Source organism: Lates calcarifer, unplaced genomic scaffold, assembly GCF_001640805.2.
Source record: "Lates calcarifer isolate ASB-BC8 unplaced genomic scaffold, TLL_Latcal_v3 _unitig_4782_quiver_787, whole genome shotgun sequence".
In the NCBI taxonomy this organism is placed as follows: domain Eukaryota; kingdom Metazoa; phylum Chordata; class Actinopteri; family Centropomidae; genus Lates; species Lates calcarifer.
The window spans coordinates 1-113,172 of record NW_026117103.1 but is presented as its reverse complement, the minus strand read 5'-3'; the positions used below and the strand labels follow the sequence as shown (position 1 = coordinate 113,172).

The 113,172-nt window shown below is 39.3% G+C and overlaps 5 protein-coding genes, 2 long non-coding RNA genes and 1 pseudogene across 7 annotated transcripts; 2 read left to right on the top strand and 6 right to left on the bottom strand.

Annotated features, from left to right (window-relative positions):
• Positions 1–5,736: 5,736 nt before the first annotated feature.
• On the top strand, positions 5,737–18,076 carry LOC108902229 (carbohydrate sulfotransferase 1). The gene is made up of 6 exons (XM_018703996.2): positions 5,737–6,110; positions 8,260–8,645; positions 9,704–9,917; positions 10,030–10,256; positions 13,565–13,782; positions 15,329–18,076. Exons 2-6 carry the CDS (start codon positions 8,298–8,300, stop codon positions 15,663–15,665), a joined length of 1,344 nt encoding a protein of 447 aa, XP_018559512.1. The 5' UTR covers positions 5,737–6,110; positions 8,260–8,297; the 3' UTR covers positions 15,666–18,076.
• Positions 18,077–20,425: 2,349 nt separating this feature from the next.
• On the bottom strand, positions 20,426–21,002 carry LOC108902224 (uncharacterized). The gene is made up of 3 exons (XR_001964030.2): positions 20,929–21,002; positions 20,775–20,822; positions 20,426–20,528 (listed from the first exon to the last, which is right to left on the bottom strand). It is a non-coding gene; the product is annotated as an uncharacterized LOC108902224 (long non-coding RNA).
• A 5,885-nt stretch (positions 21,003–26,887) lies between these two features.
• On the bottom strand, positions 26,888–36,934 carry LOC108902228 (transmembrane protein 263-like). Its single transcript, XM_018703995.2, has 3 exons — positions 36,832–36,934; positions 34,202–34,331; positions 26,888–30,638 (listed from the first exon to the last, which is right to left on the bottom strand). Exons 1-3 carry the CDS (start codon positions 36,835–36,837, stop codon positions 30,358–30,360), a joined length of 417 nt encoding a protein of 138 aa, XP_018559511.1. The 5' UTR covers positions 36,838–36,934; the 3' UTR covers positions 26,888–30,357.
• A 3,731-nt stretch (positions 36,935–40,665) lies between these two features.
• Positions 40,666–47,095, bottom strand: LOC127140529 (uncharacterized). The gene is made up of 3 exons (XR_007811016.1): positions 46,691–47,095; positions 41,762–41,811; positions 40,666–40,805 (listed from the first exon to the last, which is right to left on the bottom strand). It is a non-coding gene; the product is annotated as an uncharacterized LOC127140529 (long non-coding RNA).
• Positions 47,096–47,376: 281 nt separating this feature from the next.
• Positions 47,377–95,053, top strand: LOC108902227 (anoctamin-1). Its single transcript, XM_018703994.2, has 24 exons — positions 47,377–47,919; positions 53,034–53,441; positions 62,998–63,096; positions 64,036–64,187; positions 65,530–65,584; positions 65,981–66,029; positions 69,527–69,582; positions 69,833–69,874; positions 69,977–70,041; positions 72,451–72,585; positions 74,316–74,476; positions 76,042–76,124; positions 80,733–80,807; positions 80,928–80,996; positions 81,122–81,323; positions 83,225–83,336; positions 83,483–83,540; positions 85,451–85,551; positions 86,617–86,759; positions 87,304–87,456; positions 87,680–87,732; positions 88,748–88,932; positions 91,016–91,121; positions 92,613–95,053. The coding sequence occupies exons 1-24, from the start codon at positions 47,815–47,817 to the stop codon at positions 92,865–92,867; spliced, it is 2,922 nt and encodes a 973-aa protein (XP_018559510.1). The 5' UTR covers positions 47,377–47,814; the 3' UTR covers positions 92,868–95,053.
• A 2,614-nt stretch (positions 95,054–97,667) lies between these two features.
• Positions 97,668–103,167, bottom strand: LOC108902222 (trichohyalin). The gene is made up of 4 exons (XM_018703990.2): positions 103,163–103,167; positions 98,609–101,127; positions 98,108–98,482; positions 97,668–97,944 (listed from the first exon to the last, which is right to left on the bottom strand). The coding sequence occupies exons 1-4, from the start codon at positions 103,165–103,167 to the stop codon at positions 97,790–97,792; spliced, it is 3,054 nt and encodes a 1,017-aa protein (XP_018559506.2). The 3' UTR covers positions 97,668–97,789.
• A 4,440-nt stretch (positions 103,168–107,607) lies between these two features.
• LOC108902223 (early endosome antigen 1) lies at positions 107,608–109,355 on the bottom strand. Its single transcript, XM_018703992.1, has 3 exons — positions 109,286–109,355; positions 108,190–109,164; positions 107,608–107,858 (listed from the first exon to the last, which is right to left on the bottom strand). Exons 1-3 carry the CDS (start codon positions 109,313–109,315, stop codon positions 107,721–107,723), a joined length of 1,143 nt encoding a protein of 380 aa, XP_018559508.1. The 5' UTR covers positions 109,316–109,355; the 3' UTR covers positions 107,608–107,720.
• Positions 109,356–111,656: 2,301 nt separating this feature from the next.
• Positions 111,657–112,780, bottom strand: LOC108902221 (olfactomedin-4-like; annotated as a pseudogene).
• Between the last annotated feature and the right edge of the window lie 392 nt (positions 112,781–113,172).

Sequence of the window (113,172 nt, the reverse complement as noted above, 5' to 3'; positions counted from 1 at the left end):
TTATATTTCCCATACTTTGAGAACTGGTGTTTTTGAAGCCAATTAAATGTGGTTCTGTAGTTCCTGGCTGGTACTGATCCTCCACAGTTCTTCCATCAGCCTCTGTTCTCATCTGCTCACTTTGTCTTTGATGAAGCTGTGAGGTTTGAGGTCTGTCAGCATCATCCCCACTCTTCACAGGTACAGCAGTGAATGGGACCTTGATGTGTCACCTCCCTCCAGACCTTGAAGCTGCTCTCCCTCCTGAATGCTCCACAGTTCTTCCTGTTCTTCTTTAATGTGTGGGAGCACTGGGTCCTCCTGGTCTGTCTGTTCCTCTGCTCCTGATGCTTAGGGGGCAGCTTTTCTTTACACACCAACACCTGCTGTACATCTGCAGGGAAGATAGAAAGACAGACACACAGGCATTAGAATACTGTGACTTTATAGCCCTCTTCAGACAAACACCTGTTATATTGCCAGTTTAATCTGTTCTTGGATTTCAAACACATTAACCTGCTACTAGTACTGCATTAAGAGCTGTTAACATTTTTAGCAGAAAAGACCTATAACCTTGAGCGACATGAAAATAACTATTTGCTGCATTATCAATGCCTATTAATCTGGTATCTTGCCCTGTGAATCTGCAGGAGATTGTAGCCAATCAGCATCAGATATGGGTACTGAACTTTTTTCTTTTTTTTTTTTTTTTTCCATTTTTCACAGAACTACATCTGTCATTACCAAGTACAATGTTGTGAATGACTGACCAAGAGAGTGTGCTCTGTTATCCCAACTTGCATGATTAATCATTTCCACACTACAAAGCTTTCACCTTGAGGTTTACTTTGTCGGTCGAGATCTTCATTTAAATGACAAAGTTCCTGCTCGTATTCTGTTAAAAAAAGACGGTTGCTAGCAAGTGGCTAAATGAGACTACAGAGGTTGTCGACGTCATAATGCTGCACATAAAAACCTGTGACAACAACCAACCTATTCACCAGACCACCTTTACAGCCCCGTTATGTTTACTCACGCTCTTTCAAACTAACACTAACTTACTAAGGGGAAAAGCTTTTGTAGAGGAGGTAAATGGCTAAATAAAATTTCAAGCTAGAAACTGAGTGGTGGTGGACGTCAACGTCATGTGACCGTGGTGTTGTTCGTTTATAGTATGGATGCAATAGCCTAACATTTGCTTTTTACTTCTGGCGATTGTATTGAGACTTCAAAAACATCAAAAGTGGTGTGCATTTGTGAAGACAATCTCGCTGAACAAATCGTTAAGTATCATAAACTTTTGTTGATAATGGGAGTTTATTTTCTGCAATAATTTAAAAACCTTTGAAAAATCCAATTGGCTATTTTATTAGAAGGAGTTGGTGACACTAACTTCCGGGTTGGCCTTCCAAAAATACGTCATCCCCGCACCGCTCTATTGCTGTCACCATCTCATCTACGTTTGTTATGTCATGAAATTAAGCCTGGATTTTGCCTGTCTTCTGCTATTCTAAATCATAACTATTTTTTATTTTATTTTATGTTAAATGTTTGTGTTAAATTTAAATGCCTGTTAAAATGCATTTTTCACACCTTATCTTATCTGCTACTGTTTTGGTGTTGTTTTGCTTTTGTTTTATTCTGTTCTTTTTTTTGCTCTATGAATCCCCTAATTTATACTGCACTGATTTATCAAGTGTAATACTGTTATTGTCCTCCTTGAGAATTTGTATTTTCAATTAATAATAATAATAATAATAATAATAATAATAATAGAAGAAGAAGAAGAAGAAGAATTTAAAAAAAAGAAACAGAAAAAAATCTACGTTTGTTAGGACAGGACTTGATCTCTTAATGATGTTCTACCTAGAACAATCAGGCTGTATATGTATAAATGTAATGCTGCTATGTATGTGCAATGGAAAGCTGAACCTGGCAGCAAGTCAGGATGAAATATAAACATTCTGTCAAGTCTTAGGCATTAATATTTCCTATCCTTAATACTGCACATTGTGGTATGTAGTCTAGGCTACAATTACAACAGCCTGTTGCATTATTTTGCCTTTCAGAGTCTCAATAAACCCCCACCCCCATTTAAAGGACTTTTCATTATTGATAATATGCAACACTAATGATGCTAAATTCTGCCATATTCTCTCTCAGTATGTTTTTCTGGTAAAACCTATCCATGGGTTAATCGGGAAGTTACACCTGATGTCACCAAGTTACTCCTGAAGTTACCCTGATAAGCCAGTAACTTCACTTCATAGTACATGGCCTGTACTACAGGCCTCAGGTGGCCAACATACAGAGGGCCCCACCTTAATTCTGCTAAATCTTATTTTTTACCAGTTTCAAATTCCCAACACTCATATAGCAGAGATATTGGTGGAAGAGCTGTTCCAAAACCTTTACATTTTATCCAGTAATTTAGCACTAATTTTGTTCATCACAGTCTCAGTGGAGCTTCCCCATTTCCTCCAGCAGCGCTGCTGCTTCAGTGCACAGCCTCAGAGCCCTGACCTGAACAACATCTAATTTAGCCAGCACAGATTTAGATGCCAAGCACCTGTAGTCAAAAAAAACTGCTCTTATCATGCCCTGATAAATCACCAGGATTAGATTTCTATCTGCTTCCGAGGAACACCCAGTCAAGTATCTCATAACATTTATGACTTTCTCACTTTCATCACTTGTGCCCTATATGTGAAACCTTCATCCAGCTATACACCTGAAAACTTAAAGACTATCCTCTTCTTTCTGCCAAAGGTAATCTAGGAAAACACCTATTCACCAGAGCTCTTGTAATATGTCTTTCTAGCACTAAGACCAAGAATCCACTGTGGCTCAACTTTGTCTAAATCCATTTTGTAATGGAGAAAAATACCTTTTCTGCTCTAGTCTGTGCACAAGCTGGTCAGTGACCATTTTTTCCATTATTTTACAGATAACTACTGTTAGAGCAACTGACCTGTGTGACCCAACACTATCAGCTTCCTTTCAAGGTTTTAAAATTGGAACGACCACTGCATGCTTCTCCTCAGCCGGGATTAGCCCTTGTTCGCACACTGAATTTATCAGCGATAACATCTCCTCCAATGCCAGGTCGTCTATGCGCTCAAACATCTTATACTTCAAGCCATCTCTCTCAGGGGTGGTAGTACGCCCTTGCCTTATTGAACGCTTCAGCTTGTGCATTGAAAAGAATACATTAATCCCATCACTATTATCTATGTTTACTTCAGATTTATGTCCTTCGTGGACAAGCAGTTTTTCCCTCCTCAGCTGCCCATCTCTACTCACATTAATGGTGCTATGTACTCTCTGAAAAGTCCTGACAAATAGATCAGCCTTCTCCCTGTTACTTACAACTTATTTATTTCCTTCCATCAAAGCAGGAATAGACAGGCCTTTGTTAATCCCACGAATTCGACAAATCATTCTTCAGACTGGCTTAACTGTTGTTTTTCTGCCTGTAGTGTCACAGAACCTGTGCTAACTTTCTTTCTTAGTCCCTTTTATAACTTTCCTTTCCTCTGCTCACAGTCTCTTATATTCAATAGCATGACTCTTACCTAGGCTCTTTCTAAGCTGTCCATATGCTCTGTTACCAGCCTTATTCCACCATGGCAGTATTTTCTTCGTTTTCCTTTTCCCCTTAACTGATATCAACTTTTCAGCTGCTCTTCTTCTCACTACAGAACAGAGGGACTTACTCCATTCCTCTACATTGCCTTCATTTCTGACATCTTCAAAATCTGCTGACAATTATTTTTGGAACTTATCCCAGCCTAGTTAGCTTTATTTCCCCTCACAATGCTCTCCCTCTCCACCTGAAAAACTCTGCCATTTAAAATGAGGATGTGATAACTCCCTGAGGTGTAACAATCCAGCCCATTCTCCACACCTCCAGACTTCCAATGCCGACCTGAAATGTTGTCGGCTTTCTATCATTCAGCATCATGAGCAAGTATTCCTTGCAGACTCAAAACTCTGCCCTTGATACCAGAATTCTACATAAGGACTTTCAAGCTCTTAGATTTAGCTTTGAATTCAGGCAGAACCAGATCCTCACTCTGACTAAACTAAAAATCAAGCTCTGCTGGAATTGGTAGTAAGGAAGAGACCAACTATTCTGGACAAAAAATCTTGTGTTTTTCGGCATCCCTGAACAAACATCTGATGAGCAGAGAAAGAGATTTAAACAATGGATAATTTCAAAACTGGAAATATCTACCACATACTTCACATAGAGGGAAAAACTGCCAAGGGAAACGGGTAAAACTGTTTAAGGGGGAAATAATATCCTTTTCATAATTTATTAAACTTACTACTGACTGATTTTATTATTTAAAAAATAAAAAGTCAGAACAAATGACAAAGGACTTCAAAAAAAATAAACAACAATAACGCTGTAAAAGGCATTCATGAGAAATGAATACAGTACAGTACATCAGTGTGAATTTGACCTTGTCCTTAAACCTGAACCTGACTGGACAATCACAAAGCAGCCTCACACAAATAGAACTTTTACTGTCCTCTGGTCAGCACCATCTTCATCTCAACTGAAATAAACAGAGAAAAGTTATTAATAATCATACACAGTAAAAGATCAGTTTAACTGTAATGTGTGGTGCAGTGTTATAGATACAGTTTTCAGGTGTGGTGAATGGGGTGGTTGTCAACCAACGTGATATGAATTTAAAAATCAAACAAACAAATAAATAAGTATTTAATAATAATTGGGAACCAGTCAGCTCATTGTATTTTTATAACCATGTCCTAACATGAGGGTAAAAACATTAGCACATCAGACATATCTAAAAGACAGGGATCCCCTTAATCCATAGGAACATGTAATGTGTTGGTCCAGTCCAGTTATAACAGACTGCCAGGGAGGATCATGAGACCCTTTATGTATTCATTACTCATTCCTCCTTTCTGAAAAAGTACACAACCACCTGCTGTGGCTGCAGCTGCTCTGCCAGGCTGTGCTTGGTGAAGCTGCGGCTGTGAATGTGGTTATTGCTCAGACTATGGCTGCATTAGTGGTTGAATCTTTTTTTTACTGCTTTTATTAATGCAGGAATACAGCTACTTCAATATAATGCTCAGTCAACACCACCATGTAAAATTCACTGCACATACACAACCCCTATATGTAGTTAGTGTTACACCCAAATGATTAATGTGAGGTCATTAACACCCTAAGGACAGTCGTGGCCGCAGCCACAGCAACAACATCATCCCATGACTATAGCTACAGTCTGTGTGGCAGTGACTGGCTGCAGCCAGAGAGCTGGTCTCAGTTAACTGTCTACCTGCAATGATGCGGATTGTGCCTCAACAATGAAGACTTACACCTGTCAATAAACACATTGTATGTATTGGTGTGATGCTTCTGTCACAGAACCTTTGAAGAAACTAAAGTTATCTAAAGATTTGCCAAAAATAACAACAGCAACAGCAGTTCCCAGAGATTCCACAGAATAACCTTTAGAGACGGTCCCCTGAAGGTTTCCTGTGTGCTGGGGTCACCCCTGGAGTTTTTCCAAAACAACAGGGCGAACTGAAAAGATTTAGACTAATTCAGACAGTTCAGATGCTGAAGTTTAACAATGGATTAAGCTGAATATTAGAATGGGTTTTGCATCATAACAGGACATAGACAGGGATAATTATAGTAGCTGCTCTTTTAATGTACACACAGGACTGTGCGTAGGCGACTGATAGAGAAAAATTGAAACCATGAAGGGGAGGGAGAGATGAGTGGTAGGGGGGTGGGTAGAGAGGAGGTCAGAGAGAGAGACAGACAGGATGTAGAGATGAATAGAGAGGCTCAGAGACCTGTACCGTTCACGTATGTCGTGTACTGGTGCAGCAGCCTGTTGATGTGGATGTGACTGTCGTTCGTCGCGGCTTCGTTAGCCTTCGTTTATGTTATATTTGGATAAGGACTGTCTCCTGACCGCAGCGTCATGTCCTCACCCCCCCTGTGTGGATCACAGACAGACGCAGGTTGGTGTCTGCTCCAGCGGCGGAGGCTCGCAGCAGCAGCAGCAGCAGCAGCATCATGTCTCCGCCACAGCCTGCCCGCCGCCTCCTGCTGACGGCCAAAACACAGAGGAGAGGTAACTACGCAGCTGCGGTGTCTGCGGTGCTCAGGGACGATGCGGGTCTGGGGATGTGGTGGGGATCACGGCGCGCCGACCGCAGGCTCCGGGAGAGCCGGCGTTCAGTAATATTCAGCGGCATTTTGAGGACAGATAACGTTACAGCTAGCAGGAGTCTGTCTGATACTGTAACATAATGACAGACTGGGTTAGCTCCTGCATTGTTGTGCTAATATTTGTCACTGCGTTATTGTCAGGTGGATAGATAGATAGATAGATAGATAGATAGATAGATAGATAGATAGATAGATAGATAGATAGATAGATGTAGGCCTTCCTACTGGCAGACAGAAAGGCAGTTTATCATAATTCACCCCTTTGATTAATATGCCACAGGCCCAGAGACATGGACAGGGATTCATTTCAGAGTGGTGAGGGCTGATGGATGACAAGTTATTACACTAATTACAAAATGAAAACCTGGACTAGTTGATTCTCCCTATTTTATTTTTCATATAGTAATGGAGTCTTCGTCTTTGGTGTTAATACTGATTTCAAGTGTTTGAGTGGAAATTTCAGTTTTATGCTCCTTTACCTAAACTGCTTGGTCAGATACAACTACCTAAATGCACACCTTTTGTTTGCTGTTGAAAAGTCTGATTTTCATGACTGATTCTGAATCAGTGCTGATTCACCCATCAATTAATAAGGCTCCTGAGATTGAATTTTAACTGGTTTTGATAAAGTGAAAGTGTGTCTCGCTAATTAACTACAAGAAACCAGACTGTTTCATGACATTTTCTTTACTTAGTTCAATAAACGTTTTTCTCTCATAAGAAAGAGAGAGAGAAAAATAAATAAATAAGTCAACTCCAGGACATTTCCAAGAAGTAAAAGACAGTAGTATCTGTTTAGATTTAATTAAGCTTTATGAATATTTAATTTGAATTTAAAATCTAAATTAAATATTTATTTATACATTTTTTCACTCATAAAACTGTACTTATAGATCAAATATATAAAGTGAAATTGAAGCCTTAAGGGCTAGAGTCAAAGGCAACTCGACTTCGTTCAGGTTGCTTGAAGGTGTTTCCCCTCTCATCTGAAAGACCTCATCACTTCTAAAAGCTGATGGGGGAGTCCCAGGTATTTAACCTTTAGTGGGATTAGAGGTGCTTGTGAGAGTCGTTGTCCCACCCTGCTATCACGTTAGTCATTAAGATCACATGGGTTGAGGTGTGAATGGGGGTTAAATCGCCTGGGAGGGACTCTCAGGACTATATTATAGGTGGCTGATAGTAGTTGTCGTAGATCGTTCCGGTATCTTCAAAACAGTGTCCCATCTCCTGTAGATGTAGATGTACAGCTGAGTCTTGTCCTGATGAGCTGGCTCTCCTATGTTGTGCTATGCACCTGTGGAGTGGTTGTTTGGTCTCTCCTGTGTGAAGGTCTGAGCACTCCTCAATGCATTGCACCGCTTGTGCTTAGGTGTTTTGTCCTTGGGATGAACCAGTTTCTGTCTAAGGCTGTTGCTGGTAGACAGTTGTATTATTTGTAGGTTCGTTCTTATTTCGGTATTAGTTATACAATATAATCAATACTTATCAGTAAAAACAAATGACTTAATTATTGATTATTTTGGCCAGTTGGCAGCAGTCAAAACAACAAAACTAACTATCTTATAATGAAGACAAATCTGTTTTCACATTAAGGAAACTCAGAACAACATCAGTATTCATTTGGAGTTATGTTTTGTGTCCACCTGAGGATGTCAGTCTGTCAGGTTGGGTTTTAAACTCATATGATTAGACTCAAATTATCCACTTCCTTTTGGCTGGTTGGCAGTGGTGTTGCTTACTAATTAGCTCCAGGTGTAATAAACCTCCTGGATAGCAGTGTCGTGTGGGCGAGATTGCTCTCTAAACTACTGTCAGACTGAGACGATATGTGTCTTCTTCTCTGACTCTCAGATAAGCTCCACTATGTTCACCAGGCTGATCTCTAATTTTGTCTGTCTGCTGTGTGGGGCTGGACAGGTAGAGCACAGTGGGTGCTTAGAGTGAACCTAAAACAGTAAAGAGCAAAAGACAGCAGTCTTAATATTTCTGTGTATTTCCTGTCCTCCTTATGTTTTTTCTGTCTTTGTTTGTTGTGACTTGTCTGGCAGACATTGCTGTGGCTTCCTGATCCATCTGTTCAGCCGTCATGCAGTGCTCGTGGAAATCCATGGTGCTGCTAGCGTTAGCCTCCATAGCCATCCAGTACACGGCCATCCGCACTTTCTCCACCAAGCCCTTAAGCCTGCTGTGCTCTGTGGGCCTGGCGCCCACAAGCCAGGCTGTCAACTGTAGCCTCAAAGATCTGACGCGACTGGGACAGGAGACACTCGAGGGCTCGGACAGAGGCTGTGATGAGGTCCTTTCCCACACCCCGTCCCCCCCCCCCTTTTCCCTCCCATCCTATAATGCCAACAAGAGAACCCACATCCTCATTCTGGCTACCACACGGAGTGGATCGTCCTTTGTGGGTCAGCTGTTCAACCAGCATCCAGAGGTTAGAGTGGAGAATGGATACGTATGTCCTGTTTCATATCAAATTATCATCAACAATCAAAAAATACAGTCATATCCTGTTCCTTTTGATCATCTTTGAGATGAATCTTAAACTTGAATGTGGCAAATGCAGTTCATTTGACATTACCAAGAGAGCTCTGTTTAGCTGCATGTCAGAGCCAAAATTAAGCCATACAGTGACAACTAACATACACGATCAGATTAACCTCGAAGGCTAAAATGAACTGTGGGGCCCTCAGGACCAACTAAATTTGAACCCCATTACAAGTCTAGCTGCAAACAGGCCCAAGCATGTTGTTTTGGATTATATGCATTAAACCACAAATGTCAACATGTGTGAACAGCATTCACACAGACAATGGAGAGGAACAGGAGGATACACACTCCAAGTTTCACAAACTGGATTTTTTCTACAGCAACAAACTTACAACTGACTGAATTCTAGACACAATGAGGTTATTGATGCTCATTGACGTCAGTGCAGTATTTGACTAGTTACCTGTAAATAAATACCTGTCTGGTTATAAGTATGTCATGGCGAGTTTTGGAAAAGGGTGAGAACTACATTGGCAGCATTTTATGCCTTTACTCCCAAGTTGACAGAAGAGAAACAACAGCAAGTCACAGTCCCTGACTGGATTCAGTCCAGGGACCTCATGGTTCATACTCAGCACCTTTATTGTTAGACTTCTGGGGTCTCTCCATAACTGAATGTCTTTTGTTTTCACAGACTGAATTATAAATACATGGAGGCCTATGAGAATGAGTGCAGTGTAAATATTCACCAAATGTTCAGAATCTTTAGAATCAAAACAAATTGTGAATCAGCTTTGGTAGCTTTTGAACATGTCCTCTTCAAGTTTTTGGAGTGAAATAATTACGCAAAGTTTGAAAAATATACAGTGACAAACTTTGTAACTTAATTATGTAATTGACCAGTGGTTTCAGTGAAGCAGAGTACAGAGTACATGTTGAAGTGTAACTGTCATATATATTATGTCATATATATATTATCTTTGACATTTCTTCATATCTCAGGTGTTCTACCTATTTGAGCCTCTATACCATGTCCAGTTGGCACTGCTTCCTCGGCTGGCGCAGAGTCGGAACCTGGCTGAGAGGAGGGTAATGCTGGGAGCAGCCAGAGACCTGCTGAGGTCTCTGTATCACTGTCACCTCAGTAGTCTGGAGAGTTACATACGACCCCGTCCAGCCAACCACTCCACTGACAAGCTGTTCCGGCGAGGAGCTAGTAAGGGACACGAACTAGCACTTTGTCCACTTGTCCTGCTTTGTTTCACATAATGATATTGATACTCCAGTAATATTTTATGTATGTAGCTGTTTTTGTGCCCTGTCTTTAGGCCGGTCTCTGTGCACCCCTCCTGTATGTGAGACTCCTCTAGGCCGGGAGGAGCAGAGCCTGGTGCTGGCTGACGAGGGAGAGTGTGTGAGGAGATGTGGGCCACTTAATGTATCTCTGGCTATTGACGCCTGCAGAGCAAAGCGCCACGCAGCCATCAAGACGGTCCGAATTCCCCAAATCAGCGACCTTAGAGCGCTGATTGAGGACCCAAGACTCAACCTGAAGGTAGAGAATATTATTATTCTATTTTTATTTTCTTAAATGTATTTCAGTTTTTGTCCATTCAGATCACAGCTGTAGACTTAAGACTTGTGACTTGGACTTGAGTAACGTCTGAGAAAATTCTCCGCAGCAGCATTAACATCATCACCACTGAGCTCCTCCTTCATCTTGGGGTAGAGGTAGTAGCCTGAGGGTGACAGATCAAGGGAAAAGGACAGGTGTTGGATGAGTTCAAATCCACATTCAGCAGATGACTGTGTGAAGGCTGATGTCAAAAAATGATCAACTTCAAACTTTCTGCATAATCCCATAATCAGAGTTGAACTGCACATGTATTTAACAAGTGCTGTTTGACCTATCTCCTTCTACCTTAGGCCATGAACTTATCAATCATCCTTCATACTGACAGTTGTCTTATTAAGCTTGACTTCTAGTAATACTTATTTTTCACAAGTAAAGAAGTTTCAAGTCTGACCCCATGTACACAATGCTGCTTAATTATTATAGCTCTTGTTCAAATGTGAACATTCAGTGTGAGCACTTATTGTGATTTTCATGTGATCTAACAGAGTCATGTTCAGAACAGATCCAGAGGCAGTAATGTACAGGAACACTACAATGTTCCAGACGGACAGAAAGATTTTGGACAGGTGGTTGGTTTGAGTGTTTTCATGTGACTGTGACTGACTCATGCAGATTGTTTGTAACTGGAAGATAAATGTTCTGATTCCATTGAAAAAAGAAGTATTTGAGGTGATTGTGTTTTGCTTTAATAATTTTGACTTCATTTCTTGACTTAATTCACGTCTTAAAAGATTTGAGACTTGATTTGGACTTGGTACAAACAGGTCTGATTCAGATGCATTGGTGCCAACTGGTCCAGGTAAGAGCCAAAAATATGATCCAAGTTCTAACAACATGCAAGAGTCTTCTGCTCACATTATTATCTTATTCTTGTTTCTAATGTTTCTCACTGTGTGAGAATATGCAGAGCTACAAACTTCATAATCACTATGAAATCACGTGTAAGGAGACACACCAGGTTGACCTTTGTGAGGTCAATTTTAACAGTTAAGAGGTTAAGTTTTGTACAGTTTTAAAAAATGTATTATGTAAGGATTGCTTTGAAGCAATATGAATATATGTAACTCTGAAATATAAACAGTGAACTCACTTTTCATCCTCTGTTGCATCTCAGGCCAATGAACACTGACTTGTTAAGTGTTCTGAACAACAGACGTTATTGACACATTCCGATACCAAGATGTGCTGATCAGCTGATTATTTTTATGTGATTGCTTGTTGTACTGACTGGTCAGTGTGGTACTATTGAATTAGGAGATTGCATTTAACAGCTCTTCACCAGCTGAGAACATGGTGGACTGGATGATGGAAGGTTGGATGACCAATCAATGCAATTCTAAATTGGTATTGATTGGGTATGTAGTGACAACAACTGCAGTCCCTCAGAGACACTCCAAACACATGTACAGACACATGGACATCTAATATACCCAACACAGGCTCATAGGACAGTGGTAGAGTTGTTCCAGTAGCCTTTTGTTACTCTCACTCTGTTGTAATAGACAGTATTATGTAATGAGTGTGTCTGCATTGGTCTGACTGACTGAGCCCAACATACGTGTGCTGTGCATAAAGCAGAGACAGGGCATTAGCCTTTAACAAGATAATTTTAAATGAACTAAGCTAATAAAATGCACTATATTTAACATCTGTCAGTTCATTTAGAGAAATAAAGGCCAACAAATCCAACAAGGCACAGATTGTAGGTCAGATCAGTGGGTTGTAGATCACAGACGGATTTACAGGAATAAAATACAGACATGGAGGAGGGTGAGAGACAGCAGGAGCAGGAAAATGTCTGGCATTTATTATAATCGTGAGTCTGAGACATAATGTAGACTTTTAAGATAGTGTGACTGCAGGTCTAGCAGATGGGGTAACCATCTTGCAATAATTAACTCTCTTGGGTGTGTTTTGTTCACTTCTGTTCAGTCACATGATATGTATCGTGTTTCTCACATTAAATTGCTCCCAAGTTGGAATAATTAGACATAGACATTTTCCTGTTCTAGACAGGGGCCATGGCTGGATGAGGAAATGAGGAATGGGTTTGTGGGAAGGTGCATGGTCAGTTAATGGTGGGATGGTTAGAAGTGGGAGATTTTGGTGGACAGATAAAGATTGACTGGAAAGTTCCACAAGAAATACAAGAGCTAGAGACTCTGAACTTAGCAAGGGACAGTGGGAAATTGAAGAGGAGTATGAGCCTGGGTAGGGAGTCAGGACAGGTGTCACCATGACACTTGCTGTCTGAGAGGCAGGGATTAAACTTGATGTAGGGCTCCAAAACCTCCTCTGGAGGAGTTTGGTACAGAATGTCTTACTTTGACATCAGAGGTCAGTTTACATCCCATGTCCTCCCGACAGTCATGCACAAAAAACATTTGCTCAACTTATCCCCAATTTTTCTTAAATATTGCATAGGGTGCATAGCACATTTTGACCATAAATAGCCTTCCTCAGCTAAAGTTGAAGGTGTGAACATAGCTGTATGAGTCACATTGTTTGTTTGTGTCTTATGCATGTCTAATGTTGTTGTCAGCTTGGTGCACAAAACTTTAACTCCAACTATAGAAGCATAATAAAACATTGTCTTTAATTAGTTATTATATTCTGTGATAGTTACCACATTGTAAATATGCAATAGTCCATATAAAACGTGGCAACGACTGCTCCTTTTTTACAGTGCTGTTGCCATCTGCTGTCCTGGAGATTGGACCAATGGAGCAATGGCAAATATTAGATCCAATTTAGTATCTTATTTCTTAAAAGAGTGGAGAAGCATGGCTAAAAGTCTCAATTTTTTTCACCAATTTCCTTAATTTGGATGGAAGCAGGATTAGGAGGAAGTCAGTGATGAATTAGCCTTATAAAGTAAAGACCTGTTTGGGATTTGCTTATGTAACTTAATAAGCCTCTGAATTAAGCTTTGTGGCTGGAGAGGTGCCACGTGTATGCCTTCTAATGGCCGGTGGCCACTGCAATAACCCTAATTTCTACTTTAAGATTTCTCTTCCTATTACTTCCACCACTGTAGTACGATTGCAGCTATCACTGCTGAAATACTATAAATGTTTCACTATCAGTATTTCCTAAAGTACTGTTGCTGTGAGCTCCCGCAGAGACCTTTAAACACAAAGACATTCAGAGACATCTGTACTGTTGCTGACATTGTTACCACAGTGTGTTCATGGTGAATAAGTTTCATCATCATTCATCATCATCAGGTGATCCAGCTTGTTCGAGATCCACGGGGCATCCTGGCATCTCGTATTGAGACATTCCGAGACACTTATCGGCTGTGGCGCCTCTGGAGAGCGACAGGACGTCGACCCCACAACCTGGACCTGGGACAGATTAATACAGTGTGTGAGGACTTTCTTAGGTCTGTGTCCACAGGCCTAGCCAGACCAGCCTGGCTTAGAGGGAGGTACATGCTGCTCAGGTGAGAATGAGATAATACTTGTGTGTGGCACCTCATACAGTCTGTGTTCACAGTGTATTCCTTAGTGCTCAGTTATGATGAACTACTCTGATCTGTTATTCCTCACCAGCATGTTTTGGTTAATAACCTTTGAACCAGGAGGCATTAAAGTTAAATTCTTCTTCTTGCTTGAATGGAGTTTTGACCACACCTGTTTCTTAAACAGATATCTTATTTTCTTAACCACTCCACCTACACATTTCATCCACTCATCTCTAAAGTTGATACATTTGATATTTGGATTAGCCCTAAGAAGGATCTTTTTTGTATTCAATGCTGTTTGCTTACTGATTGTGACTAAATTAATGTAGTGTATTTGACATAAACTGTCAGTCACTTAGTAGTTGTTGAAATAACATGCACAAAAAGCGTATAGCGTACTTGGAATTTTAGCTAGCATGGCTAAGCTTTCCACTTTAAGAGTGCAATAAGTCATCCAAAATGCTAAATGTTGTAAAGGGACTGGCAGCTTAAATGTTTATGGTTATTTGATAGCACTATGTGGAAAACAAATGCCCGGTATCAGTGATCATAGGCTATACAGTCTGATGTTCTCCAGGTAGTGGTGCAGTGTGGAAATCGACAGCAGGCATTCTCTTTGTACAATTCTGTAACTATATGTTCACTTTAACTTTAAAGTTATTGTTTTGTTTGAGTTGTTATAAAGTTGCTTCTTTTTACTCAAAATGACACTTAATTGACCCACATTTACATTTTCTTGACATGCAACCTTTTGTGGTCATGAGAGTGGTCCCCTCACATCCTCTCCATGATGTGCTGGTCAGCAGAAGAAGCACATTCAGTCAAAGACTCATCCCCCCATGATGCACCACTGAGTGCCACAGGAAATCATTCCTTCCAGTGTCTATCAACCTGTTTAACTCCTCTCTAAGATTAAGCCCATCTTAGGAGACAATTCTCTTCTCAAATGTGCAATAAGCACAAATCTATCTATTCTGCATATAATTTTATTTGCACAATTTTATTTAAATAATGTAAATGCCTGTAAATATTAACAATGTATATAGTGTCCATTTTGAAGGGGTATATTTCTTTATTTCTTTTTTTCACTATTTTATTTTATTTATATCTTTCGTTATGTTACGTTATGTTATGTGAAATGGAGCACTGCAATGCAACAATTTCCTGCAAGGCATTAATAAAGGATTCTGATTCTGATTCAAATTCTGAATAATTACAGCCTCTGTAGGTAGCAAAAGTGTATCTAGGGTAACTTATACCATACCTTATGGCATGCCACTATGAATCACTGGAGACTGGGGCAGAATGAAGAAAAAAAATCCTGTTGCAATAACTTTGACAGATATTGCAATGTGAATTGCAATTGAACATTGTTTTGGGGGGTTTTGTAACTGTGACCACAATCTGTTGGCTGCCTTCAATACGTAGTTTAGGTGCCCAAAGTCTTTATGACTCATCTATGTAATGGTCATGGTCATTTTGTTCTTTCTTACTGAGTGATCCTTTCGCCCTTGCTTGTCCTCAGGTATGAAGACTTGGCCAGGTTTCCTCTCCAGAAGGCCAGAGAACTCTACAGTTTCCTCGGTCTGGTTCTGGACCACAGTGTAGAGGACTGGATCATCAACAACACCCGGGGCAGCAGTGATCTGACATCCCGGCAAAAGTTCACAACAGTTCGGGACTCTGCTGCTAATGCAGAGAACTGGAGGGTTAAGCTATCCTTTGACATGGTGGTTTACACTCAGACTGCTTGTCAACCACTTCTGGAGCTCCTTGGATACAAGACAGTCTTCCACCCAAGAGAACTGAGGAACCTCTCACACTCTTTGGTGGAGGACAGGACGTTCCTCCCATTTTTATAAACAATTGAAGACATACATACATCCAGTGTGGGTTTAAGTCAGTACTGTAGTTTATGAAGCAGAGATTATGTAGTCAAAGCTGTTTAGCTGATCTGGATATCCTCACTATGTCTGTGGTGGAGGAGGAGCTGTGTCTTTTCCAGTGGTACCAGTGTCACCTGGGGAGTCCAGGCAACCTTGCATTTATTTCTTCATTTATTTACCCCCTGAGCAATCAACTACCTCAGTTCCAGCCCTCTCCCCCTTAAGTACCACCACTTTATGGCAAATCAAACTCTGCAGTTAATCATGTTTAAACTACTGTATGTAGATTTCCCATGAGCCAAAACATTATCACTACTCACAGATGAAGCAAATAACGATCTTGTAACAACAGTAGATGTCAAGGTCAGGGATATCATAGAGGATAAGCGAACAGTTGGTTCTTGTAGTCAACGTGTTGATGTGGGAGAAATGGGAAGGAGAACTGAGTGAATTAGACAAGGTAGCTCATTGTGGCCTGATGACTGGGTCAGAGTGTGTCCAACATGCCAAGGCTTACAGGATGCTCTTGGTGTTGGTGAATTCCCAATGACGGGGACAAACCACAAACTTGTGTATCATCGCAACAAAGACTATCCCATCTGGTCCAAACTGACAGAAGGGCTACAGTGGCCCTTATTCAAGTTTATGGGAGAGATGTGTCGCAACACACAGTTCATCTCACTCCGCTGCAGACCGGTCAGATTGTCGATGCTGGTCATGATGTTTTGGATCATTAGTGTACATTCTAGTTTGATCAGTTATTATAGCACCATGTTTCACCATGTGAAGTTTTGGACATGTATGACAGCGTGTTGGCGCCTCCATGACAGAACAATATTTTCTCAGTTTGTCATTATAGCAAGAAAAATGATCATAACAATATAATTTTCATGTAATGGCATTTTCTCATAATTACTTCATGACAAATGATTGTTTGAAGCAGTCTCATTGTGACAACATATCACTTTATCATGTTATATCAGGAAACTTTTTCATTTCTACACAAAATCTATTTCATTAAAACAAGTTTTTTTTGTATTTTTAATATGATTATTTGTTACATAGAGAAAATGATGTGCCACTGTGGACTTGAACTGGTGCACCTATCACTTGGTCCACCATCACCACAGACCAACATGCTGTTTCTCCATTTGATTATTGAATATGTCAATGTTGAAATGGCACTGAATTTATGTAAGATGTCATGATTTGTTGTGCAGGTATACAATATTATTCTTTAGTAGTTTTTCAGTGTCTAATTAAACATGTCTTGGGTTTCCCTGACCACAGATTAGCCTCTTCCACAGAATATAACCCTTTGTGGAGAATACCCAGACTGGGCTAGACCAGGATATTATTCATATTATACATTTCCTTCTGGATTTTTTTTTTTCACTCAAACACTAGGAAACACTAGATTTGCACTCAACTGCTCATATTTTTCAATAACAGCATGTCTTACTGGATAACTACAGAGTGAAGGTGGTTATTAATATGTTTTTGTCCATATTAAAAACTCTGTGAAACTAAACGTGGGGAATTTAAATGTCAGGGGTTCCTAATGTCCATATTATCAGCATATTTCATGTCTTTGTTGACATTCTTACCTAGCCTTTAAATCAAAACATATTTATACTTTGCCTAGTCTCACCCAAAGCAGGAAATAAAACTTAATCAAATCAAACCATTTAAACCAGTCACTGTCGGTTTTTCTAGCTGATGTAATATTTTCTCTTTAGGCATTGGCTGGGTCCTTTACTTGTTATAATAAAATAATAATAAAATGGTATAACGAGAGAAGTTTCTTGTTAAAACAAGATATGCACATTTTTTGTAGAAACAAAGTTCTGTGATGTAACAAGATGAAGTGATGTGTTGTTTCAATGAGAGATGCTTCTTGTGAAATCTGCACAATGTGTTATGTAGGTCAGAAAAACATCAAATAAACAATGTCAACAGAGCTAAAACGATTATAATTGTACTAATATAATTTTAGCAGGGGACATCTGAATTATAGACTCTACTCCTGTGCTCAGTCTGTGTGATAGATGGTGGATTCACAGGATGTTTAGGAGACAGAGGCAGAGCTGTGACTCTGCCTTTGGCTCAGAATAACTGATCAGAGTCAGTGATAGACCTGCTATACTGACAGCAGTCAGCTGAGCCCTGCTGATCAACACCAAACTTTGAACTAACTTCCTCTCAGTGCAGACCATGTTAGGTAAACATGCATCCAGCTAGTGATTGTCAAACTAACTTCAGCCTGTTGTTTGAGCAGCAGAACTGTCTGCTCTCCTCTGACTGTGCGGTGACTTTTCTTCAGACATCCCTCCTGAGTGTGACTGTGTGCTTTTCCCATCTTGTAAAAAATGATTTGTAACAGTCATTAAATTAAAAAAAAAAAAGAGAAAGAGAATGTTTTCCTTTTAGTAGCCAGCATTAACTCAAAAACACGTGGGATGCACAATGTTGACTGCACATTTGCAGCTTCTTTTACATGATAACCAACAGTGAATGCAGCAGGTACACGTGGATGTGCACCAAAGTTTTTGTCCATTTTTGTCTGTGGACAGTTTCTCTCACATAACAAACTACAGGATGTTAAGGGTTTCTTTTACTAATACACCTGTCTATTTAAACATGGACTTTTCTTGATTTATCACTAAACTTTATTACTATTAACAAACCAGTTTATGTTTGTGGGTTTTGCACTAGTTTGCACCGCTGCTGGTTATCCTCTGTAAACCAACGCATGATTGGTTAAGGAGTTAATGCTAAAGTGATTTTGAATGTTTTCATTGTTTTTACAATACAGGCTCGTATTAACTGTGTACTCTGGATACAAATTAAAGCCTCACTTATTTTTGAGGTGACTCCTTACTCCCAGATGGAGTCAGGCTGCCCACATAAGGAGCCCTGCTGACTTGTCTTGACTTGACTGATACTGGTGTGACAAAATACCTCAGTCTGTGAGTCCAGGCACAGTCTCATTTTCTTTTCTTCCATCAGAAGCTGTCCCTCTCTCCCTCCAGCTCTTCAACAATATCTGATTCAACCTTAAATTACTGCAAAAAAATTCATGAGCAACTTCAAACACAACTTATCTCACAGTGAATGTAATTAATTGCTAACAGAGTATAAATTTGAGTTTTTTTTGTGTAGGCTTTTTTTTTAAGGAAAAAATGATTAAAAAAAAAAACTCAGAACTTTATGTACAAAGCGATCAAAAAGTTCTAAGATTGTATCTATAATAAGCAGAAACCTTCAAAGTACTCACCTTGTGCAGTGATACACCTCTCTCAGCACTCCTGCTGCAAGTGGAACACTCCCTGGGAGTCCTGTTCTGTAACCGCATGAAGCACCATCTCCAACTTGTACTGGAGCTCCTCCACTGGCAACCCGTCAGCTTGAATTTCATTTTGGGGAAGAGGAAGAAGATGCAGGAAGCCATATCTGGCTAGTAAGGTGGGGGGACAATTGTGCTGGTAAGGACCAAAAACCCAGCACATAAAAATGCACTGTGAGCAAGCACGTTGTCATGATGCAAATTGCCATCATGTCCCAGTTCAGGTTGTTTCCACCTGATGTCCTATCTCAGGCACAACAGGAAGACACAGCGGAGCTCTCTGTGCTGAACCTCAGTCCCAGGGCTGCGTTCGAATAGTCAAAAAATCTCCTTTCCTAACCACTTTTCCTCAATGGAAAACATCATGAGGTCGAGGAAAGACGAGAAGGAGACTTCATAAGGGATTAGGGAAAAGAGAACCACGGTATTTAGAGAATCTGAGCACCCTCACAGTAGGCGTTAAACTTTCTGATCATCAACTACTCCTGAAACAATTACAATATGTGTTTTGTTTTGTTTTATATCATTGTAAATGTAATACAGTTGTCCCTGTATATAGGAGTAGCATTTATTGACTATTGTGTAATATTTCATAGAATCAGATCATCTTAAAATCTGTTAAAATTAACAAAATGAAATGTCCTACTAAATAACTTAAGCTCTAAGCTCCAGTTTGCTTTGTGTCTAGTGACTTTTTCATCTAACACATCCATAATGAAAATTATTATGTTAGTATAATAATCTGAGATTATGTTACAGTATCAGTATAGCAATTATAGAGATTATAGTAGCCTATGTGTTGTATTTCAGGCCAAGTATTTACAATGAATGTATTTATTTCCCTTAAAGCACTCCATAACATTGCTAGCCAAATTTCTATTTCAGTTATTTTGCATCTCAGTTATTTCATACTTGGAAGTAAACAAAGAAGTTACACCTAAAAGCGTCATACTGTATAAATATTGGCTGCAATTATGTACAAATCTTTACATTACAGTCTATAGTACAAAGCTTCACCAGCAAGACCATGCTGGTGGACCAGCTTCATGTGCAGGTGGACCAGCAGAGCTATACTTTACATAAAATCTATGTAAATAGTTAATAGGAGACTTTTGTTACTCCTCTGTTGGTCAGCCTAATAAACTCGTTCTGAGGTATCCATGATGTGGGCCTTCCTCAACTTTACACAATGCAAGAAACGCCTGTGTTTTCGCAAATAAAACAAACGTTTCACAGATTTGAAACTGTGTTAAATGAGTCTCTGATTTCATGTGGATAATCTAGTCCAGGTTTGACATGACCTAATGGTATTTGTTCAAGACCTGGTCTTATGTTGTAGATGTGAAAAAAGCAGTGCAAGAACCACAGAGACCAAACTGAGACATTTCTCTCTTTCATCACTGTATTTCAAACACTTGTTTTGCACTGTATGAATCTTTGTAGGAACATGGGTCACTGGTAGTTCATGAAGAGGCAGTTCAGGATTTTCTTGGCTGCAAAGCAAAAACACAAAAGGTGAAATCTGCTCTCAAGTTATTACATGTATGCTCTGATGAAGGTAAAGCTGCCTTCAGACTGCTGCTCAGAGACTTAAGTTTCATTCTTAATGAATTCATCTCTGTTTTAATCATTCTGTTTGGTAGGTACAGTCAGATGATTATAAGTTTGGTTGGATAACTATCAGGTGACGTCTTGATCACTTCATTTCTTGCAATAACATCAAATTAATTTAGATTTACCTTTTACATGAGAGCGGTCACTCCTCATATTAACCTCTCCTCTCCTGTCTAAAAGAAAAACAGAGGACAAGCAGGTTGTTAAAACTTATAAACCAGGTAAACAAAGATATAATGTATTACTGCATGAAATCTGATAATGATATGAAATATTTACTGTTTAGATAATAGGTTTAGACATCATGTTGCCCTCCACCTCCTCTCCTCCTCTCCTCAATTTTCCCTCATCTATTCATGACTCTGCAGAAATAAATGGCAGACAAAAGGGAGTAAGAGTTAAAATAATAAACTATATAAACTTAAATAAAATCTGGTAATAACATTATATTAATGGATATTTACCTTTGACATGAGTCATAACATGTCACAGTCTCCTCTCCTCTCCTCTCAAAGACAAACAAGACAAGTTGAAGTTAAAAACTTTAGAAATCAAGTTAACAGAGATATAATGTATTGCTGCATGAAATCTGATAAAAACATAATATATTTACCATTTATATGAGAAGGTTTAGACATCATGTTGCCCTCCACCTCCTCTCCTCTCCTCCTCATCTCTTATCTCATTTTCCCCTCATCTCTTCACCACTCTTTTCTTCTCTGACAGTTTCTCCTCTCTGTAAAAATAAATGGCAGACAAAAGGGAGCAAGAGTTAAAATCTTCAAATAATAAACTAAATAAACTTCATAAAATCTGATAATAACATTAGGTAAATTGAAATTTACCTTCAACATGAAGGAGTTCACATGACATATTGCCCTCCCGCCTCCTCTCTCCTCTCCTCCTCTGTCTCCTCTTTTCTCTCTCTCTAACAGAAAAACATTTACAAACATTTACAAATCAGGTTAAACAGTAAACAGGTAATATCTTTTTGATTGACACAGATCACTCATTATGTTGCCCTCCTCCTCCTCCTCCTCCTCCTCCTCTCCTCCTCGTTCTCCTCTCTAACAGAAAAACAGAGGACAAGCAGGTTGTTGGTTAAGAACATATAAACCGGGTAAACAGAGATATAATGTATTACTGCATGGAATCTGATGTTGAAATATTTACCATTTACATGAGAAGGTTTAGACATCATGTTGCCCTCCCGCTTCCTCTCCTCCTCTTCTCATCTTTTTTTCTCATCTCTTCATGACTCTTTTCTTCTCTGTTTCTCCTGCAAAAATAAATGGCAGACAAAAGGGAGTAAGAGTTAAAAACTTAAAGTAATAAACTAAACTTCATAAAATCTGGTAATAACATTAGATAAATGGAAATGTACCTTTGACATGAGTCATAACAACGTCATAATGCCCTCCACCTTCTCTCCTCTCCTCTCCTCTTCCCTCTCTCTAACAGAAAAACAGAGGACAAACAGGTTGTAGTTAAAACATTAGAAGTCAGGTAAACACAGGTATAATTCATCACTGCATGAAATCTGATAATAATCTGAAATATCTACCTTTTACATGAGAGGGTTTACATGTGGTATTCCTTCCTGCCTCCTCTCCTCTCCTCTCCTCTCTAAAAGACAAACAGGATGAGTTGTAGTTAAAAACTTTAGAAATCAAGTTAACAGAGATATAATGTATTGCTGCATGAAATCTGATAAAAATATAAAATATTTACTGTTTACATGAGAAGATTTAGACATCATGTTGCCCTCCACCTCCTCTCCTCTCCTCCTCATCTCTTATCTCATTTTCCCTCATCTCTTCATCACTCTTTTCTTCTCTGACAGTTTCTCCTCTCTGCAAAAATAAATGGCAGACAAAAGGAAGCAAGAGTTAAAATCTTCAAATAATAAACTAAATAAACTTCATAAAATCTGATAATAACATTAGGTAAATTGAAATTTACTTTCAACATGAGGGAGTTCACATGACATATTGCCCTCCTGCCTCCTCTCTCCTCTCCTCCTCTGTCTCCTCTTTTCTCTCTCTCTAACAGAAAAACAGAGCAAAGCAGGTTGTGGTTAAACATTTACAAATCAGGTTAAACAGTAAACAGGTAATATCTTTTTGATTGACACAGATCACTCATTATGTTGCCCTCCTCCTCCTCTTCCTCCTCCTCTCCTCCTCATTCTCCTCTCTAACAGAAAAACAGAGGACAAGCAGGTTGTTAAAAACTTATAAACCAGGTAAACAGAGATATAATGTATTACTGCATGAAATCTGATAATGATATGAAATATTTACTGTTTAGATAATATGTTTAGACATCATGTTGCCCTCCACCTCCTCTCCTCAATTTTCCCTCATCTCTTCATGACTCTTTTCTTCTCTGACTGTTTCTCCTCTCTGCAAAAATAAATGGCAGACAAAAGGGAGTAAGAGTTAAAATAATAAACTATGTAAACTTAAATAAAATCTGGTAATAACATTATATTAATGGATATTTACCTTTGACATGAGTCATAACATGTCACAGTCTCCTCTCCTCTCTAAAAGACAAACAGAAGACAAGTTGAAATTAAAAACTTTAGAAATCAAGTTAACAGAGATATAATGTATTACTGCATGAAATCTGATAATGACTTACCGTTTACATGAGAAGGTTTAGACATCATGTTGCCCTCCCACCTCCTCTCCTCTCCTCCTCCCCTCTTGTCCTTTTTCCTCATCTCTTCCTGTCTTTTTGCAAATGATGGTGCAAAAATAAATGGCAGACAAAGGGAATTACTAGTGAAAAAACTTGAAGTAATAAACAAAATAAACTTCATAAAATCTGGTTATAACATTAGATATTTACCTTTTATATGAGTTCACATGCACATTGCCCTCCCACCTGCTCTCCCCTCCCTTCTTCTTTTCTCGCTTTCTAAAAGAAAAACACATGACAAGCAGGTTGTTTTTTAAAAACATATAAATTAGGTAAACAGAGATATAATGTATTACTGCATGGAATCTGATAATGACATGAAATGTTTACCGTTTACATGAGAAGGTTTTGATGTCATATTACCCTCCTGCCTCCTCTCCTCTCTTCTCTCTAAAAGACAAACAGAAGACGGGATGTGGTTAAAAACTGAGAAATCAGTTAAACAGAGATATAATGTATAACTGCATGAAATCTGATAATAACAAGAAATATTTACCTTTTACATGAGAGGTCCTCCCACCTCTTCTCCTTCTCTGTTAGTTACCTGATACTTATCTTTCTTTTTTTTCTCTTCCCATCTCTTCTCTTCCTTGATGATTTCTTCTTGTGTTTTCTTCTCTTTCACATATTTTTTTTTTTAATGCAACTATATCTGCTACTACAATTGTGTTTCCTAGTTTGGACCCCTGTAACAAAATGCACCAGATTTTTTCACCATAATGTTATTACTACTCTTACAGCTTCTCCAAATACAACCATTTATTCTAATTTTTCTACCTATTGTGGACCCTGCGTTGAGGTTCTTGTCACTGCAGACTCCTGTTGGTCTTGGGTGGGCGTCAACAGACATGTGAACCTCCTTGATATGCTGTTGCCATCCTTTTCTTTCTCTGTCACAGAGGAGTTTCACTGGGAGGTCGAAACACGTTGGAGGTTCATACTGTCCCCCCCAGATCACACTCACTCCAGACACCCTGCATGAGTCATGGTGCAGCAACAACAACACAATTCTCACCATTGCACAAATACATTCTCAAACAAATTCAAAATAATTCAAAGGAATCAAAATAAATTTCTACTGTGGGAGGCAGGGGCCCTGACCCTGTGGTGGATCAGCTGTGGGATGGTTGGCTGGCTGGGGTCCAGAATGAAGGCTGTAGTCCAGGTGTGGCACTTCTCCATCTGAGGGTGGAGACAACTTTCACAAATCACTACCACAGTTTAATATTACTCCAGATAAAGATAAAAGGCATTCATTAGAATTATAATATATATATATATGTGTATATATATATATATATATATATATATATATATATATATATATATATATATATATATTTATACATAATTTATTTAGCACAGAGTACATGAGTATTAGCAGTAAATACAAATAGAATCTGAAAGAGGCCCTACATACAGCAGAAGCACAGAATAAAGTTTATTGTAACAACACTGAATACATTATGATAATGGAAAAAGAGAAAATTCAATCAGAATCTACTTGTGAAAAAATAATATTGTATTTATTAACAATAAATGAGGCTGTACTAAAGTTTATCTTTCATGTTGCCATATGGAAATATTACATAACATTAGTCATCCATGCACCTTGTGTTGTTTCTTTCTCATTGTGTCCCTGCTAAGAGTCTGGATGTTTTGTTTCAACACAAAACAGACAAAATCTAAATAAATAATGATTAAAAACTATTGTCAGTACATGTGTTACTTATGACGTATATTAGAAAATACTTCGTTTTATCAGCAGTTATTTCTCAGCATGCTTGATAGCTTAATAGCTCAATAGTTTAATGTGACTTGGAGGTAACCTCTGTACAAAACAAGTCAAGAAAAACACTTTGATATTGTGTAGTTCTGCAAACTTAAGACGGTTAGCAGTTGCACCAGTGAATGTCTCATCGGGAAAATACATTGAAAACAACGTGGGTTTGAAATTTGTTTTTAAAAAATCTCACACTTTCCACGAACAAGTCCTCTTGTCAGTGACAGTCGGTCTTAAGTGGACGTCCAGGTGTAAAATCTCCGAGGTTGATGTCTCTTTTTCCAAGAAAAGGTCCAGTGAAAGCAGCGAGTTGTGTTTTTCTGGCCACCAGAAGGTTGTTTGTGTTTGAATGATGATCAGGTCTGAATGATGCGCCTGAAATAAAACTCATGGCAACCATGGCACGTTCAGGTCCGTTCTGTCAGCACGTCTGCTCTGACAGTACCATCTCACCCGGACAGGTGTCACACCATCAACATGGCGATGACAGAAAAAATAAAACTTCAGTAAGAATATGGCGGATGTGACCATAATCTAAACAAAACAATAAATTGTTTAAAACTAGAAAAATAACCTAAATACGCGCGTAAAATTAGTTATATAATTAATTATATTGATGTACGCACAAGAAAAGTTTAAAAAGTCTCTTGTATTGAATTTATTTGAGAAACGTGTACATAACCATGGCCAGGGGTCAACAACAAATACATTATCCACTAACTGCAAACAGTGTAACATCACTGCATTTACAGAAAAGCATCTACTCAAGGTGAAAACCCCCGGGATTTAGAGAATCCGACTACACTTACACTAGGCCTTTTTCAACCAACTTTATTTATAACACCTGGAAGACATGTACAGTGAATTATGTGTAAGCTACAATTCAACAGTGTTTCCTGTCCAACACTAATAATATAATATGATTGAAAAGAATTTATGAGTTAAGTAGAGAAAATGTATTTTTTTTAGAGGGTGGAAGGATTTTCAGAAGTTTTGAATGGTGTCACAAACATTAAACAGGTACTCTGATGCGTCTACATGTTCGTAGATCTACCACGGTGGAACTACGACGGTGCGTCGCTTTAAACGCTCCTGCTGCGAGGAATTATGGGGCGTCATTCTCTCCTCTCTTTTCGTAAAGGAAGGTCCAGTGTATCCTATGCTAAAGGAGATAAGATAGGAAGCACTGAAGCTCCTTTTCCTTCGACCAGCTCTTATCTTGGCTGCCACTGACATACTTCCGGGTCATTTCACTCATTTAGGAAAAGCAAAAAGGACTATTGGACCGCAGCCCCAGTCTTCACCTCTCAGCCTGTGTGTATGGTTTCCTGTCTCTTCTCCCGTCTTTGAAGACAACTTTGCATGTTGATAAGGCCTCTCCTCCGGGGGGGGTTGTGTGGCTCAGGTCCTATCTGTTTTGTGGCACCTGGTTGTTGCTCAACGTCCTTCCAGATATTCTTCATATTGTTCACTGTCTATCTATAATTGACCAGCCCCTCCATATTGTAATTTTGCTGTTTGTTTTGAATATACAATATCTGTTACTGCCTGTGCTAAAGGTTTTCCATTACACTTTTTTTTTTTTTTTTTTTTTTTTTTTTTAACTATCAAAGGGTTTTTTTGGTGGTAGGGTTTCCCTCATCTACACTGCAGGTCCAAGAACAGAGGGTGTCTGATGTACAGACTGAAAAGCCTCTTGACACACATTTGTGATATCTGGCCATACAACGTAAATAAAATAGACTTGACTTCACAGAAACACTGCTGTTTTTATTTTACAGAATACAGTCTCATCCTGTTTGCAAAAATAATTCTATCATACATAAAATTGCTTTGTCCGAAAAGTCTCATAGTAACAGAGTCTTCAGGTTTAAACTACCACAGAGAGAGGGGGAGGAAGGGAGGGAGAGAATAATTCAGGCTAAAAGTAACATGAAAGAAGGAGAGAGAGGAGAGAGCCGGTTGTGTATGTGAAACATCATTCTGAGGCATGCAGCAAATGTAAGATTTTTTTCTTACATATAAAAATGTAGCTTCACAGCAACAGTGCAATTACAAAATTCAATCAAACAAAATGCAAACAGAGTTTGATCTTCATACTAATCACATCATAAGGGAAAGTCATGTACATGTATACTATTATAAAAAGTGTATCCTCATGTCATAGATCATTCTGCAGCAGGTTTATGTCTTCCTCCATAACTACTGCTTAAGGAAAGTTGCATTGAGTATTTTGACCAACAGGGGGCAGACAGACTCAAAAACAGACCCAGAAATACAACTGTGACATTCTATGAGCAACATCCGCACCCCATTGTAGTGTTTCATTATTCACGGGAAGTAACACTTTATTTTACAAACCTGTAGTTTCCTAATACTTTGTGTTTGTTTTCTGAAAAGAACTCTTGTGGTAATTATAGGAAAAAGAAATTTCCTTTGAAAGAACAGCTCACTGTAAACCAAACTGAGTATTACTATTGAAATGTTTTTTCTTCATACATGTAGAACTATTTTCTTGCCTTTTGACATATTTCAGTTTCTAGGTTACACAAACAAGTAATTGGAATTGATTAACTGGAGGTGTATAAGACAAACACAGTTTCTATTTCCTCTCTAAATCAATCACACAGTTCTTTCCAGGAAATTATTCCAGAAAATCAAGGACCCATTAATAAAGCATTGGTGCTCTGGTTTGGTCCACAAACTAGAAAAGAAAACTAAAGTCAAGGTCCCATACTGACAGTCCAACACCTGACCTGTTCAATTAGTACATTTACATATTGCATTGACATTGTGAACTGTGTTATTGCTGTTTTGTTGGGCACATTAAGCATAAGGGAAAATAAAAACCACTGATCTCAGTTCTCTTTCAGTCTAATGCATTTGAGCAGGTTTCACTCAATGTGTCATTTTGAAATTACAACTGTAATGTGTCACTATCTGACCCAACAACAATAAAGCCTGCAGTTTCACAGTAACAGCAGACTGGTTAACCTGTAAAACCAAACATTTTCACCCTCCATTTTCAATATACTGTACCATACAGTATACTCTACCCTCTGCCAGCCTGAGGCCGATTTCATTACATTTGCAGCATGGAAGCTGACATTTCAGTGTTCTCTTTCTTTAGATACATTTCAGAAATAAATTCCAATTGTGATTTCCAAATGTGATTCTATCAGAATGTGTGATCTCTGTGTAAGAACAGGAACACATAAAAGTTGTGAAATCGGCTCCAGTTAACGCACAGGCTGGCAGCCAAGACAATACACCGCTAATATACACATACTTCAGAAGAAGTAATAGCAAGTAAAGGTACATAATCTCATATTAAATATGAACATACAGTGAACTTTTAAAAAATCATTACAGTATATATAAGAAAATTATTATCAGCAGTGGTGGCTGAAAATAATGTAGCCTATATATTGCAAACATTCTACACGGGAAAGTGACATAAAAATTCTATCACTAACTTGTCTTCATTCATCACTGATAATCCTTGAAAGGAGAAACTGCTGTCTGCATTTGTTAATTATCATACTACTGCATGCAGTGCTGAGCAGTGGTTTGAGGGAGGCTGAACAGGAGGGTTTACTGAGGGAAACTGTCCTTTAACCTAAGAGTGACCATTTGGTTTTAACTTTGGTAGGGACATTTTTTTTATTGGATGGGTAATATGCACATTTGTGTGTGTGTGTGTGTGTGTGTGTGTGTGTGTGTGTGTGTGTGTGTGTGTGCACTCACATGCACATACTCACACATACACAAACACGAGAAGCTAAATTCTGCAGAAATGGTGCATTTGCTTATATAACTTGCCCAAAACAGGATTTGTATTTGTGTGGAATTTATTTATTTTTTTAAAGCGATTTAAAGCGATCTTTCACATTTTAATGTAAGCCTATGACTTAAAATGTACATATGATAGAGTCTCACTCTACTTAATGCTACTCTGTTGTGACCAAGTGTCTGTTATCAGTAACTTTCAATCCTCACCTGAGATTCTGAGGCTCTGGTCTCTCCTTCAGTGTGTTGATTTGACTACACAACCAGTTTCCTGCAGATAATAAAGTTATGCTTTAACCTTACTTACCTAACCTTATCTTTCTTATCTTTAAACCCTCACAAAACGTCCACTTGTATCTATTTTTCAATCAGCTCCTGAGCTCAGAGCCAGTCCTTTCAGTAAGCTCAGCTGTGTCCCTGCAGGTCCACCTACAAAACTAAAAAATGATGCATCACATTCACATACAAAGATATCTGTTCATTCCAACACTGATAAAAACTGATTCAGAACATCAGTGAACCCTTGAAGGACTTAGTCCCTTTGTCGGGATTCAAATTCAAGTTGATATTCTCTGGAATAGCCAAAGTTAAAGTCTAATTATGAAAATTTTATACCTGGGTCTAATTGTCGTAGTTGTGTCCATGCTAAGTTTGCACTCTCCACCTCTGTTGTAGAATGTGGAGAATGTGACTTGGTTGTGCACAGTGACAGTAAAGGTGTTTGTAACTACAGCTTCAGGACATTACCAAGTAACAGAGAGTAAAAACAAAGTAATACAAGCTGAGCAGTTCTCAGACTCATTAGCAACATACATGTAGAGCTTTATCAGTGAATATCGCTCACTCTATTCCAACTGGAAACATTTATACTCTTACTCACACACTTTGTTTCATGCCATGTGATCCCAAATTTAAATACAAAATTTCCCATAATTTTCAAAAAAAAAAAAAAAAAAAAAATATTTTGATCTCAAGCAGTTAGGTCCTATTGAATTGAGGGAAAATGACAGCGTGTGTTCAGACACGCAGATACAAACTGACAGGCTGCCTGAGTGTCCTCACTCAGTCTTGAGCTTTTAAACATGTTTTTATAATTTATATATTCACGTCTGATTAGAAAACTGTCACATATTCATTTTATAAAGATAAACCTTTGTCAACCACAGCTCAATTGTTGAGTACTTGTTGCACCTCTGCACTTTTGATGCCTGTGCTTCCTTGTGTAGCAGATTTCCACTGACAGTGACTGACATCTACCTGCTTTTATGTCTTTATAGCTGCATGAGTGAATACACTGCTTAAATCAGAAGAACAATGATGAAAATCCATCCAAAGCTTTCGAGGTATTTTGCTCTTGTTTGCATTACACACACACACACACACACACACACACACACACACACACACATACACACACAGCCCAGGGTCAATCAGTCAGCCTTGTCCTTCTTCCTTGGTGTGACTTTACTTGCCACCACAGATCCCACTGCTCCAACACTTCCTGTAACCATGGAGACACTCCCTTTGACCAGTCCTACACTGGCGGCCGGCACACTTGTCACAGCTGTCTTGGTGAGCTCAAAACTCTTAGTTCCTACCCAAGCAACACCCCCTAGGGTTGCACCAACAACGTTTCGTGTCATGCCGAACAGGCCGCCACCCACTCTCCACATGACCCCTCCTTCTGGCCTGGGGTGGTCCTTGTCTGTGTCTGTGACAGAACGAGACAGAGACAAGACAGACATTAAGATACAGGGGGAACTGAACAGAATTGAATTTAAAAACACTTTCATGAAACTACAACAAACAGAAAAAAACAATATATATGTTCATTTGTTCCATTAAGCACAAAAAATTAAATCATAAGCCTTTTCAGATACGGAATAAGCAGTGGTGGGCTGTCTGGCTGGCTCTGACAGCCCAAACACTGTCACAATCACTGAATTATATTTTATATGTTTTTTTTCCATTAATACTTGATAATACCTGTTCCCAGTAGTCTATTCTCATCTCAGAGCTTTCCTCTTGGTTGTGCTGCTTCCAATACAGTCTGTTTATGTCAGAGTTTTTCTTCAATCAGATTTCAGCCCTGTGTTTTTACAGTCTATGGAATCAACAGCGCAGGCCCCTATAATTTAAAATAAATGGCAATGAAACTGTGAAACAGAGGTTATCTGTGTGTTTCAGTTCCAACAATAAGTCCTTTTCTATCACTATGGAGGCTAATGCTGAAAGTTGAGTCTGCTCAGTCGTATTTCTCACACAAGTTTTAATTTGCTTTAGGATAGACGCAGTTTTTTTATTTGTCTACAAATAATCATCAGTTTCTGTGAGTAAAATGCTTTTTACCTTTATTTTATTGTTTATGTCATTTTATGAGTTAATATTGAATATTCAAAACTGATTTTGCATATAAAATTACTTAATAGCCATGCATTTTATCTCTCTTTACAAAAAAGACATTTGTAAAACTTTTGACAGGACATTTGTCTACAGCAAACAGGTTCAGCTATCTCTATTTGTGGTATGAATCTTCCATCCATGGAGGCTTTATATTTGCAAACTTTCCCAGGGCCTTAAAAAAAGTGATTTTAAAATAGGTGACACCATCTCAATGTAAAACCTATGGACTGAGCAGGAGCACACAGGTGGGGCCAGAGAGAGAAACACTGATGTGCATGTGTAGTGAACCACACACTGCAGAAACAAACCAGGGAGTGGGGAAATTTATTTTTCCAATGTGCTGGGTGAGCTGTGTTTATTAAAATGAATAGGTGACATTTTGTAGTCTAGTATCCAGTTTTTACAATACATAAATCACCTCCACCCCACCTCCACACTCAGCTAATAGAGTACATACAAAAAAATCAGACAAAGCAGCTCACAATCTGAGAGCAAACAATCCATCCTCCTACAGTGAACACAGAGTTCCTCCTATCTCCCATACAGCTAAGAAGAGCTCCAGACTACCACTTTATAAAAAGCATGCTCTATTCTGAGCTGATTAGCAGCCCTTTCATGCAACATCTGTCCATTTATGCTCCAAAATCAGATTTTGCAGACAGTTTGTTTTGTTACAGCTCATAAGCAATTAATCAGATAGCAGCTCTGTAGCACCATAAACATTTCTTCAAGCCTAGGATTTTGTACAAAGCGGGTGTGCCAGAGTCTAAACCTGATCACAGTATGGGCAGCCGCCCAGGTGCTTGGGTGTGCTCAGTATCTGTTTATAGCTATTACCCCGAACACATCTTCCACCAGAGGTCAACCATCTGATTCTCAACAGGTGGCTCGTACAGAGGATTCTAACATCTCTCAGGAGAAAAGTCTAGGTCAAAAAATTCAGCCCACCTCGACCCCATCATGCCTGCCAAAGAGCATAAGTGTAAACTCAATAAATTCAATGCAAGGGAAGTACAACTGTTTCTTTTCTTTTCAACAGAGCTAAACTGGTCCAGCTCAGGTGTTCTAAAAGAGCCCCGCCTCCTTTTTTAACTCCCAATATCAGGGCCGTCAGGGAGGGAAAACCATACTCACAGTCATCATCCTATTGGTCAGTTAAAGCTTGATCTTGGAAGAGGACAGGGCCACAGACTGGGGGTAGCTGCTGTAGAACACAGGTTCTTTAAAAAGCCACATTCAGAGTATGATGGTTTTAAGAATCGGCTACACCTGAAACACCGACTTGAAAAATGGAGTCAGTCCAGGGTGGGCCACCTGCTTTGTTCTTAGATGGTATGGCTATTTATCCAGCTACTCAGAACCGGTGCTGACCAGACCAAAAAACATCCACTAAGTGCCACTGTATGTCCTCAGTGGTGGTGGTAGCACAACTAGTCTGTGCCAAAGAGCTGAGGTGACAAGGTAACTACCAAATCCCCTCCACTGTGAGATCACTAGGGCATGCAGCCATTTCCGCCTAAACTCACCGACACACATTTACTCCGACACACTCTCCCAGTGCTGTTTTTGGAAGTCAGCTGTAACTAGGAAAAATCCCTCAGCCCCCTCCTGCCCTATCAGAGACATCTCTGCAAACTGGGAGCGCCTCTGAACCCCTACTGCCCCAGTAACAAAGTCTTGATTCTGTGAGTTGTTTTTGTGTGTTTTATTGTTTTTTTTATTGCTTTATTTCTATGTTTGTATGTTTTGCTGCTGTCTTGGCCAGGCCCCCCTTGAAGACAACACTCACCTGGTTAAATAAAGGTTAAATACCTTTTTTAAAACTCAATTTATCTCTGAATAAAAATCATCAGCATGTGCTGATGCTAAAATAGAGAGCCAGGTGGTGGTGGGGCACCACCTGGCCTTGATTTGAGCTGGGTTTGTGGTCACCCTCTCCACAGGAAGGCAAAAACAAACCATCTGTTTGTTTTTCTCTCTCTCTCTCTCTCTTATGGGAAACCACTCAACGACTGTACAGTGGATCACAAAGAGCCGTGCTGTTTATTACTCACCAGATATTTAAGGCTTACAATGAGCAGCCTCGTTCCTATTTGTCATATGGCATGTGCCAATTCTAATACCACTCCTGATGCAGCAGCATATGCCTCAGTCCACTGACACAGACAAACAAGGTGTAGAGCACGCAAACTCAAAAAACCTTCACAGGAGCTGGATCAAAAATCAATGATAAAGGCAAAAATCAGAAATGATCCTCACACTGTAATGGTATCTCCCAGCAATTTTAATCTACTGGAGATCTTTGGAGATCTTTGTCAGGCATTGTCAAATTGTCATATTCATCATATCCAGCAGCATCATATGACAATATGACTGGCAGACGCCTTACAAAACTGGTATACTGACAACAGATCAGATAAAGATTTTTGTAGCTAGCTTTCTCTACTTAAGACATTGTTAGCATTGCTTGGCCTTTATGGCCCAGTCAAACCACCATGTAAACAGCTGCATTTCAGAGCCACATCAGTTCATTTTAATGGAATTACCACACCATCAGATCTGCTCAAAGAGGAGAAGTAAAACTGCAATGAGGGACCTGAGGTCAGTCAGACCACAGGTATAAAGATAACTGGACTTCATTCAAAATGTAGCAGACCAGCAACAATGGCAGCAGCATGATGCTTACCAGTTAACAAGAAGAGCAGCAGTTCACACTCTCCATCTTGTCTAATTAAAATGAAATATGTTTACATATAACATATATTACACACATAATGAACCTGAGACCATCAGCTATACAATGGGACAACTACAGTTTGGATCCAGCCTGACTCCCAGTCCCAGGTCAGGTCTCAGATATCAGGAACTCACCATGTGTGTGTTCTTCTTGGAGGTAGGGGGGGACTTCTTCCTCTTCTCTGTCCTCACAACTGTGATGGCTGTTGGAGTCAACAGGAGATGAGTGGCTCTCCTCCTCCACCTCCTGCTGTGAAGTCAGCACCTGAAAGACAGCATCAACTGTTGATATTAGACTTGTGATCAACTTTTTTAATACTTAAACATTTTTTTTCTTCTTTTTTTCCCTTGAAATGATTGGACAGAATGTTCTGTTTCCTCTTCACCCACTTCAACTCATCAATACTTAAAAACTTCATTAAAAATGTTCATGACTTTCACAGTTACTGATAATAATATTTACATTTTTTTCAGCTCAAGATTAACTTTCAATTCAGATCTTCATCAGAAGGGTAAAATATAGTACTGTATATTTTATTTTCCTTCACAAGACTTAGCAATATGATGCTTGTCGTCCATCTTTTTCACCTTTAAATATCAGAAACCACAACCACTATTATCACATTAAGAGTAAATCATGACAACTGCAACACATTCATGTCAACAAGGAGGTAGAGCTTCTACTACAACAATTTGCTGATCCAAACCAGCTAACTTTGACAGTGATAGGTTTAACTCAATGTCGTTTGGGTGTCATGATGCTACTTACATTTTAACTATCTTACTTAACACAAAGATCTGAAACATTGTAACAATAAAATACATAAATATATCCACACATATTGCATTCAGAAAGTATTCAGACACTGTTACGGTTTCACATTTTGTTATGTTGCAGCCTCACACTGAAATTGTTTAAATTCAATTTTTCCTTCATCAGTCTACACTCAATATCCCATAATGACAAAGCAAAAACAGAATCTTTTTGCAAATTCATTAAAAAGGAAAAAATGAAATATGACATCGACATAATTATTCAGACCCTTTGCTATGACACTTGAAATGTAATCCAGGTTCCTCCCATTTCTCTTCATCATCTGTGAGATGTTTGGAGACCTTGTATTGGACATGATTTGGAAAAGAACGAACTTGTCTATATAAAGTTTCATGGAGCTCAGAGACAGGGTTGTGTTGAGCCACAGGTCTGTAGAGGGCTACAAAAAAATCTGCTGCACTGAAGGTTCCCAAGAGCACAGTGGACTTTATACTTCTTAGAGTTTGGAACAACCAGGAGATAGTGGCCCAGCCAAACTGAGCAAGCAGGGGAGACAACCTTGGTAACTGAGGTGACCAAGAACCTGATGGTCACTCTTTCTGAGTTCCAGAGATCCTATGTGGAGATTGGAGAAACTTCCATAAGGAAAACACTCCACTGATCCAGGCTTACTGGCAGGTTGGTCAGACGAAGCCTCTCCTCAGTGAAAGACACAAGAAAATCTGTGAAAACTGAACTGCTGTTGTAGGCATCGTGTGGAGGAAACCAGACACTGCTCATCACCACTCACATGCCTCATCCCAACAATGAAACACGGTGGTGGCAGCATCAAGCTGCGGGCAGATTTTCAGTGGAAGGGACAGGGAGGCTGGTCAGGGTTGAGGGAAAGCTGAACAAGGCAAAGTACAGAAATATTCTTGATGAAAATCTGGCCCTGAGCGCTCAGGACCTTAGACCGGACTGGTTCACCGTCACACAGCTGAGACAACACAGGAGTGGCCCTGTAGCCTCAAAAGCTGCAAAGCTTGCTCCTATATTTAGGGAATATTTAAGTAAAACACTGAATGACTTTGATTTAAAACTGAGTGGCCAAAAACAATTTTAAATGTCTCCAAAACACATGATTATGGAGTACTTAATGTAAGAAGATGCAGCTGCTGTTATACAAACCATGGCGCTACTCAGTAAATCAGTCGAGGTAACATTTGAAGTTTCATTTTTTTAATGTTTGTCCAACGTTTTGCATAAAACTGTAACAGCTTATTCGGATTATTAAACCTTGTTGAAATATCACATTATGTCAAATTACAAAATTGTGATTTTCTGCTTTTGTGTCTTTCCAAAGTAGCTGTTGTCTCACAGTTTTTCCATCAATGAATATGAGAATGAAGATGCAGAAAATATTCAATAAAGTCTTTCATTCTCTGTTTCGTTATCTCCTCCTTCTGAACATCATTTCAAATGTATTGTTTCAGCAAAATAACAAATTCACTCATCTGATGTTACTGTCACGTTATAATTCAGTCTAATGGACTAACGTCAGCTATTGTGTGTGTTAACCTGTATCATGTTTGTGTTCATCAGAACCATATTTTACAGCATCATATACTCTCAGTTTAACGTTAGCTCGCTGGGAATTAGATGAGTTTGTTTTCATCACCACAACATTAGAGCAGGGAGCCTGAGAAGCGTTGGTTTTCCATGAAACTGAATTGAATGAGTAGCACACACACACTCACTAACACACACACACACACACACAAACAAACAAACAAACAAAAAATAAAGAGACAAATAAAACAACGACAAAATCGACCGATAAATAAAATAAAATCAAAACAAATAACGGTTCTTGTGATGCACAGACAGGCATCCTCTTTACATAGCTGGTATTGTGTTATGACTGTAACGTTAGTGAGTATTAGCGGTGTCACTGTCTGCAGCTGCCGTCGCCACACATTCTAATAAAACCGAGGACTCTCTCTCTCACCTTCATTCCGTTACGGTAGCTGCTTTTGTGAAATATTTCTCCGGTGTCTGTTTTTTCTCGCTCCTTCTTCTGTTGTTTTGCTGTCAACCATAAAGCGGAAGTGACGTCGTGTTGTTTACTGTGTGCTGGTGGGTATAGAGGCAGCGCTCGTCCGCACAGCGTCAGCAGAGACACGCGGAGGAGCCCGGGCTGAGCAGGCGCCAGGTTCAAACGGTTTATCCACAGATATGATCAATATTCGTAACTTCACAGGCTTCAGTAATGAGAGCACGTCATATGTGTCATATACCTGTCTAAAATCCAGTTCAAGCAATGACAAACTATGAAACAGATACTGAGGCATAAGGGGAATACAGTTTGTGTGTTTCCGTGTGAAAAGAGACGCTGGTGTTTTTTGTTCAGTATGTTCATAATGATGGTGATAATATTATCTCAAACCACTGACGTAAATAATTAAACCCACATTACAGTCAAGTATTAGGAAACCAGTTTAGGACAGGGATAGGTTAGGATGGATTCTCATCCATTACCATCATACGTAGTGCTCTCTGACAACAACAACAACAACAACAACAACAATAAGAATAATAATAATAAACTTTACTTAGCACCTTTCAAAATAAAGGTGGTTCACACAAGTAAAATATATCCACTGCAACATGAAAGGATGTATGACCTCAAGATCAGCATAAGAGAGGAACAAACGTGACTGTAGTAACACTTCACAGCTGGAGGAAGCATCATGACTGAACAACCCTTGTGACTTGTTTGTCAAATGAGAGGCCACTATCAAAGACTATACTCAGGTTTCTTGCTGCTGCTTTGATTTTTACTGACAGGGAGCAGAGACGGAGCAGAGGATGGACTCTGAAGACCTCTGTTAACATAACATCTGTTATGATTTGGCACTATATAAATAAAAACTGAAGACTATTCTTATGTGCCATATTTATTTTCATCTGGCTTAAGGAAGTGCTGTGCCATCCAATGTTTGATTTCAAAGACAGAAGATGTCAGCTGGCCTTCAGCGATAATGATAATGACTGTGTTTGTGTTTAATGTGACTCCAGTAGTAATGTATCAAGAGCCAAGATAAATGCAAGTAAAATTGGCAGTAAATGATCACCAGCTTCATCTGTTGGTCAACCTGAATAGAAACTAACAATAGAGACTATGATTATTCATAGAAGAGATTCACTTTTGGGAAGTCATTTTCTCTAAAACTCTAGGTAGAAATGGCCATTCAGAGATGGGTTTAAAATGAAGGTTATTAACTGCATGTTTAATCATTAAATAAACATATCAAAATAGAGCTGGCACAGTTTTTGTGCACATTCACATACAACTCTTAAGTTTTTTTAATTTCTTATTACTCAGTTCTCCGCCACTTCCACCAGTCACAAACTTCTCAGCTGATATCTTTGTCTGCTTCTTCACTGAAAAGGTGGTGGCCATCAGTAGCCAATTCTCTGAAGCACTCAGAAACAACCAGTCCTCTCTGCTCTTAGTCCTTTAGCTGAGTGAGACGTGTCCCCATGAAGGAACACCATCGTCAGCACAACCTCTCAAATACTGAACTCTCAGTCGTCCCAGCCAATCAGTCTCTACGTCACAATACAAACATCAAAATGCCTCTTCATCTCTCACCCCAAACAAGTTCACGAGAATCCTGGGTGTCATGTTTGATGACCAGCTTTCCCTTCCTGATCATGTTCTATCCCTCTCCCAGTCATGCCACTTTCCACTATACAGCTTAAAAAACAGGCCTTACCTGTCTCAGTATGCCACCCAACGTTTGGTACATATCATGGTTATCTCTCTCCACAACTACTGCAGTGTCCACCAGGCAAATCTCCCTTCATTGTTTTGGGAAAGGGGAAACAGGATCAATCACGGCAACCAGGAACTCTCTACAGTGACCATTTCTAGCATTTACAACAAATCTAGTTTGATTTGGAGGAAAAGGCTGCACTGTTTGAAGGAGTTCTCAATGAATCCAAGCAGCTATTGGATTCTGCTAAGAGACACGCCGAGAGAGCTACTCCCCCATACATGAACAGGAACCTTAGTAAACCAAAATATGAAATACCACATAAGGAGGGAGCTGGACTGGTGGAGGGAGCTGTGGAAGCAACAGTATGGCATTGTCAGGCTGTAATGCCTGCAGTGTAAACCTGAATAAATAGCTACACAGCTGGGGATGACTATTCATTGTAAAGTATGCTGCAAGCAGCTGGAGCCAGTCAGCCAATACAAGCGTGACTTCAGTGCTCTGATTGAAGAGAGACCATGCTTCATATGTTTGAAGAATATCTCCTCTCAGTGTCAGAATGCAGTGGATTCAGTGTGCAGGCTTGGGGAGTTGACGATGTACTTGTGGAGATCATCATGTCAATCATCTGGTACCATTAAATAATTGAGGATAAAAGCAGGGAAGGAGTAAACTACATGAACTAAAAGTAGACTAGTGTTCTTGAATAAGCTGATGTACTGTTTTAAAATAAAGCAAAGGTTATTGTTGTTGTTAATAAAGCATGAAAAATGTGATGGTTTCAAATATATCCAGAGTTTTGTAAAGTGTACATCCAGGCAAAGCAGAAAACCTCATGTTTCCTTTTCTGCCACTTTAGCTCAAGTTTTTTGTTGAGCCCTCTTGGAAACCACTTGAAGTAGGCTAGACCCTGTCTGTGCTGCTTACGTATCAACCCACATTAGAGCCACAGAGATAAGCCTTGGTTTTTTCTAAAAATAACGACCTGGTGATCTTTGAAAGAATGCTTTAATTTTCTCAGTTTAACACAAAACACATTACGAAACCACTCAAAAGGAGGAGAAATGGAGGGGAGAAATAAGTACAATACAACTTAAAAAAATCAAGATATATAGAGAGAAAAGAAAGGCAGAATACGGTTTATCATACAAGCTCACTTCAACAATATGCAGGTTATTTACAGCTTATATTTCAGTTTAAGGGGCTGATTAACTGTCTCCCTTTCTCAAAGCAATTACATCCAACAGGCAGTTTATCATTCAGACAGTGATCTTTAGTCCCATAATTCACTGAGTCACAAATTCATCTCCACCAGAGATGATCCTGATTTTTGGTATTTAGTGAGAGGAAGGTTTTAATTATACTCCTGTGTTCATCATCAGTCTTGTGAAAATCTTTCAGAGGGCCAGCTGCCTGCACCGTATGAGTTATAGAAACCAGGTTACACTGGAGGACACATTCACATACTGTAGTAACCTGGTTACTGTAAAGCTGTGTATACATGCAGCAGGTCAGTAATCACATTCTCTTACCCTAGACCTTATTTTGGAATTTTGTTATTTTGATGTAAAAATTTGCTATCACCAAACACAAAACAGCAAATCTGCAGCATATTCTGGACGTGTCTGTTAAACTCATTTAAAGGATTTCAGTGAAAATTACACTGTGCGAACAGATTTCTATCAATCTGCATTTATTTATTTCTATATTTCTTCATTTATCTATCTTTGTATGGGAAACCACATATAATTCTGTATTTATTCCAAAATATACAATACTTAGACGTTATTGCACAAAATTATACTCTAATTAGAAACCAAATAGGGGACCCTAATAAACTATTAGACAGCATTTTACAAGCTCTTCTAATTAGATATAAAGTACAATGCCATATCAGATCATAAATATACCAAAGTTAGACACTTTTCTATAAATGATGCTGTAATAAAGATCACATTTATCACATTTATGATATGAGAAGACACAGGCTGTAATTAGATGAATGTAAGGCCATATTGTACTGGGCATAGCCTTTATAACAGTGACACAAAACAGAACTTGGCCCTTATTTCACATAGTTTTATTTTCTTACAGGTCATTAGTTGCTCATTAGAAGAAAACTGTAAACTAAAGTCAGACCACATCAGGTCACATCAGGTCGTTCCTTTTCATGTCCCTCGTAGCCTGGATGTTATCCAGAGTCCTGTAGAGTTTATAAGTAGTAATACAATCAGTGCTCTACTCTCATACCAGTTAAGACATGTCATGTAACCATTAGACCACAGTAAGTTTAAACTAAGCTGCCGGGACACTGCATCTTTATTTCACACTTATTAGACCTTTTAGAGGGTCATTTTGACCATACCTACCTCTTTGATCAAATCATAATGGTTACATTCTATATGGTTGTTATCTGCCATGACATGCTCTAGTATCTTCAAAATGATGCAACTGAACAAACACAAGCACTACATAAATATCTTATTTGCTCTCTTTTTCTTTATATCCGCATCTTGACTAATGCACACCACCCAGAAAAAAAGAACACATCAGCTCTGTAAATCCATCACATGTACAGTTCAGGCTTGTAATAAAGCAGAGACAAGCTTTAAACAAGCTTTAAAAACAGCAAAGCCAATCGTCCTTTGTTTTTGTTTTAGTGAAATCTTCCCTCTCTCTCCTCCCCATCACAAACAGAGAACAGTGGCATTATAGTCCAGGTTAACTTAGATGCATTTCATGCTGCAGAACTTGTTCAATTTAAAAGAGTTTTAATCCTGGTGAACACACTACATCCATGGAACTAATGATTGTTTTCTCCATCTGTTGTTACATGCTGTGTTTACTTCCTTTGACCAAGCTGTTAATCAAACACTGCTACTGCTTCCTCCTTCACTGTCATGCCTTTCGCTGCCAGCAGAAAAGCAGAACCACTTGTTGGAGCCTGTAGGCTAAAATGTGTTTGTTTGTTTTCCTGTGGCTGCTGCTTGACCTGATACTATGTTTAGTCCCTTTGAATATTTCTAACCTCTTGAGTTATTCTAACTTATGATGTCAAAATATTGTCTCCATGATAAACACCATTTAGTTTATAACTCTAGAACTTAAGACTCAAACCCATAAAATGATAAAGTGTACATTGCATATAATGTGTAATACCTTTTATCAGGTCCAACAGCTCCCTGAGGGATTTGAACTCTCCTCAGTATCTGGAAAATATTTCACACAGAAGTAAACAAATGTAATCCTTCCTCTTCACTCAGTGTTTCATATTGCATGAGCAATCCATGCATATGTCTGTATGAATGAGACTAATTTTGGTCTGCAAAATAAAAGGCAGATACAGTTTGACACAGCTGGGCAGAATCACCATTTCTTCTGCATGAACTCCTCTGTTCACATTACGGGCAGCAAGTCTTTGTAATGAAGGTCACACATGAGAAAATTATTATTTTTTTAAATTACCCTTCCACTAGTGCTGAGCAATGATATCCAACATCTCATTCTATAGTAGCATTGACAATATGGGGATTTTATTGGAATAGATTCAGATTGGTAGCATCTCCACAGCTGATGGGAAACTCATGCAGTTCTGGGTGGTGTGGATCTCCTCAGACATCTGGATGTTGGTGAAGTGCAGGTTCCACAGGTCTTCCTGCAGAAACTTCCAGGAAACTTCCTGCAGAAACTTCTGTGAAGGAGACGTCCTTACTGCTGCGTGGAGCACTGACCCTGACTGGAATGGTCTATGGAGGCTGTACATGCATCAACATGTCACCCAGTGCAACTTAACAGCCCCCTCCTCTAATAACATAACATTTAAAATCACACCTTCAAAACAAGAACAAGAGTCTATGTCAGAAAGATCAGCTGGGTCCATAGCCTTGTAATGACCTGAAAAAGTTTATACTTGTTCACTGCCATCAGCTCCAGGTTAATTAATAAATACTGTTTGGATTTTATTTGTAGCTGTCCCCTTTTCCAACAGTCACTATTAATAGTTAAAAGTAGTTGTAACCTTGGACTTATGGGACTTCATGTGTTGAATCTTGAGTTAAATTAGCCTGTAATTGCTGGTGTTCATGTAATGCACCTGCACATTGCTGTATAACTGAACTGAAAGACCTACACAAGTTTTAAAAGTTCATACAGTTTAAAAAGCGGTTTTTAACTTCATTATAAACAGCTGACATTTCATTATTCATTATACTTCACTGTCAAACTCATGGTTAAAATCAACCTGAGGTGAAGGTTTTTCTCTGCTTCATGGACATTTTTATTATTCCTGACTGCTTGCATTTTGTATCATCTGACTGTCGAGATGTGAAAGAAGGACTGAATTGTTTTTGTCTGCTTACATTTGTGACTGTGTCAGGAGACTCATTCGGACATTGGACATCATATTATTGTATTGTTGTATATTATTGTATTATAAACCTCATTTAATGTTCTTAAATTGATCTTAACTAACTAATTATATGCTCACATATTAGAAATCACTTGTCCTGTCTCCTTTGAGGAAATATGACAAACCAAAGGAGAGAACTTTATGAAAATGTATATTTATAATGTCTATTTTTTTGGCTTCATAATGGCACCCCCTCTGTCTGTGCGGTTAGAGACCATATTTTGATAAAATCATTCAGATCTTGAATGTTGTTGACAGTCCCAATGAGCCACATAGTACATCTAACTTACAAACATGAACACGTGTTAGGCTGGACCAATCAGCTGCTCAGCTGTGGGACAATAAACAGCATATAAATGTACCTGCAAATGTTAGTCTGGCATGGTCATTATTACACATCTGTCCACAACATGCAGCTACAGCACAAGTTACAGTGCAGCATTTACTTTGGCATGCCCCTCCAACCAGCTGACATATTTCCCCAATGACCCTGTTCTTCCTTTTAATAATAAAAAATAAAAAATAAATCTAAATCTATTAACACGTTTAAAAACAAAATTTGCATTATTCTTTGCTATAAAAAGAAATGCATACATGTGATTTCAGTCCTTGATTCAGGAGTTATTCAGGAGCTACTTATCAAGTCCTTAATTATCACATCATTCCTGATTTATCTCTCACTCCTTCCTTTGTAACTACTCACATTTTTGTGTACCATATTATAAAGAGTTGCCTAGTTCTCTCATTGTACAGCCTGTTTGATTGTTGAGGATCTTTATTCCCCTATGAATAAACCACCACTGAAGAGGTGTCAAAAGGGTCACGATTAGTCAAAACTTAATTTGAGTGGTGTACACAAAGTTTTGGCCATTGTATTGAAAAGCTGAGTTACAGTATGTGAACACAAACACCACTTCCTTCTGTTTCCTGTGAGAATTGACCTTTGACCCGTACATCTTGCTCCCAGCATCGAGTCAGACACATGATATCCCCTGGGAGCCTGTGCTCTACAAGGTCCCTGCTTTCCTTTGCTTGATTCTCTGTATATTTTTTAACTCTTAAAATCTAAAAATACACTTGAGTGCGGATGTTGCTGCTGTGTTACATAAGCTTGTGGGATTGAAGTGTCAGGAATGAGAGGTTGTACAGAAAGTTTCTGGATCTTAGTTCTCACAAAGTAAACAATCATGGAAGAAAGAACAGTTTCCTGGAACAGCTTCACAGAGAAAAATCTACACAGAATTAACTTCCAGCTTCATGTTTTGGCCACTTTTTATTATGCTTGAGAAAAAAATGTGACAGCTTTCATGAGTTCCACTTTAAAAGCTAACACTAACAGTATTGAAATCAATTACTCAAACTGTATTTAGTCTATATTCCAGAGTTTTATGTACCAAAGCAATGCGACCATTCCCACAGTGAAAAGAATGTCCCTTTATCCTCAGAAAAGTGTCCTGGATAATGTCTCTGTCAGCCTCTCTTTCTTATAAATCCCTATGCAACTGTTGAGTGGAGGACAAAGGACAATTGGTGCGAGGACCCTCTTTGAAACTGCTGTGTTTATTATACTTAACAAATGTAAAGTATATTTAGGAGCTAAAGGTGCCTGAAAACTCAGAAAATTGCACATGCATCAAAAGTGGTGAAAATGTTTGTGTGTTATTGGCCTTTTGCATGGGCGTTGCAAAATGGCTCAATAGCGCCCCCTACAAAATTCAACGATGTAGCCTTCTCTGTTCATTTTACCAACATTTACAAAATTCTGTAGTCATCACACAACTTACAATTAAGCCTCTTGGAGCAATATTCTAAACCCAACAGGAAGTCAGCCATTTTGAATTTATTGTGCAATTCTGGCGCAGCTTTTGCCACTTTCTACAAACTCCTCCCAAAGAATTACTCAGATCGAAATCATCGTCAGTCTCATCTAAAGGTCTTCACATGACATATGGCGAAGCTTTGAGTTTCGTTGAATGGTGTTGACCTGGCAGTGTAACAAATTAGAAAATTTGAAACAAGAATTTGTTGTTGAGGGATGCTTGAAAACTCATGAAACCAGGCAGACGCATCATAAGCTCTGCAAACTGATATCTGATATGGAGGATTGAGTGTGGCAAAATGGTTTGCTAGCGCACCCTACAAGTTTCAATGAAGAAGCCCTGGTACAGTTTTCTGAGATGTATGAATTTGTTGGCACATGTAACATCCAAGCACTGATCACTGCTGCTTGCGTTTATAAAATGAATATCTTAGATATTTAGGTTATACTATTCTGCAGTGTTCTAATGAGATTGCTCAGATTTGTTTTTCTGTTTATCATGTTACATGACTCATTTTATAACTGTGTGTAGGATCCCTACTAAAAGTTTATGTGCATACAAAGGAGAAAAATGTCGAAACATATATTATAAAACTGTGCATTCACTGTTTAAACTTAAACTCCTTGCTGGTTAGTTAAATATGCACAGTATTAGAAAAGTGTTAAAAACCTACCAGTGCACTGTTCTCCATTATTACTATTAAGATATTTGATGTAATCTCATATTTCTATAATTGATTATGATAATTCTGCCAGAAGAAATAAAGAAAAGAGATCAGGATATTAAAGTTTGATATCACGGTGTAGACAGCTGTTTTAATTAAGGCCGCAAAGTCATAACATTGCAAAAAACCCATCACATTTTATCAGAGGTGATGATAAAGGTGATACTATAATATTCTTTTGCATTGTCTTGGCTAATCAAATGCATGCAAGTGCACAGTCTTGGTGGATTACTTAATAATAATACTATATGTATGTTTGTATTTGTCTTGTCAACAGCTGATGCAGTACATGTCCAAGACAAATTTCCTTTGGGACATTAAAGTTAAATCTCATCTTATTGTATCTAATAATCCTTTAATTGCACAAATCTGTTACTAAAACTGGACTTCCTGGATCTTATTTCATGTCACATCAGTACCTTAAATAACATGCCCCCACTGATGCAGCGCCCTGCACTCTGTCAACACAGGGCGGTTTTGGGTCTGAATCCCTGCAAACAGCTCCTCCCCTCAGCCAGTCAGGCCAATCAAAACCTGGACTTTGTCTTGTTTTTGCACTGTTGTCTTGCCACCTTACATAGTCTTTTTGCACCTTATTCTAACTGTCCCCAGAGACTCCTTGCTGTGTAGTTATATATGGATGGATTGACAATAAGTTTTGTCCTGAAATATCACATTCATTAATTCAAGTTCTTTTTAATGAACAAGACAGACAAAAAACTGATTATATGTTTTCATTCAGCAGTAGTGTGAGCTGAGGTAGGAGACCAGGATCTGAAATCTCTTCTTTAGCACTTCATGGCAAAAAGGCAAGACAGCCTCCAGAATAATGTCAGTAGCTGACAAGTCTGCAAATTGAGGATTTTGTCCAGTGCCAGTGTTTTTATTTGTTATCTCAGTATTAGCCATGTGAGACACAGTTGCTGCCAAACGAGGGGCAGAAGCATGTTATATCAGCCGTAGTTCAGAAATAAGATTCAACTTCAGCATATGATATATCCAATCAATCAATTTAAGTGATCAGGGATATTGTATAGCCTGAAATCATGTATACTGTTTACAGCTCAAAACTCAATGTATTTTGTTTAGCTCTTGAAAATGGTGGAAACACTGTGAACAGTAAAACTTCAACTGACCCTTGTGCAGCATTCTGTTGTTGTGACCCTGTTAAACACAGTTAAGCTCTGAATGAAAAGATCCACAGCAGACTGGTAACTGGTGTCTCCTGTAGCAACATGGTTTTCCTTCTGGAGATCTGAGGTGCAAAAAGAATATTGTGTAGACTCCTATAATAAAAAAAAAAGTCTGGTCTTGTCCTTCGGTCCAGCCTTGGAAAGTGGCAGTCCAGGAGTGAAGATTACACAAAGGGTGAGTGCCTATGTTGTGAATTGGCACCCCTCTCTCACACTCTGTTCCAAAGTGCATGTGAATTGCACCACTCAGGTCCATTGAACACAGAGTACCTACTGGTGGTCCAGCAGAAGCAGCTTTGCTGTGTCTCTTGGTTTGTGTGATGTGTTCTACAGGGTGTTCACTACAGCAGAGGTTATTTTCTCCATCTCTAGTAGTACCACTGCTGCTATCTGTCGCTGGATCACTGAGGGTCCAGACCTGACCATTAATTTATTCAGTCTGCAGCTTGATATCATGTACACACACACACACACACACACACACACACAAGCTTCTGTTGACTTATGAGGGTGTTACTTTGGCATGTTTTCAGTTCATGAGCCATGTTGTCATTTGTTTTACATGTAATGCATCACATTTGACCTTGCAGTGTTAGTAGCCTCTAGCAGAGAGTGTGAAAGAGAGAGAGAGAGGGAGAGAGCGATGTTGGGTGTGTATTGGGGTGGTAGATCCTGTAGTGATTACAGCTGAGCAGAGACAGAGCGAGGGAGGGCACCTTGTGTTCATCAGAGTTTTATCGTTGTCTAAGTTTAGATCTTGGCTCACAGACGGCTTCTCAAGTAACAAGGCTGCAGGCTCACTTCAGCCACTCCACACTGAGACAGAAACAGAGCTCCACACAGAACTTTAAAGGGAGACGAGCAAAGCCACAGAAGAGTGGCAAGTCAGAAGAAAATAAGAAGAGAGGCAGAGGAGGGGCCCTCAGCAAACACTGTCATATAACGAGACATTTCAAGCAGGAGACACAGACGTAGAGAGAGGAAGAGCACAAACTGGACTATTCTGCTTGCAAACAACTCTTCACCACATCGGTTTATCTCTGCTCTCAAACTGCCGGGACTGGACGATGACAGAGGAAGCAGAAGTGGAAGTCAACCTGTCTCCAACATCCGGGTCTGAGCAACAGGCACCACATTTTCTACGAGATGTTATCTTCCATGGCAAGTTTAAGGTGAGTGTCTCCACAAGAGACAAACAGAGCACACAGAGACTGACGGCAAGAGATAAGGCAACATAGGCAGAAAGTGAATGAAATCTGCTCAGGTAGAGATGTACACAGATATTTGTTACAGGATATAGTAAAAAACAAAAGGTTTCAAAAGAGCTGCAACAATCAATTTGACAGTTTTAAACTTCTTTAAATTCAATGATCTCCTGCTGTGTCAGTCCAAACAAACTACTGATGTTCTGCTGTAGACCTAAAAAACTTTATTTGGAATTGTCGTGGAGATAACAAAGTTTCAAGAAATAACAGATTTGTCAGATTGATATCTGGGGAAATATGAATAAAATGATGCACATGACATACAATCAGTCTGTCCATTAGATGGAATGGTTCAGCCATTAAAAACAAACATAACAACATGGAGTCTTCTGTTTAAGCATTTCACTTGTATAAACAACATATTGTGTACAGTACAATAAAACATAACAGCGGCAAGCAGCAAGAATGAAGTGAAACATAAATGACATGAACAAAGATGAATATTCCTCAAGACAGCACCTGATTTTTTTTTTTTTGCCAGTTGTTCTTATTTAACACGATCAAAGCTTTTCCATTCCACTGCCTTTTTATTCACAAACAAAGAGTTGTAAACATGGAGTTATATAAAAACTGATAGCCTGGACAGTGCTGATGACCTGTCACCTTGCACCATCACTGCTACATCAGTCCATGAGAAAGCTCGAAACAAAGGTCATTCTGCTTATTGACAGGAGAACTCATACTGCACCTGACTGCAGTTTATGGACTGTATGACCCTTCACTGGTGGTCTGGGCAGCAAAGAGCTCATAAAAGAAGAGATGAACTAGGACTGTAAGAGAAGAGACATGTGGCCTCTTTCATGAAACGTCTGTGCACAGATTTGATTCAACAAGTCCTCTGACATAAACGACCGGCCTGCTCCTGAACGAGATTAAGGCATAAAACAGTAATTGGTTAGCTTAAGGATAGATCACGGTTTCAGGTTCAAATAGGTTGTGGAACAGTAAAGAAACAACACTTAAGTCCTGTGTTTTATTGACCCATCCATCTGCTCTAACCCCCTCCTAACACAGACCTTGTTGCTCTACGAAATATTTGTAAACTACAACAAAACTTACTCGTGGTCAGAACCATTAATAAATCATCATAGGTCATCCTACATTTTTCTGAGCATTTTGTCCATGTTGGCTCAAGAGGTTGAGACTGAAAGTTAATTCTTGACCTCAGAAACAGCTGCCTTGGAGTTTGATGAAAAATTCTTTGTATGTTAAGGAGAATCGTATTGTATCTTGTGGTGAGATGCATTTGATCTTTTTCCATAACATTTTAATTTGTTCTTCTGTATTACAGAAATTAAACTGTTGACTGACCTGACATCAGATGGTGGTGCATGACATAAAATAAGTCACTATTTTTGGCACACTTGAATACACAGATATCATTTGAGTAGCTAAATATCTGACTGTGGTTCCTGGTATTTGCAAAGGAATGTTTTCCAGTGCTGCAGGTGTGCACTCACTTGCAAGCATCTCCATGATCAGTGTCCTGTTCTGGTGACCTTAGCGCTGTGCCTGACAGCTGACAGATGTTTCTTGGTTGCTAATCTTAAATAGAACTGCTATATTCACTTCAAAACATGTGACATACATGTGGAATGTATTCAGCATCAAACAGGCCGGTAGCACACTCTTGATCCAGGCCCATCAGCCCACTGTTTAATTATCCACTCAATCAAATAGTTCATCTGGGTCAGGGTTGTCTGAAAAGCTGGCATGGAATGCTTTGTCAGATTCATAATATTATTCTTTGATTAAATGTTTGTATTGATATATTTCACATTTAACTTCTAGGGAACCTTGGCTTCCTTTGTTAAATAAAGAAAATATTCTATAGTAAAATTAGTTTTTCTTATGTAAGGGTTTCACTGACAGTATAGAGAGGGTACTGTCCTTTCAGTTGCCAGTCACTCAGTATTTGCACAGCTTTGACATTTTGACGTCATTGATTGTTTTTTACTCTTGGTGCTTGGAAGAGCTACCAAAGCTGAAAGTACTCCCAACCACATTGCTGGATAAGAGTTTGGGTGTCTCCAGCTATATCCTCAGTTACGTATTCACCAACATTGTTCCATTAAATAAGTTACCACAGACATATTACTTTTGGCTTACAGTTTGAATCTTTCATGTAACTTTACACTCACGTTATTTTGTGTCTGGACAGTTTCACACAGACAGAGGCTGTCAGGGGAAGTCACTGTGAGAGTTTGTTGCTACAGTTGGTGAATGTTCCACAATATGACGTCCACTATGACTTAACTGAAGACATAGCTGAATGCATACAATTAAACCCTTTATCCAATGAGGTTGGAGATTTACTTCTCACTTTCACTAGACGATGTAGATCAGTTGCTTCAAGTTTTGACAGATCTTTCAAGAACCAAGTGTAAAAAGAGCCATAGCTACCTTACATTAGAGGTGTGAAAATCAGCACTGGTGCTACACTGAGTGACTATCATTGCTAATCTGTTCCCTAAAGGCCCTTTTACACAGTATTTTAAGGCAGGAATATTGCACCATTAGTCTGCCTCGTCACTCTGTAGGTACAGAGGTGGAATATGGTCCATGTCACAGAAGCAAATCAACATCTGTATAAAAGGGGAACTGAATGTGAACAGACACTGACCAACTGTGTACTGGCTCTTAATTCCATGATGCCAGGCATGCTGTATAAAACCACACACTGGGGCAGCAATAATTGCCAATATTGTGCAATCTCTGTGTAAAATGGAGTTAAGACTTAAGCCCAGTGCTAAAAACACTACACCGATCAGCCACAACATTAAAACCACTTGCGTAATATTGTGTAGGCCCCCTTTGCGTCGCTAAAACAGCTATTACCTGTCTGGGCATATTACAGGACCTCTGAGGGTGTCCTGTGATGTCAGGCAATGGGATATTGGCAGCAGATCCTTTAGGTCCTGTGGGTTGCAGGGTGGGGCTTCTAACATCTGGCTTGTTCTGGTGCATCCCACAGATATTCAATCAGATTTGGATTTGGGGGATTTGGAGGCCAGGTCAACACCTCAGTCTTTGTTGTGTTCCTTGAGCCATTTCTGAACAGTTTTTGTGGTGTGGTGGGAGTGCCATCCTGCTGGGGGAGGCCCCTGCCATTAGGGAGTGTGTTTGCCATGGGGGATGTACTTGGTCTACAATAAGAGCTGCAGAATATACAAATAATTAATTAGACGCCTCTGTCACACATAACAGCTACGGCCAACTGAGCTTTACACAATAATTTGTAATGAGATTAGTGATATGACACAATCAGCTAAATCATTTCTTTCAAAGATGGATTGCCACTCTTGGTTTTGTTGAACATCAAACATATTTCATTTCCCTCACAACTGATACTGACTGCTGATCATACATCAGCCAGACAACAACAAAGTTACATTTTAGCTGATATTAAATTAACATCAGTTATCTACAGTTGACAGTGATGTCCGTCATTTTAAGATGCTATGTGAATGTTTTATGCATTGCCCTTTGCTCTACGAAGTCTGTTAGAGTAAGACCTTAGGTGATTCAAGTGTTTTGCCAACTATCTCAACCCAACCCTTCCCATGACTAGTAAACTGATCTTCAAGTGTAAAGTGGGTGGAGTGGAATTCCCCTTTAAACGTTGGTGTGTGATCTCTGTGTAGTTTGATCTGTAAACATCTCGCCTCAGATCTGCAGCCAGACGTTATAAGGAGACTTCACTACTGACACAGCAAATAATTCACATACTATTTATGTCTTATTTAGAATTTACTCAGAAGTTCCATAGTGGGTGTAGCAGCTGCCACTCCTGGTATGACACCCAGCTGGCCCCTGAAATCCTAATTTTGATTCACCACATCTCCACACCAAAATGTAGGAAATTAAGAAGTCATGGTGCTCTCCAACGGGACTGTGACTCTGAAAAATAGGGCTCTGTGCCAGGCATGAATTGCACAGCTGCTTTCACGCACAACAAGTCAGCCAAAAACTGACAGCCTGAAGCATAGCTGCATCTGGCTGGAGCCCAGGATGGACGTCTGAGCTCTATCTGTATAAACTTCAGCTCAAACAAGTCAGTGATGTGTGTGATTTACTGTATGCTGAACTTGATTCCCTAGTGATACTACATAACATTAGATAAAGTTGCAGCCTCTGTCTACAGAATTATGTAATCAGTTCAATAGTGATATCAAAATGAATTAACAGCACAAAGAATCGCAGGGGCACCACCATCACCACCATCTTAGGTATTGTATTTGATGGACTGCAGTGTTTCACAGCTACCTTAGGAAGACATACTGTATATAAATGGTAAAAGAATTAGATGTTACTATTATATATATTATTGTTAGTTGTTGCTTTGATATTGTATGTTGTTCTAATGGTCAGGCCCCAGTTTTGAATTGCTGCTATAGTTTCAGGAGATGTCACTGTGCATGAGTTCAACGCCCCAAAGCTTCAAATCTTTTTTCCTGCAAAAACAGGAAGAAAGCTGCAAAGCTTCACATGGTTCTCACAGGCTGTTCACACACAATGGATTCAAACAGCTGAGATGGCGACAAATGTTGGTCATGGTGAAGGAGATCTGGCTGTGCAGTCCTGTGCCCCCTGCTGAGAGTGACACATTCAAAGAGTGTGCAAGTACACACAACAGGGGCAAGTTGAGAAAGATCAACTTTATGCAAATATCCTCTGATCTATTTGAGTTACATGCTCAACACGACACACCTCCTGAACTCAGATTCATGAGAGGTGAGATACTGCAACTTCTTTGTATCCGTATGTGTGAACGGACCAATGGTCAACACCTATCATGCTGCATTTTGAAACTCCATTAATCTGCTTTGGTGCTACATCATCTGGTAAGTCAGCTGGAAAGTTTTACTTTGAACAGAAAAAAGAAAGCTCTAAACTTGGTATTCATGAAACATGAAGGAAACAAAACTGCTCACATAAACAAACACTTTTGCCTCTACATGCTGTGTCCTGCATCCTAAACCCTCACCCCTCCCTGTCTGTCCCCATGTGCATACTGTCAGCTGCTGAAGGCTCTAACCCCAGAGGAAAACATCCACTGCCAGCACGGCCTGTACTTCCAGGATGGTCAGCGGCGTGTTGACTATGTCCTCACCTACCCTGTGAAGAAGCCTGGTGGGGGCCGCTCCAGTCGACAGTCAACACACCTGCTGACTGAGAACGCTGTCGCCCGCAGCCTACGCCGTGGCGTCCACAGCCGTGGCATCCACAGCCGTGGCGAACATCCTCGACACCACCAAGCACAAAGGCCGAAAGATTCATCGTCCCTGCCATCATCACCAGTGGCTGATGTGGAGCTGGGCTGTCTGGGAGAGACCTTCAATGGCCAGGAGGATCATAAGGCGTTCAGGAGGGAGGAGTTTGAGGGGAAACTGAGAGACACGGGGCTGGAGCTAGAGAAGGATGAAGATGTGAGTTTATATTTTATCCATTCTTTTTTTTCCAGCAACGCTTCACCTAAAATCTGTTTTCTGATTTCTGATAGTGTCTGTAATCTACTTTACCAATATCTTTCTGTATTCTGTTTACAAAGGCAACAGTGACACAAGTCAGAGTAATACAGGAAACAATATGTTGTTAAGTTAAACTAGATCAGCAGAGCAGCAACAAAAGGTTTTATGGATATGATATAAAGTAGAAACATCTAGATGAAAGCTGAGCAAAGGGAGGATAATGATGTGAGTAAAGTGAAGTGAAGCTAAAATAAAATGTAGAGAGAATGAGTAAGTGGGGTTTTGTGTCACAGGTCACAATGCTTCAAGCCTGCTTGCACTGCATGCTCAGTCCACAGTTGCACAGTACAGCAGATTTAAAGTAAAGGTTAACATGTTCAATGTGATTATAGTACAGTTTGCACTATAAATGCATCTTTTTTTTCTCTCTCACTCTGACTCAGAGCATCTGCTGATGAGTACCAACCCGATATCAACCGATAGTATTCCCTTAGTCACACTTGCTCACTGAACTGATGTGAGTCGTTCTTATGCACATTGACATGAGGCTTTAACTGTAACTGTAACATAAAAACACAAACACACACACAAACCAACTTTATAAGTGGAAACTTTCATATATCAGCACTGCTTTTGGGCTGGTAAATTTTTAATATTATTCTAGACAGAAACAGCACAGTGGTGCAGTAGTTAGCACTGATGCCTTACAGCAAGAAGGTTCTGTGTTCAAGCCCCGGTTTTCTATGTGGAGTTTGCATGTTCTCCCTGTGCTTCCCCTCACAGTCCAAAGACATGCACCTTAGGTTAACTGGTGACTCTAAATTACCCGTAGGTGTGAATGTCAGTGTGAATGGTTGTTTGTCTACAGTGTGTTGGCCCTGCGATGGACTGGTGATCTGTACAGGGTGTACCCCACCTCTCACCCAATGTCAGCTGCGATAAGCTAAGAAGTACAGTTATCAGCCGTGTTGAGAAGCAGTGGCAAGGGAAAGGAAGATGGGCTCAAGGATGTGTATCATTTTTTAATTTTCCTTTTACTCGCTAATGCAGAGCACTTAATGTTTACGAAAAAGAGGTTTGGCTTGTAAATATAGTCTCCGAACATAAAAGTGCGCACAAGAGTGGCTTCTTTCAGCAAGAGCCCTATTGTTTTAAAAATCAAACAAAATTATTTATAATTATTTTGTTCAGGATTCATGACATGAATGTCACATAACTAATTTGTCACTAATGTATAATGTTTTAATGAAACCTAAACTCAGAAAAAATGCACAAAATTTGCAACTCTAGTGGGGGTTGTTGCATGCTGACCACCATGTAGTGTGTAGAACCATGTGTAGAAACTGTTCCCTCGAAGACTTATCAAAGTTTTTTCTCTTTTTGCTACCTGACCCCCCACTATAAGAGATTATTTGGCTGGCGAATAAATGCCTTCATTGTCTCCCCACAATATCTGCTTAAACACATCTAGAATATTATCATTTTCCATCTTCAGCTAATGTCCACACACAGATAGCACTATACTGACTGATCCCATAGCCTTACTAGTGAATTAAATTAAAATACACTGATCTCTATCTGAACACCACTTCTGATATAGCTAAACATGAAGGATAAGACAATCTAATGTGTCATAATACAGAAGACTTTCGAAGGATAAAACACATAACTTGACAGATAACGTGCTGTCACTACAGCTGCCCAGACAGGAGTCCCTTAAGTTGGGTTATCACATCTGCAGAGAATTAAGAAACATGTCATTACTCAACTGATATCTCATCTTATTTACCTACAAGGGTTATTTACCAGTGCACATTAATCAACATCACAGTTTACACACATGTGCTGGAGTTAACTGACAAGCTCATTTTCATAGTGGGGAGGGGAGGTTATGACAAATCAATGCCTGATGTGATCTGTACAGTGCTTCAACAGGTAATACAAAACATAACGATACAATACAAAACACTGGCATAAATCATGCAATGTCACAAAGTATGGATAGCAGTGAAAGTAAAACTGTAGAGACTGTAGACATCTCTGTTGTACAATGTTCAGTGAGCAGAGAGTAGTAAGTAATACTATGAGGGGTGACTGATAAGTTTGTGGAGATCACTTACACATGCGTGTGCAGATCAACTCTTTGAGTCACTGTCTGAGAAAATGGTCAACATCAGCCTTCATGTATTCATCCACTGAATATGGATTTGAACTTGTCCAACAGCTGATGTGACCCCTCAGGCTACAACCCTTTGTGAACCACTCTTTCCTTGATATGACAAAGGGTTCTATGATCTCCGTCACCTCTACCACTAGGGAACTGATGCTGACTCTATTCAGAACCTCTGGAAAAATTAGACAGAAATTTTTTCTGGAGACCAAACCTCCTGATCCAGCTTTAGATTTTCTCTCCTGAAAATCAAAGCTTTAAATTTTGCTTCCTGATACAAACACTTCCGAGATTCTGGTTGGTTTTAGTTGAATTTGCTTTGTGCTGAAAATGTCCATTGTTTCTTGAGATTGTCTCATTCTTTGTATTTAGTGTTTCCCTCTGCTTGTGCTATGTTGACTTGGCCCAGCTCACCTGTCATCTCATCTTTCACGTATATCTGAGCTCCTTTCTTCACATAGAGACAATGTGTCTGTCTTAATTTCCCAGCATGAAGTAGCTATCTCAGCTTTGATTTTAGTCAGCTCTGCTTTTCTGTATGTTCTGCAAAGAGAGTGTTGCTTCGAGTTATATGCATTTTAGGACTGCAACATCAAGAGTTACGTTTTCTGGCTAATTGATTTAATTTTTAATTAATTTTAAGGTTTTAATTCAGTGAGTAGTTATTGACTGTCCAGGTGTTCATAATATAAATGAATTTGTTCTTACTCTGTCAAGCAGAGTAAGAACCTACCCCAATGGTAATGGCACTCTCCAACAGCAGGGGCCTCCCCCGGCTAGGACAATGCTTCCACCATACCACAAAAACTGCTCAGATGCCTGGAGGAACATGACAAAGAGTCCAAGGTGTTGACCAGGCCTCCAAATCCCCCCAAGATCCAAATCTGATCCAGCATCTGTGGGACCTGCCTAATATTGTGTAGGATGGGACGGGACCTCTGAAGGTGTCCTGTGGTGTCTGGTCTGGCACTGGGACATTGGCAGCAGATCCTTTGGGTCCTGTGGGTTGCAGGGTGTGGCCTGCATGGATCTGGCTTGTTCCAGACCATCCCACAGGTGCTGGATCAGGTGGGGATTTTTGAGGCCAGGTCAACACCTTGGGCTATTTGTCATGTTGCTTGAGACATTTCTGCACAGTTTTTGTGTGGTGGGAGCATTGTTCTGCTGTGGGAGGTCATTGCCATCAGTGAGCATGTGTGCCATGAGGGGGTGTGCTTGGTCTGTGACAATATTTAGGTGGGTGGTGCATGTCAAATTAATATCCAGATGAACACTAGAACCCAAAGTTTCTCAGCAGAACATTGTATTGTAATGAAATAATCAATGTCATTCGCTTCACTTGCCAGTGATTTTAATGTCATGGCTCCTCAATGTATATGTATGTTTTATGTATTTGTGAATAGTATAACATTATCATTTCACCATTATCTGACATTGTTGTTATCATATGATTAATACATTTGTTGAATAGCTCTTATTATTATTAAGATATTTTACTAGACTACGAAATAGGTGCCATTAATTCAAGTGCTGTACCACTTGAGAAAAACAATGTTACAGTCGTCTTTATTATACTGGCCAAGTTTTTAGAGGATGAGTCTAATAACTATAGCATATGGTTAATATAACTGTTTTACACAAGGGTGGTACTGACCCAAAGTAATTTCCACAAGTTAAAAGAACTTTCAGAAAAGTTTGGATGTGGCTTCAGCCTTGTTTATATTTAACTATTAAAAGTTCAGGTCAGACATCCCATCACCTCTGAATGTCTTCAACAATTTAAGAGGCAGCCAGTTTCTGTAAAACTATTTGCAGGGTTGCAGCTTAGATATATCTGTGTATCAGCCGTGTAAAAGTGTAAACTGATAATCTGCCTATGTATAAGATGTCCTAATGCCAGCATATAAATAGAAAATAAGACTCTACAGCAATGACTTGAAATGGTTGGCCTGAGTTTGTTAGTACCACGTAGAAGTTCTTGATTCGTATTTTCCTTTCCTTTCCTAGGTGATATCCAGGCAAAGGCAAAAGTAAACTTCCATTGCAAACACACAGGTGTTTGTCTGAGCACCTAATTTTTTGATATTTTTGTGGAAAAGCAAATTTGTGTAATGCTTCAGGGAAGCTGAATATATTAGCATCAAGGAGGAATGGTGGAGTGGAAACAATGCAGTCACAAAGTCTAAACAATTGACGCATTCACATCTGGGTTTAACCAACACATTTTCATAATCTTGGTGACTATAGGCATTGGCAGAAAGTGCAGCTCAGTACAATGTAGCAGAGAAGCTAAATACATTATTAGTATGAGCAATATAGAATCAGAGGGTGGGGTCTACCCAACTAGATGTGCTAGATAGATACATTGTGCTCCTGGAGCGTTCTGAGAATCTCCTCACTGATGTAAAGAATGTTGTAGTGTTCCTAGAACGTGCCCGGACAGTCATGATGTGGGGCCCTTTTAGGGGTCGGAGGACTTTATTTGGCCGACTTCCAGGGAACATTCAGGACATTCTACTACTATAGGATGTAGGTCTGTACACTATTTTAGGGTGATGTTCCATTTTGGTAATTTAAGGTCCCCAAAAGGTTCTGCACAGATTCCTGTAATATTCCTGCAAAATGTTCTAGCAAGGTGACACAAGGACCTAAACAGGACAAAAAAAGAACATCATAGGTTGGTCCTCTAAAGATTCCTGTAATGTCAAAAAAGGTTCTGCAAACATTATAGGAATGTCGTTTAGAGACCAAGAGGGAACGTCTCATAGTAATACCATAAACACTCCCAGAATATACTCATTATTCCATGAAAGAAGTTCCCATCATGGCTATCTTTGAATGCTCTGGGAACATTACAAGTTGACACCCTTTACACCAGTGGGGATGTTCACAGAATGTTATGGGAGCATATAAGGTGATATCCTTTATGTCCTGATTAAGTCCTCAATGAAACTCAACCAACAGAAGACCATATAGGAGTGTTCTGTTTATGTTCCAAAATGCTCTCTTTGTAACGCTGCATGTAACCATAAAGTGACCAAAATAGAAGAATAGAAGTTTTATATGGGACGTTATTATATGACCAACTTAGACCCATATGTGAATGTTCTGATTAAGCCCTTAACAAAACGTTCTCATATAACCAAACGGGGGACCATGCTGGAACGTTCCTTTTGCACCCCAAATGATCTTTTTGTAATGTCGCTATGTGACCATAAAATAACCAAAATGGAGAGTCCCCTTAAAGCCATATAGGAATAGAATAGAATAGCTTTATTGTTATTAACAACAAACTACAACTTGTAGCTACAGCATTTTCATAACCAGAAGAGCCCCAGTGTTCTGTAAAGCCTCCAGACATTCAGGACCTTTTAAGAACTTTTGGGAAATACAAATAAAAGTCAGTTTAACTGTGCATCACAATGTTAGTAGCTTAGATGGCTTGTTGAGGGACTTGTACATAGGATTTGTACATACTACAGCGGGACTTTTCTGCCAGCACATAGTACTGTACCACACTGTCAAACCAGAGTTAGCTTGTATTCTGTTGCAGTCAGACAAAGAAACTTCTTCCTATGTACCAGTAGATACATAGTAAAGACAACTGGATTTCACATGATTCAGAGCTGAAAAGAATGATTCACTAATAAGTGAAGTGTTCAGTTCAGGATAGTTCAATCATCTGTTTGAGATGGTCCTTGAGCTGGCACTAATGGGGTTGTCAATCAGCCTGATGGGTAGTCTGTTAACTTTTCACTGCTGATCATAGAATCTGTTCTCAAAACTCTCTTTTTGTGTGTAACAAATAAGGCAAAGGAAGCGTATTTGTAAAGCACACACAATAAAAGACAATATTAAAAAGCATCTACAGAGAAATTAAAGACTTAAATGGTAAATTAAAAAATAGATAGAGTAGAATGGAAAATAAATAAATCCCAAAAAATAAGAGAGTGTGGTATACAGGATGTTTTATGTATGTTTTTAAAGTAACAGTGCAGTGTAAGAAATAAGTGGTTCTTTATTATTAATAATAAAAGACGGTGGGGAACAGGGAGGTCCTCAGCCTTTATAACTGTCCATGTTCAGTTCTGACTCTGGGGACAGAAAACAGACCTGTCCAGGCAGTAAATCAGAAGTATATTTTGGCCTTAAACCATTCAGTGCTTTATAAACCAGTAGCAGTAATTTGAAATCAGTTCTCTGGCAAACAGGAAGCCAGTGTCAAGATCTGAGAATTGGAATGATATGATCTACTTTCTTGGTCTTACTGAGGAATCGAACAGCAGCATTATGAATCAACTGCAGCCATCTGATCTATTGTAAACAGACCTGTAAACATAACATTACAGTAGTCAAGTCAACTGAAGATAAATGCATGGACAAGTTCTTCCAAGTCCTGCTGAGACATACATCCTTTAATCCTTGATGTGTCCTTAAGTGGTGGTAGTGGTAGTTAAGTGGTAGTGATAGTGGGAAGACTGCAAATGTCTTAATGTGGCTGTTAAACCACATAGTAGTAGTCCATGACTACACTAAGATTTCTGGCTTGGTTTGTGGTTTTTAATTTTGTATGGGAGAACAGTCCCCTGGTGATATGGTCATGTACATTGGCATGTCATCCACACAACTATGGTAACTTAATTTGTTGTTTACCATAATCTGAGTTAGTGGAAGCATGTAGATGTTGAACAGAAAAGTCTCCAGAATGGAACCTCTGTAACTCCATGACTTCTTTTTCTGCTCAGATTTGTAACTACCTATAGACAAGTAGTTCCTGTCATTTAAACCAGTTTAGTACTGTGCCAGAAAGTCCCATAATTTTTCCAGTCAGTCTAGTAAAATGTTGTGGATGTGGTGACCTTAACAAGAGCAGTCTCAGCTCTGTGGTGTTGTCAAAATTCTGACTGGAAGACATCAAAACAGTTGTTTAGTACAAAGAAGTTGTTGAATGAAGAGCTGTGAGGAGCTTTCCCTCTTGTTAAGGCAAAGTACATCTGCCTTAAAAAGATGTCTATGGTTCCAGGAAAAATTTAAATTGTCAATAAAGTCTGTGTGTTCAGTACCAACAATCTGCTGAATCGCTCAGCTCCTCTTCTGGCTGGTGGGAGAGGACCAATGATTAACAACTCAGCATTCAGAGAGCTGTGTTCAACAGGTCAATAAAGTCTCATTTCCGAGTTTCAGAAAATCATTTGTCCCTGTGTGCAGTATAATATTAGCAGCCACATGCAGGATTCTTTTGTCATGTCAGAGACCATATCCTTGGGAAAATAGAGTACATTGGTGTTTTTAATGTGCATGCTTCTCACATCTTTTACAGCAAAATCACCCACAATCAGTGTATGAGGCCCAGTTGTTCATTTTGTCTAGAGCTTGTTCTTTTCTGATTTACTCTTAGTCCTTAACCTTCCCTGTAAGGAGATTAGAGGTTATCCAGGTCATCAGATGGAGAGCCAGTGTCCTGCAGTAGTGGAGCAAAACTCTTTGTTGTTTGAGAGGTTTATCGCAGTTGTCAATGGCTGTGTCCTACTCTGTACAGGAGTTGAAAAGGATGATAATACAGGCCAGTTGGTCACATCACAAAACCCTCTCATTTCCCAAGGAATGATTTACTCTTAGGGTTCCAGGGTGGATTTCTACTTGTAGATTTATTATCTGGCAAACAACCCTCCTGTGTCTTAGAAGTTTTGTTTATGATAATCAGCTGTGTGTTAGCACGTTCTTGTCCACTGTTATGAGTACATGGTAAAGTGCTGTCATTCCTACACAGTCCATTTACCTCTGTGTTTATTTCTAACTGGTGAATTTTGGTTTTCAGCACTGCAGCCTTCTGTAGAAGTTTGTGGTAGTTATTCATGGAGAAGGGGGATGTCTTGCAGCTAATTAGCTTTGGTACTGTATCCACTCACTGCAGTGCAGGCAAATGCTGTTGGTAGGCCATAGCGAAGTATCCAGGAGCTGTTGCTTGTATTTTCTCAGAACAGAAAAACAAGAATATCAGTAGGAATGTGCAAGCAGGGGCGAGAGCAAGAAGCATCTGCACTGGGAGAAAGCAGGACGTAGATGCATGTACATCCTTAAAATAAAGTGAAATACTGAGCCATTGACCTCAGACCAGGTTTTTGTTGGTCAGTTTTTGTTTTTGTTGATCAGTGACACAATCACTAACTTGTGCCTCAAGATAGCAATTTGACAACAATGCACCTGCTTACACTTCATTTTAAGACTGACATGCCCATCAACGCTCAGATGGGGATGTCGTGTGTCATGTACATTTGTTATTTATACAATATGGGTGCTGGACAGGAAAATAACATTTGCATAGGTCTGAAACTAACAAAGACATTATGTTGCACTTAGTGTCACTTGGTGCAGCTTTGCGTCAGGTATGAAACAGGGCACATTGACTCTGGATCCAGTGGGAGTCTTCTTATTAAGTTTCACTTTGTGTTTGCAGTAGGATCAGAAATAGCTCTCCTCCTAGCCCTCATGCGTAACCACTAGGGTGTGACTTAAGGGACTAATACACTTTATATTATACAGTGGAAATGTAAAGAGTATAAAGTATATTATATAATAGTACAATAAAGCTATAGAAAATAATACTACTTATGAATAAATATTAGTCATACATATACATTGGATATTAAATATAAATGATGTATCTTCTTTTTTAATAGCTTTGTCGTCATTATAATTAAAGTCATTAATATTTTTTTCAGTAGATGCATGTAATGTGACATAGTGCCTCCCAATCAATACTAGAAATCATTAATACTATGGAAAAATATGATGCTCCTCTTGATATTTGATTTTAGTGTCTGTTCAATGTTGCAGCTATATTTTAATAGAAAATTACTGATTTTTTTTCAATAACTCCCATGTCATGTGATACAGTGGTTTACAGTCTCTTCTAAAATGTGTGGCTACATAGCCCAAAGAGGGCACACCTCTTTATATTGTTCCACCCAGCTTCAAACATTGTATTGGCTTATGTGGCCAAGATGCAACATTTTATTAAAAAATATTAAACTTTATTATTCAGATATATAACTTGTTGGGTGAAAACAGCTTTAAGCACAAGGGAACAGGTTGGTTGACATTTAGCGACACATTAAAGGGTCACACACACCAACTGACAGCATCCATTAGCTTAAGGTGGCCAATAAACATACCTCCTCAATGCAAGGTGAGCTCACAGTCTATATACTGGTTTTATATAACTGGTTTTATTTTGCATTCTATTCATTTTAAGAGGTTCATGTCTGACATTCCTGAAAACATCAAAATATATGTCAGTTGTAAACAACTGAGATGTATTTGTTTGTTATGTATGTCTCTTAGACCAAGATCCCAGGGGTGGGCTTTGTGAAGATCCATGCTCCTTGGACCATTCTCTGTCGAGAGGCGGAATTCATGAAGCTAAAGATGCCCACCAAGAGGGTGAGACCTACCTTCTCTTCCTTATCTCTCTATTTGTATGTTGATCTGATAAAATGTACTCATTCATGCCCTATGTTTATGAGGCACAACATCTATCAACACTACTAGTTTAACTACATTCTTCACGAGCAGACAGAGAAATTAAACATTTTTCAAAACCTTTTCTTTTCCACTGTATAGTGAGGTAGTATGACCACACTCTACAGTGTTACATTTTATATTCTTGTGAAGATTACTGAATTACTGAAGTGTTGCTTCCAAGTGTTGCACCAACCCCCCTGCACCTTCTGACTGAAGGGAGAATTGACTAGTGTGCTGAGGCATCCTGACAGAGGATTCCTCAGGAGTGGGTCCAGAAAGGCACAAGGCACAAGAAACAGTGTCCTGATAGGAGTTTGGAGTAGGTGTGTACGGTGTAAACAGTCTTACACGTGGAGAGGACTGCCAACAGCATTTGGCTCACAAGCTTATTGGCATGAATCCCATGTCTTTTAGAGAAAAAAGCACAATCCCAAAACAGGTTAAAATTATCCATAAAATCCATGTTGTGGGATCTGTATGTGGACTATAGCCAGGTGTGCAGGCTGAGAATAGTCTACAGCTAAAGTGATCATCAACGTGTATCAGTCTGCAGAACTGCTGCTCACTGGATGTTTTTGTGTGTTTTTTGGAGATCAGCAGTTTCAGAAATACTCAGACCAGCCCGTCTAATACCAACAATCAAGCCACGCTCAAAGTCACTGAGATCTTTCTTATGTTTGACATGAACTGAAGCTCCTGACCTGTGTCTGCATTTTCTACATTTACAATACTGCCACATGACTAGCTGATTGGTTATTTGAATGAGCAAGCAGGTGTACAGGCTCCTAATAAAGTGCTTGGTGAATATTTAAAGTAACCTTGATAGACGTGTGTGTGTGTTTTGTGGGGATTTTCTAGGTGTATGAAGTCAAGCAGTCGACTGGTGTTATGGAGAAGATCAGCTCACTGGTCAGTAAGGTTCTGGAGCCTCTCCACCCTCATGTTGAGGAGCATCAACCCAAGAACATCAAACATCTGTCACACACTTTCTCCAGGGAAAAACAACACCTGTAAGTACACCTTTTACCTTTTACACTTGGAAAGAAAATCAATGGACTCTTGAGGCCTTGTAACTTGATGAGGATTCAGGTGTTTCATAAAACAAGTAAGCATTAATTTGATCAAACCAAGTTAAGACTAAGAACTGCATTTGTCGATCCCCTGGCCTGGTGGTTATCAGGGAAGGGAGGTGTTCACAAACATAAAAAACTGTACATCAGCTCATTTTCTGCTTGAGTATAGGATTTATTCTCAGTTTCCCTTTAACCATGAAAAACATATTTCACAAATTAAACAGAACCCCAGGCACAAGCATCCAAAAAGTTCTTATCACCCTGTCAGTCTCTTTACCTGCTCTCACTGTGTGCTTGCTGGGGGTGCACGAGTCTCAGTCCGACCATGGCAATAATGTTACTGAGCAAACAAGCAATGGTTAGCCAGAGAGCTGTAGCTTTGCTGCATTGCAGGCATCTGGTGTTGGTTTGTTTGCTGATGAAGTAATTATCAAACTGTTTACTAGTCAGATCAGCCCTGGGAGTTAGGATGACAGCAGACATTATCCACTCAGCACAGTAATTTGCTACCGATCTGTCTATGTCAGCAGGCAAAATAACATTAGAAAGCATTAGCCAGCTAAAACCACAATATCGTAATACATTTCACTGGCTTTGCAGTAATATTAGGTCACCTGTCCAATGGGAGAGCCAATTCAGGGTCGGTTTTGATCCCCAAAGTTGAATGAAGTCTCTCAATGAATCAAATGCCCTGCCAATGTTAGCCCTAGTTTTCCCCCAACATTCAAAGTTTGGCCAAATGGGCTTCATAAAGTTTTCTGTCTTTTGTTCTTGTGTTGAGTTTGTGTTGTGTTGGAATCTTGTACTGGTGGCCGGTTGTTTTGTAATAGCATTGGACCCCATTGGACTTTTATTGTAGCAGGACACTCTGTAACAAGCACCCTGAAAACTTGACCCAAGTCCTTTACTCAGAAATCAGTCTACAGGGTGTTTCAGGCAATGGAAAAAGTCATGGAATGGCTTATTTCTTTATACCATGTTACAATCTTGTCACATAATAGCGATTAAAAAAGCTACTGCATATAAATTGCTTAAAATTCTTCCATAGAGTACCTTTAAACACGTTCATCTTGTTTATTCCAAAATCTAGGCTGAGAGGTGAAAAAACAAAACAAATAACAACAAAATAACAACACATCAACACTGAAAAAAATGGGACAATATTTTACATTCTTTTCAAGAAATGCTGTGTTGCTTAAACTGTACACCGCAGCGAGGGATCTGAACAGTCAAACAAACAGTAACAAGTGCATGTGCTCTTGTGTGTGTGAATTAACAGGTTTGACCTCTCAGACAAAGATTACTTCTTCGACAGCAAAACCAGGAGTTCAATAGTAAGTTCCACTGGATCTTGTCTGTGACATTCAGGGATTATCGTCCATTCTGTTCCAACATGCCTGTCATGCACTGTCATGACTGTTACAATGGATAGTATGGTATTTGGAGGGGATTTATTCAGTCCTTGGATATGTATGCATTTGCAGATTTTTTTTTTTTTTCATATATTAACTTTTACTCTCAGTCCCACAGAGGTTATGGATGATCAATTTTCAAAACTATTTTGGCTAAACTTGAACTGAAACAGATGGAAATTTAGTTTGAGGTTATCATTGCCATTTGAAGACTAGTGCTTTACAATAGTTTTATTATGGTGTTGATTACTTTCTTATTATTTTCTTTTGCAGCATGGAGGATTAAATTCAGTCCTTATGTTTGTCATTCCCATTCAGGTTTTTGAAATACTAAAAAGAACAAAATGCAAGGCCAAGTACAGCATGGGTAAGTCTGGATGTCTGTCCTGCTCGCTGTTTGACAAAACATTGCATAAGATGAGATTAACTTTTACAAATGTGTTTTGGGCATTAAAAATTAGACTGCTTGTATAGTGCTTGATAACAATTACTCAGGCTGCTAGTATCTGCTGGTGCTCTGAGATAAGCTCAAACAGACATATATATTTTAAAATATCTAATCCAGTCATGCAGGCCTCGGTTTCAGGCAGGCCTCATGGAGGTCAGAGAGCAGCAGCTCCTGTTGAGGAGCAGGCTGAGAAGAGAGCAACTCCGTTATCTTGAGGAGTTGGCAGAGCAGAGAGAAGAAAGAGCAGAACATACAGTGACCAATGGTAGCAGAAGTTGGGAGGATTTTATACCTAGGTGTGAAAAGGTGAAGGATCCTGGGAGTACAGTGGCCCTCCTGTCTGTGGCACAATTGGAGTCATTTGGTCTCATCCTCAATTTTGAGTGGACTGAAGCCCTACATTATTACACAAAGGAATCATTAATCTTCATTATCTGTTCCAAAATAACCAATTCATAACATTCAGCACCAGGGATGTAAAGATACAGCGATTTACATTGATGCATCGATTCAGTGATCAACGATCCAAAAGCATTGATTCAAAATGAAAACATTGATGAGTCATCATACATATTTTAATGTCCCTCGCCAAGCAAGCACGGAGATGTCAGCTGGTTTTGACATAATATTTATTAAGCACAATAACACAGGTTACTGTGGGCCATAGCCAATGCTGACAAAAATAACAAAACCCCGACCTACCTACATCAGATCATTCTCAGCCCCTTTTTCTGTGAAAAGTCCCAGGGCCCGAATCCATACCCAACTCCCAGCCAATCGCAGGTATCACCGCGTCTAAACTGGCAACACGTTCATTAATCCTGGAATAACAGGACTTCAAGTTAACAGTCTGCAGACCGTTTCTTTACTAACCCAACACTAACATAACGTATATTATCACAGTTTGTCACGATATAATCATTTGTGAGACACAACTTTATTTTGAAATTCACCTGCACATCTTTCTCTGCCTGAGCGTGCACACTTGCAAACAAAATACAAGTGGTGCAATGGCAAGCAGTTAGAAAAAAAGTCAGTGAAGATAATGTCTCCACTCTGGGGAATAAATCTGCGGTCTGGAAACATTTTGGATTTTGGAGAAATGACGAGTCAACTGACCAGTCATGTGCTGTGTGTAAGCTGTGCCACTTCAAGATAAAATACTCAGGTTTACTCAATATCCTGCTTTATGCTTTGTATACAAATAGGAATGCAATGTTCTTTCGGTTTTCTGTTATAGAATGTGAAAAATCTGAAGCACAATCAGAATGTGGCACTTTGTAGTGAACAGGATTTATCTATTTTTATTCAGAGAGAAGATGGTTGAGCTCAGGAATAAAAATGTAAAATGATATTTTAGTTCCTTTTAGTGGTTTGATATGAATGGAAGTGATTGTGTTAAATCAGCAGATGATAACGTCTCATATCAACTGCTGGCTTCTGAATTGAATCAAATTGAAATCATATTGTACCAGACATCAAACATCAAATTGCTGTCCATTGAAGCGATATAATATTGTATTGTGATGAAATTTGTGATTTACACCCCTATTCAACACACTAACCTAGAGGAGACCTCAGTTTGTAGTTGATGTAATCATGTAATCTTGAAAGTCACAGACATAAAGTAATATCTAAACTGTATGAACACAGATCTGCAAAAATAATGTACCTATGATGAGTAACACAAATTTACAGCTTATATGGTTTAAAATCTGTGTGATAGATGGGCGATCTGTCCAGGGTGTACCCTGCCTCTCATCCACTGCCAGCTGGGACTGGCTGCAGCCCCCTGCAGTATAGATAGTGGATGGATGGACTGTATAAAATGATCCACAAGAACTCACATCACTCTACATAAAATATTAAAAATTGGTTTAGCTCTCCTCTATTTTGAGCTGAAGAAATCCATTGTCTCCATCACTCTGTATGCTCAGAGACATCACAGTTGACCACCAAGTCAAATACTTTACTCATCTCTCTAACTTGAAGAGAAGAAAAAAAAAAACAGTTCTGCTAAACTGGGAGTCAAAGCATTCATTACGCACCTGTCACTGGATTTACCTCACAGCCTACATCTCAATAGAGAAAATGGCTGTATCCACAAGAGCAGCCTTTGAGTCCTATCCTAATCCAGTTTAAATCAGAACAAACCTGTGTACTGAGGCCACACACATCATCACATCATAGTGCTGATGATAATAATAGTCATGATTATTGTTATTGCTGTCAGTAATAATGATAATTATAATTCTTTTTGTTGCCACACAGTAAATGCTAACACCTATCACTTGGACCATTTATTTAGCTTTTTGTAGCAGTTTAGATTGACTCTCCTCTCTTTAAACTCAACACTTTGCACTCTGCACGCCATTTAGCCAGTCACCTGATGTGATGGAGCCTGAACCAGACAAATGAGCAGGAAATGGTGGGGGGCCTTGCTGACGAAAGATGATGATAATGATGGAGATTATGATGGCAGGGCTGACTATGAAACCCAATGGAAAAGCTGCTCAACATGGGACCTCAACTTGATCCCCCTCATGAGGATCTGGATGCAGCTTAAATAGCAGCCTCAGCTTGTTAATTCAAAGTGAATTAATCTACATAAAACAAAATGTGTATGGCAATTACATTGTGTGTGCTTTATCATGGATTGCATGTTTAACACTCCAATATAAACAAACTTGTCTTAACTGAACAATAGGTTGGTGAATGTTGCTGGTTGGGTTTCTGACTTGACAGTGAGGTTAATCTCCCTCTGTAAGCAATGTAGCAATGTCCTATTGTTGTGAGATGCCAATGCATTACACTTTAAACCTTCAATATTGGTCTTAATGTGGCTTTAAAAGTAAAGTAACTTTAACATCCTGATGTTTGGTTACTTCAGTTTCTGTGTAATGTGTCTCTTCAGGTTTGCAGTATTCTTCCCGTGATTTTGTAGTCCCAGGGCTTCTTTCCAAACAATACTACACTCATTTTTTCTATCAGCTGCATTATATTTGAATTGGGTACAAATGTCAACTTATTTTGATGCCCTTACGTTCTTTTCCTGTCACCCATTACTATCTAAGTTCATAAATCTGTAAGGTGCATGTAGTAGCTATGTTGGCACTGTTGGCAGTGTATCAGTGGGTGTGCTGCACAGGAAGAAGTAGACTGATCATGTCTTTGTTTGAAAACAAACACTATGTAGTTTCATGTCATTTTTTCATCAACAAAAAATATAGAGATTTTCTTGTAGTTTTTATTACTTTTTTTCTTCATCAACATTGTAACGACAGTTATTGTTCAAAGATTTTTTCGTCATGACAAATATGTAACAGCGCTACCTCTACTGTGGTCACATTCACTGAGCAAGAATATAAAGATGTGGAATCCATATTAACACCTGCATCTCTGTTTTTTTTCCGCAGGTATCACCAGCCTCCTTGGTAGCGGTGTCTATACAGCAGCTTATCCTCTTCATGATGTGAGTAGTACCAGTCCTATCACTAATAGATATGTATTGGTTATATTAGTTCCAAATCAAGTTTATAAACTTGAGTTTTGAAACTATTATTAACAGTCACAATTTTTGTAATCACTAGAAGATGGAGTGAGAAGATGACAGTACTAGACTACTGTAGCTCCACCTTAAAATGAGTCCAGGATTAAATGGCTCAGTCTCCAGTCATTGTGTGTACAGTAACTAGTGGCCCTTTTTCTTTTTCCTCTTTCAGGGAGATATTAATGAGGAGAGTGCAGAATCCAATGACAGAAAGGTAAGAAAGTTATTCCTACACTTATGGAAGTCAGCATGAAATTAATGTTTTGCATTTGTACAAAAAGTAATGCAACCAGATACTGTTGATTGTCTTCTTCAGCTTTTGTATGAGGAGTGGGCAAACTATAGTGTCTTCTACAAGTACCAGCCCATTGGACTTGTGCGGTAAGTGTATATGTTTTTAGGTGTATATACAACAACAACAACAACAACAACAATAATAATAATAATAATAATAATAATAATAATTTTATTTTTATTTATAAAGCACTTTACATTTGAGGGCAAGTACAGAGGTGGCGGACATGGGTATCAAATGACCCCCAAATTTGTAACAGAGGGAGAGACAGAGATGGTGTGGCCAGACAAAGAAATACAGTTTATTGGGGAGGATTGGAGCTGCAGGGGAGGTCGGGTCCAGTCTCAGATAGAGCTGTGTGTCATCGGCATAGCAGTGGAATGAGACTCCATGCTTGCCAAAGTCCTGGCCCAGGGGGACCATGTAGATGTTGAAGAGGGACCCCACAGATTACAGTGTGGGGCCACAATTTAGCATCTCCTAGGGCCACATACTCAGCCCTATCTGTGAGAAAGGACCCAAACCATTCCAAAGCAGTGCCAAGTCCAACTGTGTGCTGGAGATAGCGGAGGAGAATATTGTGGTCGACTGTATCGAAGGCGGCTGTGAGATCCAGGAGGATGAGGAGTGATGAGGAGCCCTGGTCAGCAGCCACCAGGAGGTCATTGGTGACTGTAGGAGTGCTGGAAACCAGATTGAAATTTTTCAAATAGATTGTGTTTTTTGAGGTGGTCCTGAAGCTGGGCTAAGATAACCTTTTCCAAAACCTTTGACAGGAGGGTAGTTTGCCTAAACTACTACAGTCTTGGAACTTTGCGATTGTACTTTATGCTTTGGATGGTAGTTTGCCTCAATGAAAAGAGCACGAAATGGTAATGCACATACAGCAGGTGTGAGCAATTACTTTAATGAGCCGTGAGTTCATACATTTATATTCATAATTTATATTTGAACATGTATATACTATATATACTAGGTCAAACTAGTCACCTTGTGCAGCAGTATACTGCTCACAGTGCAGTATCCTGTTCTGAAGTGCACCAAGCACCATCTGCAACTTGTGCTGTAGCTTCTCCACTGGGTCAAATGCCTAGCTTGATTTTCATTTTGGGTAAGAAGAAGTCGCAAAGGGCCAAGTCTGGCAAGTAGGATGGGAGGGAAACTATTGTATAGGTGTACCCAAAACAGCTTCTTGTTTGTGTTGTCGTGATGGAGCACCCAATTGCTATTGTGCCACAGTTCAGGTCATTTGCACCACGTCTGCCCTCACACAAGGACATGTGGCACAATGTCCGGATCTGTGGTGTGGCATTTGTTTTGTACGTCCACCATCCATCTCAAGTACTTCCTTATTTGTTACCATTAATAAATGTAATGCTTTGTTGCTTCAGAGAATAATCCAGCGAGCAATTACCTCTCCTACAAGAAGTATTTGCTATTGCAGTTGAGTTGTATTGAGGCATAATTTCTAGGAGACAGGGTTGAAGAGTGCATTTCTGCAAATAAATACTGTATACAAAAGAGGTATCACTTTGTTGTGAACATAGAACACTTTTTTCACTTCACAAAACCCTTTTATATAAGTAAATCTTGTTTAAATGTGGGTAAGGGATCAAAACTTTGTCTTAAGCTCGTGGGTATAATGTATGAGTGTTTGAGTCAGGACACGGACAGCAGCTGAAGACTCTGGAAACTATTCTGACTTCTTTATTAATGGCCTGGGCTGTACAGTTTGTGCTGAGGATACATTTTTTTCTCTCAATACCAACTGATTACCACATGGGTGGTTGGGCAGTTTAACCTAAGGGGTGAGCAGTGACATCTGGTGGGTTTAACTGGACATGATGCACAACTTAATTAACACTACAAAATGAGTCATTTGATACCTTTAGCCACCCTTAAAAATCATCATCAACATAGTATAACTCAAAATACAGTCTCATTTGGGAAGTTAAATACCATGCAATTGAACAAAGACAGAAACTAACATCAGAGTACATCTGCATGAAGCCAGTAAAATTTGTAAATGCATTTTATTCTCTCTGTCAGTCCTCCTAAAATGGTGTTTCCCCCCCCACACACTGGAGCTTCTCCAAAATGAGAGTGAATCAGAGTGTGTAAATCTTAAAACACTGGCTTGGTGTTTCAGTGTGTTTATGCTGGTTCTGCAGAGGCTCCCACTTGCTTTTGCCATTTTCCCTAAATGTAACAGAATTCAGGAAGTAAACAAATCATTTAAAAGATCTGATTGGTATTAGTTAGTATTAGCTAGCTTTATAGTGGTGACCATTGCAGCAGATGGTTTGTGCAGGTTTGTACAAATATGTCCTATACATGTCCTATACATCCATTTGTTCTGCTGTGGAAAAGGAATCACAGTTTCTTTGTTGAGGTTTTATAGCATTTTTAAAAAGCACTGAAACTGATGTCAATACCAATGTGGTAGTTTTGTCTGAAAAATGTAAACAATTTGTATCTTTTTTTAATGTGTTTAGGAAATATTTTGGCGAGAAGATTGGTCTTTACTTCGCCTGGTTGGGCCTGTATACACAGATGTTGATTCCTGCCTCTCTAGTGGGGGTCATTGTCTTTCTGTATGGATGTGCAACAGTCGATGACAACATACCAAGGTAAACAAGCATGCATGCTTGCACACTCTCTCTCACACACACACAAACTTTGTTTAACAAACACAGACAAAGTCTGTGAGCTATTTTGATTGGACAACTTGATTGTCAGCTTTATTGAACTGTCCCAGCATACTGGGCATGTCTTGCCTTTTTATAAGAGGGTTAGGGCATCAGTATCATTGGTTATTAGTAAAGTATTTTCCAAACCAATCCCACTCATTTGAGCATCTGCAGAGAAACCCTCTGTGAGATGAACAGACATCACTAGAATAGTTAGACAGGTTGTAAAAATACTATACTAGTGTTATCTTTCCTCAATGGTCCAATTCTGGAATTAATATCCATCAGATGATTCTGGAATTAATATCCATCAGATGATATGGACATCTGAAGGTCTTAGGTCATGTCAGGATTTGCAGGATTTATTTAATTTGTCTGAGTCATTTTTTTTTTTTAATTAAAAACTTGAGCTATGAGCACAAAATAATGTCCTATGAAGACAACTGCTGCCAATTCATCCAGTTTCACAACTATTTTAGTGAAAAAACAAAGCAAAAGGGCATAGCATCTGTACAACTGAATCAAACTATTTCTTCAGCCAACAGTAGTAATTGGTAGTTACTTATTATGCTATTACTGTAAAATTTCAAAATCACACATTAACGAATGTTTTACTTGCTGGTTTTGTGAGGACCCTCCCCATGTTTGAGCCTTAGTAACTTACTGTCGTTCCACTATCCTCTCACTACCACACCCAGTAGTAACAGTTATACATGAATATATTCACATATGAAAATATACATCTCTTAATATGGAAATATGAAAAATATAAGTGTATGAATTATACATGAATCTGAACATTAGGGAGTTAATCTCTTCATGCAGAAAAGGGAGATGGGTGTCAGCCATTACATCAGCAAAATGAATGATAATCTTTACATGTTAACCAGTAGCTATCAGGATATTTAGATACCGTATCGTCACACTACTACTCTTTTGAGTAAATTAGATATTAGGACTCAATAGTGGACAAAGATGTTTCAGATGTAAACTTTAACAGTATAAGAGTTAAATTAAATCAAAGGGGGTGAAAAAAGGAAAAGTCGAAGAATAAATACAGGGAGGGAGAGACAAGAAAAGAGACAGGAAAAGGTTTGATGAATGAGTTGAAAAATGAGGGCTTCCTCTCCTTCCTGTACCTGCTTCTCATCACACACAGGATATTTTGACACATGCTGCCGGCACATATTTGCACCACACCACACACACTCAGTAAAAGTGTTAATATCAGTGTCACCATGGCACACACCCACACAGTAAAGCAAACCAGACCTGGTGACCTGTCTGTTTGCTTCATAATGTCTCATTGTGTTCAGAAGTGTTCACAGTGTCAGGAAGTTGACTGCCTGACACATTGAAGTTAACATTTCAGGAGGAGTAACATCTATTCATCCATTATCTATACTGCGTATGCTTAGGGGTCACGAGGGGGCTGAAGCTGAATCCAATCCCAGCTGACACTGGGCGAGAGGAAGGGTACACTCTGGACACACACGAACACACACACACACACACACACACACACCCCTACTTGAGTTTCTCTACAAAATTACTTCTACTACAGAAGAGAACCCCTAAACTTTTGTGGCAATAAGTAATTCTGATTCTGATTTATGATATTAATAAGAATGTGTGTGTGTGTGTGTGTGTGTGTGTGTCTTGTTTTCCAGCATGGAGATCTGCCACCCAAGGAACAACATCACCATGTGTCCTCTGTGTGACAGAGTGTGCAGCTACTGGAAGCTTAGTACAGCCTGTGGAACAGCTCGGGCCAGTCACCTGTTTGACAACCCTGCCACAGTTTTCTTCTCTATATTCATGGCTCTGTGGGGTGAGTGAACACACATCAGCTCACTTAAAATACACAAATATAATCAGTATCCACCATATGCAGTCTACTTAGCTAAACTCTGTGGTAATTTTCAATTGAACTGGCACATCATTAAAAGATATCCCCTTATTCATTATGGTAGAAATGTATTGTAATTTTAAATTGTCACGTTTCAGGCAGAAGTAGCAGTAGACAAAAGCAGGCTTCTTATTTGTTGTCAGCACACTGATTGTGCCAGCAGATTTTACCCACCATATGTTGCAGTCCTGAACTGAGTGTTTCCTGATGTAATCTGTAACCTCATAAAATGACATAAAATTACACATTAAAATGTGAAGTGCTGTCCTTTACTTGTAAGTCACTGAATGCATGTCATGTTGATGAACCCAGTTTGAGACAAGTTTAGCTTTGTTACATGGAACATTATCATGCTGGAAGTAACCATTAGAGGAAGGTAAACAGTGGACAGAAAGGGATGAATATGGTCAGCAACAATACTCAAACCAACCAGACTGATTGATATTAAAGGGCCCAAAGTGTGTTAAGTCACTCATTTTTTTGTGAACCATGACAGTGTGACAGTCAGCCAGCATTTACAATACACAGCCCTGAAACTGAAGCAGCTAATGGGAATTAAGCCATCAATCATTTTCTGATTGACAGCTGTGTTTTTCCTACTGTGACATGTTACAATGTCTTCTGTGATAAATATTCAAGATACCTCATTCTGTGGCCCTTGCTTTATTTCTCTCTCTGTGGCAGCTGATGTGGCAGCCGATGAATTAAATTACAAAGTAAGCATAACTCCTGCTGAGTAGTGGCTGCTGCTACAGATTAGTTTTACAGGTGCAGTAGATATTTCATTGGGCAAATCACCACAAACTACTTGGCATCTGAGAAGCATTTCTGGATTTTGTTAACATCTCTGGAATTCTGTCATCACAGATCTCCCCTAACCATCTGTGTATTACCTGTATTTCTCTATCTAACTGTTGTTGTTGCCCTATGTGCATTTCCAACCTCACCACCTAACTTACCCAATGACCTAATGTAATTATTCTCAACAGATTGTACAGACAATTTATCACAACCTATGACACTTATCCAATGTACCCATCCCACTTACAGTGCCTCTACCTACCTTTCTGATTTGAACACTGGTCATTCTGTTAACATTTACTTTGTAAACTCCTAACCAACCGGGCATCACCTTTATAACCTGACCATCTACCTATTTTATTAATCAGTGTACCTAAGCAACTGTTTGTCTGTTTCTTACTCACTGTACCTTTACCACATATCAACTAACCAAATATATCAGTGATTAGATTAGATTAGATTAGAACTTTTTATTTTAGTTTTTTTTAATTATTATTTTAGTTATTTACCTAACTAGTCTTCACCCATATCACCTAAACACATACCTGTTGTATTTACCACTACCAGTCTCCCCCATCAATGGTCATCCAGTTGTCAATATTAAAAGTTGAATCATGTGCCCAGAAATGAACTTCAGTTTCTGATTTCCTCTGTGTCTTTGTCTGATCTCTCTCTCTGGTTCAAAGCTGCCATGTTCATGGAGCATTGGAAGAGGAGGCAGATGAGACTGAACTACGAATGGGACCTGACTGGGTTTGAAGATGAGGAGGTGAGTGGTGACAGCAGACAACACTGTGAATGAATAGATGGATTGTTAAAACATAGAAGAAGAGGTGGGTGTTATGCGTGGCCAAGGGGGGAACCTGAACATAGTATAAAATGACTCCCCTCTTTCCCCACTCCCAAAGATGATCAGTGCCACAGAAGGTTGTAATCCAGGGAGAATTAATTTATTCATTAATCAGGATAGAATGCATGGCACGGTCTGGTCAGCAGACAGAAAAAGGCGAAGTTAAGTCAGCATTGGCAAGTGACATTTTAAAGTAAGCACTATTCATGTCTGGTCCAGTCCCCAGCCGACACCTACAACTTAATATACTACAAGCACATTGAACAGCACAAAGTCATACTCATACAAACAGTTACAGGAAATACAGTAACTGATGGGGTGGCAAAAGTTTAAAGATGATTTTCTTGATAAACTGATTTATGACTTTCACATGCAAGTCAGGTAAGTGTGCTATGGCTATTTAAAACAGTATAGCATATTTGAACATTATGTCTTTTCCTGATTTTAATTGTATTTGGGTCATAATTATGATTTAATTATTGAAATTGTTTTATTCCTTTTTTTCTGAGATGTCTAAGCCCATATAGTATAGTGTTTTTAATCTCAAAGCAAACTCTTTTTTTTAACACTTCAACATATTATGGTTTTGTGCTTTGTCTTTTATCATTATTTGTGTTGCAATATTTCTGTTTTGCTGTGTTACACATTTTTAAAATGTTAATAAATAGGTAATGTAATGCGTATCATACATAGTATGAGTTGCTGAGTTCTGGGAACATGGTGACATCAACAAAGTCTGAGGCCAAGAGAGACAATTTGGAAACAAGCCAACAATTCATCCAGTTTACGTAAATAACAATCTCTCCTGAATAATGATTCTAAATTATTACTACAGTAAGGGCAGTACAGTGGCAGCACTTCAAAGTGTCATGCTTTTCCACTGTAGTGTGTTTGCAGGATCCCTGTGGTGGAGCTATAGTAACAACAGTAGATCAGTATCCTCCCACAGACATTTATTCAAAAGATCTATTAAATGAGGTTAACATATTGCCACAAATCACAGAAATGTTAAACAGGATATAAGTGCTCTTATTCACCCCGTGCTCCTCTCAAAATAGAAAAACAATAAATTAGAACTATATCGTCAGTTTGGCTGCATTTAAACACAGTAAAGAGGACCACAAAGAGGACAGGAGGACACAGAGAGACATTCTACATGTATAAACATTTACACTGTGAGGGACTGCATTTACACACACCTCAACACACTGTAGCACTCTTTCAGCTGAGCACATCATTGTGCATGATGCTGTCTAGACAGAAGAAAATAGAAATGGAAACCTAATTTTAAAGCTACTAATTTATATATTGCTATGTGGTTTGTGAGGGCTTAGAGTAAGATAATAATTACACACATGAAAAACTAGTTCTGCTGTATGTAGTCTGTGACAAATAAAATAGGGATAGCAGAGCGGAGACAAAAGCCAGGCTCACTTGTGGCTCACAGACCCAGTGGAGACACACACACATACGCACACATACATAGAGCAGAGTCACTTGTGCTGATTGCTAATTGGGAAAAAAAAGTGTTTGTGGTTATTATTCCAATCACTGATAGTCTATTGCCAAGTGCAAATGTACTGCAATCATGGAAAAGGTGCACCATTATCACAGAAGGGTATATCACTTTTAAGTGCAGCCACTGTGGGTTAAAATTAAAGTGTGGGTCTGTCAGTTGATGTTGTTGTGTTTACATGTTTACAAAGGACTGTCTGGGGAATAATTCCTTTGTCTTGTTGATGGAGCAAATAAGTTAAAACTGTCAATATGGGTAATCTTTGTGGAGAAAGTATTTTCCAAAAAGTATTCAGTTCACATTAAAAACATGTTGTTAAAATATTCTAATAATCTTACCTCAGGTTATCCTGGTAGTTTGTACTAACACTGACACCCTCCTACCCCATCCCCTTTTTTTCTTTCTCTGGGTTTATTTTCCACAGGAAGCTCTCAAGGTTTGGATAAATTCCTCTTACTAGATAAAGTTCTCTCTTTACTCTCTGTAGCCTCTCTGCCTCTGCTGCCACTCTCACATATCATAACACATCACACAAAACATATGTGTTTTACTATAAATGGTAATTGCAAATGTAGTCTTTGTTCTGCTTTCACATGTACAATGCACTATTGGTTTTTCTCCATCAGTATATCACCAGAATTATTAGTCACAAAAATTCAGTAATTTAACAAATAAAAAGCTGCATTATAAAATGAATATGGCACCAAATGCCAAATCTAGACAACCAGCACAGATGAGCATGATTTGAAACTCAGTGGCAGGAATACAGGAAGTGGAGCCTAAACAATTCCCCAAAAAACTGAATGAGAATCTGTGTGAGCCAGACGTAATCAAATCTGTGTCATCAGCTTCATAAAGCTGAGATTTATGTCAGGGCTGCCCTTCAGAAAATACTTATTTCCAGGGTAAGTGCATTAAGATAAATAACTTTGGCATAAAGAGCACAAAAACATGGTCTTGAGTAATTGAACATTTGATCATGTTATATGATTAGTAATCCTTAACTGCATTTCAGTGAAAATTCTACATTAAAACTACAAGACAGAAATATCCAGTTCAGTTCAGTCCATTTGTTCCCGCTTTTCCGGGGGTTGGGTCGTAGTGGCAGCAGGGTAAGCAGGGTATTCAAGATGTCCCTCTCTCCAGCAATGCTTTCCAGCGCCTCTTAGGGGATCCCATGGCATTCCTAGTCCAGATAGGATATGTAAGTCCCCAAGGGAGTTCTGTGGTTGTACAAGGACTGGAAGGCTAGCCTCAGCGGCCCTGATACTCCATACTCCCACAGTTACCCCACAAGGTCCCTCAGGGAACACGCTCAAAGAGCTGGTTCACTGTTCCATGGCCAGGACAGAATCTGCATTATTCCTCCTGAATCTGAGGTTCAACAGTCAGTTGGAGCCTCCTCTCCAGCACCCTGGCATAAACTTTCCAGAGGAAGGTGAGCAGCGTGATGCCCCAATAATTGGAGCACACTCTTTGGTCCCCTTTTTTAAAAATGGGAACCACCACCCCAACCTCCACGTGACACTGAAAAAGCGTGTGAGCAACGACAGCCAGAGCCTTTAGAATCTCAGGGCGAATTTCATTTATGCATGGTGCCCTGCCACCAAAGACCACCTTTTTGACTACTTAAGTGACCTCTTCCAATGCTTTTGGCTCTTTCATTGGGCATTATATAATCTTATTAAGGCAAGTTCTTGGATGGCAAACTTGTTTTTCATTTACAAACTCTCCAAATGTAATACAGCCCAGGGGTTGTAGGTATGAGTATAAACCATGCACATACCATTTCCCACGCATAAACAGAAGAATGTCTGATGCCAAGTGCAAATTCTCCCAATCACTTGGGATGTTAAAAATGAGACAAATATTGTTAGTTCATTTTTTGAAATACAACATCACACTCCAGACATGATATATCACAGTAGAAAACAAAGGGCTTCATGACTTCATCACTTTAACTAACTTTATCACTGCTGCTTCTCTCAGTCACACTGCATGAAGCCTGGGATGGATGCAAGAAAACCATATACTACAACAGGAACTGGACAAAATAAGGCAAATTGGATCATTAATACAGGTGTATTTCAATTACATATTCTGCTGATTTTGAAGTGAAAAGCAGTAAATACAACCTCTGCAGCAAACTGACTAAAGTTGATGCACTGCTAATTTTTAGTTCATGAATTAAAAAAAAAAAAAAAAAGTTTTGGCATGTGCAAATGTTTGAAGAACATTAGCAGAACTCAGAACTTCATTAATTCATTAGGCCTTAATTAACTAGGGCTTGGAACTGCTTTTCCAAAGCTGCTAAACCTCTTCAAAACTCTGGCTACAAAAAGTGTTTGGAAGTTGTAACATCTCCCAAAGAGGGGGTTACCAAGCACTGAGATAGTGGGTGCCGAAACTTACACATGCCACAATTACAGTAGTTTGTTTTTTTTTTCTCTGTTTTATGTAAAAAAAAAAAAAAAAAAAAGTAACAGTGCATTATTAATGCAAATTTGTAATGTATATTTGCTGCAGAGGTTGTATTTACTTCTTCCTCAAAAATCAATGTCATGTAATTTGTCTGTAGTTGACCAAACCTTTGCATACAACTGTATTTCTTTTCAGTACAACAACACACAACAGCCACATGTGGAATCAACACATTCTCAAACAGTCAAAAATAGAAAATATTTTTTACTTATTAATGACAGAAATTGTCCAAATATGTATAATATGTCAGGGTAAGAATGTGAGGACTTTCATCACATAATTCATTATGGAAAAATCCTGCTCCCAGGCTCCTGCTGCTACTATAACTGTCACCAACCATTATAATTTGATAATGTACCCTCTTTAAGTGCTGTGGTTTTTCCCCCACCTTTCACCTCAAGCTTTTTCTCTGACAGACTAGACTCTTCTACCACTGGTGCACATATCCATCTGGTAATTCCAATTTAACTGAACTGTTCATCTATGTGTTTCACTGTCATTTGTCATTTCTGTTTGTATCACCATCACAGGACCATCCCAGGGCTGAATATGAATTCAGGGTAATGCAGAAGTCTTTGAGTAAAGATCAGAAATCACAGCACAAGGTAATTACATGGTAGGACCTCAATATTGCAACATCTACATTTACAATACCTATACAGTTACAGTACATTTACAAACTTGGATGTTGCAGTCGTAGTGTAGTTTTTATTCACTTATTTTAGGTGGAAAAGCTCAACTATCAAGACCGCCTCCCTGCCTACATGACTAACATTGTCATGATGCTGTTAATGGTAAGGAAAAAACCCCATTGCATATAATCACTGATGGTTTATGTAAAGGTTGTGTAATGATTGTGTCTTCTCCCTCCCAGTCCACTTAATCTGTTTTGTAATCCTGCAAACCTTTGTGTTGTTAGATTGGTGTTACATTTGCCATTGTGTTTGGTGTGATCCTCTACCGGATCTCCACCAAAGCCGCTCTTCATATGAGCTCCAATCCTACCACACGGAACCATGTACAGCTGACTGTTAAAACCACTGCAGCCATCATCAACCTGGTGGTCATCCTCATACTGGACGAGGTGTATGGAGCTGTGGCACGATGGCTCACTGTGTTAGGTGAGTTAGGTTAAGTGTAAAGCTGGCTCAGGCAGAACCAGGAAAACAGGTGACATGTCTATCATACTAGAGGACAATGGGACCTTTTAACAAAGTCAGATTAGTGGGTTACTTTTTTACTTTTCCTCTTACGTGATATTGTTTTGCACCTGATGAAATATAGGAGACGCATGCAATATTTTGTGTCTGTGAAAAAAAATAATTTAGACTGAGCAGAGTAAAAAAAAGAATTTGATTGATATATTTCTTCTGCCATGATAAAACTAACATTAACAGCAGCCTCACTGTAAGATTTTTCTTGTGTGAACATGCATCTGCTTTGACACCAGACTTCATTTTAACTCTTCTACTTCTGGAGCTTCTGTTTTATGTATATTATATTATGAACTTTTTTTCTTGACCAAGCTCTCTTTTGTTGCTTATTGAAAAAAATATATATATATTTTTTTGTTGTATCTTAAATTAGCATCCTCTTGGGTTTCTTTATAAAGCTGCACACTGGTGAACAGTTGCATACATTGGTTTACATAGATGTGGGAGTTGGAATGGCAAGAATCCATTGAGTTCCTTGATATTTAAAGTTTAATTTCTCATCATTACTTATTTCAAAATTATTTTGTTTACAGGATATGTTTGCTACTGTTTCTGAATCAAAAACCTCATACAACACAAGATAGTTATAGTGATATACAAGGTGCAATCAAAACATTCTGAAACTGTTCCTGTTGCGAACAAATGGCATGCGGCACAGTAATAATAATAACTTTCGAAAGTCATGCGATCAACATTTGGATCTGTGTTACACGCGTTTTTGTGACCACTTACAGGTGCGCATCTGCGATCTCACCATGGGGCAGAGGCAGCACCATATTGAAGTCTTAAAGGATCTTCATCAATAAGCCTGAGATGACCCAACCTTCATGTCAGAAATCATCAGCGTTGATGAGAGTTGAGTCTATGGCTACAGTCCAGAGACCAGTCTTTTCAGTGGACAAGCCAATAGTCTCAGAGACTGAAGAAGGTTATTCAAGTCAGGAGAGTTACGAAGAGTGTGATACTTTTTGTTCAACATTTGTGAGGTTGTTCACCCTGAATTTGTCTGTAATGGTCTGACTGACAACATCGAGTTCTACTGCACCATTCTGGGGTACATTTGACACAAATGACCCGAGCTGTGGCTCAATGACAGTTGGGTGCTTCGTTATGTCATTGTGCCTGCTCACGGCGTGTTGAACACACACAAGTCTTTTGGCTGCACCAACACAATTATCACTCCCGACCTACCCTACTCACTGGATTTGACTACCTGCAACTTCTTCCTCTTCACCAAAATAAAATTCAAATTGAAGGGTTGATGAGAATCAGTGCAAGCTGTAGATGGTGCTTGACATGCTTGCGAGATGGGACTTCCAGGGAGCATTTGTGTGTGGCAGGAGCACTGGGAGTGGTGTATTGCTGCACAGGGAGACTACCTTAAATGGGATGGCAACCAAATTTATATAAGGTGCAATTTGTGTCTGTTACATCTGCAGTCTCAGAACTTTTTCATTGCACCTTGTGTAAAACTGTATGTCTATCTTGTGAAGAGCAGCTAGGGGGTTTGTCTCATTCAAGAGATTAATTCCAGTGAGGCAACACATGTTTGCATCTTTGCCTCTGGACTTAACAAAAGTCTCAATAAAATTATTGATGAAAACTGGTCAGCTTATCATAATTATGTGCAATTAATCCTTGATATGATTACAAAACATATATAAAAAAAAACATTTTAAAAATAAATCTTTTAGAAATGACCGCTAGACTGGCATGTGGCTGGATTCTGGAGGCCCTGTGTCTAGAAGTAACTGTTTTTCATTGCAAATTAAAAATAAAGTCTAAGAAAACTTTCTGTTCTTTTTTAGAGGTTCCTAAAACAGACAAGAGTTTTGAGGAACGACTGATCTTCAAGACCTTCATTCTCAAGTTTTTCAATGCATTCACCCCTATCATCTACATTGCTTTCTTCAGGGGAAGGTTAGTAACCTCATTATATTTTAAGTTGAAATTTTGTAGTTACTTTTTCTGTCACTCTAATATGTTTAATATCAAAAATTATAAATAAATGTTATAAATGTTACACTTCACTTACTTTTAACCCTTTCATTCATTTTCTCCTGTAGACTGGTAGGCAGACCAGGCAGCTATCTGTATGTGTTTGAATCCTACAGAATGGAAGAGGTAAGGTTTACACTTTTCCATATTATCTGCAAGAAAAATCTTTTGTAACCACACACTAAGTTGAGATGCTTTTTACATACTTATTAACCCATATTATTAACCCTTTTGTACTCCACTGAGTTGACATTTACATCTCTCTCTCACCTTGGTGAGTAGGTTTTTGGCAACTTAAATAAATTAAAACCCATTGTTTTGTATATATAAATAACCACTGACAAAAGTTCACACTTTCTCCCACCAAATCAGTATTTCTATTCTATCAAGCCAAGCAACCAATCACAGCTACCATTCTCAGATTACCCACGTTATACAGTAAATTTGACTGTTTCGGACAGACATTAATCAAAATAGAATAGAAAATAAAAATTTATATGAAATTAAAAGAGAAAGAAAATTTACAGGGAATATTACTGAACAGTGAAAGAAAAATAAATGTAAATGTTTGTGATTTTTTTCTCTAAAAACTAGTGTAGTGCCCATTCAAAATATGCTTGTTATCTCAATAATAACTCAATATTCTATCCAGCCATCTAATCATCATCATCTAATTTCCATGTCACCACTTTGTCTTGTGCATAGTAGGTGTAATTACACCTACTATTATTCATTCCTTATCAAATATTAGTAGAAAAATTCAAATTAAAAACATTAAGGAATTAATTATTACATAAAGTAATAGAATTTAATTTACATTCAATCTGCCTCTGGGCACCAGTTAGCCAATTCATTAAATCATTCTCATTAAGTATACTAAGTATCAATTTGGGACCTTGATTAATAGTTAATATAATAACTGTGGAGTTCTGCAGTGTAGAGATTGGCAATATTCACTTTCCTATGACATTAAACAGACCAGAAAAATATTTGGTGTTCAAGTAGTTTAAGTAGGAATTTGAACAAATACAATCATAATGAAATGACAAAAAAAAACTAAATCTAACCTAATCTACCAACTCTATATACAGGTGTGTGTGAGAGACACTGGGAAATCAGACAGTGACAAGATTTAAGATGGCTGATTTAAGATGACTCCTTTAATTAAGAGCCATATGACTTAAAACAAAGGAACTATAACCAAGATGGTGGAATCAAAAGATGGCCTCTACGGCCAACCGCATGGCATGTGGGGGAGATTAACAAAGGAATGTTCCTTTGTTTAAGGCCAAGTCAGAAGGTACCATTTGGTCTTGTCCACCATTTTGAGTGGGCTGAGGCTATCTTTCAGATAACTGATGAGAAAATGCTGGACCACAGATTCACTTGCCAGGTTTTCCTAAAATTGTATTAATCTTAATTCATATTAAAGGGATGGACAGAATATTAGGAATTCTGTCAGTACAGCCCAGTACAGTTCAACAGCACCACACATTACAGCCTCCAAAATGACCATTAATAATGTTTCCATTAAAAGTAATGGAAACACAAAATATACAACGACCAAGTAACACATGAATGGCTTGTCCCACCTGTTAATAATCCTAATATATAATATATCACGTGGGGATAAAAAGTACATGTTTGGAGCTCCAGCTTGTTTTCCTGCCCTGTGAAACTTCCCTTACCTTATTGGTTAGAAAACATTTCAATAGTAAACTCCTTCTAAATATCCACATTAGTCTACTGTGACTGTATAAAAAACCAAAACATATTTGACCATTGTTTGGAGTTTGTACAGGATTTGCAATGACACCTTTATTTGTGATGCATACACAGTCATGTACAATACAAACACACAGACACATGCACACAGTCTAATGTGAATTTAAAAGCTTAACCAGGGACAGAAAGCTGCAAATTAACTTCAGTTGGATGCGAGATTTTGCATTATTTCTTCCTGTGTAACAACATGTATTTGTACTGTATGTTTCAAATAAACAAACAATAAAATCAAGTTTTGGACTTTTTTACAGTGTGCTCATGGAGGCTGTCTGATGGAGCTGTGTATACAGCTGAGTATCACCATGTTGGGAAAACAGCTAATTCAAAACAACCTTTTTGAGATTGGAATACCGTAAGTATGCATTACTTTAAATTGATTATTTATCGTTCTATAGCACATTGTCAGGAAGTACACAAAGCATGAACATGAAATGTTCTGTATCAAATCACTGTTCCTTTTTAATTAAGGAGCAAAAGCATCAACACTGAAGCAAATCCTTTATATACCGATCAGCCACAACATTAAAACCACTGACAGGTGAAGTGAATAACATTCATCATTTCTTTACAATACAATGTTCTGCTGGGAAACCTTGGGAAACCTGATATTCATGGATGTTACTTTGATACATGCCACCCAATTTAATATTGTTGTAAATCAAGCACACACCCCCCCCCCCCCCCCCCCCCAACACACACACACACACACACACACACACACACACACACACACCCCCATGGCAAACACACTCCCCAATGGCGGGGGCCATTGGACTACAAAAGCTCAGAAATGGCTCAAGGAACACAACAAACAGCCCAAGGTGTTGACCTGGCCTCCAAATCCCGCAGATCCAAATGTGACTGAATATCTGTGGGATGCACCAGAACAAGCCAGATGTTGGAGGCCCCACCCTGCAACCCACAGGAACCAAAGGATCAGCCGCCAATATCCCAGGGCCAGACACCACAGGACACCCTAGAGGTCCTATTTCATGCCCTGATGGGTCAGAGCTGTTTTAGTGACATAAAAATCTTTTTTTTTTTTTTTCGTCTTTTCCACCTCCAGAGAACAACCATTAAACCATTATGAACTTACCTATTACAACAGATTTCAGTTTTTCATTCCTAATACATTTCATAAAATTCTATAAATATATCTTCACTTTGTCATTATAGGTTATTAATTGTTAATTGATTGGCAAAATTGTAATTGTATCAATTTAAACTTGAATCTACAGCACAGTAAAGTGTGCAAAAAACGAAGGGGTCTGAATACCCACTGAAGCCACTGTACTTATATGTACCATTAACATTTTAGTATGGCTCCATATAAATGCATGCACTCTTGTATATTCACATTGTTTGTGCCTCTGTGTGTGCGTGTGTGTGTGCGTGTGTGTGTGTGCATGTTCCTTAGCAAGTTGAAGAAGCTGATTCGTTACATTCGGTCAAAGCAAGGTGCTTTTCAAGAGGAAGAGAGACAGAAGAAGCTGCAAAGATACGAGGCTGACCACTTTCTGGAACCATTTGCTGGGTTAACACCTGAATATATGGAAATGAGTCAGTGTAACACTTGATATCCTTACACACACACACACACACACACATTCTCATTCATCAGATCATATTAACTTGTACATTGTTAAAGTTTTTGAGGTACTAAGGGCAGCATTTGCATCTTCATGCATTTGCCAGTTTTATAGTGCTTTGATATAACCTGATGATTATATTACAAAGCAAAGTAAAGAATGTGATTGTAGTCACTGTGAAATAAAATTAAAACACAGCAGGGCCAGATCATGTGCAATATATCTTACTGTTGTGTTGTTATCAACCATAGAGATCCAATGCTGAGCTAAAAATCAAGACCTAAGATTTACCTTGTGCCTCGTGAAAATACTTAGTGTACATAGTGTGGTTTTAGCAGTATGTTTAGGGCCATTGTCCTGCTGAAAGATAAAGACTGAAATCTCTGGCAGACTGAAACAGGTTTTCCTCAAGAACTGCCCGGTATTTTGTGCAGTTTCCAGTAAAATGTATCTTACTACTTGTGATATAATGTTATAACTTTCTAAAATGTTATTCTGTTTTCCTCTGTGTCCAGTCATCCAGTTTGGTTTTGTTACATTGTTCGTGGCATCATTCCCCCTGGCTCCACTCTTTGCTCTGCTCAACAACATCATTGAAATACGGCTTGATGCCAAGAAATTTGTGACAGAGTTGCGAAGACCAGTGGCAGCAAGAGCCAAAGACATTGGTAGGTTACACTGTTGAACTCCAGCAAAAGGCATAAAATGCATGAACTGGCATGAGAGTAGAAGAATACTGTGAGATTAAGGTGAAATGTTGTTGCTGTTGTTCCTGTAAACATGTTCCTTACAACCAACAGGCTGCAAGAAAACGTTTTCTGTCACAACAGGAAAAGGAAATCAGTCATATTTCTAATATCCAGTAGTTAATACATATTGTTATGTCTACAGGTATATGGTACAACATACTGAGAGGGGTAGCAAAAGTGGCTGTCATCATTAATGTAAGTAACACATGGATGTATTAATTTATTCTCATGCATGAATGTCTGACTTTGTATTGGCTCTGTACTTGAATGGCAGTGTGTTTGAAATGATACAGTGGCAGGCAGACAAAAAGGGCCAGGAATCCCATGCTCCTCATTAAAGTCAATACCAATGCCCTCTAACACCCTGAATGCTGAGACTTTTATGGCAGTTTTAAGAATTCTAGCCAAGTAGAATTGGCTTACCCTGTTAACGGATTTATTTTGCTCAATACAATACGATTAAAATACATATACAATACACGTACAAATACTGCCCTATTGACTCACTGTCTTTCTTATTAAATTTATAATCCTCTGTCCATTTCTTCTGAGGCTGTTTGACTGTCATTACAGATTTTTTTTTTCCAGCATACACACAGAAGAGGCAGCGAGAAGACTATGAGGAGATGTTCCCTACATTTGAATAAAAGTGCATGAGATTGTAATTGCTTTTGCTTTAAATCCTTTAAGCCAGCAGCTTAGGTAGTCACAGAGACATGTAGACACAGGATAGGTAGACAGAGACAGAACTTTGTGTAAAAGGGGCAGACGGCATGGTGGGACAGACACCAACTCTGTTGTGTTAGACATCACAGCTCTGAATTTGTGCTATCTAAAATACAACTGGGCTAGCATTACACAGGCTTTGTTTGGTTCAGTGAAAACAAGCAAAGGTAGCATAGTGATGGCAATATAGCAGGGTCTCTGTAAGGGGCTATTGTCTCAACAAGGTGTGAACAACATTAAAAGTAATGAGTTTTACTGCCTGGGACCCTAAACCTGAAGAAGCCTCTTGTATGAGTGATGAAATGTATTGAACTCTATAGTCCAGGGGTTGCTTCATTTTAACTTGACACTATATTGTCATATTCCATACTGTCTTGTTTACACATGGTATATGAAATATTTTTTCACCTTAGTCTAACTCCCATTTCTGTCCCTAATCTCTGAACCCCTACCCTATCACTGCCTCCTCAAACACATCTCCTAGGCATTTGTCATCTCCTTCACTTCAGACTTCATACCTCGGATGGTCTACCAGTACATGTACAGCCCAGATGGCTCCATGCATGGATTTGTCAACCATACGCTGTCCTATTTTAACGTCAGCCACTTCCAGGAAGGCAAAGAAACCATGGATCCATTGCAGCTCGGCTACCCCGTTGAGATTTGCAGGTGGGAAATCAACCTCAGCTCACAACTGTCATTTTCCTGATAAAACCATGTTTAACATTTTAAACATCAACAGAGACGTGGCCAAAATTATTGGTAAACTCAAGAAAGAAGATCATATCCTCATATTTCATAGAACAGACAACAGACTTTTGATTTTCAATCTAACATGTTATTTTATATAACACGATAAATGAAAATAGTATGGACAAAAACATTGGTCGTTTGGTCCGCTCTTCCTGAGTAAACTGCTCCACTTCTCTCAGGTTTGATGGGTGCCTTCTCCCAGCTCTGAGTTTCAGCTTTTTCATTCATCATTCAGTTGGATTAAGACCAGGACTCAGAGCAGGTCCAATGTTTTCATATCAGTCATTCTGTTTGAGATGCATGTTTCATGTCATTGTTGGAGGAGCCGTGACCCGTGCCTGAGACAGAGCTCTCTGACACTGGACTGTATGTTTCACTGCAGAAAGCCTTGATAATCCTCTGATTTCATTGTGACCTGCACAGACTCAAAGCAGCCCCATAACCTGAGCAGAAGTTCATTGTATTTGACCATGATGAACAGCTGAAGTACACTGTGAAAAAAAAAAAAACATAAAAAAAACCCTGAAATAAATAAAATAAAATAAAATAAAATGCACATTCTGAAAGAGATTTAAAAATTACCTGTTATTTGAAATGAAGTAAAGATCTTTCAAGGGTGGTTTTATTCAACTTTCATCATTCTGTCAGTTTCCTATTCATGATACATTGTTTTCATTCCGACCTGTCACATCTGTTGTATGTTCAGTCATGTGACACTGATAATTAACAAGCAGTGTATTTACAGGATTTCTATAACATCGAGGCCACAAAATAATTCATATGCAATCAAATATCAACTGAAATATCAATGAAAACTCCACTAACCAACCAATCTACATTATCTAAAAAGTCAAGATGAAAAATAACTCAAACTCATAAATGTACTGCTGTGATCAGCAGTGGTTTTGGTGACCACAGGCATTGGTGCAAACATGGCAGAGAGGTGGAGCAGATCCACATATGCTGTCAGTGGTAGACTGAACATGCACAACTTATTATAGCTATAGGAACACTAAAAATCAGCTAATTAAGAGAGGACTTCTGCTTCTCCTCTGCATTTTTGTAAAGACTCCCATTTGTGTCTTTAAAGTTCAGGGACCATGAACAAGTCTATCTGCAAAATACCATTCCTTATTGATTGATGACTTTAAACAAATAAATGCAAAAAGAAGTTTGGAGACTTGTGCAAAAGATCACATATGTCAAAACCTGTGCAGTGTTGGAAAATTGACAATATAATAAAAGTATCAATGCTTTGCCAGCTGTGTGTAAAGCAAGCAGGATTTTGGAGATTTTTTTTTGGTTTTAAAGTGTTTTCAGTACTATGTATAATATCTTAGAGACATATAGGATCATTCTGTGGTTTTACAGGTTACATGGCATAACATGACTGCAAGTGGAAAAACAGAAAACTCACTGTAATAATCTTGTTGACTTGATAGAAAAATATTTTTGACTCCACAGAAGAAGTGGAATTCAAACTTTTGTTTGGAATTAAAATGTCCTGATTTGATGGTGCTCCAGACTCCTCCAGACGAGAGCTGTTTGAGTAAAATCTTTTCAGTCTGAGGTTTGGAAAAACTCAAAGCACTAATTACCTTTAGATTCTGATTGATCTCTCTCAATCACATTAAAAATGATGCACATATGAATGTGCCATAGATGAAAAGTGTGCAACAAATTTACCCTTTAAGAAGTGGTCTGAGCAGGATTTAACGCCAACTCCAAAATAAGATCAAAATGTCACTGTGCTGCCTAATCAGCATAAACTCCCACCTCAACACAAACAAGTTCATGTGGAGCCACGACATTACCACATAGACACAAAAAACAGATGCATCAGAACTGCATTTCCCTAGCGCTGGCTTTATCCTTACATCTGTAACCGGGAATAGGATATCAGTCAGTTGTTACATCAAGAGGAGAACAATCAGTTGCCAGATTATCAATAAATATCAGAAATGAAAACCAAACTAAAAAAATGTATTTGTCTCTAAAGGTATAAGGACTACAGAGAACCTCCTTGGTCGACCACTCCATATGAGATCTCCAAGGAGTTCTGGGCGGTGCTAGCTGTCCGTCTGGCCTTTGTCATTGTTTTCCAGGTGAGGTGAAACATGCAGAAAAATTATACTGAATGATTGCATACCATATTGAATATTTAAATTTAGGAGTGCAACCCTGCCCTGGTTGGAGAGTCTGTAATGTATTGCTTTGCATATAATTATTGTGTTTGGATGTGTCAGTTCAGTCATCAACAACCGATCCATGCAGTGTTGGCCACTGGACTGCACCTCCTAACAGCACATTCAGATCAGCAGCCTCTTTCATAATATCTGTTGTGTGTTTATACTGAATACCAGTGATGGGCCGTGCATTTCACACCTAGGTCTTCACTGGTGTCCTATCTGAATTAACCCACTTCTTAATACTGTCATTATAATGTCACGGCTATAGAAACCATCAATAATATACAGAAAAGCAGTATACTTTGCATCACAGACAGACATGTCATGTAGCCAGAATAAATGCCATTACTGAAGCAATTGTATAAAAACCCAATGAACACAATTTAATAGGTCTCCAAACACTGCAGCCACAGCTGAGCCACACACATCATCTCCAGCAGAAGCATCAATATTCACTCATAAGATGACAAATAAACATAAACAATAAAATAAAGGTAAAAAGCATTTTACTCACAGAAACTGCTGATTATTTGGACAGGCTCGACTTTCAGCATTAGCCTCCATGACGATAGAAAAGAGGAAGATAAGAAAAGAACTTACTGTTGGAACTGAGATGCACAGATAACCTCTACAACAGTCACTGAGCCATTGGGGGTTGAAAAAAACAGCTAATAAGTCTATAACATGTTTTAGGTTATGATTGCAGCTATAGACGTTTACTAGCTCAGTACGCTTTATGACCAACCAGTCAAATGACATGGAAATGCAGACATCATGGTAGGCCTACTAAATGACCTCTGGTCTCGCCACCTTGAAATCTGATTGGTTAAATTACAGCGACCGGGCCTACACTATTGATTCCACAGACTGTATAAACACAGGGCTGAAATCTGATTGGATAAAAGCTCTAACATAAACAGACTGTATTGGAAGCAGTGCAACCAGGAGGAAATGAGATGAGATGAAGAGTATAGACAGTTGGGAACAATTTAATACATATAGTATTAATGGAAAAAAACATGTGACAGCTCACCAGTGGTATAATTTCTGTCTGTCAGCATGCATTGAAAACTTTACCGCCATTCTCAATCAAACCCATTTGTGAAGCAGATTTCTCTTTTATATCAGCCACAAAGTAGTCATGGTAAATAGTAAATAAACTTTGCATGTTTACCAAAGCAGTCACATGGCTTTGTTTCCACAGTCTTCTTGATTTTTTTAATATCTGTGTTCATTAGATGTTTTCTGTAACTTCATGTTTTATACAGTACATCACACACATTCCTATATATGGATTTGGAATAATCTGCATCAGAAATCGCATTTCTTGTAACTTCAACATGGCTTACCTTTATCATCAAGTAAACAAGGGAAAAAATACATGATTCTCCTGTTTATCTCTGCCAGAATGTTGTGATGCTGATGAGCGACGTTGTGGACTGGCTAATTCCAGACATCCCCAAAGACATTAGCCTTCAGATCCACAAGGAGAAGATTCTATTGGTAGACCTCTTCATGAAAGAAGAGCAAGGCAAGGTCCATATCCTCGAGAGCAGGACCTCTGCAGTAGGCAAGGAGAACTGCAGCAGTGGCAACAACAACAACAGCACAATGGCTCACCAACGCTCTGGACTGCACACCAACAGCACCAACAGCTTCTAATGCTTCTAACAATGATTTCTTAGTTTAGTATTAGTTAGCAAGTCAAAGCCTGCTAGCAGCCTGCTTGCTCGGGCCAATCTAAAATCTTATGTTTTTGTTCTTGTTCAGAACATTCCAACAATATGGAGAGCAGCTGCTGATGAGGTGTGAGGAAAGTAAAGGTGGGGCCAAATATGTCACAGTGTGTGTTGAACGTTGTGAAACTGTATCTCAATCTGTACATGTGTACACATCAGTGAATGCAGTTAACAATCTCTGAATGTGTCCTCAGATTTGAGAATGTGAACATAAATCTTTAAACACACAGTATGTCATTTTCTACTGCTGTGGGTCTCCCAATCAAAACCTTAACAAAGGAGAGTTTGGTGACATCATGAAGTAGTATGGGATCACAGAAGTCACTGTTGTCACCGCCATTGCTGTCATTGCCGTTAGGATTCCTTCAGTGTCAGTCATTTTCGAAACGAATGGAGCAGGTGATTAAATCCAGTAAAAACATTGAATAAAGAAGCATTTCTCTGATGCTGTTTAGCAATCACAGGATGTCTTGAAGGGGTGAACTGCAAACACAGCTATAGCTAATGTTAAGGAAAGTGTCCTTGAGTTATTATTATTATCTGTATTAGCTTGTTTCCCTGGTAACTTAGTATCTGGTTTATTGTAAAAAAAAATGTGGCTTTAAACTGAATTAAAAGTCAATTCTCCTCTGTCAGACAACCACAACACTGGCACATGCACAAAGATGATATGATGCCATCAACAGGCAGCCAAATTAAACAGACCATTACTTTGATTAAAGTTATGTATTTCTTGAGGTTTGAAAATCGCTGGAAACATTTGGGATAAAGTACACAACACAACCAAACACATTTGTTGCAAATACACACAACCAAACACAGAAATTATGAACCATGCTGGGATGTGCTTGTTGTTCAGTGTCTTTCTGTACTGTCATGATTCAACAGTCATACAAGTTGGTAGACTTTGTTTATTAGCTGTAAAAATAATACACACTACATAGAATGCTTTACTTCCACTCAGGATCCCTGTGGCCTGACAGGTGGGCAGTGCGTCATCCTCATAGACCCCAATAGCTTGGACCCGGGTACACTAAAGCAACACAACACTCAAACTTCCTGGCAGACAGATTACCACACATATACAGATCTCAGGCATGGCAGGAATGCAGCGTAAGTCACATGTTAAAAGATTTTAAGTCATTTATAGGCGTATCCGTATTGGAGGTAGAATGAAAGAAATTTCCAGCTCTTGAAGCCAAATACTAAGACCTTTCATACCTAAACGGCAATTAACGTTGGGATTTAGAGTACACACATGTACAATATTTGTACTCATATTCACAAACCTGAGTGGTCATTACAGATTTGTGGACGCACTCAGAAATTTGCAGTATAAATGTACAGATAGAGGGGCGGTTTCACAACACCTCACCCACATTAGCAAATCATTTTGCTTCATATTTGGCTCCTCACAAATGTCCACTAAACACAGTGTCACAACAGGGGCACAGAAACATGAGGAGAACAGGCACGGTGTACTACAGTGCCTACAGTTGGAGGAGGAGTGGGTCATCCACTGCTCAGAGGGTCAGTGGTTCAGTCCCTGGTTCCTCCAGTCCTTGGCCAAGATACTGAACCCTGACGGCATACCATCCATGTGAATGTGTTAGAGCGCTATATATACGAAGAACAAGCGCTTGTGTGAATGTGTGTATGAATGAATGAATGTGACCTGTGGTGTAAAGCGCTTTGAGTGGTCGACATGACTAGAAGAGCACTACATAAATGCAGTTCATTTACCATTTACAACACACTTGCATTTTTTCATGTAATAGATAATTAAAAAATGTCTTATATACACTTCATTTGTTAGTTTTCTAATACAATGCATTAACAAGCTTTAAGCTGTAGTTTTGTATTAGTTGTCTGTTCTTTATTATTATATGTTTCGCCTGCCACTATAACTAGACACTAACACTGAAAAAGAAGACTCACTTTACTGTGCAGAAATCTCTCAAGACTATTTTGAATTTAATTGCTGTGATGTTGCTTGCAATACATCATCTTGTACTGTGACCGAAGCAATGATGCTGTCTCTCCTGCTTAATAAAATGTGGAGATAAATTTCCATGTTTACTCTGAATAAATATTTCTATATCATCTTCATTCAGGGTAGTATGATTCCCTGCTTCAACAACCAATGTTTATGTTCACAAAAGAAAATACATCATATGAGTAATTATTTTTTACTTTATTATAGCTATTCAGCTATTTCCAAGAAAGGGGGAGCAGTTGTAAGGGGAGATAATCCAGGGGTAGGGGCAGCACAGTGGTGCAGTGGTTAGCACCGTCACCTCACAGCAAGAAGCTTCCAGGTTCCCGGTTCACCTGGGTCTTTTCTGTGTGGAGTTTACATGTTCTCCCTGTGCTGTGTGGGTTCTCTCTGGGTACGCATTCTTCCTCTCACAGTCCAAAGACATGCAGGTTAACTGGTGACTCCAAACTGCCCGTAGGTGTGAATGTGAGTGTGAATGGTTGTTTGTCTATATGTGTTGGCCCTGCGATGGACTGGCGAGCCGTACAGGGTGTATCCCACCTCTCGCCCATCGTCAGCTGGGATAGGCTCCAGCTGGTACACAAGCAGTCTCTGTGAGCCCCCTTCGGGACTAATGGCGAAGGCTGCAGCAGAGGAATGAAGTGACCCGGGAGGAGCAGTGGAGACTGGAGGCTCGGAGCAGGCAAATGGTCTGGCAGGGTATGGCGGCGAACCAGGTGAACAGGCCACAGAGGCGAGCAGCAGCAAAGGACCAGGTGAGTTCTGAGACTGGACTCAGTAGAGCACAAAAACCACTGGAGAACTACACCTAGAGAAAAACTAGAAATACTAGAGACACAAGAAACACCAGAAACTACGGTGGCCCGGATGTGTTACCACGTGGTGAAGCTGAAACAATAATCGATGAGCTACAGGTGAAGCAGAAGATGCTCCACTCCTCCACACACAGAGAGCAGAGAGGCAGAGGCTCCAGGGAAGCAGAGGAAAATACCAGAAAACACTGGAGAGGCTCAGGTCACAGAAGGAGTAACAACACTCACATTTTTAAAGCAGCAACTGAACTTTAATTTTAGGTGGAACTACATGAACCTAAATAATGACTTGGTTAGAGTGGATTACAACAGATTAGATCAGATCCATCTAGATTTTTGTTAGACAGTAGATGTAGGTCTGTTTAAACAACATTTGGCTGTCTCCATATGAGGATGTGTTCACTCCTGTGTTGGTGTTTATGGTCATAAACTGACTACAATTATTTAAAGTGTGCTTAATTCCTCTTCTGTTTCAGGACTCTTTCTTATTAGATTAGATCAGATCAGGACCTATTGGATCGCAATAGATTTGATGTGTTTAAGTATCTTGCAAGTTTCTCATTTCTTCCTTTTTTTAAAATAAAATTTTGACCCGCCACCACCCCCCCTCATCGGAGGACAATAACTTTATTCTATATTAAATGAATTTTGCTATATTCTTTCTACAACTACTTAAAAAATAAATGACTTTATCCTAAATTATATTAAATATTACAAATAATAAAATATTTTATTACATTTAGTTAGATCCAATTATATTTTATAGTGCTTAAGTGTTTTTCATGTTTCTCTTTTCTTTTTCTTTTTGTTTAAATTTTATTTTGACCCACCACCACCCCCCCTCATCGGAGGACAATAACTTTATTCTATATGAAGTTAATTTTGCTATATTCTTTCTACAACTATAATTATTAACTATATATTATTTCTACAACTAGTTAAAAAAAATAGCTTTATCCTAAATTATATTAAATATTACTAATAATAAAATACTTAATAAATATTTTAATTTTGACCCGCCACCACCCCCCCTCATCGGAGGACAATAACTTTATTCTATATTAAATTAATTTTACATCTCTAACTATATTCTTTCTACAACTAGTTAAAAAATAAATGACTTTATCCTAAATTATATTAAATATTACTACTAATAAAATATTTTATTACATTTAGTTAGATCCAATTATTTTATAGTGCTTAAGTGTTTTTCATGTTTCTCATTTCTTTTTTTAATTTTGACCCGCCACCACCCCCCCTCATCGGAGGACAATAACTTTATTCTATATTAAATTAATTTTGCTTCTCTAGCTATATTATTTTTACAACTATATATTATTAATTATATATTATTTCTACAACTTTTTAAAAAAATAATGACTTTATTCAAAATTATATTAAATATTACTACTAATAAAATATTTTATTACATTTAGTTAGATCCAATTATATAATATTTTATAGTGCTTAAGTGTTTTTCATGGTTCTCTTTTCTTTTTCTTTTTGATTAAATTTTTATTTTGACCCACCACCACCCCCCCTCATCGGAGGACAATAACTTTATTCTATATGAAATTAATTTTTAATTATATTCTTTCTAGAACTATATATTATTAACTATATATTATTTCTACAACTCGTTAAAAAATAAATTGCTTTATCAAAATTATATTAAATATTACTAATAATAAAATACTTAATAAATATTTTAATTTTGACCCACCACCACCCCCCCTCATCGGAGGACAATAACTTTATTTTATATTAAATAACTTTTGCTTCTCTAACTATATTATTTCTAGAACTATATATTATTATTGACTATATATTATTTCTACAACTAGTTAAAAAAAATAAATTACTCTATCCTAAATAATATTAAATATTACTAATAATAAAATATAAATATATAAAAGTTAAATTAGATTATAAAAATATAATTTCTATTTACATTTGATTAAGTTAATCTAGTATTAAATTATATCAAATTAAATTATAAAAATAAATATATTAAATTGTGCTGCCTAAGATACATTATTGTTTCCATCCACACTCTTTGCTCTTCTGTTTGTGATGACATGTAAACCTGTGTTGTATTTTTTCCTCCAGTTCTTGCTGTTTCTTCAGCAGCATCTTCCTCTTGGCCTGTTGTCTCCATACTCTTATCTCTTTCATCTCATGAGTATCATCTGACAGAAGAAGAATATGAAAGGTAAGCTCAACACCTGCAACCCTTCAATCACTGAAGTGTCAACATTACAATCTTGTGACTTTGACATCTTAATAAAGTGACCATTTAACTTCTGGAGGCAACACACTTATGAAATATATTGTACAAGCTGACTTTCTTACCACCAACATCAATGGCCACCTCCTTGTCACGGGTCTTGCTAATGGCCTTGACGATTTTCTCCTTCTGTTGTTTCAGGTACCACGTTTTCAGGTTTGACATGAGGCTTTTCTTTGGAACAGATCCAGATCTTTCTGTGTCCTCTTCTCTTTCACTCTCCTCACTTTCTGTGTCTTCCTCCTCTCCTTTCTTCTTCCACTTACGTGCTCCTTTCCCATCCCTTCTTTCTCTCTCTTTCTTTGTCCACTTTTGTCTTTGTCTCTGCTTCTCCTTCTTGCGTTTTATTCTGTCCTCTATTGTCTGCCTTTTCTTCAGCAGCTTCCTCTTCTTTGCCATTTGCCTCCACACTCGAATGTCCTTCATTTCAGGAGTATCGTCTGAAAGAAACAAAATATCAGTGGTGAGCCTGGAGAACAGCTACAACATCTACAAGAGAAGAAGCTGCAGAGAAACACAGTCTTCTATCAAATGGGTTCTAACAGTATAGAAAGTGATTTTCTTACCACCAGCCTCAATGGACTCCTCCTTATCACAGGTCCTGATAAGGGCCTTGACGATTTTCTCTTTCTTGTGTTCAAGGTGCCACATTTTCAGGTTTGAGACAAAGGTCCACTCAGATTTACTTCTTCCTGTCGTCTCCTGTTTTTCTCCACCACTCTTCTCCTTCCTCCGCCTCTCTTTCTCCTCCCGCTCCCATTTCTCTTTTTCTTCCCTCCTCCTTCTCCTCTCAGTCCTCTCCTGTCTTTGTTTCTCCTCCTGCACCTGTCGTTCTCTCTCCTCCTGCTCCAGTCTTTCTCTTTCTTCTCGTTCCTGTCTCTCTCTTTCCCTCCTCCTCCTTCTCCTCTCAGTCCTCTCCCGTCGTTCTCTCTCCTCCTGCTCCTGTCTTTGTTTCTCCTCCTGCACCTGTCGTTCTCTCTCCTCCTGCTCCAGTCTTTCTCTTTCTTCTCGTTCCTGTCTCTCTCTTTCCTCCCTCCTCCTCCTTCTCCTCTCAGTCCTCTCCTGTCTTTGTTTCTCCTCCTGCTCTTGTTGTTCTCTCTCCTCCTGCTCCTGTCTTTGTTTCTCCTCCTGCACCTGTCGTTCTCTCTCCTCCTGCTCCAGTCTTTCTCTTTCTTCCCGTTCCTGTCTCTCTCTTTCCCTCCTCCTCCTTCTCCTCTCAGTCCTCTCCCATCGTTCTCTCTCCTCCTGCTCCTGTCTTTCTCTCTCCTCCTGCTCCAGTCTTTCTCTTTCTTCTCGTTCCTGTCTCTCTCTTTCCTCCCTCCTCCTCCTTCTCCTCTCAGTCCTCTCCTGTCGTTCTCTCTCCTCCTGTTCCTGTCTTTCTCTCTCCTCCTCCTCCTGTCTCTCTATTTCTTCTTGTTCATGTCTCTCTCTTTCCTCCCTCCTCCTCCTTCTCCTCTCAGTCCTCTCCTGTCTTTGTTTCTCCTCCTGCTCTTGTTGTTCTCTCTCCTCCTGCTCCTGTTGTTCTCTCTCCTCCTGTCTCTCTCTTTCTTCTCGTTCCTGTCTCTCTCTTTCCTCCCTCCTCCTCCTTCTCCTCTCAGTCCTCTCCTGTCTTTGTTTCTCCTCCTGCTCTTGTTGCTCTCTCTCCTCCTGTTCCTGTCTTTGTTTCTCCTCCTGTCTCTCTCTTTCTTCTCGTTCCTGTCTCTCTCTTTCCTCCCTCCTCCTCCTTCTCCTCTCAGTCCTCTCCTGTCTTTGTTTCTCCTCCTGCTCTTGTCTTTCTCTCTCCTCCTGTTCCTGTCTTTGTTTCTCCTCCTGTCTTTCTCTTTCTTCTCGTTCCTGTCTCTCTCTTTCCTCCCTTCTCCTCCTTCTCCTCTCAGTCCTCTCCTGCCTTTGTTTCTCCTCCTGCTCCTGTTGTTCTCTCTCCTGCTCCTGTCTCTCTCTTTCTTCTTGTTCTTGTCTCTCTTTTTCCTCTCTCCTTCTCCTCCTCTTTTCAGTCCTCTCCTGTCTTACATCTTTGTCTCCTTCAAGTCTTTCTCTCTCCTCCTGTCTCTCTCTTTCTTCTCGTTCCTGTCTCTCTCTTTCTTCTTGTTCTTGTCTCTCTCTTTCTTCTCGTTCCTGTCTCTCTCTTTCCTCCCTCCTCCTCCTTCTCCTCTCAGTCCTCTCCTGTCTTTGTTTCTCCTCCTGCTCTTGTCTTTCTCTCTCCTCCTGTTCCTGTCTTTGTTTCTCCTCCTGTCTTTCTCTTTCTTCTCGTTCCTGTCTCTCTCTTTCCTCCCTTCTCCTCCTTCTCCTCTCAGTCCTCTCCTGCCTTTGTTTCTCCTCCTGCTCCTGTTGTTCTCTCTCCTGCTCCTGTCTCTCTCTTTCTTCTTGTTCTTGTCTCTCTTTTTCCTCTCTCCTTCTCCTCCTCTTTTCAGTCCTCTCCTGTCTTACATCTTTGTCTCCTTCAAGTCTTTCTCTCTCCTCCTGTCTCTCTCTTTCTTCTCGTTCCTGTCTCTCTCTTTCTTCTTGTTCTTGTCTCTCTCTTTCTTCTTGTTGTCTCTCTCTTTCCTCCCTCCTCCTCCTTCTCCTCTCAGTCCTCTCCTGCCTTTGTTTCTCCTGCTCCTGTCTTTGTTTCTCCTCCTGCTCCTGTCTTTCTCTTTCTTCTCGTTCCTGTCTCTCTCTTTCTTCTCGTTCTTGTCTCTCTTTTTCCTCTCTCCTTCTCCTCCTCTTTTCAGTCCTCTCCTGTCTTACAACTTCATCTCCTTCAAGTCTTTCTCTTTCTTCCTGCTCCTGTCTTTCTCTTTCTTCTCGTTCCTGTCTCTCTCTTTCTTCTCGTTCTTGTCTTTCTTTTTCCTCTCTTCTTCTCCTCCTCTTTTCACTTTTCTCCTGTCTTACAACTTCATCTCCTTCAAGTCTTTCTCTTTCTTCCTGCTCCTTTTTTTCTCTCTCTTTCATTTTCCTTCTCTTTTCCATCCTTTCTTGTCCGTCCCTCTCGCTTTGCTTCTGTCTTCCTTCCTTGGTCCTTTCCAGTCTTCCTTCTTTAGCGCTGTTTTTCCTCCTGTTCACTTGTGTTGTTCTCACTCTGTTGATGTGTTTCCTTTGCTCCAAGACTCTGAAATATACATGAATATATTCATGATTTAAATGAATAATTACAGTTCCCATTCTCTGATTGCTTTAATTCTCTTTAAAGACAACAACAATGACAGCAGGTGGCAGTGTTATCATCACCTGACCCTTAGATTCTGCTTTCTATCAGATATTAGAAATGTCTGTCAAGGAAAATTAAGGTTTTTCAACAACATTGGATGGATTAATCAAAATTGATTAACTGTAACTAAGATTTGGACCCACAGAGAGATACACACAGACAAACAGGGAATTCTTTCTTAGATTAATCCCTTTGAATTTGTTGAAGCTTTACACAAATATCAGAAATGAAAGGAACAAAAGAAAGAGGCTCAGTGCTGAATAAAACGTCAAAAAGAAGTTTTCCTGTTCAAATTCAGAATTCTTACCTGTGGTACTCCTCTGCTGCGTCTTTCTATGTCTGAAGAAAAATATTCCAGGTCAGAAATGTGAATGTCTTCTGTCTGGGATTGGTAACTAGAGGCTGTGTTTGAGAGTGTGGTGAACCTTGATGAAATTCTGCTTTATGACAAATCGTGTTCTAGAACTCTGAGGTCATAACTGTGTTCCATTCTACTTAGGGGGGTGGGGGTGTGGGGTGTGTGTGTGTGTGTGTGTGTGGGGGGGGGGGGGGTGTTCACCTCCATAAGCTATAAGATATCATCAGTATACATTATTCATGAAAGAAATACAGTGAAATGGCTGTGTACCACCACAGTGCAACAGCTTTGAAATGACATTTTGACTTTTGAGCTGCAGTCAAATCACTTTCTCGTTCAGTAGTCCAACAACAGAAACAAACAGATACATAAATGAAAACAGCTATAGTGTGAGCTGCATTAAAACACAGTCTAGATGACCAAGGTGTTAACTTAGGTAGTGGTGAAAATGATGGCCCCTGCCTAATTATGTTATATTATTCTTTAAAGGTAATGGAGAGCTCTGATTGGTGCAGCCAGCCAGATTTGCAGCACCTGGGCTGGGTGTACCCAGGGAATAAAAGCCCAGCCCAGCTTTGCTCTTTCTCTCACCTTCTTCTCCTTCACAGCCCTCATCAGCCAGCTTTGACACATTTCCTTTTTGGTTGTCTTTTGTTTTTGTTTCCCTACAACACCCCACATCTCATAATGCTCACTCATGCACATTTACATTACTGATAAAACTAATATTCACACTTGTAGTTATTTCCTAACTTGTTTATCTTTAGTATGATAAAAAATTACGTTTACTTACTGTTTTTTCATCCTTTGGGTCCTTCCCACATTTGTCATGGTCTAGGAGCCGGGTTGTGACATGAAAATGAAGATAAAGTGGTAAAACACTCTCTACCTGCTGCAGCTCCCCCTGCAGGACAAACAAGTTTCTGCATCAAAAACTGAATGTGCTGAAAGAAAACATGGTTTCATTTGAGTTATAGTGTAATTGTAGTGTTTGCTGCCTGCAGACAGAAAACTTCATCTGGAACAAGTGAAGCTTACTACAGTAGTAGCCATGTAGAACTGTCAGGTGGACTGTGACAGGCTGAGTGGTGGCTGATCTCTGCCTGGTCCTTCTCTGTCACCAGACCGTTATGTGATTCCTGTTTGATGATGAAGTGAATGCAGTGCCACCTTGAACCTGAACCTGAGCCTAACTTTATCCTTAACCCCAACCAGCTGTCTCTGCCCACTGCTGAGCCTTGAAGTCTAATGTTTACCCTGTGTTTGTCTTAGAAATGTTAAATCTGTTTGTGGAGAAGGTCTGGGGAACAATTTAAGGACTGAATTCACTTCATCCAGAGCTCTTACCTCCTGCATTGTCACAGCAGAGATCCAGCCGTCCTCTGATATGAGCTCATGATGCACCATAACACACGCTGATTACACTTCTGCAATCAGTTGTCATTACTCTTCATTTTTTATTTATTTTATTGGTTATTCCTTACCATAAAACAGAGATTTGATGGAAGTTTTTCTAAGAGGTTTTGTGTGGATATAGAGGCAGTCGTACCAACCCATCAAGGAGAAATAAAAACGTACCTCATTGTTCCTGTATAATGGCTCATCAGGCTGCCAGGACGCCCTGCCTCAACAAAACACACACACACTTGCTGTAGAGGAACACGACAAAGAGCCCAAGGTGTCGACCTGGCCTCCAGATTCCCCAGATCCCAATTTGACCCAGCATCTGTGGGATGATCCAGAACAAGTCAGATCCATGGAGGCCCCATCCCGCAACCCACAGGACCCAAAATCTGCTGCCAATGTCCTGGTGCCAGACACTACAGGAGATCTTCAGAGATCCCATGTCCAAGCCACAACAAGTCAGAGTCCCCCAGTATGAGGGGAACCCATGCAATGTTAGGCAGGTCCCACAGGTACTGAATCAGCCTGGGATCTGGGGAGTTTGGACTCCAGGTCAACAGATTTGCTGTCGTGTTCCTCAAGACATTTCTGAGCAGTTTTTGTGGTGTGGTGGGAACATTATCCTGCTGGGGGAGGCCCCTGACACTGGGGAGTGTTGTTGCCATTGGAGGGGTGTATGCTTGGTTTGTGACAATATTTAGGTGGGTGGTACGTGACAAAGTAACGTCCAAATGACTGTCAGGACCAAAGGTTCCTCCGCAGAACATTGTGTTATAATGAGATGATCAATGTTATTCACGTCATCCACCAGTGGTCATAATGTTATGGCTGATTGGTGTACATGCTTATTTAAATAAAACATTGAACATTATGCAGAGGTTTTTGTTGTATTCAAGTGTTTTTTTTACATTGCTGTATTGTTACATTTACTACTTTGCTTAAGTAAAAGTACTTAATATAAATTATGTAAAAGATCTAAATACTATCTAGTAAGTGTAGTTAAGTAGCTGTTTGTCAGCTTAATGGTTTAAGTCAAAGGTTTTGTTTTTTAAATATTTAAAATTTTCAATACTTTTTCTTCATCTGATGTAATGTTTCAGTATAAATTTGAAGTAACTGCAGTTGTGTGACAATACAAATCTCTCCACCAGTGTTTGACTCTCTATATCTCTGTCCATCTTTAAATAACTACAGGTCTCTTTGTGTTCTTCTGTTTCAAGCTCCAACAAGACAAATTTCACTTTGGGAATAAAAGCTGATCTGCAGTGCAGAAAGCTCAGACATTATATTGGCAGCTCATTGACAGATATAAGCAAACCAGTCACAGATGATGAGGTGGAAACTGATGAGGTTGTAAATGCATGCATGGAGGTGACTTAAATAGGTCACAGCTGCATTTTTAAACATGGGTTTTTATACACATCTAAGAAACAGCTGTGATAAGAACATTGCATCTCCATCACCTGAGCCAGCACCACACAGATTTACATAACAGGAGGGTGACTCACAACAAAAGTAGTTCTGTAGTTTACTCTGGGGGAGGCAGAAGCCAGTATGATTTTGTGGTTGGTTTTTCATGTTTGTATTTATTATCCCACAGCCATCTGACCAAGGACCCTTCTATTAACAAAACCCACATTCCTTTTTAAATCCAGCTGTTTTTTTACACCTATGTGTGCACACTTTGACAGGCAGAGAGATGTAACCTGCTACTTTAAACACATAGTCAAAGCTTTCCTTTACAAACAACTGGACCGACTGGAACATGTTCTGTTCTAAAGTGAGAAATGTCACCTGGACAGTCACTCCTATTCATCTAACATATAGAATATCATGGCCATTTTCTCCTGTAGTTCTGTATGAATCTTATATATCATAATTTAAACCATGACCAACCTTCTAAACAGAGTTTAACACTCTGCAATTAACATCTGACAGGTTAGAGATCAGTTCTGTATTATCATGAAGTTACATTTTGGGGAATACACAGTTTCAGATAAGATAAGATAAGATAATCCTTTATTAGTCCCACAATGGGGAAATTTACATTGTTGCAGCAGCATAAGTGATTGAAAAAGACAGAAAGACATAAATACAAGTAAGGGCAAAATAAAAACAAGATAAGGCTATATATATATATATATATATATATGCCCCCTATAAAGTGCAGTGGTGTTGTCTGTCCAGTCCAGTCTATTGTTCAGCTGAACACCCAGGTACTTATAAGATGTCACCATCTCAATGTCTCTTCCCTGGATGTTCACTGGTGTTGGGGGGGAGTGTCTGCTCCTGCGGAAATCCACTACCAGTTCTTTGGTCTTCCCTGCATTGATATCTGGAGGCAGTTCCGCAGGCACCAGTCCACAAAGTCCTGCGTCAGTTCTCTGTATTCCCTGTCATCCTCATTTGTGATGAGGCCGACGACTGCAGAGTCATCAGAGAACTTTTGCAGGTGGCAGTGAGGTGAATTGTATTGGAAGTCTGCAGTGTAGAGGGTGAAGAGGAATGGAGCCAGGACCATTCCCTGTGGGACCCCCGTGCTGCAGACCACCATGTCAGACATGCAGTCTTGTGTCCTCACATACTGCGGTCAGTTGATGAGGTAATCCAGTATCCAGAGTGCCAGATGCTGGTCCACCCCCATGAGTTCCAGCTTGTCCCTCAGGAGTGTGGGCTGTATGGTGTTGAAAGCACTGGAGAAATCAAAGAACATGATTCTCACAGTGCTCCCAGGTTTATCTAGGTGAGAGAGAGCTCTGTGAAGAAGGTAGATGACTGCATCATCCACCCCGATGCCAGGCTGGTACGCAAACTGCAGCGGGTCCGTTGACTGTCTCACCGAGGGCCATAGATGGGCGAGTCAGCTGCTCCAGGGTCTTCATCAGGTGGGATGTCAGCGCCACCAGCCTGTAGCTGTTGAAGTCCTTGGGGTGCTGCGTCTTCGGCACCGGTACCACACAGGATGTCTTCCACAGCTGTAGGACTCTCCCTAACCTCAAGCTTGTGTTGAAGAGCTGCTCCACGATCCCACACAGCTGGTCTGCGCAGGACTTCAGGAGCCTGGAGCTGATGCCGTCTGGACCCGTGGCCTTTCTTGCCTTGATCCGCCTGAGCTCATCTCTCACTTCCTCATCAGGTGAGATGATCAATACATCTCCCATTTTCATCCAGACTGATACAGCCAGCAGTTGATTAGCTTAGCTTTAGCCTTTACAGATCAGTGCAGTGCTGTTCCTTGGGAGTCAGCTTAGCTGGGCCCACCTCTGAGGAGAGCAGCCACACAACTAAATTGTCTCCATTTACAGACTGACTGATGAAGTCCTCTGAGATCTTTTTGAGAGCCATGGTTCACCTCAGCAGATTCTTTTTGTGACCAGTGTTTTTTATAAGCTTTCATTTAATTTACATATTTCTAATCTAGTTAAGAAACTCAAAATGAAGATTGGCTTTTATTTCAGAAATAAATCATGTTTCACATTCTCTGCAAAGAAAAAAACTTGTGGAAACCTACTTTGTGTCTGACTGATTATGGTGATATACAATAAATGCGTGCAGCCTCCTCCACTTTAAGGAGCGTTGATTCAGTGTATCATGCTTCTCTACATTTCATTTCAAATGCAAAATCTCTCACTCACCACTGCATTCGCTATGATTTAGTTGGCTGGACATCATTAACTATTTGTAGACAACAGCACTGGTATATGTTCATCTATAAAGCTCTGCTGGTTAAACTCCCAGAATACCTCAGTATCCTTCTCTCTGTCAGCTCTAGTAGTTACCATCTGCATGTCCCCCGGATTTTGACAGACTTTGGCAAAACAGTGTTTTCCTACCACCCACCACGGTCATGGAATAATCTCCAAAAAGCTCTTAAACTAAAAACATTCACTACCGTTAATGATTTTAAGAGTATCATAAAGAATGTAGTGAGGGAGGAATGTAATTGTTTTTCTTGAGAGGCCACTGTGCTTGAATAGCTGTCATTTTATTTTATTGTTCATTTGTGTATCATGTACGTGTTTTATGTAGTTTATTTTGTATGGCTACTACCTTGGCCAGGTCTCCCTTTAAAAGAGTTGATGTTAGCATTTAGCTTCACATAACATGGCTTTTCTTGTTTAACTGTAATTCCTGTAAGCAATACAAATTAAATTCTATTCATCTCCACTGTCTCGTGATGGAGGCAGTATGTGTCAAAATATGTCAAAACCCAAAGCCCAAAGCAATTAGTCCTCAAAATGAAAAAATACTGATCTATAACAGTATTAGTCACCATAGCTATACAAATAACAATGATAGAAGTTTTTTTTGAATGAAGTGTGATTTATTATTCTTTACTGGCTTTTCTAATAACTCCCAGGGGTCAGTGCATCCTTTGACAACAGACTGTCCAGTGGTGAAGATTGTAGTGTCTCAGTGTCTGAGATACTTGCAAACTGTTTATTCAGAGAAGAAGCTAACTATGACCTTGTCTTCATTTCAATTTAGTATAACGGGCTGATGGAGGAAGGACTAATGAAGCAGATTCTATCATGTTTCTCATTTGTGGAGTTTCCAGGGCCCAGAATAAATACATGAAGTTAATCAGAGACCAAAGACAGTGTTTCTTCATTCATGTCAACTCAGTTTTATTGATATAGCACCAAATCATAGCAGAAGTTATCTCAGGAAACTTTTCACGTAGGGCTCATTCCATAGTGGGTGTGCGCCCGTCTGCCTGGACTGGTTGGGTTTACTCCTCTGTGGCCTGAGTTGGAGGGATAGTTGTCTCCCCCAACATACTACCTGTGCTTCGCTGTATCCTTCTTAACCTGCAGTGTCTCCACCACCACTGCCTTCTCTTCTTCTTCTTCTTCTTACCTGCGAGCTTCTGAAAACACAGAAAGATATGTATTCATTTTCATCTGCTACTAATTTTGATTTAAAGATGAGACCTAACAGAAAAACAATTGTTGTTTGTTCAAATGACCGCCAATACTCTGGGTTTTGTTCATAGAACAGTGTTCAGAATTAACAGCTTTACTACAGTCAGGGCACTTTAAAGTACAGGTTTGTTTTTTTTAATGTAAACTCTAAATGTGTTCAATAAACAGGTTACAACATGTGAACAAGATAATCTGACTCGACAGACAAATATATTTCCTTTAAATATTCCACTGGTTGTTCAATCCAAAATGAAAAAGTCAGTAGAAACAATTTACCTGAAGCTGAGTGTTCTCTTTGATCAGCTGTGTGATCTCCTCCTCCAGTGCACTTGTCTTCTGTCTCCACTCTTCTTCTGTTTGGAGCCACATCTGCATCTCGCTCTTTCTCTCCATCTCCTGCACTCTTTTCTGCCAGCTCTCCTCCTTTTCAGCCAGCTCCTTCCTCAAGCTCTCCTCCAGAACGTTACATTTCCTCTCCCATTTCTTCTCACTCTGGCTCAACAGGGTCACGGTGTGTCTGTGCTCTTCTCTGAGAGCCAGCATTTTGTCAATCAAACTGGAGACAAAGCTTCGTTTCTCCTGTATCTCCTCCTCCAACTGGCTCACTCTCCTCTGCCACTTTTCTTCTGATACCTTCAGTTTTGTTGTAGCATCCTCCTCTGTGTCTCTGATCACCTCTCTCCAATGATCTTCCATGACAGCATTCTCCTTTCTCAGAGAGGTGATCTCTGTCTCCAGTTGTCCTCTTCCTTCTTGAATTCCTTTCCTGGATTCTCTTACCTCTTCTTCCATCTGGTTGATGTGTGTCTGAGCAACCAACAGTTTCATCCTCAAACTACTTCTATCTCCCAGTCTTTCTCCCAGCTGTTGTCTGCTCACTTCTTCCCAGGTTTTCCTCTCCCTTTGGAAGGCCTCTTCCATCTTCTTCATCCTGGTCTCCATTTCTTCCTTCTCCGTCTTAGCCTGGGTGTAAAGTCTACTCAGTTCTTGCATATCCTCAGGAGAACCGAGCTCCTTCAGAGTCAGCCTGGCATTCTCCCTCCTCAGAGAGTCATTCTCATTAGTCAGCTTCTTGATCTTATCCTGAGTTGAGAGAAGAGCTGCATGAAGAGGGTGCACAAGCGATCTGGGAGCCCTTTCCTCCACATCATGACCCTGTCCCGTTTGTGTTCTGTCTTTGCTGTTTGCAGGTGGAAACACTGGTGCACGCCACAATCCAAAAACAGGCGGAGCACAGTGGGTCTGGACTGGCTGCAGATTGGGAGGATAAAAAATTGCAGAAATGTGTTTCATAGTCTGTCTAAAAATGAAAAGCTTTTAGTTTTATAAAAAGTCAAAAAGAAGTTTTCATGTTCAAATTCAGAATTCTTACCTGTGGTACTCCTCTGTCCCTTCTTTCCATGTCTGAAGAAGTGAAATATTCCAGGTCAGAAATGTGAATGTCTTCTGTCTGGGATTGGTAACTAGAGGCTGTGTTTGAGAGTGTGGTGAACCTTGGTGAAATTCTGCTTTATGATATAACAAGGTGTTCTAGAAACCTGGGCTCAAAAGTGTGCAGATAAGGGAACCTGTGTGTTCCATTCAACATAATCTACAACTGACTTTGATCAAAAAAACAAATCAGTACCTGCCACAACATCATCATTGTTGGATGGACTCAGTCGCCGGTTAGTCCAAGGTGGAGGTTCACCATCTACTGAAATCACTGGGGGGACTGATATTGTCAGATGTCACAGAAGAAAACATTTCTCACCCCATGTTAAGCACCATGTTTTTAAAAGTTTTTTGTGTGCATTTACCTCCATAAGCTACAAGATGACAGCAGTTTACATTATTCATGAAAGAATACAGTGAAATGGCTGTGTACCACCACAGTGCAACAGCTTTGAAATGACATTTTGACTTTTGAGTTGCCAGTTAAATCACTTTCTTGTTCAGTAGTCCAACAACAGAAACAGACAGATACGTAAATGAAAACAGCTATAGTGTGAGCTGCATTAAAACACAGTCTAGATGACCAACGTGTTACCTTAGGTAGTGGTGGACATGAACATAAAGTCCTCTCTACCTGCTGCAGCTCCCCTGCAGGACAAACAAGTTTCTGCATTCTGAAAGAAAACATGGTTTTGTTTGAGTTGTAGTGTAATTGTAGTGTTTGCTGCCTGCAGACAGAAAACTGCCTGGTCCTTCTCTGTCACCAGACTGTTATGTGATTCCTGTTTGATGATGAAGTGAATGCAGTGCACCTTGAACCTGAACCTGAGCCTAACTTTATCCCTAACCCCAACTAGCTGTCTCTGCCCACTGCTGAGCCTTGAAGTCTAATGTTTACCCTGTGTTTGTCTTAGAAATGTTAAATCTGTTTGTGGGAGAAGGTCTGGGGAACAGTTTAAGGACTGAATTCACTTCATCCAGAGCTCTTACCTCCTGCACTGTCTAAGCAGAGATCCACCTGTCCTCTGATATGAGCTCATGATGCACCATAACACACACTGATTACACTTCTGCGATCAGTTTTCATTACTCTTCATTTTTATTTATTTTATTGGTTATTCCTTACCATAAAACAGAGATTTGATGGAAGTTTTTCTAAGAGGTTTTGTGTGGACATAGCGGCAGTCGTACCAACCCATCAAGGAGAAATAAGAACGTACCTCATTGTTCCTGTATAATGGCTCATCAGGCTGCCAGGATGCCCTGCCTCAACAAAACACACACACTTGCTGAAGAGGATTATGTTCACCTGTGTTTGGTCCTGCTCAGAGCAACTCACTGACAGGGGATCACAGACCTCAGACCTCTCCAATATCCAGCACACTCTCACTCCTGACATTATAATTTCATCTTCATCTGACAGTTATTCTTTCAGCAAAAAAGAAAAGACAAGAAATTTGATTAATTAAAATTATTTTTCCAGGATGACACAATATTTTTCTGAAGGTTTGTAGATGTCTTCCAAGACTGAAAACTGATATCAAAGTTACCAGTTGTTTCTGGTGTGTGTGGATGTTTAAAGTACAGTTTCTACACCATACCTAAAAATACCTGATTGAGAACTAGACAGGCTGCAAACATCGCTGAAGTTCCAGCAACTGCTGCAGGTCTGGGAAATTTACTGGACTAAACAATGAGTCATAACTCTGCTGTGTACTGAGCGCTATCCGACATATAGATCTGTTTTTGTGAAGGTTGTGCCATCTTGTGGAGACACACTGAACTTCATACAATGGGGGATCGAGCCTTCACAGAATCTGCTCCACGACTCTGGAACGCCCTGCCTGAAAACTGAGGGCCCAACAGCTAAAGACTTTTCTGTTCAGGAAAGCATACTAAATGGATGCTACTTTTATGTTTTATGCCCATTTTAATTTGTTTTTAATCTACTGTCTGTTGTGTAGCACTTTGAGATTTGCCTTCAAATGTAAATGCTTTATAAATAAAATGAATTTTATCATTATTTATCTAAATATGCCTACAGGAGGAAGGTGGAGAGACTCCCAGTGGCTGGAAACTGATCTTTTTTCCCCTCAGTCCAATAATTATTTTGTGCTGTTTTTGCCTTTACCCTCAGGTGTGAGTGTGACATGACTGTTTTGTACTGATGAAAGATAGGATGTAAATGTACATTATGGTGAATTTAGCATATAAATTTACCATGTATACCATGTATATACAGATTATTCCACCACCCCACACACACACCCCAAAGCCTTTTTATGAGTTTTTTTTGTTTGTTTGTTTGTTTGTGTTTGTCACTATTACAGATCGATGATTCAAAAACAGGCGTTTATAGAAAATGGCAGGATTATTCATTCACCCAAACAAAACCTTATAGGAGACCATATAGGAGTCACAGTAAGCATGTAGCATCTGGTCCACGGGACTGTAGTTCAGTGCATAAATGTTGGGCTTCATCTTGTTGATGAAGATGCCAACGTTGAACTTCTCCTCCTTGTCACAGTGTCAAACGAATAGAAGATCTCCTCCACCTGTTTGCTGACGTATCGTGTCGCGTAGAGCACGCCGCAGGCCATGAAGGTGTTGGTCACCCCCTGTTTGTAGACTGAGGTGTGCCAGGTTTGGCTGAGAGTCATTGATTCACCCATCTCCACCTTGGATAGCACCAGGTTGCCAAAGTCCTGGTTGGTGGTGTGTAGACCACCCAGACGCCAGACTCATCTGTCGCCAGGTCCAAGTCAGTAAATGGGTAGCATTCATCAAGGTGGCAGAAGTTTCCCTTTGAGTTAAATCTGCCAAAACAGACAACAGAAGTGATGTTGTTGGGTGGGTGAATGTTAAATACACAAACACACACATACACTGATCAGCTCCAACATTAAAACCACTGACAGGTGAAGTGAATAACATTGATCATCTGGTTACAGTACAATGTTCTGCTGGGAAACCTTGGCTCCTTCATTCATCTGGATGTTACTTTGACACATACCACCCACCTAAACATTGTGGCAGACCAAGCACATCCCCCCATGGCAACAGTACCCCCAATGGCAAGAGCCTCCCAATGCTCCCTCTGCCAATAAAACCCCCCACATCCCAATGTAAAAAGGTATTTTGTCTGTAGTCAATAAAATTTGGACTTAAGTTGAGCTGCAAACCTGGTGCCTTTGGGTAGTTGTAAGGTGGTAATACTTTTAGCGGTGAGGTTGAATCGACAAACAGCATCTTGGTTGTAGCAGTTGTAGTATAAGGCTCCTCCATACAGAACAACATTTGGACCCTGGATGGTGTTGGTGGTTGGGTTAGAGGAGTGGATCTGAACATTACCTGGAAGAAAAAAGGAGAAAGAGTAGTCGTGTAAGTACTGGTATGATGTATTAACATTAAAGAAGGTAATGGGTGCCTTACTCTGTGAAAAGAAAAGTCAACAAATGTCATTTAAAGACAAAAAACAAAAATAAATTGATCCTATTAACAAGTGTTATCTTTGTATCACTCCCTAAAAAAGCCATAAAGCTCCATTGTTGTCAAAAAAAATATTACAAACACATCAATAAGCCACACTGTTGCACTGGGTGACATGTTCCTCCATCACAATGAACACTCACATTACATCCATAAACAATCAGTAACACAAGTCACACTGCAAATCTGAATTCTGTAATCACTGGAAATGTCCAGGTCAGTTAGTTGAATTTCAAAGTAATTACCAGTGAGGCTTTACTATGTGCTCCTAACCTGAAGTGAAAGGTGGCACATTTACTGACATAACAACCTGAACTTAACAGTTGTTTACCTGGG

What these genes read in the sequence shown, in the direction of transcription:
- LOC108902227 (XM_018703994.2), top strand. Translation starts at nt 47,815, where the DNA reads ATGACAGAGGAAGCAGAAGTGGAAGTCAACCTGTCTCCAACATCCGGG. An exon ending in CTTTTTGAGATTGGAATACC is followed by an intron (nt 85,552 to 86,616) that starts GTAAGTATGCAT and finishes CATGTTCCTTAG; the next exon opens with CAAGTTGAAGAAGCTGATTC. An exon ending in TACCCCGTTGAGATTTGCAG is followed by an intron (nt 88,933 to 91,015) that starts GTGGGAAATCAA and finishes TTGTCTCTAAAG; the next exon opens with GTATAAGGACTACAGAGAAC.
- LOC108902229 (XM_018703996.2), top strand. Translation starts at nt 8,298, where the DNA reads ATGCAGTGCTCGTGGAAATCCATGGTGCTGCTAGCGTTAGCCTCCATA. An exon ending in TGTTCAACCAGCATCCAGAG is followed by an intron (nt 8,646 to 9,703) that starts GTTAGAGTGGAG and finishes TTCATATCTCAG; the next exon opens with GTGTTCTACCTATTTGAGCC. An exon ending in GGGAGGTACATGCTGCTCAG is followed by an intron (nt 13,783 to 15,328) that starts GTGAGAATGAGA and finishes GCTTGTCCTCAG; the next exon opens with GTATGAAGACTTGGCCAGGT.
- LOC108902222 (XM_018703990.2), bottom strand. An exon ending in GGAGTCCATTGAGGCTGGTG is followed by an intron (nt 98,483 to 98,608) that starts GTAAGAAAATCA and finishes TGTTTCTTTCAG; the next exon opens with ACGATACTCCTGAAATGAAG. An exon ending in GGTGGCCATTGATGTTGGTG is followed by an intron (nt 97,945 to 98,107) that starts GTAAGAAAGTCA and finishes TTCTTCTGTCAG; the next exon opens with ATGATACTCATGAGATGAAA.
- LOC108902223 (XM_018703992.1), bottom strand. Translation starts at nt 109,315, where the DNA reads ATGGAAAGAAGGGACAGAGGAGTACCACAG. An exon ending in GGGACAGAGGAGTACCACAG is followed by an intron (nt 109,165 to 109,285) that starts GTAAGAATTCTG and finishes CCCAATCTGCAG; the next exon opens with CCAGTCCAGACCCACTGTGC. An exon ending in AAGAGAACACTCAGCTTCAG is followed by an intron (nt 107,859 to 108,189) that starts GTAAATTGTTTC and finishes CTGTGTTTTCAG; the next exon opens with AAGCTCGCAGGTAAGAAGAA.
- LOC108902228 (XM_018703995.2), bottom strand. An exon ending in CCAAGAAGAACACACACATG is followed by an intron (nt 30,639 to 34,201) that starts GTGAGTTCCTGA and finishes GTTCTGTCACAG; the next exon opens with ACACAGACAAGGACCACCCC.